General features: G+C 45.1%; 1 protein-coding gene across 3 annotated transcripts; it reads right to left on the bottom strand.

Annotated features, from left to right (window-relative positions):
• Positions 1-23,900: 23,900 nt before the first annotated feature.
• Positions 23,901-140,963, bottom strand: LOC142493916 (uncharacterized). 3 transcript variants are annotated; one of them, XM_075598651.1, is made up of 7 exons: positions 140,769-140,963; positions 114,066-114,140; positions 110,417-110,575; positions 98,637-98,706; positions 81,253-81,316; positions 44,823-45,586; positions 23,901-25,662 (listed from the first exon to the last, which is right to left on the bottom strand). In XM_075598651.1, the coding sequence occupies exons 3-7, from the start codon at positions 110,551-110,553 to the stop codon at positions 25,630-25,632; spliced, it is 1,068 nt and encodes a 355-aa protein (XP_075454766.1). In that variant the 5' UTR covers positions 110,554-110,575; positions 114,066-114,140; positions 140,769-140,963; the 3' UTR covers positions 23,901-25,629. The 3 variants fall into 3 exon arrangements, with proteins under 3 accessions (XP_075454766.1, XP_075454765.1, XP_075454767.1); XM_075598650.1 differs by lacking the exon at positions 114,066-114,140 and having other exon boundaries at positions 140,769-140,962; XM_075598652.1 differs by lacking the exons at positions 110,417-110,575; positions 114,066-114,140 and having other exon boundaries at positions 140,769-140,962.
• Positions 140,964-144,179: the final 3,216 nt, after the last annotated feature.

Here is a 144,179-nt window from a genome sequence, read left to right as displayed (position 1 = left end):
TAGATGTGCAGGGGGTCTCCGGAGCTGAACAGCATTGGTTTCAGGTCCGGGGACCCCCTGCTTCCTGAGATACAGGCCCCTTTATGAGGTGCCGGTATCCCTCTGTATTTAAATGTCCCGATCACGTGACCGCGGAATGTAAACAAAGCAGAGGGATACCGGCACCCCCTAAAGTGGCCTGTATCTCGGTTCAGCTCCGGAGACCCTCTGCACATCTACACTATGAGTAAAACACACATATAAATAAACAATCATTCCTTACCTTTGCGGCTATCCGCTATGGTAATGAAGCATGGGAACAAACGAAAAATAGGGGGAGCAGGAGGTTAGAGGGAAAAGAACACAAACCTTCAATAACAGTATTCAAATAGCTGGTCAAAAACCTTGCAGAACCTTACAAAAAATGGGCGTGGGGTATGCTAATAAGATAAACAGGTAATTAAATACTCACACGGGCCTGTGTGAGTAAAAGTATATATGGGTATCTTGTAGCTGCAGCTTCTTGTTAACCCAGATGGTTTAATTGAAGTGGTGGATGGGATCAAGGAGAGAAATATATATATAACTTACACGGCCATGTGTAAGCTCAATCCTTGAAAGGTATCTGTAGGGTACCTCTAGTTGACTTATCCGTGGTACAGTGCACACATCTGCTGACAGGCAGGGTGTTGAATGGGGTATTCCCTTCACTGTCCTTTCGTGTTATTCCTCCTTCCCTCTCCGGTTCAGCAAGCAATGGTGGGTGAAGTAAGGCAACAGCAGGGGGTCAGTGGTGTCTTTAAAAAATTGCTGATTTATTTAAACATTAAAAACAACATTAAATGGCACTCACATGAAAAATAACAAAACCCTGCATTCCCGCTGCCGTGGTGGCAAGCCGCCTCTCAGCTGCACTTTCTTCCGCGTCCGGAATCAGAGGTGATGGAAACCTCTCGCGCGGCTGTGTCTGCAGATTGCTTCCACTGACTACGGAAGCCTCAAATGTCCAAAAAGGTGTAGTGGATTAGAGCAACGCGTTTCGCCGTGAAAAACGGCTTCCTCAGAATGTGGAAAATGTGCTGCAGTGAGGGTCTCCTTAACTTATATAGACCCTGGTTAATGTTTATTGGTAATGATTGGGTAATTAGCAGTTATACTGTCCTCCTTCACATAATATGTAACACTCATGCTCCCTATCTGATATACAGAGAGGCTGCTTTGACTCACAGTGCATAATCCCAATGGAATCTCATTCCTCCACTACTTAGTCATGTACATACAATAGATCAAATCTTAATTATACTTCCATTCAGGTGCAAACACCTTCAAAAATCACTTAAAACTCTATGTTAAAAATAAATTATAATTGTCCCATACTGCACCGACACACTTTATTCGAGCAAATACCCAGTATGTACCTGGCAGATACCTGGAATGCGCCGCTCCTCACCTCTGACAAGCCCCGTTGCGTTTGCCTTCCCAGCCTGGGTTCATGCCTGGCTGACGGGCGGCTGATCTGTTAAATGATAATGATTAGGATTTAATAGGCTGCAATGCTTTGCGTGTCTACCAGATGGCATAAATTCATGAATTGTAATGCAGTATATATATATATACTGTGCAGTATTGCAGCCAGCGGGAATAAAATGCTTCAATCCCTGCCTGGAAAATACCTCAATGCACTCGGGCAGAAAACTGTCACAAACCTCAATACACCCGGGTATACCCGAATTCGTGGGACTAGCCGAGCTCGAATAAAGTGTGTCGCCAGTGTACACTCATTACTTTAAAAATAATTTAAAATTTGCTAAAAATATTATTCATTACAAAATCAGATTTATTCTACTTCTAAAATATACTTTCCTTTTAAATAAGTTAAACCTCCACCTGTTACAACATTTATTACATTACAATGTATCCATAAAATGTACATATCAATAAAACATAATTCTACTAAATATCTTATTCAAAAAGTTAAAATATTAACAACTTAGCAATTAAGCTCAAAGGACCAGTAATCCATACATATGGACGTCAGGACAAAGATATTTGGGAACTTGGCTATTTGATGGTTATCCACGTATCTAGAATCAAAAGAAATGGGGTGATGAAATCGAAATCAATATCAAAATATCTTAGAGCCCCTTACCTTATGGCGAATCCTATACTCAGAAAAAAGATCAAAAACTCATAACTGGGGTTATGTATTTGTGTTTTATTGCACTCTTATTTAAACAAACGCAGCGATGTCCAAATCTACATTCAAACCATTGGGGGTTAAGGTTTTCAGCTGGTAAATCCAAAACATCTCCCTTTGGCGTAGACGTTGGAGTCTATCCCCCCCCTCCAGTTCTCTGCGACCATTTCTATTCCCCTATAGGTGAAACCTGTAGGGTCGCCCCCATGCACTGAACTAAAATGCAACGGCACGCTATGTGTTGCCAGTTTCCTCCTGATATTGCCTTTGTGTTCCAGTATGCGGACCTTTAAACTTCTCACGGTCCGGCCCACTTACTGGAGACCACACGGACATTCCAGCAAATATACAACGAAAGTGGTCTTACAATTGATAAGTTGTTTGGTTTTAAAGGATCTTTTTGTTATCGTCGAGGTGAAATCTGTTTTCTCTCGTGATGCATATTTACATGCCTTACAGTTGAAGCAGTTGTAAAAGCCCACTGGTTTGGGTAACTAGTTTGTGCTTTGCTCCACAGCCTCCCACCTATAAACACTCGGGACCAATTGCATCTTGATGTTGTTAGCCCGTTTAAAGATCACCCGTGGGGCTTCTGGTAGGTGGTCCCTCAATACTATATCTTTTCGCAAAATGTGCCAATGTTTCTTCAAGATGTTACAGATCTTATTGGCTTCACTATTATAACGTGTAATGAAAGGTACTAGGAATTCCTTATTTTCTACTTTGGGTTTCGGCCTCAATAATTCCTCCCTCGGTAGTTCTATTGTCTTTGTTAAGGCCTCCTCAATAACTTCCAAATCATAATCTCTCTCTTCAAACATTCTTTTTAAAATATCAGCTTGTTCCCTAAACACCTCCAAATCCGTGCAGTTCCGCCTAATCCGGCGTAATTGACCATAGGGTATGTTCTTTAACCATTTTGGATGGTGGCAGCTGTTATTTAAAATGAAATTGTTCGCATCAACCTCTTTAAAAAATGTCTTAGTTTTGATTTGGTTGTCCTCTATATAAATTGTCAAATCGATGAAGTTGATGCTTGTGGAGCTAATCTCCGATGTAAAAGATAGATTCACCCGATTCTTATTGGTATAACTCAAAAAAAGGGTCAAATCTTCTTCGCTTCCCCGCCATATGAAGATCACATCATCGATGTATCTTCTCCATAGGACTAGGTTTGCTCCAAAAGGGTTACTTGACCAGATGTTCTTCTCTTCCCAGTGTGACATAAAGATATTTGCGTAACTGGGAGCAAACCTAGTCCCCATGGCGGTTCCACATTTTTGTAGGAACATGGAGCCATCAAACCAAAATAGGTTGTGCTTTAAAATAAACTCTATTCCGTCCATCAAGAAAGCTTTCTGCTCATGTGGGATCATGGGGTCTCCTTCCAAAGCGTCCCTCACTGCCTCACAACCATCTTCATGTCTGATTGAGGTATAGAGTGAGGTCACGTCCCAGGTTCCCAGTAAAAACTCTTCCTGCCAATGTATCTCAGATAGATCCCCTAGAACCTGTAGGGTGTCTTTTAAATATGATCTGGGTCATCGGGTGCCAGTGTCGCCGCCAACTTTATAGAGCCCACGTCGCGTCTTGGACGCTATAAAGATGGCGACGACATTGGCCTCCGATGCCCCATACCGGGGCTGTAACTCAGGAAGCAGAGGGTCCCTGAGCCACACATCAATGCGGTTCAGCTCAGGGGATCCCCTGCTCCCGCACAATATTATTAAAATACATTAATGCTGCTTCATTACCATAGCGAATAGCCGCTAAGGCAATGAAGGGGTTAAGGCATAATAGCATGTTTATTGGGGACAATTGCCCCCAATAAACATTGCAATAAACAACATACACCCCCTGTGCCCCCAACAACCCCTATACCCCCATTACATATATTACATTTTTGGGATTCACAGCAATGATACTAGAGGCCGGCGGTGGCCCTCGGGTGTTCCCCGCAGGCCTGCAGTACCAATTCTGTGCCCCCCCAAAAAAATCCAACAACATAAATACTTTACAATAAATACACCCCCCCTAACACATACAGTACAGTACAGTAATGTGCAAAATCACTATTATCCACATATGGATAATAGTGAATGTGCCCATTTTAAATACATAAAGAACAATAAATACATTAAATACATATTGCACTCACCCTTGTCTGGCTGCCACGATGAAGGCCATCCTCATCTTCATAACCGTCCATGCCCCCTCCGATGCTGCCAAACATAAACAAGAACAGCCAAGGTAATGTCCCCTAACCCCTTAATCACCATAGCGGTTACTAACCGCTACAGTCATTAAGGGGTTAACCCACCCTCACCCACCACTCGGGAGGCCTAAATACTCTCCCCCACTACCCCCCCACCCCATGAGGCCTAAACCACCCTCACACACTACCCAGCCGGCAGGCCTACCCACATACCCTTGGGACCAATACCCCCATCCCCCACCCCCAGTACCCACAATAAAAACAATACACAGCCCCACAATAAACATCATTATATTTATTACATACATAACCCACACCCTGTGCCCCCATAAATACATGATTTATTATTTTACATACAGGGTTAATACCCCAGGCCCACGGGAGTCCCCGGTGGGCCTGACGGGTCACCTCAAAGACCTACAGTAGCCCAGCACCTGGTTTCAAACAGGGTCTGGAGGGCATCAGGTGGTCCCCGCCAGGCGCCATGGTCCACCAGGTGGTCTCCGTGGGTCACCGTGGGCCACAATGGGGTCCCCACGGGTAGGCCCGCGGCTGTCTGGTGGGCCCCGGGTCAGACCCACAGGTGTCTGAGGGAAGAACAAGAAAGAAGACGGAAGAACACAGATGAAGATACTGTAGACGTTTTGGATTTAAAAAAAAGTCTTAGTTTATTTTGTTATGGTTTATTATTTTATGGGTTCCTGTTGCTGTGCGTGGATTGGTTGAAGAGCTTGGTGTTCAATGGGAGTCGGTGAGTGGGCCAGCTAATGGTAAGTTAACTAAAGAAATGTATTTTTTTTTAACTTTAACTGTTTTTTGTAATTTATTCTATGTGATACAATTTTTCCCCATTCTCATTTCTTGCCACTGTATGTATATATGTATGTATGTATGTATGTCTCTATCGATATATACATACAGGGTAAGAAATGATATGGTTGGAAATGCTTGTTTTGCACTATTTAAATATATTTTGATATGCTGTTATTGTTAAATGTGTGTAATGTAATGTTTAATTAGATAGATGTAATTTTTGGTGTTCTATTGTGTACTTTATGTCAGGGTGAGGCTTGCTTTGTTATAGTGGTTTTATTTTGGTACTACTATTTTGTCAGCTGTTAACTTTTTTGGAGAATGGGTTTGTTTAACGATTAAAATAGTTAATTGTGTAATTGATTTGGATGGTATTTTAATTGTTTTGGGATGTCATTAATTAATGGTAATTTATTTGGCTTGCTTTGCTTGGTTTAAATAGTATACTTGTTTGGATTTAATTGTATTTTCTTTTGAATATTTTATTGTTAACATTGATTGGCAGAGTGTACTTAGTGCACAGATTTTATGAATCATGTATACAATGTCAATTAAATCTTTTGATTGGCATTTGATGCTTTTGATTGCCACATGAGAATGATTTTATTAGGAAATAGGATTTTGTTTTACTGTGGCAGATATGGAGAAGTGGTATTTTTATTTATGCATGTTTTACTAAACCCTTAAACATTTCTTTGTATATTAGTTCATCATGTGTATATATATATATATATATATAGGTAACAGAGCAGATGGCACACAAATACAGATGAAGACAGGTGCTTAGTCCCATATGAATGAATATAATCAAAGGCTCCTTACCAGGCAGACCAGAGAATCCAGGGAATCCAAAGCAGGCACAGCAAGGAAGAGACAGCACACTTGTTAGCAAAAAGAATTGTATTAGTGAAGCAGGCACAAAACACATATATATATGTATGTATATGTATGTGTATGTATATATATATATATATATATATATATATATATATATATATTATATATATATATATATTTGCATGATGAAGCCACTTTTCAAATTAATGGGTGAAGGGTGGGTTAACCCCTTAATTACCTTTGCGGTTATTATCCGATAAAGTGATTAAGGGGTTAATTGATATCAGAATGTAATAGCAATGTATTGGCTATGTATGTTGTTGGCAACGGATGACACGGATTTTGCTGTCGAGGGGGCTTCATATTGATCAGGTCAGTAGAACTTGATTTCTTTTATTATGCTACTTAATGTGTTTAATAATGGGCAAATAATATATTATACCTATCTGGATAATAGTTATTTTGCACATTATTGTACTGTATGTGTTGGGGGGGGGGGGGATTGATGTATTTAATGTATAGGACATTATTTTTACATACAGGGTTGTTTCCTCAGGTCTGCGGGAGACTTATGGAGACCACCTGAGGTCTCCTCGGACTTCTCACGAGTAAACGGCTGCCGGGTCCACGGGGGACACCTGCGGGGAAGAACTGGTGGCCCCACATCTGTAGGCCTCCCGAGTGGTGGGTGAGCGTGAGTTAACCCCTTAATGACTGTAGCGGTTAATAACAGCTATGGTGATAAAGGGGTTAGGGGACATTACATTGGCTGTTTTTATTCTTGTTTATGTTTTGCAGCAACGGAGGGGGCATGAACAGTTATGAAGATGAGGATGGCCTTCATCGTGGCAGCCGGACAAGGGTGAGTGCAATATGTATTTAATGTTTTTATTGTTCTTAATGTATTTTAAATGGGCATTATCCATTTGTGGATAATAGTAATTATGTCCATTACTATACTGTATGTGTTGGGGGGGGGGGGTATTTCATTATAAGTACTGTATGTATGTGTTTTAAAATAAATTTGGGGGGGCACAGAATTGGTACTGCAAGGCCGCGGGTAACACCCGAGGGCCCCCGCCGGCCTATAGTATCATTGCTGTGCATATATGTATTGTATATTAGGGAGGTATAGGGGTTGTTGGTGTAATATATATATATATTTATTTATATTTATATATTTATTTATATATTTAATTATATATTTATATATTTATTTAGTGTGGGGCTGTTGTGTGTGTATTTTTTTTAATTGTGGTTAGCGGGGGTGGCCGAAGTGGGTATTTGACCCAATGGTGGTTGTTTAGGGCTTGCGGGAGGCCTTAACCTCTTCATGACCGTAGCGGTATGAACCGCTAAGGTCATGAAGGGGTTGAGTCCACTCGCAACCCCCCCGCAAGCCCTAAACACCCACCAAAGGCCAAATGCCGCCTTCACCCACCCCCGCTACCCACAATAAACCTGGCACGGCTGGTTAACCCCTTCATTGCCTTAGCAGTTAGCCGCTAAGGTAATGAAGTGGGCTTTAAATGCATTTTTCCTGCCTCGGATGCATGCCGGGGGGCTCCGGTGCTGGTATTAATGGGTATCAGCTCCGGTTACCCCCGGCATCAATCCCAGGCAGGAAAAAGGCCTGATTTTTTCTAAGTGTCGACCTTGCCAATGCTTCTCCACCACCAACTTGCCAACTTTAGTTGGCGGGTTGGATTGGCGTAAAAATATCAATTCTAGAGTGCTGGTCGCCAACGAAAAGCTGATCGGGGCTACTAGAATTCAGCCGATTTCAAAAAGTGGCGAAAAGTGCTGAAAAGTGGCTTATCAGCACCCGCATGCCGAAAAGTATTTTTCGGGAAAAAAAATTGCAGATTTTGGGTACTTTTCGGCGCTTACTGAATCGGAAGGGCAATTTTGGCGAGAAAATGGCAAAAAAAGCCTTTTTTCGGCGCTTACTGCATAGAGCCCTAAGTCTTTTAATTGCAATGCAAACAGTTTTCATCTACACACACTAATGAGACATTCTAATGAGAGAGTAGAATGGTTTGGTACTTGCCGAGGTCTGAGGTAGAATGGTTAGTGTCTGTTTAGTCGTGGTCAGGGACTGGAGCCAGTAGGAGCGTAGAGGTCCATATGCCGTGGTCAGGATTGGAGAGATGCGGAAGGTCAGAGGTAAGCCGGGTCAGTAAGCCAGAAGTGCGGAGTCAAAAGTAATATCGGGGTCGGTACACAGGAGGTCAATCTGAAACAAGGAGCTAGGAGACAAGGCAAGGCAGGACAAGGAACCAGGAAGTGGGAGAATAGCGCTAACTGGAACTATGCTCGGCCAAAGTGCAAGTGGCACAGCTGAGCATATGGGAGAGCATGACCAATGAGGACCAATGAGAGAGGGGGGCGGAGTGGAGGCACGGATAGGAGGAGACAGGTGGGCATAATAAAGAGAGTTGGGAGCGAAGTTGATGCGCGTCGCAAGCGGGGGCGGAGCCAGACTCCGCAACAGCAGAAAAGCTCCTGCAGGAGCGCGTGCGCACTGTATAGGCAGCGGGGTTGCGCAAGACATCAGGTAAGGAGGGAGTGCGCCGCAGAGGACGCGCTCCCCGATTCCTTACACTTTGCTCAGCTGGATTTCCCACTGACATGCTAATACTTTCACAAAAGACAAAAAGGCCCCGTGCGATATCTAACATAACTTATTATATAGTTAAATATTTATCTGTATATTTTCTCATAAGCAAGGGTCATTTAGTTAAATTCTTTGGCCAAAGTATTTTAAGCCCACAACCACTTCACGGTACCACCCATCTGTGGGTCCTAACACTGCTGCACCTGCTAAAAGCTCTCATTACCTCTCTAAGGCTGCAATAATAGTAGGCGCGACAGTGTGTGCGATTTCGCACACTGTGAGAATAAAGTGCAGCAGCTGTTACGGGCCGGCCATAGTACGCGCGCGAGCCAGAGCGACCGCGTCACGTGAGCGGTTCAGCATATGAGGACGAACCAGCCGGGTGACGCGTCCGCCAAGCTTCCCCGTCACCTCCCTAATCGCTTCCAGCTCGGTTCACCCATCACTTAGGCGACAGGCGCGTGCGATGCCACGTGCTCCTACTATAATCTTAGCCTAATGGAGGGAGAGCGGTCTTTCATAGACGGGTCATTTGCAGGTGCTTAGCAAGAACTGCAATTAAAAAGGTGGGATGAGTGGGCTTGGAAACAGGGAGAAGGGGTCACTAATCGCCATTTTGTTTTATCAACAGAACCCAAATCCACAACATCATATACATTGGGGCCTATACTATAAGCGTTCATAAGCCACTTATCGAGCACTTATCGGACAAAATGCCTACAATGATTCTGTAGAAAAGAAAAAAACATGTGTGGTGCTCTGAAAAAAAGGCCAAGGAATTGTGTAAAACAAAAATAAAGTTCAATGAAGTTGAATGATGATTCCTGTAGTACAACCCCCTGTTTAACGAATTAGGGATTGCCAACCCATAAGCATGTGGAATAACCGTATTGGTAATCACTACTCCATTATAATCCGACTAGTAGGCTAGGGTCCCCACAAGCAATGCAGTGAGGGACCTCACAATGAAGTGTCCAGGCATGAAATATCGGAATGGAGGATTTGCATGTGATGGTAAATAACTCACGTTAGGGTTGGTGATGTCCTCATGGCTATCCTGCCTTCTTCCACAGCAGGGGGTTTGCTTCCATTTTTTCCGAGGTAAGTAACACAAAATGATGGGGGGAAAAAGACACTAGTACTCAGGAAATAAGGAAAATAAATGATGTCCAAGAGAGCGTGTACCCATAAAAATGAATGATTTAATGGATCATGCAAAAAACAGATACATTACGGGGTACACAGACCCCCACCAACGCGTTTTGAGCGTAAACTCTTTCTCAAGGTGACCTGTAAAAAATAATACAAAATAGGAAAAAGAGTTGCAACCCCCGTGTAAGTGCAGGCAGCTGACACACATACACTGCCCCTTGGCTGCAATAGGAAACTACAATTCCCAGCTTGCTGTGCTGCAGCACAGAGTAACTTCAGGTACAGGAGGATGTGACTTGTGAAGGACAGGACCTCAGCCAAGGAGATTGGACTCTGGAGAGGCAGGATTAAGGAAGGAGCTCTCTAAAATTCCCTGACAGGACACGCAGGGGCAGAGCCGCAAGGGAAGACCTGCTACAGAAGATCTACATGAGCCTGAAGGACCTCAGTTTTGATTGCGTGTGACCCGGGACCAGTCTGTGTACCGCTAAAGAGAGAATTGACTGGCGGGAGAACAGAAGATCATGCAGGGAGAGTCAGCAGACCATCGGAGTGAAAGCATCACCCTCAATGGTTTCAGCTAAAAGTGGAACGAAGCGTTTTGTGAAGTACACGCCTACTACACTTATTTGCATTACCGAGCTCCAACATTGTTCCGGCACCATCATACAGGATTGATACGTAGGATTGGGTGGCTGCAGCCTTATACACTGACATACATCCGCACACTGTTTATGGGGAATGTTGTGTTGATGTGCTATAATTTGAATGTAATGATCCTTTCCTAAGCGTCACAAGGTACCTAAGGTTTATCCGTACGTGCTATATAAAATGGATATAGTACAAGCATCATTGTAGTTTGTCTCCCGTTGTCTAACCTAACTCCGCGTGTGACATACCTCCCAGAAATAGAGGATTCGGGCCCCCACCCCAGCAACAGGTATCTGTTTGGGGTCAGGATTAAGAGGGGTTACAAAGGCTTTAAAGAAGCATCAATTCAAATAAATCACAAAATGTATGATATAGTGGTACTGTATGGTCTCTAAATCCCTAAAGAAAGAACCACTTCCATTGAAACTGTAATTAGAATTGTAAATGAATATAGGGAAAACCCACGATACCCACATAATTAGTATATATGGAATGAGGAGGGCACCAGTATTTAGAAACTTTCAAAATGTATTTTCATTTCAATAGATAAAATACATGTTGTCAATTTTCTAAATATTTGTGTTCTCCTCATTCCCTACAGACAAAACATAACATCTGCAATGACACCTCATGGGTACGGTTGTCATTATTGGAGACCTGACAAATGAAGTCAGGATTGCCATTGGTACATTTTCAGGTGCTCAGTATTCATAGTGTAAGAAGAACCACTGCCAAACCAATGAAATTAGTCAGACATGCACATGTGCAAATCCTGGGTGAGCTTTTGAGAAAGTGACTCTGGATAAGGCAATGGTGACAAGGACTGGAAGATACATCATTGGGCAGTAAAAGTGGACACCTGGTCACTATTGGGTGTGGTGCACGAGAACTCGAGTAAAATGTAAGGAGGAGACTGTTAGGACTGTGTATGTGACTTCAGCAGTGGAACGTTTACATGTAATGGGCAGTATACAGTAGGTAGACCAAATGGTCATTACCTACAGTAAATATATTTGATTTAATGGCCCTTGATTTAATGGCTATTATGCTGTCAATGGGGACCATGGTTTCCCTGACAGGAAGAAGATGGCTTCAGAGCATATAGAATAGGGCTCTTATTTTCAACGTGACTAAATTCTGAGAAATATCTACCTCGTGCATATGAAATTTTTTCAATCTCACTGGTTGCCATTTACATGCTGTTTTTTTTATTGTTAAGAAATATATTTGTACATATTACAAAAGAAAACCCAGAAGCTGCTAATTCTATCTCTTAAACCCTGTATTATTCTCACTACCACAGTCTGGATCTGCTCATTTTCCTATGCCAGTATTTTAGCTTCTGAGGCTCTGTTCCTTCCAGCTAGGAGTGCTATTTGCACATCATTGTTTAAGTTGCACATGCATTTTCCCCCCTCTATCAAATGTTTGCTAAGATTAGTTGGATAACGTTTTGCAGGGAGGTTTGGCTGTAACCAGAGAGAGAAAACATGAGTTGTGCAAGTCAGCATAAACTTGGCAGGTTTTGTAAGCCCATAGGACAGCTCATTGCCACTACATGAATGAAAAATACCATCTTACATGTCAGAAATTTTGCCCCATATTTTGGAGTTTGGAGATTGAGCAACGTGTTCCTGCTTGCTCCCGTCAAGAGTGTGGTTTCAGCAACAGTAGCACAGGACTTTTACAGGAAACTATGCAAACATACCCTTCTTATTGTTGATTTTTTTTCAAAATACAGCACATAAAAGCATAATATTCATATTTTTTGCATAGTAAAAAAAACCAACATGGAACTAAAAGCAAAGATCATGGTGCGCATTTTTAAGAAAAATATAAGTATCCGCTATCATAATATATGACACCGTTTTACAGAATTCTCCATTGCATACTATACTGTATGCAGCTGCTGGTAACGTGTGAAAGAGGCACTCATTTTTTGTGTGTTTCTGATGAGCTATGGTTCAGATGAGAGGCAATCTCAGGCTAGTTACCAGCTTTGTGGGTGAATCAATATGACCAGTCCATAGGACTAGTAGGCTAACCATATTGTACATCCAGAAAGCTTGCTTCATTTGCACATTGCATCCTCCGCACCTTATTCAATATTCTGACAAAAGTCGTACAAAATTTAATGTACTAATAAAAATATAGAGCACTGGGTGTCAAGAGGAAGGGAAGAGCTTAAAATTCCTCAGTAGCTGTGTTGGCTTGTGGTCAGAAGTGTACGTCCAGAACCATGTAACAGGAGTACTGGTGTGCGGTCACTACCACTGGTGCTACTAACTGAGAATTCGATACGGGCAGCATTAGGAGACAGTCAGAAGTACAGGGTGCTAGAGTTTTTGCATAAACGTAAATGGTCTTTATTGCAGCAAACAGCAAATTCTCCTGATGGCGGGGATAATGGGTTCCAACTTGATAGGGCTACAGGTTTGTGTTGGGAATGGTTTTCCAGGAATCCTGGTCCAGGGTGTCTCTCTTCCATAGTTGAACAACGGAAGGGGCCTTTCTGTTAGGACTTTTTCCTATCTATCCTGTCATTTCTGTTTGCAGTGGGAGTCCTTTCGACCAGCAGCAGATCCGACAATCCCTACACTGTACGGCACCTTAAAGCGAGAGCTGCTTCTGTCACCCAGTTCATGTTACTGTTTATTCCTAGTAAACTACAGCTAACCCTCCAACTTATAACCTATTTAAGCCACTTACCCAGTTAAGCTAATAAAGCTAATGGCTTGCCACAGATATAAGGAAGAAAACACAGAAGCGTTACTTAATGACAATAAAAAATGGTTTGTTATTCCATATGTAACCCCTCTAGTTTAACTCAGACTAACACCGACTGCTGAGGCGGGGGTCTGAGTTCTCCTTCTATATACCTTACCCTATACGTGGCCATAGGTCAGACAAAGAGAGGCAGACTACAGTAATGTTTATAACACAAAGGTATTCAATACACATGCAATACAGAATAACATAAACACTCCCCACCAAACGCTGCTAGTTTGTGTCCATGTCCCTCTCTCTCTAATACCACCCAATCCTAGGCATAAGAGCTTGTGTGAAAGTGCCAGTGTTGGAGCTCAGAATTGGTGTGTTTACGTAGCAGGCCTGTACTTCATAAATGCTTCGGTTTCCTTTACTTGGCTTCCATTGACGAGCCCCTCTGATGGTGCGCTTACCTCCTGCTGCTGTCTGATGGATGCTCTTCTGGGCTCTTCTCCTTTTAGCCAGCATCCGCTAACTCAGATGGGTCACCACTGGTGAGTCCTGAGGTCTCTCCGGCTCACGCAGATCTGCTCCTGCGTGCCCTGCCAGGGACTCTTACAGATCTCTCTCTTAGTCCTACCTCTCCAAAGTCAAATCTTATTGTCTGAGGCCCTGTCCATCACAAATTAAGTCCTCCCGTGCAAGAAGTGGTTAAATTAACCAATTCCCTTGAAGGGCCAGAGTAATATTGTAAAGTAATTGTGAGGGGCTTCTTCTATAATATACAAAGCAGCCAATTGCACGGCAATCGTACGGAAACTCCCATTCAAGTCAATTGGTGTTTTCAGATGATCGCAGAGTGGTTGAGTTCTGCTGAGTTTATAAAGTACGCAGAGGGGGAGGGGGAGGTGGCCCCTGCTCAGCCCCTGCTCAGCCTAATACACTTTGAACTAGAGTGGTGCCCAATTGGAATTTAATATATTGGTAAGAAGAGAAAATGATCCCTAGATAATGCACGCAAGTGCATTGCCTAGGGAAGATTTTCTCTTATTGCCGAGTTTATAAAGTAATCACCTACTAAATGTCTCTAAAGAGACTAGAAGAATATTATGCAGTGCTTTATTACCATTGAATCCTATGAAAATTCTGTGATATTATAAATTAAACTGCAAGATGCTGTGTTATCAGTCGGTACAATGACTGGGCCTACACCTGTGTTTTCATTACATTACCTTAAAAGTAAGCAATAGCAGCTCAATTAGCAGAAGATGACCCATAGACCACGAGAAGAAGATGCTGCCCGAGCGAGCTCTGTAGCTCTACCCTTGAGATAGTCTGGTAGGTTGTTGAGGCTGATGGGAGTTGAGGGGGAGTTCAGCACTCATTCTCTTGGATAGAGGTCAGTGACCTGTGACTGCATTGTGTGATACTTGCCTGCTATGAGAGTTCTAAATAGGGCCAATCCTGGTCATCGGATCCCGGTTCTGCTTCCCTCTGTCAGTAATAACCAGTCTCAGGAGCACTCACCACCCACAGCACCATCCAGCCTTTACACTAGTAGCACTTCCGGAGCACTCATGTCGAAATGATGTAGCTGAGAAATATTCATTGTAAAATCAATTAATTATAACATTATAAGAGACACAACAACCTTTCCAAATGTGAAACTTTTTAATAAATACAAGTTTCCAATTAAAAAGATGCAGAGATCTGAAAAAGCCGGCAATTTCCAGATTTATATTCCATTGGCACCCGTAGAATACGAGGGACAACCTATGAATAAAATATGGGATACAGCATTGCAACAAAAAAAAAAGGACTATTTTGAGTTGTTTGTTTCAATAATGACCTTCATGGCGCTGCAATCATTTATAGAGTTTTTGGACCTGCGCCAGGCAAAAGAAAATGAAGCCAAGAAAGGAATAGCAATTGTTTAATCTTTGCTCAGTTCACCAGACGCACCCCCTTGTAAACATGATGAACAAGAAAAACAGCTTGAAAGGTTCAAATATATATTTCACAACCTGGGCTTTCAGCAGCCAATGGCAAGGCTCCTGGGATGTTATTTGTGTGTGCAGACGCATCATGACACTGACCTGTAATAGATCTCTTAGCGTCTACCCAGTGTTCCTATTTGGTTTACCTCCAAGAATCTCTGAGAAGAGGCCCCACTAATAGTAATTCAGTAACCACACAGTATAGCTTACATGAGATGTCCTGTGCAGTGGTGCATTTCCCATTAGGCCCGGGCCCTAGGGCAGCAATATTTTGGGGGCTGCAAACATGTCCACCCCTATATACATTTGCTGCGCTCTCTGGCCTATCGGGCCTGCTGGGAATACACTTACATGTGCCTAGGGGCAGTCCTGTGGTATGTTTGGTGATTGTAGACCAGGGGTGGACAACTGCAGTCCTCAAGGGCCACCTACAAGTCAAGTTTTCAGGATATCCCTGCTACAGCACAGGTGCTCAATCAGTGGCTCAGTTAAAGAGTGTTACACAATACAGTTTTAAGGCAGAACACAAAACAAACAAGCCTCTCCCCCTGCAGGGGCTAATTCACTCTCCCAGTCACTATCTGCTGGGCTGGGAGGCTAAGCCTCTTACCAGCCTCCGACCCAAAGTCCAAAGAGGTACCTACAGTATTATCAGCGGCCCTTTCCCTCAGTCCGGGTCTGGGTTGGTGTCTGTGGGGTACACCCTCTTGCAAGTTCCAGTGACCATTGTGTGCTGGAATAGAGTGGCTGGTTCCCTGGGATCCCTCTCTGTCAGCAAACACCTCCCATGTGCTAGAGAAACCCCCTGCAGTTTAAGCAGGAGGCTTTTCTATCTGACTGATGAGCCAGGTGAAGACCGGTTAATTGTAGTTGCAATTCTCTAGCTCTTTGCTGGACTCATTAGCCAAATACAGGTTTTCTATTTGGAGCCCTTCAGACCAGGGTTAAGGCCCTGTCACATGGCAATAGTGAAAAAACGTGCACTCACTGAACTCTTCCATCAATGCCTCGGGTGCACGCCTATTGTCGGTGAGGGCGCGATCAGTGTCGAAAGGTTTTGTACCATTTGAAGGAAGAAAGCAGCATGCCGGAGGGCTAATTCAAATGTGGTAAACATTTAATGGAACAGGATTGACGTTTCGGAAGCAGCTTGGACCTTTGTGAAGATGACAGTGAAAAACACAGATTAAACTCAATATAAAGTGAAAATGCATCTGTGCTCCTGATGCAATTACAGTATGTGTTACGTTCAGTGTACACAAAATTGGTTGCTTAGCAGTGTTTTACTAACCGCTGCACTGGAGCATGTGCACAGGCATAAAGAGAGGGTGCAAGTGTAGTGTTATGTTTGATAATAATATCAGACATACAGGTAATAAATAATAATAATAATCATTTTGTGTTTTATGGCCATTGTACATTTCCTTGACACGGTAGGGGTACGTCTGACCCATATAAGTATATATGGAGGCTTCTGGCTTCTAGTGTTGGTTTTAGTTGTATGCTATTGTATGTTTTGGCATCTATTAGGATCACTATGACACCTGCATCAATTAGGAATTTAGTGGTGGTTTCTCCCACTAGTAGGCAGGTGGTAGGGCTTTGGCTTGTTGAGTTTCACTCCTGTCTGATAGCACGTAGGTGTATCTTGCCTCTGGTGATTGGGAGCATGATGAACTGGTGTCCTGGGTCTAGAGTGAGTGTACTCTTTGTTTGGTGCTTGCTCCTCTAATCTGGGTTGGGGCAGATGGCGGTCGGTATCTTGTCCTATCTGTGTGTTCCTCCTGTCTTCTCAGATTGTGCCAGTAAGTTCGACAGACTGTTGAGAAATGGTTTTCCTTCCCACATTTCCGACATGATTGATCCATAGCTGGGCAATCGCCTTCGTGTGATCTATAACATTTTCTGGGCTGGTCCGTGATGTGGCCTTTGTGTCTTTCTGTCTCTTATGTGGAAGGACTGATCCATGTTTCTGTGTGTGAGTCCTGGGGTGTCTTTCACACTCTTCATGTGTGTGACTTGTACACCTGACAGTGCAGCTGTGCGTGCTGTGGTTAGTACGGCATCCAGGGACAGCGATTTCTGTAATATGCGTCTTCTGAAGGACGATGATGTCAATCCTGCTATTAATTGGGATTTAAGTGCTTGCTCATTGGAATAATTTTTTTCAATCAGTCTGTTAATAGATGTTTTAAATGGATGGAAAAATGCATCCATTAATTCTTCAGTTTCTTGAATTGCAGAGTAAAAAATATATCTCTCCTATTCAACATTTGTCTTTGGTGTGAAATATGCTGTTAATGCCTCTTTCAGTGTTTTGAGGTCTGTCCTTTGTTCATCTGGCAGGGTGGATATAACTGCTCTGACTTCTGGGCCAGCATAGTTCTTTAGTAGGTTGAATTGCTATTTTTCTTTATCCAGGTCTATAGCTAGTATCCGTACGTTGAAATCCTCTGACCACCTAATCCCCCGTGGGCCCAAGTTGTGTGGTTATGTCATGTCAAATCTTGGGTGAGCCTGGAGCAGGTGTATGTCTCACATAGTACATGATAGTGAAAAAAGTGGTGGGTGCAACCCAGGAGGTAACTTTCGAACAGTAAAAGCGTACTAGAGAAGTTCACAGAGGAGAAATCCTATTTGCGGTGCACACCACAGAGTAATAAACTGCAAGTAGAATGATCATATTAATAATCAGCTTTTATTAAAAAAAGTGATACTTAATTACCTTACCTTAAAATAGGAAATGTCAGCAATGTGCCCAACATAGATAAACACACCACAAAACAAAGAATAAAAAGTTAACCCCTGCAGGCTTGTTCATTCAGTGCTGGTGTAAACTACTTCAACAGGATGTGGCGAATGTCCCGAGGCAGTGTGCAGAGAAAAAATCAATTGCTGTTAACCACTTAATGCTATTGAATGGCTAGTGTACCACATAAAATGTGTATAAATGATGGTACATGTTAGCTAGAAGCGCTACAGAGTCTTCTGATGCAGCGGTATGTAATGGGTAGAATGTTCCAATCAATCTTATTGTAAAATCATGACCAGAAGGGTCTCTTTTAAATTGAGGCCAAAGATTTGGCTCAGTAGGTTACAGAATGCTACAAGTATTGTTACAATGCAGCAAATGTAGCAAGACATGTATCAAAGTAGCTGTAATATACAGTACACATGCTTTGGAGAGCTACAGAGAGGAGAAGCAGCAGTTCTGGCATAGAGTAGATCTAAACGTTTGATTTGCGGTCAAGATTACTTCCAGGGAGACCGTTCAAAGAGTCCCTCTGTGAGCATGTACTCTCCATGTACTCCATGGCACTCAGGTCAGTGTCTTATTAGTTAGTTATGAGCCTGTTTGATCTCCCTTGCACCGCTTTTAGTGCTTTCTTAGGCCAGGTCCCCGCTGGCTACTGCAGCGCCCGTTGTAGTGGACACTGCTGGGACAAGACCCGCCCCACAATGGGGCGGGGCCCGCTGCGAGGGGGGGCCGCCGCGGTGCGCCAAGAGAAACTCCTGCCCTCAAGAGAATTGAGATCAGGACTCGCGACGGAGCGCTAGGCCACCCCCCCCCGGCGGTTCAGGCAATGAGGGCGAACCTGCCGGGTAACGACACGGCCGCACCCCGTCACGCTCCATCCCTGTCTTTTCCCCCTGCAGCTCTCTGCAGACCGGGAAATTCGGCTGCACGCGCCACCTGCCTCGCAGGAGCGCGTGCAGCGCAGGCAGCGGGGCCGTAGCCTTAGGCCGAGCTCATACACTCCATTTGCTTGCGAGAATGCGAGCTCCATCCGTGCCGCGCTGCTGTAGCACAGGAGATCTGTGCTCATAGTGTTGCAGGCATTTGGGGGCGTGGCAGAGGCATGGCGGACGTGTCACAAAGCTGGTTTGCTCTCATTGGCTGAATCAACTCACGTGACACTGACAAAATGTATTGTCTTCTCAAAACGCTGTTGTGTCAACGCGCTACGTTGCCGGCAGGCATGGAGGCACTTGGAGAACTACTATAGCCAAGTACTGCACTGTGCCGAATGTGCGAGCGCACGCAAGTGCGTGCACGTAGCGATGCCGGCAGCATAAGCTCGGCCTTAGGCTGGGTCCGTGGTCGGCGAGACCGCGCGGCACGATCACAATGCCTTAAGGCAATGATCGCGGCCATAGACTGTGCATGCACGCAGTTGCGCCAGCGCAAGGGGGCTTGCGGTGCGCGAGGAAGCAAATCAATTTTATTCCACGGTGCAACGGGCAGGTCACATGAGCAGTTCGCCCAATGAGGGCGAACCAGCTCCGTGACGTCAAGGCCACGTCCCCGACACGTCTCCAGAGACGCCTCCCCATCGCGTCTAGCCTGACCACACAACGCTGCCGCTATGATGTCACTTGCACACGCATGGACGCGTGTGCGCGGTCACCATGGACTCAGCCCTAGACTTGATTTCCCTGCCCGCAGGGCTCCTATGTAGATTTTCCCGCTGGGGCATCAGCTGATTTGAATCCGATCCCCTCCATGGCCATATAGCTATATCTGTGGGCTCACACACCTCTGGATTTCATCTAGGTAGTCCACTCCCTCCTTACCTTCACGAGAGTCCTTGCCTGGAGGTATCTATAAAGAGCAGGGCACTACATGTATATACACTCTCATGACAAGGCTATTTGGTGGTCTCTTATATGCTCCCAGATTTCGGATATTAGCTGAAGTCCCCTGGGAGCAGCTGCCCACCGCACTCAGCAGTGATTTCCCACTTCCAATCACTCGTGATCTACAATTTTGGTTTACAGTTCTATGACTAAGCCATTCACCGTGGCCAGAATAACGTATACTGATTAAAAACCACACGGGAGGGAAATTAAGCCAATTAGGGTCAATAAAGCTGTTCCACTGGATTTTATTGTACCACTTCATTGTGCTAATTAAGATCTACTACACATTACTCCACAACTGCTTGTAGTATTGAAGTGCTGGGATCATTTCGGGGGGATTCCCTGGATGTGCCAATCTAATTTCTCAATCAACCTCACACTAGTGATCCTTCTGACTATTAATTAAAGCTTTTGTAGCTAGTACTCTTTGAACGATCTCCCTGGAAGTAATCTTGACTGCAAATCAAATGTTTAGCTTTACTCTATGCCAGAACTGCTGTCTCTCTTCTCTGTAGCTCTCCAAGACATGTGTACTCTATATTAAAGCTACTTTGATACATGTCTTGCTACATTTGCTGCATTGTAACAATACTTGTAGCATTCTGTAACCTACTGAGCCAAATCTTTGGCCTCAATTTAAAAGAGACCATTCTGGTCATGATTTTACAATAAGATTGATTGGAACATTCTACCCATTACATACCGCTGCATCAGAAGACTCTACAGCTCTGCCTTGTAGCTAACATGTACCATCATTTATACACATTTTATGTGGTACACTAGCCATTCAATAGCATTAAGTTGTTAACAGCAATTGATTTTTTCTCTGCACACTGCCTCAGGACATCCGCCACATCCTGCTGAAGTAGTTTACACCAGCACTGGATGAACAAGCCTGCAGGGGTTAACTTTTTATTCTTTGTTATGTGGTGTGTTTATCTATGTTGGTCACATTGTTGACTTATCCTATTTTAAGGTAAGGTAATTAAAGCTGCAGACAAAGCAATTTTCCTTATGTGTGTGTTTTTTTTAAATAAATCAATTCTGTACTATGAGAAAATACGTGTAGCATTTAAAAAAAACCTCTGAATTACATTTTTAATGTATTATAATGTAACAAGCATTGTTGTTTCTATAGCAACCATTTGCAAAGTGTCATACCCTTCCTCTTCTGGCACACGCCTTTTTGAGCCCTGACCTCTCTCTAGCATTGCACCAATTGTATCTAGTGACAGCCTGGTCACATAATCTTCCCCACAGAACTTTGCATCTTTGGTCCTCTTCTGCTGCACTGACGGCCAATTAGTGAACCCCAGAGCCGAATTTTCGCCGATCGATCACAAGAGAACGGATCGATCGGCAATTTAGCTAATTACTTATCATTGCATGGATTATATTGAGCACTTCCGAATAGACTGAGGCACTATATATCTGATAGAGATTGTGAATGTGCCATGAGGAAGTCTCTTGCACATATCATGCATTTGGCTTCCAGCCTTTCCCTAGCTACATAGTAGCCTTTTAACTTAACTTTATATTTTCATGCGTCGTCTTTAGGGACCCTTATACATAATTTTTTATAGTTGACTCTTGACGATTGGAGTACCCTATTGGATGTATTGATCTTTATACATATCTAGCATGTGAGTGTCGTGACACTGTACATCTATCACTTACTAAAGTTTTATATGAGTACTCCCCTTGAGTCACCATCCATTCATTGTAGGTATACCTTTATGTGTCCTTTCCGGTATATCTCTGATAGGACAATAATTATCTACATTTCTATACCTCACTGAGGCATAAGCTAAACATTCATCCTGCTTATGCCAGTCACTTAGGTTTCCCTAGATCGATATGGCAACCAGCCTAGCTTATAGGACTGGGAGCTAACTATTTAATTCGGTTTTAAGTGTTTTGTGTTTCCTGTTACCCTAATGATTAATTAAAGGTTTATTTACTTTCATTCCCTTCATCACCTTACGAGTGCTTGTTCTAAAGGGGTCCTCTCTCTTGCCTAGGCAAGTACATTCTATGTTACCTGGATTATATTGATACACATATTTAAGGGGGAATAATTGAAACAGCAGCTTGGACTGCTGCTTTAAGTACCCCCTTTTTAATCAAAATTATTATTAATACGATCATTGTACTTGCAGTTTATTACTGTGTGGGTGCACCGCATATATGATTTCTCCTCTGGTGTACTTCTCTAATACACTTTTACTGTATGTCTGACATAGTAGCTGTTTGTTCCGTACAATTGTTTATTTTTTGTTTATCTGTTTGATTGCACTGTATTTATCTTAGATTTCTTGTATTTACTTTGTGGTATTTTCAAAATGGCCACCGATTTCCTTGCTGAGTGGTTGCAACTACTGTATGTGCAGAGCCGTTCCAAAATGGCTGCCATTGTGTTTCTGTTTGCCCTGGCCGGTGTGGTTGTGTTATTCTCACTGCGGTTCCGCTGTAAATGCGTGCCTTGATATATGTGTACCTCTCCTATGGTGCTACTATTTTCTTATGTTGGTTTGTCCAACTCTTTTCTTTTGCTCACTGCGTTTACCGTTTTCTCACTTCTGCTGGGGTTTCTTGTTCCTCTATAATCCCATCCTCGTCGCCGGTGTCATGTTGTACTGCTATATACATGTCCTATGTACTGTACTGTACTGCTATGTGTTTGAACAATGACGAGGTACACAGTAGTATTAACCATCAATACTTTATTTACTTCTCTACATAGACATACAATGTAATGTGGCTCTGATACTGCCCATCCTATCCCTTCATTTCCCTGGACAATACTTCCTGTACTCCCCTCCTTCTCCCACCCTCCTTCTTGGTGATGCCCCTTGCCCAGTGGCGGATTTTCAATTAGGCCCGATAGGCCTCGGCCTAGGGCGGCAAAGTTTGGGGGCTGCAAAAATGTCCGCCTCATTTACAGATGCCGCGCTCTGGGGCCTGATGGTAAGGCACTTGCCGGTGGCGGCTGCCTCATCGCTGCCGCCCTCGTTCTCCTTCTGAAGGAGGTCACCAACGTGACATCACGCGGCGTCTGGTTCTCATGGCAACGTTACGTCATAACACCGTGTTCCCATGGCAATGAGATGCCACGTGATGTCACGTTGGTAACGATGACGCCGTGATGCAAAGGAGAAGGAGGGCACCAGCAAGGAGGAGGACGCCACAGGCCAGTGCCTAGCGGCGGCGGGTCTTCCAATCGGCCACTGCCCTTGCTTGTTGTGTCAAGTTGCCGAGGGGATGCCCTTTGCCAGCGGGACACTACAGTATGGGTGGAGGCGAAGACTACATGATTTATAAGGACCTTTTCTTTCTCTTTCTGAAATTATGCCTTACACAGGGGGGGGGGGGCAAAAAAACATTGCATTTTATATTTCTGCTCACATACAGGATATGAATAAATGGAAATGTAATGTGAAAACAGTGTGGGGCATTGATGTGCTTACATAAAGTAAATGCCAAGGGTGTGTTGTGCATATTTGGGGGAGAACGGGTGAAAGATTACATTTCCCAAAATAATGTTTTAGATATTGTGTTTATCTTACATTGTTGCACATAAGCAATAAGCAATTGTAGCAATAAGTGCCGGTCTGTGCATGTACAGATGCAGCCACCAGTATTAGAGCACTTACCTGGGAAATTCTGGGCCATTCTCACAGTAAATGCCTCAACATTTCTGTGAGATTCTTAATGGCCCATCGGATTAACACAGCGGGGCGTCCCTGCAGTCCCATTCAAACTGAATCAAACTGAATGGGACTGCAAGGACCCCCCTGCTGTGTTAATCAGATGGTCATAGAGGAAAGTACATGCACACTGCAAACTGGTGCTGGAGGGGGGGTACTTATCTGCCGGTGCACAGGATCCAGGGAGGTCCAGACGTCCCAGTGGAGAACAGGGTAGAGAATGGAAGCAGGCACACGGTCTTATGCAAAAAGAGTATTTAATGTGCCACCAAAAGGTCCAACGTTTCGGCAGGGAACTGCCTTTATCAAGGAGAGGGCTTGATAAACGCAGTTCCCTGCTGAAACGTTGGACCTTTTGGTGGCACATTAAATACTCTTTTTGCATAAGACCGTGTGCCTGCTTCCATTCTCTACCGTGCTAATCAGATGGGCCATTAAGAATCTCACAGAAATGTTGCAGCAATGTTGAGACTTTTACTGTGAGACGGCACCAGAATTTCCAAGGCAATTTCCAATACTGGTGGCTGCATCTGTAACTTGAATGGGAGTTAAAGTCGGAACGGGTGTGATAATGTGAACCAGCACTTCAGGCATGTGCCCTACTAAACTGTGCACAGTATAGTAGTATATCGTTTTGGTATTTAAAAGCATTACAAGGGATTATAAACCCATGCCAATCGTGGTTTTATTGGTGCTTGCACAAATGACTGTATCAATTGAAGGATTCATGAAAAAAATGACAAGGAACAAAAGGTTTTCCAAACACTGAAAAAAGAAATAGCAAATAGTGAATTTGAATGCTGGTTCCAGGCAACTGACACTCCAATACATGTTACATACATGTCATAGTATGTGATTCTGCAACTGTAAGTCCATGTCAGAAAATGGCTCTGACGGGCCTCAAGTAACTCTGAAGGCCATAACAATTGTAGTCCAAATAAGCAAACAGAATACATGCGAGTGTATTTAACCAGCAAACAGCGATTTGCTGAAAGTAGGTCATTAATTGACAGGTCGTAAAACGGCCATTAACGTTGGTTAACAGCTGCTGTTGTTGACTTCATGATGCTGTGACTTTCTATTGACCGGCAGAGTGAGTCGGATCCCAGGCATATTGTTCTACAGTCTAATTTACCCGCAACCATGGAGCTGGAGCATTACGTGAGCTCAGAGCTCCCATACAGTATTCAACCAGGTAAAAAAAGATCATGCAAAAGAAAAAAGGCTTGTGCAAAAGACAATATCTATGATGAAGTAAAATAAAGCCCCGTGTATTGTAGGAAAAGCAAATAAAAGAAATGTGCATAACATTATCTATATAACTTTTTAGTATTCCATAAAGATAAAAAGATATATTTTACACCATAATATATTACTATATAATAATGTTCATGTATTACATTTTTTTTTTGTGATACCGAACATTTTTATTCATATTGCACAATTGTAAGGGTTATTTCCAGGCATTTTTGTAACATATAGATTTCCGACAGAGTAAAACAGAGCACTAGATATGGACTTGAATTTCTGACTCTCCCATGCATTTCAGTCACTGAGCAGGAATGGCTACTGCACTTTATAAATAGACCCTTTACAGGCACATCTTCCAATTCCGTTAATTAAACATATTTGCTGTTACACTGTACATCAAAATCTACAAAGTGTCAGACATTTCTTAACCATTTCCCTGTTGCATTTCTATGGCAACTTTAACAGGGCTTATGACTCAGAGGTATCAATACATATCCTCACATTCCAGGACACAAACGCTACCTCTTATCTTTAAAACCTTGCTATATTCTGTGTATATTTTTGCTTTGGCGAGGAATAACCAGTTCAGATTCCAGTTTATAGGATGTTGTGATGAAGTCGGAGTATATCCTCACTACTTTACATCGTACAGGTAGCGTGCTGTATGTATAAGGTGGATCTGGTCCCAGGTCTACCCACTATGTCAATGCATTTTAGATTACAAATAGCAGCCAGGCAGTCCAGGCCAGAAAAGGGTCTTTGGTGATTGATGTCTCTGTTGGGACAGAAGATTCGAGATCTGCTTGTGAAATAGGATGAATGCGGTTGAGTTGGGCACATTTAACCGAAGCCGCTTCTTAGAATTAGTGGATTGAGGACGCCAATTTTGTATTATGCTGCAGGAAAAAAAAGAATGAAATTAAACACAAGTTATCTTTGACGAAAACCCAAACTGAACTATTTTGTACATACAAATTCTGCTCCCCAGACCTATTTATTTTTTTAGAAACTATCACTATTTGTCAAATTCTCCAGTTTTCCGTTTCTGAGAACTATAAATATAAATATGGCTTAGGTAGCCATATACTGTACCTCTAACGCTTTTATATATATATATATATATATATATATATATATATAGCAACTGTAAATATATATATATATATATTGTATACAGCGCTGTATACACTGTGGGCACTGTCTAAATGTATATTTACATACATACATACACATACACACACACACACACACACACACACACACACACACTCATACATCACCAACATTCAGGGACCTTTTACATCGTCATAAAATTGCATACTGCATAGGGGGAGGGATAGGCTTCAATCACAGATCACATTCCAGGATGCACGATTTTAAAGTAACAATCCTTTTGTGCTTTACTCAATGTAACATGGCCAGAAGAAGAGATCAGTGTATCTCGAAAGCTCGCACAAATAAAAGATTTAGTTAGCCACAGAACGGTATCGTCTATACATTTTTGATTATTAAGCTCGGCTAACACGGTACAGATACCTCTACATATATATATATATATATATAAAAGAATATATATAAAAAGAAAAAACATACAGCGCTAATGAAAAATAGTGCACCGCAAACTGAAATATTATACTTATATTAAAACATATATTGAAGGCTGTACATAAAAAATGTATAGTTACAAGTCCAATCCTGAATGCACAGAGTTTATGATGAATCCAAATGCAGGGAATCAGATGATTGCAAAAAGCAAAAGGGAGGCCACTGTATCTGGGAGAATCACTCCCCAAAGGAAATCTGCAAGAAAAAAGACAACAGCCACTACCTTATAATAAACTCCTATTTTTGGTAATGCACTAGGGTTGTGCGCTGTTGTCTTTTTTCTTGCAGATATATATATATTTAAATATATATATGTATATATATGTATATATATATATATAAACATATATATATATATATATATATATATAAACTACAAGATACCATTGTGAATTGTCTAAGAAATGCCTGATCTCATGATCCCAAAGATTGTTCCTAAGGGACACACAGTGTTGTGTACTGTATGTGCAATGTAATATTTCACTTTTATCTATCTATCTATCTATCTATCTATCTATCTATCTATCTATCTATCTATCTTAATGTCTTGTATAGCGCATACACAGTTTCCTGAAACCAGGGTCACGAATGATGTATGATTAGTTCCAGTAAGCTTAACTCATGTCTTCCCTCTTCCAAAGCACAAACAAGTCCCTTTCTCTTTCTTAGTTTTATTGAGGGAAAATCACAGGAAGAAAGGTACTTGTGGATGTAATTTAGGTAGAGAGTGCTCCACTGTCTGAATTGCAGTGTATCAAGGATGAGACAGTGTAAAACAGAAAGGCCTTGCTGGGGTAAATAGCAGGCAGTTACTCACTCAGAGTCCAGGGTGAAAAGGAAGTGAGGAGCAAGGGTCACACTAGAAGGGAAGTGAGAATATACTAACTGTCAGCAAGGACAGGGGGGTAGGAATAGCCCACTCTCAGCTAGGAGAATATGAGCTTGCAAGCAACCAACACAGGCTGTGTAAACAACATGTAGCAATAATGTTGCCTTTTTTTCACATGCAGCAAGCTGCTGGGACAGGGAAAAATAACAGACAGCCAAACTAGGGAGAAATGAATCCCAAAGCTGTAAAGGGAAACAGAGGAATAAGGTCGTGTTAAAACCAACTAAGAAACGACAGTCGCTGCCAAGCAATGCGCCAGCACCAGCACCAGCTTCCAATAACGGTCCCACCGTCAGTGACAACCCTTGGTGTCTGTCCAGCAAGCCTGTGCCGGATTTTGCGTGCAGTTTCAATCAAGCTTGCATGTAACTAAGCGATTTCCAGCCTCATCAGCTGACTGATGTAGTAGTCCCGCTGCCAACTATCAACGTGTATGATCAAGAACACTGGACTGGCAGTGGCCCGGCGCCGTTGCCAGCTGAATGGGAAATTCTACGGTGAGTATTGTTGCCGTATTATTTTCTGTGTTTTTTTTATTTTGACAATACAGTATCAATATCGGTGCGATTCAAAAGTCAAGCGATTCTCCTGTAAGCAATATCATTGGCTGAGCGGCTTCTACAGTACTGCAGATACTGAACAATTGGTGGAACGCTAGGCGCATTCGCATTGGAGCCTTCTTGAAACGCATATGCGTGTCATCACACCGACGGTAGGCGCGTGCGCATGTGAACAGGAGAAGCCCCCCGAGAAAATTATTGGTGGGACTGGCTGGGAATTCTTTAGGGGGCTGACCATTACAGTAAAACTTTTCTTTTTGTTTTTCCTCAGAAAAGAAAACAGCTAATGGAGGGATTTCGATGGATAATATCGCTTTGTGTAACAATGCCTGCACATTGCTGAGTCGGATTTAAAAAAACACGTACCGGAGTCAACAGATTAGTGGCCGTTGTTATTGATTAGGATGGAATACTGTACCTGAAACAGTATGCTGATGTTTTCCGGCCGTACAGTATACAATACTTTTTTATATACAGTATACTGTGTAATAAACCCGAAAAAATAAAAAGTATGCATTTATTCTACATGTATTACAGTACATACAGACTGTGTACTGACGTAGGTTGAACCGCAAAGGTATCAGACTTCCAAGACAACAGCTCGCAAACGCCCCCCAGAGTTTTTACACGGCATTGCAGTATTGCAGACAGCGAGAATAAAATGCTAATATCACGAGCGCTAAAATAACGCTATTCACTCCGGGCAAAAAAATTAAAAAAAACGCACCTAACCGGGATTATCTGAGAGCCGCGGATCTAGCCAATTTAGACTCAGGTCGGCCGCCACTGTATGGGTGACAGGAGGTCACAGACACCCACTGGTGGTGAGTATAAAGCACTGATAGGCTAGATGGGACATGGCTATATAAATGGGCTAAAAACAAAGCCCTCATTCAGACCATTAGGGGATAGGGTTTGGAGTGTGTAAATCCAGCGGGACTCTATTTTTAATAGTTCCTGATCCCAGTTCCCATTTCTGATGCCCCTAGAAAGCTGGTCTATGCCTTTGAAGGTGAGTACAGTGTGGTCACCCCGGTGGTTGTCATTCACATGCCTGGCCACCGGAGTGTCCAGGCCATTTCTAATGCTGCCCAGGTGTTCAAGGACGGGTGTCCTGAAAGGGCGTCTTGTCTTCCCTATATATTTCTTGGTGCAAATGCATTCTGCCATATATATAACGCCTGAGGTTTTGCAGTTAATAAACTTTCGTATATCAAACAATTGCAAATCTTGTTCTGTCATAATTAACGCAAAAACATTTAAAAACTGGGACAACACACGCACGTTTGATATACGTTTGATATACGAAAGTTCTAATTGCTTTCAGCAGAAAAGGAGAGGAGAAAACAATGAATTCACCTTGATAAAGGGCTACAAACCTGAAACGCGTAGGTGCACTGTTTGTTTGTTGTTTTTGATCCATTAAACTTTATTTTTTATCGTGGGAACGCACCTCTGTGTTTTTTTACAATTAAGCAGTGGATTTAGTGCTCCGTTTTCTCCTCTCCTTTTCTGCTGATCTTCATCAACGGAGGCACACTATACCCCTGGATTAGTGGACACTGCGGCTCCTCAAATCAAGAGTTCCAGCATTGTATGTGAGTTTATTCCACTTTCCTATTCCATCAGTGGCTGCACGGATATTTATTGTTCATATACCCCATATTATTACCATGATGTTGTTTTGATGCTGGACACCGGCAGGTGTGTATTATCCTTACCTCAGTGCTTGTGGGATTACATTTTCCAGCTACACATCGTAAGTGCTTTTGGGAGTATAACATCCTAGCCTCACTCATTCTCCTTGGAGGGGTACTCCACCTAAGACTTTTGTCTCATTGCTATATACTTGCTGCTTTTTGTTCTAGAGCACCATACAACCTTGTTTTTCTAATTGCTTTCAAATGGAATGTTTTGTTGCTAAATAAGGTGCTGCTCTGGTTTTGCCCCCGATTGGGAGACTATTCCATGCCTGCAGGAGAGGTGTCAGCGGCATCTTCAGAAACTGTAACGCTTGACTGCCCGCAGACCTGGCCAGTCCCCAGTACTGAGGTGGGTAAGGGTATAACACACACCCACAGCAGTGAGGGTGTGCCCGGAGTGTGGTAAGATTCGTTGCCGAGTTTGGTGAGAAAGGGTTAGCCTGATACTTGCCGCGTTCGGGGCGCCAGAGGTCCGAAGGTAGAGATCCGAAAGCCTTAGGTCAGGGGCAGGAGAGAGATGCGTAGTGAGGTCCAAAGCCGAGTCCAGGTAGTAGTGAGGTATGTAAAATGTAGTTGGTGGGTGGTCACAGCCTCAGGAACTCAACCGGATACAATATGAATAAAAGCAATTTTATTGCACTGTAGTGCTGCACATCACATCACAGAGAACACCTCTGACGCGTTTCGTTCCGTTCAGGAACTTTATCAAAGAGTACAAAGATCTCTCACACTGGAGTGTTATATACATAGTTCCCTAACATGATTGGTCAATACAAAATGCAAAACAGATAATGTCAATTAGCAATCAGTACTTGACAATAACGAGGGTGCTATGTAAACATCGCAGTGTCTAGATTGGAACAAACCCCAACTAACCGTGATAACATATAAGAAATACAACAATAACATATAGATTAAAAACAAAGATCTGTGAGTAGCAGCATATATAATGACAAAAGCAACATCCTTGAAAATTTATATGGAAGAACCCAAGGATGGAGGATACATATGGAGGAGTAACCGCAGGGACATATGTCAAGCAGACCTATAAAACGTATTCGTGACTAAATGTATATTAAATGATAAGCATAAAACAATCATTAATGTATTTGTAGAAAATAATTCATAGCTTAATGTTCATAAAGTGGTATGTAAAAAATAATAATAATGCATATAGATAATGCAGATAATTTATACAATAACAAATTATTGGAAAGGAAAAGGGAAATAGATCATCTCTGTTTGATAATTATTTGACTCCTTAGAGTATATATGAGGTGAATTGGTATACACACTCCCAAGACTCCCCATATATTCAACCCTGCAGGAAGTGTTTCAGCTCCCATTCAACATTGGTCCCATAGGGATGGAGAGTGTTGAGAGTGTGTATCCAATACATCTCCCTTTGATTTAGTACATTTTCCCTATTTCCACCTCTGGGATGACATGGAACATGTTCTATAGCATAAAAAGAAAAACTGGTAATATTGCCTGATGGGCATGATAAAAAGTGTCTGGACACCGGGTGGTTAGTGTCTCTCTTTTTGATTAACCTGATGTGTTCCGCAATTCTGGTTTTCAGAGGTCTTATCGTGCGGCCCACGTATTGAAGTCCACAGGCACAATTCAAAACATATACAACATGTGTAATATTACAATTTAAAAAGGATTTCAAATAATACTTCTTATAATCATTATTGTACAGAATTAACCTTTTTTGAACTGCGTACCTACACATTGAACACTTCCCACATCGAAAAAATCCCTTGGGGATACTATTAATGCTGGAAGCATTGGATCCAGAAATGAACATGCTCGGGGACAAGTGAGCAGCTAGTGTCTTCGCTTTGCGATATGAAAATTTGGGGCCACTCTTCACAATGTCTCTAATATCTTTATCAAGAGACAATGTGTGCCAATGTTTGGCAATGATGTTGCAGATCTGTTGTGACTGTGAATTGAATGTGCTAATGAACATGGGACTATTTGTACTTGTTGAAAATTTGGATGGATCTCGCAATTTGTTGAATGAATATTTTTTGGGGTTTCTGCAAATGAGAGTGTTTCTATCCATTTTATCTGCTTTATTAAATGCAGACTCAATATCAGTAGCAGAATACCCTCGCTCCAAGAATCTTTTAGACATCTCCTTGGCCCTTTGAATGAAAACATCATTGTCCGAACAGATTCTCTTTAACCTGACGAATTGGGCCCCTGGGATGTTTCTAATCAAGGAGCGCGGATGGCAACTATGCGCATTAAGTAGTGTGTTTCTGGAATTTTCTTTCCTGTAAATATCTGTTTGTATATTCATCTCACCGTCAACATACAGGAGTAGATCAAGAAAATGAATATTATTAATATTGTGTTGGTACGTGAATTTAAGGTTATAGTTATTAGTGCTGATGTGTTCGATAAAAGAAAAAAGTGAAGCTTCGTCACCCTTCCAAATAAATATCAAGTCGTCGATGTATCTCCTAAAGTAAACAATATTGTGACGGAATGGATTGTGGTCGTGATATATGAATTGTGATTCCCAAAACCCCATAAATAAATTAGCATATGACGGTGCAAAACTCGTGCCCATAGCAGTACCTAGTGTTTGTAAATAAAAGTGTTTATCAAATAAAAAATAATTGTGAGTGAGTAAAAAGGATATAGATTCTAATAAAAACGTGCAGTGTAATATAGATAAAGTGGATAAATCAAGAAAGTGTTTAATGGCAGCAAGGCCGTGATGGTGCTCAATAACGGAGTACAGGGAGGTCACATCCATGGTGACCCACCTGTACTCCTTGTGCCAAGTGATCTCCTGTATGCTGGCAATGAAATCCGTGGTATCTCTTATAAAAGAAGGTAAATTAAATACTAGTGGTTGTAAGAACCTGTCCACATACCGCGATAATCCATCTCCCAAAGATCCAATGCTCGCTATAATTGGACGACCAGCGATTTATGCATCTTTGGGAGATGGTGAAATATCGGAATCACGGGATGTGGACAGGAAAGAAAGTCATATTCCCTTTTGTTGATAACATTAAGAATTTTTCCCATGTCCAGTAGCTCAAACAATTCAAGTTGGTATTGAGATGTAGGATTGCTCCTAAGAAGTTTATATGTATTACTGTCCCTTAGCTGTCTCATTGCTTCTGTAAAGTATTGATCTTTTGATAAAATAACGAAAGCCCCGCCCTTATCTGCACTTTTAAGTACTATATCATGATGTTTTTTGATGCATTCAATCTCTTGGTAAATGCGTAGGTCGCGTTCGACTAAGTGTTCAAATGTGGTAATTGATGGACCCCTATTGAAACTAGGGCAAAATAGAGATTTTGGGCGAAAGCCCGAATCCTGATTGCCAAAAAAAGGTTGGGAGTGTGTCATAAGGGGTTCGCCTTGTAGTTCCAATAGTGAGTCCATATCGGAAAGGGCACAGACTTCTTGGAATTTTAAAGTATGTGTATCTGTGGTGGTAGTAGGATTGGCTTCTACAATGCTACTGTCTGTGCTGGCTGTATTTGCACAACCATCTTTAGCAGCAAACATTTTCTTCAAAGCTAGCTTACGTGTGAACCTTTGCAAATCAATAATGGTTTCAAATAGTTTGAAATTTTGACTTGGCGCAAAATCTCTATTTTGCCCTAGTTTCAATAGGGGTCCATCAATTACCACATTTGAACACTTAGTCGAACGCGACCTACGCATATTATCAAGGGGGTTTTCCTGCTCTAAAGTTGCCAATGGTAATCTGACATACACAGAAATCCAAGAGATTGAATGCATCAAAAAACATCATGATATAGTACTTAAAAGTGCAGATAAGGGCGGGGCTCTCGTTATTTTATCAAAAGATCAATACTTTACAGAAGCAATGAGACAGCTAAGGGACAGTAATACATATAAACTTCTTAGGAGCAATCCTACATCTCAATACCAACTTGAATTGTTTGAGCTACTGGACATGGGAAAAATTCTTAATGTTATCAACAAAAGGGAATATGACTTTCTTTCCTGTCCACATCCCGTGATTCCGATATTTCACCATCTCCCAAAGATCCATAAATCGCTGGTCGTCCAATTATAGCGAGCATTGGATCTTTGGGAGATGGATTATCGCGGTATGTGGACAGGTTCTTACAACCACTAGTATTTAATTTACCTTCTTTTATAAGAGATACCACGGATTTCATTGCCAGCATACAGGAGATCACTTGGCACAAGGAGTACAGGTGGGTCACCATGGATGTGACCTCCCTGTACTCCGTTATTGAGCACCATCACGGCCTTGCTGCCATTAAACAGTTTCTTGATTTATCCACTTTATCTATATTACACTGCACGTTTTTATTAGAATCTATATCCTTTTTACTCACTCACAATTATTTTTTATTTGATAAACACTTTTATTTACAAACACTAGGTACTGCTATGGGCACGAGTTTTGCACCGTCATATGCTAATTTATTTATGGGGTTTTGGAATCACAATTCATATATCACGATCACAATCCATTCCGTCACAATATTGTTTACTTTAGGAGATACATCGACGACTTGATATTTATTTGGAAGGGTGACGAAGCTTCACTTTTTTCTTTTATCGAACACATCAGCACTAATAACTATAACCTTAAATTCACGTACCAACACAATATTAATAATATTCATTTTCTTGATCTACTCCTGTATGTTGACGGTGAGATGAATATACAAACAGATATTTACAGGAAAGAAAATTCCAGAAACACACTACTTAATGCGCATAGTTGCCATCCGCGCTCCTTGATTAGAAACATCCCAGGGGCCCAATTCGTCAGGTTAAAGAGAATCTGTTCGGACAATGATGTTTTCATTCAAAGGGCCAAGGAGATGTCTAAAAGATTCTTGGAGCGAGGGTATTCTGCTACTGATATTGAGTCTGCATTTAATAAAGCAGATAAAATGGATAGAAACACTCTCATTTGCAGAAACCCCCAAAAATATTCATTCAACAAATTGCGAGATCCATCCAAATTTTCAACAAGTACAAATAGTCCCATGTTCATTAGCACATTCAATTCACAGTCACAACAGATCTGCAACATCATTGCCAAACATTGGCACACATTGTCTCTTGATAAAGATATTAGAGACATTGTGCAGAGTGGCCCCAAATTTTCATATCGCAAAGCGAAGACACTAGCTGCTCACTTGTCCCCGAGCATGTTCATTTCTGGATCCAATGCTTCCAGCATTAATAGTATCCCCAAGGGATTTTTTCGATGTGGGAAGTGTTCAATGTGTAGGTACGCAGTTCAAAAAAGGTTAATTCTGTACAATAATGATTATAAGAAGTATTATTTGAAATCCTTTTTAAATTGTAATATTACACATGTTGTATATGTTTTGAATTGTGCCTGTGGACTTCAATACGTGGGCCGCACGATAAGACCTCTGAAAAACAGAATTGCGGAACACGTCAGGTTAATCAAAAAGAGAGACACTAACCACCCGGTGTCCAGACACTTTTTATCATGCCCATCAGGCAATATTACCAGTTTTTCTTTTTATGCTATAGAACATGTTCCATGTCATCCCAGAGGTGGAAATAGGGAAAATGTACTAAATCAAAGGGAGATGTATTGGATACACACTCTCAACACTCTCCATCCCTATGGGACCAATGTTGAATGGGAGCTGAAACACTTCCTGCAGGGTTGAATATATGGGGAGTCTTGGGAGTGTGTATACCAATTCACCTCATATATACTCTAAGGAGTCAAATAATTATCAAACAGAGATGATCTATTTCCCTTTTCCTTTCCAATAATTTGTTATTGTATAAATTATCTGCATTACCTATATGCATTATTATTATTTTTTACATACCACTTTATGAACATTAAGCTATGAATTATTTTCTACAAATACATTAATGATTGTTTTATGCTTATCATTTAATATACATTTAGTCACGAATACGTTTTATAGGTCTGCTTGACATATGTCCCTGCGGTTACTCCTCCATATATATCCTCCATCCTTGGGTTCTTCCATATAAATTTTCAAGGATGTTGCTTTTGTCATTATATATGCTGCTACTCACAGATCTTTGTTTTTAATCTATATGTTATTGTTGTATTTCTTATATGTTATCACGGTTAGTTGGGGTTTGTTCCAATCTAGACACTGTGATGTTTACATAGCACCCTCGTTATTGTCAAGTACTGATTGCTAATTGACATTATCTGTTTTGCATTTTGTATTGACCAATCATGTTAGGGAACTATGTATATAACACTCCAGTGTGAGAGATCTTTGTACTCTTTGATAAAGTTCCTGAACGGAACGAAACGCGTCAGAGGTGTTCTCTGTGATGTGATGTGCAGCACTACAGTGCAATAAAATTGCTTTTATTCATATTGTATCCGGTTGAGTTCCTGAGGCTGTGACCACCCACCAACTACATTTTACATTCCTGCAACTATCGGTGTGGAGCACGCAGGCTACTACGCGGAGCTGGGAGCTGATCCTCAAGATTTCCCTCCCCCTGGTGAGCAGACTTCTATCTTCAATTTCGCCTGCTCACGGAGATACAGGATCGCTGAGACGCAGCATTTCCATCCACACGTCCGTCGCATAGCCGACGGCCCTCGGTGATGACGTCAGACGCCAGCGCGACACCCAAGGAGAAGGGACCAGCCAGGCACAGGCGTTGAAGAGACCGGGTCGGATAAGGGCAGCAGGCATCTCCAGCGTGAGTACTCGAGAGGGGTAGCCTGCGGTTGCCCCTTTTCTGGTCTCGGATTTTCCCTGTGCACTAGCCCCCCACCCAGGTTGCACTTGATATCGTTATCTGCCAGAGCCTGGCTGTTGTTTCCCCTCTGTGCAGGATATTTATGCTTGCCTAGTAGCCATTCGTTTTACATACACATCAGAGATTTTCTACTGAACCAGTCCTGTTGTGGACATTTGGAGCACCGGACATTTGGGGTTCATTCCCCTATACTACCAGGTAGTAGTGAGGTACACGAAGTCTAACGAGAGCCGAGATCAAATCCAAGGGTATCATACGAGGGCAGGGACTGGAGCGAGAGCTGTAACACAAAAGAGAGCCAGGCATAGACCTCCGTACTACAAGAGCCACAGGAAAACTATGCAGAGCGAGGAAGGAGAAGGCAGACAGGAACTATAAATGCCGGAGAACCAATGGGAGCAAGAGGTGGAGCGGGGGCTTGACTGAGCGGACCCAGGGATAGGTTCAGATGCCTGGTGTGGTGTTCCCTAGTGGGAATAGCCTCCAGCTGATGGGAGGTGGAGCCAAGTCTGCAGGAGGAGTGTAGAAGAGGACGGGTGCGTGCGCCCTGTAACACTCCCGTGCGCGCGCCCCGGCAGCGTGTGGGCGGAGGCGGAGTGTGCCGCAGAGGACCGGTGCGGCGCCCGACCGGAACGGGTAAGGAGCCGGCGGGGAGGGGGCCTGGGACGTGCGGCAGTACTGGGAGCCGGGGTGACGGGGACCCCCTGTAAGGCGCGTGTCCCCCGATCCCTTACAGAAACGTTGCATCATGAAAATGATTATTACATTCCAAAACACTGTTGTCACATGATAGAGTTTCAAACTGGGTACGGAAAGTAACCTGGTGTGGGCACTATAGGGTTACACAATGTTACCATATATATTCCATGTACAACTAGTGGGATAGCATGTGGTTTTAACCACTGCTTTATCTTACTGGAATTATCTGCTGCATATTATTCAGTTCCATCATGACTATTAAGGAACTACATGTTCAGATCTATTCTCTCCATACACACTTGGAGGATAAGCACTTACCATTTAGTGTGAACCTACAGTATATCTACCAACAGCTATCTAGTATTGGCTATTACATACTGCAGTACAATTGGATGGTGGTTAACAGTATCCCTTTACTTATTCTAAGTTCCATTAATATATTTTGGAACCCACTGATTTATTTCAGATCTTTGAGCCACACGCTCTGATATAGTGACCAAATCCAATCGGTTATTATTAGTACTGGCACTGGATCCAGAGCCCTGGAATACTACTCTCATTAGGATCTCTGCCGCACACTGAAGTTGTGTTTTTTAATACCCAATATTTTATCTTTTTGTGACTATTAAACGATTTTAAATGTATCACCTTTACACTACAAGCCGAGTGCCCCCACTAGGTTACTCTCCTTCCCCAGTTTGATACTTTAATCTACCTAGAGGTGCACCGCTTGTCCCATAAATACTTCCCTAGCTGTAGCGGGGGTTCCTACATAGTGTATATCACATGATAGAGTTGCAGTTTAGCTGAAGAAAGCAAAGGTCCATGGAGCTATACATCACATGACATGCAGTGACAACTCCCTGCAGTAATTAAGGAGATAAGAAGTTTACAATGTTTGTTTTATATGTTAGGGATGTTGTATTGGATTGGTTACAGGTGTGTGTATGTGGGGGGGGGGGGGGGGGGGTGAGTGTTCTTTCATTGGGCCACATTCTAGAAGGGTAGCCATTTTAGGAATAGCAAGAGATTAGCAAGTTTCCTTCCCATCTGCCCTAATTGTACATAAAAACAGAGAGTTTATTAGGTAATTGGAATAATAAAAGGAAGTAAATGTCTTTTAATGGGGCGAATCTGTGAAGGAGGTTATATAGTAGATGAGGTTGAAAAAAGACGTACGTCCATCAAGTTCAACCTATGCTAAATTTAGACAACAGATACCTTATCCTATATCTATACTTACAGTACCGACCAAGTTTATTTTAAAACGGCTAGAGCCGCAAGCCGTGAGGTTTCCCGGCTTTGGTGGCGAATCCCCTCGGCGTGCCGCGCGTCACCGATGCGCGGTCACGCTTCATCGGGAGCGTGCGCGCACGGCGTACGTGCACAGGGCTCCCCGAAGGAAGCCCTGGTGTCCCGCGATGTGGGGGATGCGGTGGGGGGCTCCGGGGGACCCGGTGGACCCGGAGAGGGGACGGGGGTGCCTCGATCGGAGAACCGATCCTCCGAGGCTCCGGCACGCACACGGGACACCTCGGCACGCGCCCGGTATCTGTCGCGGCCGAGACCAGGTAAATGTTAAAATAAACTCGGACGCGACAGTACTTATTGATCCAAGGGAAGGCAAACAAAAAAAACCCCAGTGTCATATCATCCAATGATATCTCATAAGTGGAAAAATAAATTCCTTTCTGACTCCAAGAATTGGCAATTGGATTATTCCCTGGATCAACATCCTTCCCATGTATACTTATTTGTTATATCCCTGTATACCTTTCCTTTCTAAAAACATGGCCAACCTTTTTTTGAACAAATCTATTGTATCTGCCATCACAGTCTCCATGGGTAATGAATCCCACATTTTAACTGCCCTTACTGTAAAGAACCCTTTCCTTTGTTGCTGGTGAAATCTCCTTTCCTCCAACCTTAAGGGATGACCCAGAGTCCTTTGTACTGTCCTTGGGATACATTTTTATTTTGAAAGCTCCTTGTACTGTCCCCGAATATATTTGTATATAGTTATCATATCCCCTCTTAGATGCCTCTTTTCTAATGTAAATAAATCTAATTTAGCTAGCCTCTCCTCATAAGTTAGATTTTCCATCCCCTTTATTAATTTGGTGGCTCTTCTCTGCACTCTCTCTAGTTCTATAATGTCTTTTCTAAGGAGTTGTGCCCAAAATTGTACTCCATATTCAAGGTGTGGTCTTATAAAGGGCATACTTATGTTTACTTCCCTTCCATCCATTGCCTGTTTAATGCAAGATAAGATCATGTTTGCCTTTGCAGCTACTGCATGACTTTGGGCACTATTGCTAAGCCTGCTGTCTACAAGCACTCCTAAATCCTTCTCCATCACGGATTCCCCCAATTGATCCCCATTTAATTTGTAAGTCACCAGTTTATTCTTGCTTCCCACATGCATAACCTTACATTTATCTTTATTAAACATCAACTGCAAATTACTGTACCTGCCCAAGTTTCCAGTCTCTCCAAGTCCTTCTGGAGAGAAATTACATCCTGCTCTGATTCTACTACCTTACACAATTTAGTATCATCAGCAAAGATGGAGACTTTGCTCACAATGCCAACCTCAAGGTAATTAACAAACAAGTAAAAAAGCAGGGGTCCCAGTACCGACATACTTCACTCACGACACTAGCCAAACCTGAAAAACTTCCATTTATGACAACCCTCTGTTGTCTAGCCTTCAACCAGTCTTCAATCCGGGTGCATATATTTTTACTGAACCCAATTTGCTTTATTTTGTACACCAACCTCTTGTGTGGAACTGTATCAAAAGCTTTTGCAAAATCTAAGTAGACCACATCAACTGCATTACCCTGGTCTAAATTCCTACTTACCTCCTCATAGAAACTAATAAGGTTAGTTTGGCATGATCTATCCTTCATAAATCCATGCTGACTATTACTAATAATGTTGTTTTCCATGGGGTATTCCTGAATATTATCCCCTATTAAACGTTCAAGTAGTTCCCCCACTATTGAAGTCAGGCTTACAGGTCTGTAATTCCCTGATTGTGATCTAGCTCCCTTTTTAAATATAGGCACCACATGTGCTTTACGCCAATCTTGTGGTACTGAGCCTGTGGAAATGGAGTCCATGAATATTAAATGTAATGGTTTGGCTATTACTGAACTTAACTCCTTGAGAACTCTTGGATGTATGCCATCGGGGCCTGGTGCCTTATTAACTTTAATTTTATCAAGTCGCCTATGGACTTCTTACTCAGTTAGCCAATTGTTCATTAATATGGAGGTTGTGGCTTCCTCCTGAAGCACTAATGTTGAAATTGATTCTTCCCTGGTAAACACAGAGGCAAATATTTGTTTAATACCTCTGCTTTTTCCTAATCTCCAATAATCTGCTTGCCCATCTCACATTATTTGATGTTTTATGGTATTGATTACATTATTTGTTCATTATGTTTGTTAGGTATTTTATTTATTTATAAAATGTGTTACCAGGAAATAATACATTGAGAGTGACCACTCGTTTTCAAGTATGTCCTGGGTACAGAATTATGATGAGAGATACATGGTTACATTAAGTGAACAGGGTTATACCTTATATATAAAAGTATTTGTCGTCACAGCGGTGGGGTGTCCTTGCCAGCTATAGCAGATGGTGAAAATAGATTGGGGTTTTGTCCCTAATAGGGGCGTAGGAAAGGATCAGCCTTTAACTCTGCGGCTTGTCTTGTGCAAACCTTTGGCTGTGTAGGGTATATGTACCCACTGGCTTTGGGGTCAGTAGCTGGCATCATGGATTACAGTGTTATTTGTTATGCTGCGTAGAGCGGGCAAGGTTAACGATTGTTAATTCATGCTGAGGCCATTTAGCATCCAAACCAGTGCCAGTGTTTTTATTCACTATACACAGGTTTGGGTGTGACTGCTGGAAATCTGGGGATCTGCAGTGGAGCTTCTCACGACTTCTCATCCTGAATCATTTTGTAAACTACGTGAGATATGTGCTTCAATGTGAGAAATGCCGCGAATGCCAGGAAATGATTCAACCACAGCACAACCAGAGATACTCATATGTACATGAAAACACGATGCAACAGTAACAGTGAGACACCTGATGTTACAAAGCACGAGTGGCCAACTCCAGTCCTCGAGGGCCACCAACAGGTCAGACTTTCAAGATATCCCTGCTTCAGCACAGGTGGCTCAATCAGTGGCACAGTCGAAGACTGCTTTAAAATAGGCAAGGCCATCTCCAGTCCTCGAGGGCCACCAACAGGTCAGGTTTTTAGGATATCCCTGCTTCAACGCAGGTGCCTCAATCAGTGGCTCAGTCAAAAACTGCACCACCTGTGCTGAAGCAGGGATATCCTGAAAAACTGACCTGTTGGTGGTCCAAAGATTAGGAGTTATCCGGGGCACATATAATAATGGGATGAATCGAGTTCTGCACCTGTCTGGCTCCATTTCATTCCCTTATCTTTAGCGTAACATTCTGCGCCAGATGTAATAAGCTGTGGAAACAACATAGGGTGCGACAGGGAGCAAAAAATGCAGCAATTGCACATTTTTTCTTTGCATCAATACTTTACTTGAAATTGCATCTCACAAAAGCCAACATCTGTCAAATCTCTCACAAGTTTACAAAATGATTTCCATGTAGTACTTTTTTCCCCAATGGGACTAAAAGCGCTTCCGAACGACAGTACAAGGCTCAGTATGCAGCGCTGCACAATGTTACAAGCACAGCTCTTGCCCCGAGAAGCTTACGGGAGGGAGATAAGGTGACTTGCTCACCGTCACGAGGAGCTGACACTGGGATTTGCACAGGGAAACCAAGAGGGCTGACAATTGTGTTCTTACCCCAAGCTAGTCCTCAGTCCCCTTCATTATGAATATACGATATATACAATAAATACTGATTATATGTGTCGTTGGTTCAGGCTTTAAAGGGGTTCTTAATAATGAAAAATGTCTCCCTGCTGCAAATCTGGGGAAAAGTAATAACACCAAATGTATAGAAAAAAATGACCCCCATCCTACAATGTTTATGAGGTTAAGCTATAAGGGGACGAGGAAGGGGAAATAGGAAGGAGAGGCTTTTGCAAAATTGTTGAGATATCCAAGGTCACTTTAATGGACTCTAATAGTTATATTATCATTATTAGATAACGTAAGTACCAACATTATGTCCATTAGGCACAATTGTGCTAATGCTGAAGAAGCTTCCCCTTGGCAATAACAAAAAAAAGCACTACAGTATGTGGTAAATATCGTATTAAGACAATTAGGGTTGGTAAAACCTAACTCTTTATATGTGTGTATAAAACTACAGGTAGGTCATCAACTATTTTGAATGGTGAACAAGAATAAAGAAATGAGTTGCATGTTGTAAAGTAAGTGAATATTTATGACAGGTTGTATTATCTATGCATGGACAGAAACGCTTGAAAAAGATGTGGTTTTGTACACGTACCATCACATTTATGAATAACTCACATGCTGGTTTGCTAATTCCTACTGCGTCATAAAATGTAGACAAATGAAGCTTCAGGAAGAATATGGTGACTACAGCTGCACTATAATGTTGACCATTGGGCCATGCTTACTAAGGGGTGCTAAGCGTCAAGTCGCTACGGCCTATATTCACAAAAGGGTGCTACGATTTAGCACGCTGTAACACCCATTCAAGCTTAGCATCCTTTAGTGAATATAGGCCTATATGGCTCATTCACTGGAATCAGTACCATGCTAATCTTACCCTTTCATAAACCATACAGTGTCACATGCATTGTGGTGTATATCCAATGTAGAGTTACCATGCAGTTTGGGGGCTTTTCTTTCACTGTCTGTAGTAGGTGAATATTTCCTATGAAATGAAGAATCCGCCACCATATTTGCCCACCTCTTTGTGGCGTATGTGACCTTGTATTAGTACTGTGAAGCGCTATGTACATGTACATTAATGGCACTATATAAATAAAGACATACATACATACACTGGCGACACACTTTATTCGAGCTCGGCTAGTCCCACGAATTCGGGTATACCCGGGTGTATTGAGGTTTGTGACAGTTTTCTGCCCGAGTGCATTGAGGTATTTTCCAGGCAGGGATTGAAGCATTTTATTCCCGCTGGCTGCAATACTGCACAGTATATATATATATACTGCATTACAATTCATGAATTTATGCCATCTGGTAGACACGCAAAGCATTGCAGCCTATTAAATCCTAATCATTATCATTTAACAGATCAGCCGCCCGTCAGCCAGGCATGAACCCAGGCTGGGAAGGCAAACGCAACGGGGCTTGTCAGAGGTGAGGAGCGGCGCATTCCAGGTATCTGCCAGGTACATACTGGGTATTTGCTCGAATAAAGTGTGTCGGTGCAGTACATTATGTCGCAAGGCAAAAGTGGGGCAAATCTGGGGCAGGGAACTGCACCATGCGTATCAAAGTAAAAATACTATTGAAATGAATAGGATTTTTGTTGTCTTCGACACAGCTGGAGCAATTGTACCACTGTTGTCTTCATACATGCTGCCCTAAAATGGGGATTTGTATCAGTGTGTCCGAGCGGCAATTTGTGGGCAAGAAAATAGTACTAAAATGATCAAAGAAAACAAAAACCTCATTGCTCTCAAGAAGATTTTTTTCCTTCATAGAATTCATGCTGTTTTTCCTACGCGTTTTGCAGTCAGGCAATTTTTATACACCACCCCTATTTTCTGTTTGTTGCAAAACTGAAGTTATAAACATGTCCAGATTCATTAAAGGGAAGCCCTCGTCACATTAATAAAAATAGGAGTTTGATCAATCTGGTGGGGTCTGTTGCACTATTTTTGCCCCGGGTGTGCGGCTGGTACATTTGAATAAATAAATCCCTTTGCCTCACTATTGCCGCCAGAAAATTTCATCATTGAAATGAAATGGATTACAGCTATTGCTGAAATGTTGGAGTTTGGATTTCTGCTTCTACATTTGGTACAAAGGTTAAGCTAAAACAAATCAAACTGGTAACGCTGTTCAGGATTAATGAATGACTTCTGCAAACTCTGGAATAAAGCAAAGGTACATTAACATTCATTATATCCTCTGCTTAAAATAACTTCATTTGCAAACAATGGTCTTTCATGGTTTGCACAATACCCAGATATAATAAAATATAATAATATCTTAGGGTATTGAATGGCTGACGGTTACTGCATTTCAAAGACATTAATTACTGCATATTAAAATGAAGAGTCATCTTAAAACAATAATGGTTCCGTCATGGCATCCTTTATTCTATCTTGATCCATTTAGTCCTTCCCTTTTATCTGTTTCAGATCCTATTCAATGGGTGTTTTAAAGCCATAGACCCAGCGCCGTCTTAACGCATGGGCGCGCTGGGCAGTTGCCCGGGGGGCCACACGAGCATAGGGGCCCTATGCTAATCTATGCACAGACCAGAATTTAACACTAATTTTCCGATCACCCGCCTCAACATTCAAATCTCCCGCTAACTCGGTAGAAGGAGAAAAATGACGGCTTGTAGCGGAGAGTTGGCAGGGCCCAGTGCACTGCTTTGCTCGGGGGCCTATAATGCTGTTAAGACAGCCGTGCATAAACCCCATGCTCAGGGATATATCAGCTCCATTCATTTGAACGGTGTTAAAATCTTCCCAAAATAAGGAAAGGACAACTTTACAGCATATTGCATAGGGGGCTCATTTTCTGTACACTTCCTCACCCCACCATCACTTCCTTCCTGTTACAAATGATTATAAACTTACTAAATAAACAGTTAAAGAACAAAACAGGTTACTGTACCTCAGTTTCAGGAAATTCGTAGTTGATATCAAAATGCTTTTCTGGAAGAGGTGGGGGCTCTTCGTGTTCAGCGTTTCCGAAGACTTCTGGGGAGGATTTCTTGTAATAGTTGGATTGCTGATCTCTTTCCTTGGCACGTTGAATCAGCGTCAATACCTTTTCGGAGCTATTTGAATGTCGTTTCCGATCTTGATTTTGACTAGGTGATTCCATATGGACTGACGTAGGGTTGGGCGTTCCAGTCACCTCTTCATTAGCTCCCTGGGAAGGTGCTCCTCCTATGGATGATTTGTCAGAACTTTGTTTCTGTTGTTTACTTATTTTGGAAATTTTCGCGTAAAGAGGATAAACAACATTTGTTTCTTTCATTGTCGCGGTCGCTCCATTCCTCCGGCTTTCACCCAGAATGTCTACGCTGTTATCACAGACTTTATCCTCCCATGGTTTTGTTGCGGTGGAGGAGATTTCCTGCTGCCAAAGAGGTGGGTCAATTGTATTTACAGTATCATACAGGGGGTCGTCCGTGTTTTCAGTGGTCATAGCACTCATATCCGGTGGACATAATGGAAGCTGTTTGTCCTTTATGCACCTTACATCTCTTAGATCAGAGGATTCATTATTTGCTTCAGCATTCAGATCTGTAGATGACACTTTTTCTTGGGACTCGCGAGCTGGAACATTCTTCAATGGGGAGGCTCTAGCATTCTCAGAGCCATTTACTTTGACTTTGTTTTCTCTGTTTGTTTCCATGCTTAACGAGTCACCTGCATAGGGACAAACAAAATACATTTGTTTTAGCACAACGGTGAAAGCAAGCAGCACTGATGCCTGAACCGGGAGACGACAACAAATGAGATATGCCCAAAATTCCTGGCAAACTAAATCTGTTTTTGTTCCCACCAAAGTGTATGCCAAATAGTATTACTTTATAACCTATACCTTAATATTGTGCCTTGCAAATATCTGCTGCGGTATATTTATTCCAGTTTATAACCACTAGCAAAAGCACCATCAAGGAGATACGGAGGTAGCCTGAAGAAAGAAACGCCGCCATGTGAGTAGTATATATGTGCCCAAACTATGTTGTATAGGAATATATACTGCACACCATAAAGATAGAAAAATTGATACAATTACCGGTGCTCCTGATCCCAGGGAAAACCTGTAATTAATCCAAATTCTGATGCAAAGAATAAACGAATCGGGGCACTATGGATTTCCTTCAAACTAAATGAATTTATTTAAGCCATAAATACGATGTTTCGACTGAACGGCCTTACTCAAGTGAAAGTGGCGTGCCCTGATTCGTTTTTTCATTGCACCCAAACTATGTTGTCTCGTTTCTTTTTATTCTGTAAATTACTTTTTTTGCTAGAGTTTCACATTAAAGCAGCAGATAGTACAGGCATACCCCGCATTAACGTACGCAATGGGACCGGAGCATGTATGTTAAGCAAAAATGTACTTAAAGTGAAGCACTACCTTTTCCCCACTTATCGATGCATGTACTGTACTGCAATCGTCATATAAGTGCATAACTGATGTATATAAGGCATTTGTAACAGGCTCTATAGTCTCCCCGCTTGCGCACACCTTCGGTACAGGTAGGGAGCCGGTATTGCTGTTCAGGACGTGCTGACTGGCGCATGCGTGAGCTGCTGTTTGCCTATTGTGCGATCTGTCCTTACTCGCGAGTGTACTTAAAGTGAGTGTACTTAAACCGGGGTATGCCTGTACACTGCTTTTAAATTACTTTTTTTTGTTTCTATGGTATTTATTCATATATTACTACTACTGTATATATTGTTGCGTGCTGATCCTTTATATACCTTTATTCAGATACAGCAGCTGTGGGACACACACAATGTGCCAGCAAGAGCAACCGCTATTCAAAATGCATTAGCCAGGTGTGAAAAGGGGTGGGGCTAACACGCCAGTGGGTGCAATCATGCCTGTGGCATGTTGGGAGACTTGAAGAGACAGCAGGTGAGGGAATAAGTGCAGTAGATGGCAGTGCTTGGCCACAATGGTTGGTAGGAGTGACTGTGGGTGTGGGACAGTAGACACGAGTAGAGATGGGCGTATCTGATCAAATCCGTTTCCTGGATTTTCTCGCATTTTTTCTGCAAAATCCGTTTTGCGGTGTAAAATCCGCAAAATGGATTTGTTCGGTTTTAATCCGCGCAGATTCATCATAAACCGCCACTGGGTACAATCCGTCAACGGATTTGTAGAATCCAATTCACGGATTTAGCAATCCGTTGGAAGATTCTTAAAAAGCCTTCAGTGGATTGCCGGATCCACGGATTGGATTCTACAAATCCGTCAACGGGCTGCGGAATCCACAGAGTATATCTATATATATATTTTTGAAACCATTGTATGTCCATGTGTCTAGGGGCAATCACATTGGACCTTTGGCCCGTCACTCCGCCTCAGGCCAATGAGATGGCTTCCTTGGCCCGCCCGCCTCCGCACACCTCTCATTGGCCGGTGTGGACACACACAATCACACACACACACACACACCCTCCCGCCCAGGTAAGTAACTAAACCGCCGCCTCACACCCCTGCGCCCTCCAGCCTCCCCTCCCAGCTCACACCCCAGCCAGCGGGGCCTCTAACCCCTGTGCCTCCCCTCCCAGCTCACACCCCTGCCTCTGGGGCCTCAAACCCCTGTGCCTCCAGCCTCTCTTCCCACCTTGCCTCCCAGCTCACACCCCTGCTGCAGGGCCGCCACCTCACACCACGGCGCCTCCTGCCTCAACCGGCCGGGATCAAGCGGGGGAGCGGACGGCAGGGTCCAAGCGGCGGAACAGATGGCCGGGAGGGGGAGCGGGAGCAGGCAGCCCACCCCCCCTCACCCCCCCTCAGCTGTACCTCATCCCCCTCACCCGTACCACACCAATTGCAAACACGCTGCCTCCTGCCTCAGATCCGCGGGGGAGCGCACGCCGCGTGCACGTGCCTCCGTCTGATGAACATCCCCAGCAGACGGAAGGTTACGGGGGGGGGGTGAACGAACAACCGGCCAAGACAGCGGGGGAATGGCCGGATGGGGGAGCAAGCTTCCGCAGGATTCATTAATTGTCACTTAAACCCCCCTTCACCTCCCTCCCCCCTTCACCCCCTTCACCTCCCCCCCTTCACCCCTTCACCTCCCCCCCTTCACCTCCCTCCCTCCCCCCCTTCACCTCTCTCCCTTCCCCCCTTCACCTCCCCCCCTTCACCCACCTCCCCCCCCCACCCTTCACCTCCCTCCCCCCCTTCACCCACCTTCCTCCCCCCCCTTCACCCACCTCCCTTCACCCACCTCCCCCCCTTCACCCACCTCGCTCCCCCCCTTCACCCACCTCCCTCCCCCCTTCACCCACCTCCCTCCCTCCCTTCACCCACTCCCTCCCCCCCCTTCACCCACCTCCCTTCACCCACCTCCCTTCACCCACCTCCCTCCCCCCACCTCCCTCCCCCCCTTCACCCACCTCCCTCCCCCCTTCACCCCCCTTCACCCACCTCCCCCCTCCCTCCCCCCTTTACCCCCCTACCCCCCTTCACCCACATCCCTTCACCTCCCCTCCTCCCCTTAACCTCCCCCCTTTCACCCCTACACCTCCCCCCCTTCACCTCCCTTCACCTCCCCCCCTTCCCTCCCTTCCCCCCTTCACATCCCCCCTTCACCTCCCTCCCTCCCCCCTTCACCTCCCTCCCTCCCTCCCCCCTTTCACCTCCCTCCCCCCCTCACCTCCCCCCCTCACCTCCCTCCCCCCCTCACCTCCCTCCCCCCCTCACCTCCCTCCCCCCCTTCACCTCCCTCCCCCCTTCACCTCCCTCCCTCACCCTTCACCCACCTCCCTCCCCCACCCTTCACCTCCCTCCCCCCCTTCACCCACCTCCCTCCCCCCTTCACCCACCTCCTCCCCCCATCACCTCCCTCCCCCACCCTTCACCTCCCTCCCCCCCTTCACCCACCTCCCTCCCCCCTTCACCCACCTCCTTCCCCCCCATCACCCACCTCCTTCCCCCCCTTCACCCACCTCCCTCCCCCCTTCACCCACCTCACTCCCCCCTTCACCCCCCTCCCCCCCTTCACCCACCTCCCTTCACCCACCTCCCCCCCTTCATCCACCTCCCCCCTTTCATCCACCTCCCTCCCCCCTTCACCCACCTCCCTCCCCCCTTCACCCCCTTCACCCCCTTCACCCACCTCCCCCCTCGTCCTCCCTTCACCCATCCCCCTCCCCTCCTCCGCCCCCCCTTCACCTCCCTCCCCCCCTTCACCTCCCTCCCTCCCCTCCTTCACCTCCCTCCCCCCTTCACCTCCCTCCGTCCCCCACTCAGTCACTCACCCACTCAGTCAGTCACTCAGTCACCCACCCACTCAGTCACACACCCACTCAGTCACTCAGTCACCCACCCACTCAGTCACCCAGCCACGCAGTCACTCAGTCACCCACCCACTCAGTCACTCAGTCACCCACCCACTCAGTCACTCAGTCACCCACCCACTCGGTCACTCACTCAGTCACCCACCCACCCACTCATCCACTCACCCTCTCAGTCACCCACTCAGTCATTCACCCACCCACTCAGTCACTCAACCACCCACTCAGTCAATCACCCACCCTCTCAGTCACTCACCCACCCAGTCAGTCACCCACCCACTGTCAAGTCACTGTCACCCACTCAGTCACCTGTCTTTTGTGGAAAATATAAAAATAAACATGTTGCATTGTAATCTTTTTTCTGTATGACAATAAGAAAACAGTTACGTTAAAGTTGTGCGCTAAAAAGGGGGGAATCACAACCCTCCCGCCCTCCAGTGAGCCGCTGCTGCCGAGCTCTGAAGTGGGGGGTGGGAGGAAATCACTAACCAAAGGTGACCCACTGCTGCTAAGCTCTGAAGGGGGGGGATAACAACCCTCCTGCCCACCAGGGAGCCACCTATGAAGGCGGGGGAGGGGGGGAATTGGAGATGTGAAGGGGGGGAAATCACAGCTGTGGATGGGGGGGGGAATGTAGCTGTGAAAGGGGGGGGGGGAAATCGGACACGTGAACGTGGAGGGGGATGCAGCTGTGAAGGGGGGGGGGGGGAGCGGAAAGCGAGGGGGAGCGGGAAAATTAAGTCCCGGGCAACGCCGGGTATATCAGCTAGTTGGTAATTAAAATAAAAAATCCGCAAAACCCCAGTTGCCCCTTTTGACATTGATCTGTGGAAATCCACTGACCGAAGGAACCTGCCGATCCGCTGCGGATCCAAATTCGCCCCCCAAAATTCGCCCATCTCCTAGTCGCGAGTCCAGGCTATTGAAATGCTTGACTTAATGGTGGGGAGAGAAGGTGCTTTGCGTAGACTGACATACCTGTGAACAGACCTACAGTATTTGTTTTTCTTTATCGGTGAGTCGACAAGTAGCCGCTGCTCTAAACATGTTCCCACTTTGCGAATTTGTTAAGTCATTTCCCCAAATTTTCACAAAAGTGATCACATCTCTACTAAGAAAATTCAGCACGTTCAAGTCATCAATATATCAAGCAGGAAAAAAATGGGCAGGAAGTCGGGCCCTGCATTAGTTAAATTGATATATTTATTTTATACCAACCAGTGTTTCCAGCACCTTGGGGACCTGATTAAGGCTTTGTCCCCGCTTGCGCTGAGCGCGCTCATGCTTGGAGAGCTCTCCAAGCATGAGCGCCGTGTGTCCTTTAAATTTTCGCAAGCGATCGCGGGGTGAGGGGTGGGGGGTTTGCTGCAGGGGAAGCTGAGTGCGCTAGAAAGGTTAAATAATTTGTTTACTTAAGCGCCGAGCGCCGGTGAGCGTGTGTGCCCGCGCATACGCTCCCGCGCGCATCGCGTGAGCGGTGACTTGTATATATATATATATATATATATATATATATATATATATATATATATATATGCAAGTCACCGCTCACGCGATGATATATATATATATATGCAAGTCACCTCACCAAGCGCCACCCGCTCAGCGAGCTCAGGGACGCAGCCTTAGGGTGATGTGCAAGAGGACGGAAACATTGATAGAATACGAAAGACATGATACAGTATATTGCTGCTTCCTGACTTTATCTCTGGTTGGACAGTCGATGATTGCAGCTGTGAGGCTAAAGTAAGTGAGGCTTCTAGGGATCTGAATACTGCTTATATTTGTCGTGTTATCGTCTGCAGTGAAACAGTAGTAAAAAAACCACCCATCACAACTACATACAAAGAGCGCAATTTCCCCTGTTATCTTGAGGTCCCAGGATATTTGCATCTCTGCTGTTTGCATCTTATTCCCTCACTCTGTGACGATAGTTGCTTATTCCAGTAATAGAAGTGACCAACATTAAAATCTTAGAGACTGTGCAACACAGCGGAGTATTTTCACTTTATTGCAACGCTAATATATGTCGCTAATTAGGACTTGATCATTACCTTATGCTCTATTAGATTTCCATCTTTTCTTCTTTTTCTAGTTTAGTTTTCTTTTTAGAGTGCCCTGGTGACGAGACGAGAGTGGGGGGGGGGGGGAGGGAAGCCGGTACAAATTAACGGGGGCCCGGCGGTCCGGGCAAGGGCCCGAGGCCCGACTATGTTGCATATGTTTTCATTATCTATCATTCCTTGCGGCAGCCCTCCTTCTCCTTCTGAACCGACGTCACCAACGTGATGTCACATCGTAGTGTCAAATGACGTCACAACGACGCGTTACCATGGCAACCACGGTAACATCCTATTGGGGACGTCCGCGGCATCATTTGACGCTGCGGGTTCAGAAGGGTAAGGAGGGCGGCAGCAAGTAGGCGGCCGCCACAGCTACGTGCGGGAGAGAAAAGAGCTGCTGGGGGACCCTGAAATTAATTTTTTCCCTGGGGCCCGAACCCGCTCTCAGCAGTCCTGGGTGTCCCATATTCTTTTGTTTTGTGTGGTATTTACTGTTACTGGTAGTTACTGTTGATATATTTGGTAAGTTATGTTCACAGGAGCATTCAATTTCCAGCAGTCACTTGTGAGGTTGGAGTTTGGAGCCAGGGAGTCTCATGGTTTTTTAGACTGCACTGGTCCTACACCCGGACAATCTATGGTTCCGGAGAAATAAAACGTTAGAGCAAGGGTGCTCATACTTTTCTATATAGCTTAACACTTCATGATTAATAATCGATTGGAGGGCCACTATCGTGACACTTAGCCCGGCAGATCAATATATTTCTATGTGTGAGGTGTATACATATATAAAACATATTTTGGAAATATTGGATCTTTATCTAAAAATCAGCCCCGTAGTAGAGACAGAAAACACAAAAGGGCTTATTTTAGTAGCTCTGAAGTTGTGATTGCCAAACCGGACGGTTTTGTATGTTCAGAAGTCGCGGAATGAAATGTGTCTAAAAAAACAACCTATTCTCTATTGCAAATCGCATCCATTAAACCGCATCGATAACGAGTGACAAACAGCATGGTTTAACGTGCAATTAGCCGGGTTTGTACTTGCTTTTGAAGCTGGTTGACCTGAAGGTGGTGCTACTGTAGCTCCCTCCACAGCCGGAAATAGGGTTTTTGAATGGTGGTAGAGGAGGAGGAAGAGGAACCACCTCCACCACGCAAAAGCCCTATTTCAGGCTCTGGAGGGATCTCACAATTTCTATCTCGACACCTTGAAGTGGAGAGAAAAAAAAACAAGTTGTTTGAAGTGGTTTAGCCTTTTGCCCTTTTCGGAACGACTAGAACTCAGCTAGTTTGGTCATTCCGCACGGATTGGCAGAGACGGAATGAAACCGCTTCTAAAAAAGCCTTTCCCACACGGTTTGGACATGCGAGAAGGGCTTACAGAATAGCAAAACCTGCCAATCCGATCAGAAAGGGCACTTTAGAAGCGGATTGGCACACTCCGGAGCTACGAGAATAGGCCCCAAACACTGCAGGAGAGACCAGCCCAAGCATGACATGTATTTTGAAAGGCTTCATTGTCCACCAGGAACCACAGTTTGAGAACCACCAATTTGCAGCATTTGCTCTTTTCCAAGATGGCCACTGCACTGCTTCCTGACTCTTCTTGATTGTCATCAGTTTCCCGTGCAGTTTTTTCTTTTTTTAACAATATACAGTATTATCTTCTCTATATCCCTAATCGTCTAAAAGATTGTATTTTCATTCTGTAAATTCCAATGGTCACATTTGCTCAATTGTGCCGGCACTTTTGCTCACACTACAATGATTAAAAGTGAACGTCAAGCAAACTTACTTCCGCAGCTTAGTAAATCAGACCAACGTTGTTTATGGACTCTAGTAAACCGCCTTGTGTTAAGCAGTTGATATCATACACATATAGTCATTTATCATCATTATGTCTAGCATCGGAGTATCTGGAAAACAGACTTCAGACACATTCTTGGCTTGCATCTGAAAGCCGCTCATTGACAATAGAGGTTTAAATCTTGCACATCAAAGGTAAGCGCTCCGGTGCCAAAACCGTAATTCCAAAAGTAAAAGTTGCACACCTTCTGCAGCAGGCTGGGACACGCGGGGCATTTCTGATTGTCAGAATGTTTCCTATTTAAATGCAGCCTCTGCTATTAAAGGCGTAGCAACATGAAGCGGCACTCAATCCACGGAGAGCCATGTCCAACATCTCTATGCCCTATGGTGCCAAAGTGACCTGCAAGGCAATGGGTGGAAGGCATATAGGTCTGATGGGATTCCCATTTGTTGTATATATTAAAGATATGATAAATAACTTTTAACCTTTGAAAACTGTAAACTGTAATGCCTAACACCAAACAGGACTATGATAAATACAGCTCAACCCCGTTATAACGCGATCCGTTACAACGCGAATCCGCTTATAACGCGATGCAAGCGTGGCTCCCAATTTTTGTATTTATGAATACTTTACAACACGATTATTGGCATTTTAAATACTTTATTGTACAATGCATACAATTGTACATTATTTCTAACGCGATCCGCTTATAACGCGATGTGATTCTTTGGACCCCAAGCACAGCGTTATAAGGGGGTTGAGCTGTACCATGCAATAAGCAATATATAATGCTTGGACTTGTTATGGTACTGTTTAGATGTCGTGTTTAACTATGAAAATAATCCTGCTCTGATCATAAAGCTGCAGTGATCGGGGTTAAATTACAAACTAGTTATTTTGGAGATTCGTAATGGGGGCTCATTTGCTACAATACAAAATAGAACAAGGCTGGATTTGTCAGTGAAGTATGTAATAACTGAATAGTGATAGCTGAGAACATCTCTCAGGGGCCTGGGATGAATAGAGATTATAATATAGCTATCCCGACACATTAAAGTTGTGATGGGTAAAGGAAAGTGCAGCTATTCTTCCCCTGCACATGGTTCAGTAAATATAAGAAACCTATAGGTTGCCATACAGTACCTTACATGCTGCATTTTAACGGCTCTACCTATTGAAACATATGTAAAAGAATTGCATTTTCTTCTACAGAATTAAATGATACTGCATTAACCATGTTATAGTTCAGCCTTTGGCTACTGCGGAATATGTATTAAGGCAAAACTGGAGCAACTCTGGGGCAGAAAACGCCACGGTATGTATGTACGAAAAATATTCCATCAAACTCGGATGTTTTTCCTGTGATACATCAGGTGCAATGTTTTTGGCCCCGAATCGCATCACTTTTGTCTTGGCCAAAAGCCCCGCCCACCATGTTTGCTATATTTGTAAAGAAATCCAGTCTCAGGATTAATATCTTCACTGCTGGCAGTGCCACAAAACATTGTACAACACGTCTTCAGATGTTGTGCATGATCCGGAGTGTTAACATAATATCCACTTCCTGTTGAGGTTACATAGAAACATAGAATGTGACAGCGGAGAAGAACAACTTGTCCCCCACCACCCATCCGTGTCGGACCCTTTGCCTATCTGAGATAAAACCTCACACCCTATTTGATTCCTGCCGTTCTATCATCTTTAGGGGAGGCCTTATGTCTAACCCAAGCACATCTGAATTCCCTTACTGTAGTAACCCCTACTGTGTCTGTTGGAGGCTATTCCACGAATCGACCTCCCTTTCCATAAAGAAGTACCTCCTCACATTTACCCCCAGCTGCCATCCTCCAGCTTCAGAGAATTACCTCTTGTTCTAGCACTTCTCTCTCTTTGGAACATGCTTCCTTCCTGTACTTAGTTGAATCCCGTTATATATTTGAGAGTTTCGATCATATCCCTCCTCTCCCTTTTATCCCCTAAGCAGGGGGGCGTAAACGTACTCGTCTGCGCCCCCTGCCTGCTCTCCCCCCTACTCCGACCTAAACCTTACCTTTTCTCCGGCGTCATTTGACCAGGGAGCGTTGGGCGGGAATGATGCTCCTCCATTTTCTGTAGGTAGGTGTTTCCCCTGCCCTTAAATGCCCCGACGCCACCGCAGATTAACCTTTAACCTGACCAGAGGGCTAACTGTAACCCTGGTCATGCGTACTCCTTCCTTAACTCGAGAGTCCCTTTCTCGTTCTCTCAGAATTCAGATCATAGGGAGTATTGTGAGCCCAGGGAAGGAATCGTGTCCAAACTATCCCTGTAAGGTGTCTTATGGTTTAGCACCTCTTAGCAAGTCGGGCCCTTTATCTTTTGCCAGCAGAACCAAAAGTTATATATATGGCTACAGTAGTTAATTATTTAAATGTACAATGTTAAGGCATAATTAAACCCACCAATTCCCAATCAAATCAGATCCACTTTCTCAAGGTCACTTGATTTACGATTTACGATCCAGTACAATAGATTTAAATTATTTATACTGGTTTTTGCACAAATTAACAATCCAGTTGCTTGTTAACCAGTTCATACACGTACATCTCCCCTCCAGCTGTTCTTGTCCATGCTTGTTCCTCAGTCAATAGCCCAAATCCAATAGCTTTATATTCACGCAGCTCCTTAATTTCTCATCACACCCACAAGAAGAAGAAAAAAGTGTTTCCCAGATAAATGAATTAGAGCCTAACAACTATTGTAAATCAGCTGTTGTATTAGTCAGATTATCCCATGATTACATAAACAGAGCAGGTACCATCAAGTAATTAGATTGTCAGTCAACTAAACTCACGTTCCAGGATAATGAACAATGTTTAAGAATGACATTTTGATGCCACTTTAGACTAAGTAGGTTACTCAATGTAAAATAGATTCACATGCACGTGGCCAACAGCTTCCAGCAGTCAGAAGAAAGTACATTCCTCAGCAAGATTCATTTCATTAAAGGATAACATTCATATTTCTCTGTACAGAAATGCTCTTATTTTGGATGCTTATGCCTGTGTAACGGTGTTTGCCCCCACCCGGTGGGAGATTCTGCCATTACAGCGTGTGTGGTGCGTGCTACCTGCTGGTAAGCAGGAGGGCTGAGTCGTCCGCCGATGTTTTAGGGGACACAGGACAGGCTTCTGGGGTATATACCCTACATAGGTCTCTAGTGGTACAGCGCCTCCATCTGCCGCTGGCTCCAGCTGTATGGAGGCGATCTCCTACGGTAGAACACAATTCCCTCTCCTTCCCCGGAAAGATTACACACCAGGCAAGAGGTGTAATAACTGGAACGGTTTATTCTGTTCAGCCACACAGTCACAGCAGTTGTTTGCCCGATGCAGTTTCTGCCTCGGTTACCAAGCTGTAGGACGGTCCCTGGACCTTCAGAGAGTTGGGGCAGCCGGAGAGCGAAGAGAGCGGGAAGGAGTGTAGCAAGAGATGAGTGCGGAAAAGTAAGGGATGGCAAGACCATGGAGATATTTGTAGGCCAGGGTGAGGAATTTGAAGACGCAACGTTGTTGGAAGGGTAGCCAGTGGAGGGAAAGGAGAGGGGTGGCGTGGAGGGGCAGGGAAGATTGAGAAGTGTACAGGCCATAGCGTTTTGGATTTGTTGGAGGGGTATGGAGGATAAGAGGGGTAAACTAAGGAGAAGGGGAGGTACAGTAGTCAAGATGGGAGTGGATGAGAAGTTTGGCCAAGGAGAGAGAAATGAGTGGACATATTTTTCTTATGTTGTACAGGTGGTAGTGATGGAGGTGATGTGTTGAGGTTTAAATGGCAGTCATGCCTAGGACGGAAGTGAACTAAGGACAGTGGTATGTATAATAGGTTAAGTAGGGCTGGTTGATTTTTTTTTAATATAACAGAATGAGACAAGTTAAAGTATTTTTGAATAATGTTTTTAACTTTAATATTTTTATGGTAAATAAGAGCTTTGGAGGGTCACAACATGAGCTATGTTGTTAGCTTTTCTCTGTCTTATATTTGCAAAACTATTATGAAGCCATTATTAGTCAAGCAGATAAAAAAATCATATGTGGCTGATTGTAACAGGGACGTATCCCTGTTTAAGAAACTGCCTCTAAATCCAGCAGGTAACATCCACAAAGGTAAGGGGTACATCCTCAAAGCTGTTATATCTGGGCTCACAACTTGACGCTATCTAAAGGTTAACGTGTGGCTAATTATATGCCAAAACAACATTATCATAGGCCTAACATCACGTTGCAGTCAGTCCATTAACCAGACTCCACCTGGCTAATTAGATCTCTGAGAAAAAGCCTCATGTGAGAAACAGAGAGAGATTTTCCTTAGCACACAATGGTGCTAACATGAGGAGATGGGTCTTGAATACACAGTAGGACTGTGTATTGACAGCAAGTCACAAGGGGACCAGACCTCTTTTCCTGGACACAGAGGACACTTTTCCTGCCAGAGGCTGGACCCTTAAGCACCACTGACCGGAAGGGCCTCCTGCTTTAATGGTACTGCTGAGACTTTGGGGTGGTAGGCTGGTAAGGGGCTTTTCCTCCCAGTCTTGCAGAGAGGGACTGGGGGGAAGTATGTTAGCCCTTACACAGGGATAGGTGTTTGTTGCTTTGTTTATTTTGTTTTTGGTTGATGTGCATTGTTTGAAGGGACAGGCTAAATAAACCCATGTTTTAATTTCACCCAAAACTGTCTCCACCAATGTACTTCTACATACATCTCTTACACTGATATTCTCGAATCCTGTATTCTCAAAGAAATACAAAATATGTATATTCATTTTTCATAAGATACAACTAAGTTAAACAATTACTTTATGTGTGATTTATTCTTTCCAAGAAAGCCAGCACACCTACAAGTTGTTACATAGGTTGAACTTGGACGTACGTCTTTTTTCAACCTCATCTACTATGTAACTATGTAACATTTTTATTTAATTTTTTTATCCACTAAGTGGGACAGCTCCTTTAAGTTACAATCTTCCCTAGGAAGGTGTAGTAGTAGTAATAATAATAATAACTTTATTTCATATAGCGCTTACTGTATCTCCCAATGGGACACAAAGTGCTTCACAATTACAGTGCAGCACGCGCTACGCAGCACATAGGATTGCTACAGACACAGTCCCTGCCCCGTAGAGCTTATTATCTATATTTTTGGTGACTTAGGCGCAGGGAGATAAAGTGACTTGCACAAGATCACAAGGAGCTAACACCGGGAATTGAACCAGGTTCCGCTAATTCAAACTCAGTCATTGTTTTACTGTATTCTTTTTTTTATAAGACAATTGGATAAACTCTGCATTGCTGTGACAACTTCATCCGAAAGATCTCGTGATCACAATAAGACCAGAAGTTCTTAAATTGATCTATTTTCACCTTCGTCTTGCCTATACTTTGTGTATACCTCCTGACAAATGGTGGGAGGGCACGAGAACCAGATATAATACTCTGCTGGCTGCAAGTAAACCCTCTCTGTTTATGTTATACTTACAGTGGCGGCCAGCTTTAATCTAAAGCGGCTGCCTCCGCGGGTATTTTTAACCCGCGGACGGCGCTCGGCTATCTTTGGCCGTTTTCGGACGGTTTTCCCACGCCTCGGGCGCTTTCAATAATAAGCGCCATTAGCGCTCATCTATTGAAGCGGCCGCCGCGCGGGAAACTCCGATTCAAATCGGAGAAAAGCCCCGCGGTTGGCCCGCATTTAACCCGGCAAGCTTTAGAATAAAGCTGGCCGGAACAGTACACCTAAGTGCCAAACACTATTCTAAGTGCTTTGTTTATTAGCAACAATAGAAAAATGAAACCCCTATAATGAGAGCACTCTAAACAGATATGTACACTGATGACACCAGAGAAATCTAATGATGTAATGAATTGATGAATTTATTAAAATAAACTTTATTAGGAGATACCTCAAAATTAAAATATTGCAGGTAAGTGAACCTCTGCCTCCTCTGAGGCTTGCCTAATCTAAAGTGTGAATTTAAAATGGAGTGGGTATAGACTGGGGTATAAAGTCCCAATATCACGTATAAGTAGGACTATAAAGCCATCACATTTAGATGCAAAATCACATCTAAATAAGTGTAGCATAGAGAGTCTCAGTGATTGCTGCACTGTGGGGGTAGTCACTGAGATTCTGTATGACAGTAGTTCCTTTTATTTCTCTGTTTAGGTTACTCATTAACCATTCAGAGTCTGGTGTTTAGCTACACTTATTTAGATGTGATTTTGCATCTAAACGTGATGGCTTTATAGTCCTACTTATACGTTATATTGGGACTTTATACCCCAGTCTATACCCACTCCATTTTAAATTCGCACTTTAGATTAGGCAAGCCTCAGAGGCGGCAGAGGTTCTCTTACCTGCAATATTTTAATTTTGAGGTATCTCCTAATAAAGTTTATTTTAATAAATTCCTCAATTCATTACATCATTAGATTTCTCTGGTGTCATCAGTGTACATATCTGTTTAGAGTGCTCTCATTATAGGGGTTTCATTTTTCTATTGTTGCCATTTTACATCGCCCCTGATTGTAGCACCTCCAGCCACGCTGTAGCGAGGTTGTTCTTTCCCTTCCCTCCTTTCCCCCCCTTCCCCTGAAGTGTTTGCTTTGTTTATTATTAGGAAATAAGTCAGGACCTCTTTGCTCCCATATATGCTACCTAAGCCACACACCATCTGCTCACCCCAATGGATCCCACAGAGAGGGTCATGCAGTATGTCAATACACCAATCTGCTAACCATCCGACAGCTTTTATCTACAGTACAGTATCTCATGAAAAACACGGCACATAGAAGCTTAGCTATACTTATGTGTAATGGTTTTATAGTCAGTTCGAAAAAAAAGTGAAACAATCCCAGCCTGTCCATCAAAAGAAAGTAAAAGTCCATCAAAATACATTGACACTGAAGGCAGGAGTTCTTAACTGCAGTCCTCAAGACCCCTTAAGTGGTATGGTTTTTAGAATATCCCGGCTTTAGCACAGGAGGCTCAATCAGTGGCTCAGCCCAAGACCTCCCCAAGTGTCAAATGTGCTACTTACTGATGTGCCATAGCCATCATTAATACTGACGGGATATTCAATGGAAGGCAGTTAAAGATCTTCAAAGGCTGTTGAATGCGAGTGAATAGACTTGTTAGCATCAACTGTAGGTCATTTAGCCAATTTATGCCAGAAAACTGAAAAAAATTACAGATTGAATTATAGAAGAAATGTTTTAGAACTGAGCCATGATCACTCACACATTGAAATCTTTTCAGCTTTCCGTCTTCAATTATGAACTCTTACATAGTGACTAAAAATAAACTTTCTTCGTTCATATTTCTTTTATATTCAAGCGCTATAGAGACTTACAGAATGTCGGGGGGGGGGGGGGGGAACAATCTTTCAAACATTCAAGCTATCGGGAGTGAAAAGCATACAAACTCTTCAACCATGTTTTATATCACTTACATTATTATTTATCATGAATATTTTATGTATATTTATCTAATCCCAGGTTATCATATTTATCGCCGCAGATGTTTTAAAAAGGAGTGCAGGTAGTGCATCTTACAAAGCATTCTATAAGTTTGTTTCAGCAAGTCTATGGGTTACATCCACAAAGCTGTTATATCAGGGCTCGCAATTGGACGCTACCTAAAGGTTGACGTTCGCCTGAAGTTAACGTGTCTAATTATATGCAAAAACAACATTAGCATAGCCATAGGCCTAACATCACGTTATTGCAGAAAAGTGTTGCTTTATCTGCCAATAATGTGTCATCTTAGCACAGGGGTAGGCAACTCCCAGTCCTCAAAAGCTACCAACAGGTAAGGTTTTCAGGATATCCCCGCTTCAGCACAGGTGGCTCAGTTGAAGACTGCACCACCTGTGCTGAAGCAGGGATATCCTGAAAACCTTACCTGTTTGGTAGCTCTTGAGGACTGGAGTCGGCCGCCCGTGTCTTGGCGTCACTCTGATCCAGACCCTTAAATAAATCTTGAACTGAAGTTGAGAAAGGAAATGTGAGGAGAAGGAGATACGTTTGGGAAATAATGCAATGAGAAAAGGGAAGACTACTATGTTAGTTAAATTATTTCTAACTGTGATGTGGCATCCATGCAGACCCTGTAAAAGCCCTATTTCAGTGTCTGATGGGAGTAACCAAGTTTAGGTATGACTTAATTAATGCAATCTTAAGTCCCTGCATTAAGCTAACGGACGTTTGTGGATATGTTAGGGTTGCTATATATATATGGTGAGGTTTTCTGGGTATGCACCTTAACCCTGGCTGTGCTCAAAGCTGTGATCATGCAGCAAGCTTAAGCCTATAGGGAACCATGTTAAAAATGGTTTTTGAAGCAAAAAGTGGCACTGTGTGCTCATTTGCATGTCATTTCCCAGAATCCCTTGCTGCAGTGAAAGTGCTGTGTGCTGGGTGATAATGGTGAAAGGCAGGGTTGCAGACCTGCCTAAGACATGCAGATGAGCATACAGTTGTATTTACATTTTTATATATATATATATAGTGTTCGACAAACCTATACATTTGCACGCACTGGGCGAGTGGATTTAACATCGTGGCGAGCTCCTATTGGCCCAAGCAGCACACGTGTGGTACTAGGTGGCGAGTAGATTTTTTTGTTGGGCGAGTAGATTTTTTGGTGATTTGTCGACCACTATATATATATATATATATATATACACACCAATGTTATACTTTATACGGGGTGTCGAAATCCAGTATGAAAGTGTCACGTCCTAACAAATGATGAATAGTTTGCAAACGCTTGGAGCTGAATGGTATCTTCTGCTTGACCACTAAATCCTTTGGTTTTTCTCATCTCTGCTCTCGGCCGGGTGGGGAAAGACACGCACTGAACTAACAAGTAGCAGTGGTAGAGAAAGTAACGCCTATAAGGGTGTGTATTATGAGATGACCAGGTAGGGTGCTAACTTTATTATTTTAATAATTTAGTAAGGCGACAGCTATCGGAAAAGGGAACTATTACACTCAAGTACAAATCGAATCCGTTTTTATGACTGATTTCATTAAAGTCATTTTAAGTTTAGGAATTTCACGTTAGGGCACTAAAATACGAGACAATTATGTGTCCCCACAGTCCTTTCTGGGACAATGGAGCAAGTCAATGAAATAAGGGACGTCTGGAAACCCTAGGATATGTGCTGTTATGTTAATATCTCATTTGTATGTGCTTTGCATCTCATTATCACTGACAGACAATATAGTTAATACAATGATCTGTACGGAAGAGAACATGACTTCACATTATGTTACTGTAATTAGATTGTAAGCTCCTCGGGGCAGGGACTCCTCTTCCTTAATGTTATGTTTGTCTAAAGCACTTATTCCCATGATCTGTTATTTATATTATCTGTTATTTATTTGATTACCACGTGTATTACTACTGTGAAGCGCTATGTACATTAATGGCGCTATATAAATAAAGACATACAATACAATACAATACTGTCCTTTGAAGATACACGGTTAGGGTTAACATGATGTTAAGTGACTTAACAGAGCCTTGTGGATATGGGCCTTAGTAAGGTATACCAGTAGCTAAGAAAGTCCATGGCCTGTGTGGTAAAGTGGCAAAACTGAGACTTCAGCTAGTTTTCACCTCGTCACATGTGCAGGTCGGCGAGACAATGAAAGATTTTGGTAGAACTTTATGGAATTAGATAGCTTTGGCCTTTTTCCTACCCCTCATACAGTATATGAAATGTATGCACATACAGGGCAGTATGAAGGCACATAAAGACTGTTACCTTCTCCAAGTATACAGCAGCATGCCGGACAGGAAAATTCCCTGTGGAGGAAACCTGTTTGGAACTATAGCTGCTGCACTGAAGGTAGAAATGCTAAATGAATAGTGGATCAACATTTCAAATCCACCAAAAGACTGGTAGGTAGTGAATGCTTGTCTGCAGGAATAGTGTGGTGTAACCCTGTGTAGTTTTGGGGTTGTGGTTCTTTCTCCTCCTGGCAGTAATACTTAGTAAGGGTAAGTTTGCCAGTAGTAATCATGGGGGGTTCCCACCACTGCAGCTCTCTGAGTCAGATAAGGCAATGCAGTTCTGTCTGTGTCCAATAAGGGGCAGGGGCGGGTTCTTGCTGGACCTGATTTAGGATGAAGCATTTCCTGATTTAGATCAATTCCTCTCCCCACTTGAGAGAGGTCAGTCACCAAACCCAGTTGTGCAGGGCTCTGCCACACTTTGGGCCCTCCCTTAGGGGAGAGGCGGGTAGACTGTTCCCACTACTCTGATAGGGGGTAGTGGAAGAGCTAGGCCTGCTTCCAGGGCCCTGACTGGGAGTGTATGGCCAGGTCCATCCTGCAAGAGAACTCCTGTTGTTCCTGTGTTCCTGTACTGCTGTGTATGCTGCTCCAGTGTATGCTGTTGGTGCAATAAAGTGTTCCTGATTTAAAAGAAGTGGTTGTGAGACTGGGACGTTCTATTCCAGGGATTCCACCCCATATCCTAGGGCCTGCAATAGATGGTGGTGCTGTCACCGTGAGTAAGTACTGAGTATGTCCCCAGAAGCCTGTCCTGACCTTCCCCATAACATCGAGCGGGAGACTCAGGAGTCCGGCAAGTCAGCATGTGCACCACACTATTATGCCTTGTAACCAGAGTCAGTTTCCCCGTGCTAGGGCCAATAGGAGATTGGGTGGGGGAAACACCGTTACAGTGGTTTTGGAGAACAGGCTGCTATTTTATAAGACTTTTGTGGGTTTGACATGGGGGAGCAAGGAGATGTAACAGTGAGTACTGTAAATTCTGTAGCTTTGGCTAAAGGCATACAGGGGATTCCATGGAAAATTATAGGAGGAATCAGGGTTAAGCCCGGAGAGGAAGGGGTTAAGAATCCCACAGGGAAAGTGGTGAAGGGCATAAATGTCCCAGGGATGAGGGTGGTGAAGGGTTTAAAAGAGCAAGTGAGGAGAGGGGTTGACCTTTTTTCCTGCAGCCGTCTCTGTGCTGGAGCTAGGATATCCTGAAAACCCAACCTGTTGGGGGAATCTTAAGAACTGGAGTTGAGCACCCAACTGTTGTAGACTACACCACACAGCACCATCATGAGCAGAAGAGAGCAGGAGCTTCTAGAATGTATGGTTTCATTCACTAAGGTGTGATACTCGTAGTCTGTATGGGGATATACTGTACATCCTTGCAGCGAAAAGTTTTATTTGACACAATGCACCATGCTTAGCTCGAGGCTTTGGCAACTGTAAACAGCTAGTTAATCAGGTTTCAAACATTTGACACCGAATGTTACCCAATGTGATTCACTTCCCCTGGGAAAATAACTGAAAGCAGAGATGCATCATGTGATGTCGTTCATTAGCACGTGTTATATAATTCCTTTCTATTCCTTAATATTACCATCTCCCCCAAAATCACAAGCGAACACGTGTGGCCAACGTGGCGCAAAGTACCTTGGTACATTAACACTAAGCAACACAAAATGTACACATGTAGCTAGACCGATGTTCCCCGTAGCCGGACATTGATAAACCGACCTTGTAAATACCCAGACAAAGGGAATAAAAAAGCAGATTCCCTAGAGCTGCAGGAAAATGCCTTTTTGTCCCCACTATCTCCGGTGAAGGTGAGAATGGCCTGCACACGTCTATTTTTACTCCAAAATAGCCTTGGTACATCTCCCCTTATACTCTTTGTATCATAATTCAATGTACCAGACATAGCACCCTTTAGCGCGAGTTAGAGCACAAAATAGCACGTCAGATAACCCATGTTTCAATAGTACTACTGTTAAATAACATGTCAGATAACCCGTAACTGTAGTAGCACTGTTAAATAACACTGGCATTTAGGCAGGTCCAATAACGTTGGCTACATCTGTATGTTTAATAGCTTCCTAACGTCGGTCCCAAAACCCTACATCAAAATGTGAGAAACATTACAGAATATTACATTAATGCTGATGTACATCGGTTGCCAAATTTAGCAAGTCTGTCTTGAATGAACTAATTTAAGCTGGAAATAATAGTAACATTTCTGGAATTTGTAGGCAACTTTTTTTTTTAGTTTTTTTTTAAATTTTGCAATTTGACGGAGTTGAGCAAACAGCCTGTGTGTACTGGGTGGAAATAGAGAAGGAACGGTAAGAGAGGAAACACAGAAGAAGGTAAGCAGGTTGTCTGGGTAGTTCTTTACAGAGTGTAAAGTGGTGACAGCCAGAAAAAATTGCTACACTCGCCACCACTGGGTCAAAACTGATGATGATTTAAAGTTGACATCATTAATGAGGAAGAGTGTTTCTACTTCATTGGTTTGAGGTTCCTGGAAAGAGACGCCTACTTTACATCGCAGATTAAAGAATGCCGCCACGATTCCGAAGCAGCAATGATCAGTGGTGAATTATTGTTATTATTTATGGTCTCTAATAACAAAATGATTTTTATTCCAATATTGTATTGTGTAGTTATAAAAAAGAAAATATAACTTGAAATCGGTTTGTAAAAAAATATATAAAAAATACATTGAAAAAAATACACACACAAATATATTTATTTGGAATTCGATCAAGTAAGTGAAAGAATACTTTTCACCCATCCAGTGCCAGATGGACTATGCCTTGCTGGCACTACTGCACCGACACACTTTATTCGAGCAAATACCCAGTATGTACCTGGCAGATACCTGGAATGCGCCGCTCCTCACCTCTGACAAGCCCCGTTGCGTTTGCCTTCCCAGCCTGGGTTCATGCCTGGCTGACGGGCGGCTGATCTGTTAAATGATAATGATTAGGATTTAATAGGCTGCAATGCTTTGCGTGTCTACCAGATGGCATAAATTCATGAATTGTAATGCAGTATATATATATATACTGTGCAGTATTCCAGCCAGCAGGAATAAAATGCTTCAATCCCTGCCTGGAAAATACCTCAATGCACTAGGGCAGAAAACAGTCACAAACCTCAATACACCCGGGTATACCCGAATTCGTGGGACTAGCCGAGCTCGAATAAAGTGTGTCGCCAGTGTAACTCAAATGTTATACTATAAATATATTGCTCTTTAGCCTTTCAGAATAATAATATCCATGGCAGCTTATCTCTTTTACCTCCTTATAACATTACAGGATAGGGAGGCTTTAGTTGTTTTTTTTTTGCCAAAGGCATGAATAAAACTAGGGATTGTAATTAGGTATCTGGCTCTGTTGTCATAATGGCCATGTTTCCATTTACACATAGATGGTAGATAATAATACCAGCATATAAGAAGTACCACAATTAGCTTGTCATAGAAGCATATTGGTAGATAAAGAACACTCCGCTTTCCTAGCCTGCCCATTCCTTGCCACTATAGTGCACAGTTCTAGTAGCAGTAAATAGAAAATACAACGGTAGCAAGAGATAGATACACAAAAATTGACATACATAGGACATAGAGAGAGAAGCACAGAGCTGTAGAGATAATATATATGTATATTATTTATAAAGACTTCTGGTAAAGGTATTAGGCAGAAAAATACCACCATCTAACCTGTCTCGGTCTATGATTCAATCATTTCGAGTTGAGATTATTTACTTGTTGGGCATTATATTGTTATATAGGGGGATAACACCATCGGACTGATAGCAGTTATATACCAGTCAATCAGTTTCAGTTTGGTAACAACAACACGCTTATCTGTTGGTTTTACATATACTGTATGTAGCCTAGCCTCCGCCCGCTACTTATTTTCCTGGGCCTTACCAGTGTAAGTCCTCTAGGTGCAGGCAGTGGATGGGTTAATTCCTTCAGAAAGGCCGTGTGTGCTTTTGCAGCCTTAGCTACATTTGATGTATCCAAGGGCAGGCCTAGCAACAGCCAGAAAGTGTCAGTCTGAGGGGTGGATACTGGTTGGGTCACATGCTGGATGTGATGGCCTGTCAGTATCCAGACATACTCTGTTATGGGCCAGGGTTACAAGCACAACCCAAGGGTATAAATACTGGCACTTTCCCAAAATGGGGGGTGTCTCTATCCTCCCCTGTGGAGTGAGCAAAAGAATCCCTGCTCCCATAAGGGGATGCAGGAGGAGCACCATGCAGGAGGAAACTTGGATGGGCCTCAAGCCTTGAAGTGACCGTCTTAAGGGAAGCAAGGAAAGATATGTACCTGCTGTGTAAGATCCTGAACATTGCAATAAATACCATGGAAACATCTATCAGAGTGATTCACTGTCTTGGGCTAAAGAAAGGTGTCAGTCTGGGCCATCCTACTATCCGGAAGATCCAAGCTGACTAGAGGCACTGCAACCATGAATAAGGTACCCTGTGAACCTGTCCTGATGATTTCCCATATCACTGTGGAAGTGCTCAGCCCTCCTGTTACCTGACAGGTACGCACCACACCACAGTACAAATGGAGTAGAAGACCAAATCTCACTTAGGGTGGGGGTAAAGGGATTACAAATGGAGGCGCTACTGAGATTATTCTCACAGGACAAGTTTCCCAGCAGAAGAAACCAAAGAGAGAAAGCGCATTTACAGTTCCAGTATTGAAGGGTGAGAGGGAGACAGGTGTGGCATTTAAGGGGATTATCATATCTGCCAGAAGCTGCAGCCAGCACTGCCCTAAAGGATGTTTTTGGTTGGGACAAGAAGCTACATCGGTTCTGTTCTAAGTCACCCTGGAGGCTGGTACCTACTGTAGGGCGTCTGGAGGGTGTGTCTAGTTGCCGTGGGCCAGGAGCCCGTGAAAGAGACTATGGTGCCAGGGTTCAGATGGGGTGGCGTAAGAGTAATGGTGGCTATTGTCCGAGGGGGGACCTTAATTGTAGGTTAGGGTTGCCCAAGAACCTCCGTTTGAGGAAGTGCCACATTACTACAGTAGCAGCAGTTTCCAAGCAGAAAATATCGTGGAGAACTGGACTGTGTGTTACAAGTGAAATGTGTTTAACAGATATTTTGCCTGCCAGGGGATGCTTCCCTACAGAGAAAAATACCCATAGCAGTGTGGATTACAAAATGGCGGTTCTAGAGAACTGGGAGCTGCATGGTGTTTAACTACCTCAAAATGGTGATTCCCACCACACAAGGGAAGCCGCGTGGTGTTTTTGCAAAAGTTGCATGCAGTTGCAAATTTTTGCTGGGACTGACTTTGCAGAAACAAGTGCGAACTGCCGAAACCCCGCCCTCGCCCTTGCTCCTGATTGGACTATTGCGTTCACCAGGGGGAGGAGCTGGGCGTTCCCAAACGGAACAAGCAGGATGTGAGGACCCATATGCACGTGTACTTCAACAGCTTCCGACGTGTATGCAGAGCTGCATTACCTCCTTCAAAATGGAAGCTACCCTTGAGGATCTGGACAACGCTTACCACTTGCATGGTGGAGTAATGGTGGTCACCTATGAGGATGGAACGTACCAGACGCTGGGGGTATGTGCACTATGTGGGGCCACGGGATAAAAAGCCCAGTGCGCTACATATAAGGTTCCCTACTTCCAGAAATGTCCCGGGCGACCCTCAGGTGATGTCCTCCCTGTGAGTGCCGGAGAACCGCTCGGAGGAAACACCGCTCTATTGTCCCTTGGTCCACTGCTACCGATCCAGCCAGTTGCTCCATGAGGGAGAAATCTGGAGAAGTGATCATTGCTGCCGGATAGTCAGACAACCAGACCCCGGGCATCCCAGAGGTACCTGCCCAAGCCTTCCACATACCCGATTTGGACATTGCCCTGCCGGTTATGGTGATCGACACCTGGTCACCCATGGAGGTCAGCTGCCACCTATGTGAAAGCTGCTGAACAACACTATGGCGCGCTGGTGAGGTTGGAGATATTTCCCCGGGAAGTGCCGGCCGGCACCACCCCAGATGACCTCAAAGCAACGCCGATCACCGCTCCACCACCTGGAGAAGAGAAGGCCGCAAAGCCGTTCGGTCGGATGGGCTTACCAGCTGCTGCTACCTCCCCGGTGAGTGCTACGTCCTTATTTTCCCTGCAGTACCAAGTGAGAAAAGAAGAACAGAACTCTTGTGATGCTGCAGCTGTCGCTGCGGCTGGAGATAGTATTACTAAGGGCCGTGGCATACAGAGTCTTGCCAGGACTGTGGAAACTCTTGTGGCTCCACCTCAGGAGATCTCAATAGTCTCTCGCTCCCAGGACTATAATGTACCCGTTCCGCCCCACCTTGCCAGCGTACCCCCTGCTGATTTCCACCCTAGTGTTAAACCTATGACCCCTAGGCCCTTGCACCGGTAACGGCTGTGGTTTCTATGAATGATGTTGTTATGCCTGCATTGCCTGTCACACCTGTAGTGGATGCATCGTGTGACGTCACGTTGGCGTAATTTGACGCTGTGATTCGGAAAGAGAAGGGGGGATGGCAGCACGGAGGCGGTCTCCACAGGTAAGTGCCTAGGGGCTTTCGATCTTCAAATACACTGCTTTAGGTATGTTTAACCCTCTCTGCCTTGCTTCCAGGGATTTTACATCAATGTCATCCATGTCTCTTACCTTAGCTTACACAAATTTGGTTACCTTGTCAGGGTGTTGGATTCGTGCGGCTGAATGGTGTATATAGCAATGATAGGCGCCAAGAACTTTATTCGTTCTACAAAAGCTTTATTATTACATCCATATACAATGGGAAGAAAAAGTCTGTGAACCCCAATGATAATTATGGACATTCCTTAGTTTTTTGAAGGATAACCTTGAATCAAAACCAGTCTTTTCTTAAATATTCAAATTCTTAAATATCCAGTAGGGTTTATATTAACAAATGCTATGTCTTTTGAAACAAAATGATGTATGAATTAGACAAACAATGAGTAATTAAAAGTCTGGGTATGTGCAAAAGGGAGTAAAACCCTGGTTTTATCAGCTAAATTAAAGGGGATAATTAGAATCGGGTGTTTAAATAATTAGGTAGACCTTCAGGGGTGAGTTTAGGACACCCCACCCTAGATAAAGATCAGAAACTTTGTGAGTTTGGTCTTCACCATACAGGTGTGTGGAAACATGTCATGCCACAATCAAAAGAAATCTCTAAGGACCTCAGAAAAGCAGTTGCTGATGCTCATCAATTTTAGAAAGGGTTATGTAAGGATTGGACTTCAGCCCCAGTGACGAGTGACACATTGGACTTCAGCAACCCACTTCAGTGACGAGTGACACATGTTGCGCTGCCAGGTTGGGGGACACCGCACGCGTCGTGTCCAGGTTCTGCCCCCTGTGGCATGTCCCGCGAAGAGATGCATGAGGCACGCACTCTACCAAGCCGGGGGACACCGCACGCACCGCGCTCAGGCTCCGCCCCGTGACGTCACGGGTGATGTGCATCGCACACAAACTACGCGCCAGCGCCACATGGCTCTGAGAAGTCTGGCTCTCTCTAATTATTCCTCACCTGCTCTTCTCCCCGCCCCTAACAATCAGTGGACTGAATATGTCTGAGGGGGCGGTTCTCATTCATTACCCTGCAGCCTTGTACTAACCAGCTATTGGCTACCTGTTCCATAAATGCTCAGCCAACCCTGCTGCAAGTTGGCTGAGCATAAACTTCTGTTTATGTAACAAAGTGCTTGCCCCAAGCACCCTGCTGCCTAGCGTTTGCCTTCTTAACCCATGCCTTGCCTTTCTTGCTCCTGTTTGACTTCGGCTTGTATCTGGACCTCCGCCTTCTCTGATCCCTGACTTCATCTCGTATTTGGACTTGTACCTTCTCTTCTCCTGGACCCCGGCTCCGCACTACGACTAATCCGATCTCTCCTATCCTTGACAACGGCAAGTACAACGACCATTCTGACATCTCCTACCCTGACCCGGCTACACGACCTTCACTCTGCAATCCGGACTTGGTTGCTCGGTTGCAGGTCGGTGGTTACCAACATCCCCCCCTCAGCCTCGCGGTCCTGTTTGTGGTGAGCACCCATTACAGTATGCTTAGCCTCACAAACACGGACCCCGCTGAGGTGGGTCGAGTCCTGAATCTGCATTCTGACATGTTCAACCAGCTGGAGAAATATCTTGATCAGAACAGTCAGCGACTGAAAATATATGAAATATCATGTAATATGTGACTTTAAATACTGCTACAGTGTCTCGGGTGCCACACAAAACCCAGAAAAAGATAAAGGCGAAAAATAGACACAAGCGCAGATAAAGAAACAATTGTATGTAACTAAATCTAGCTAAAGTAGCTATTAGGGAAAAACCACAACCCACTTACTGTAGGTAAACCACAAAAACACTTTGCAAAATGAACCGCATGGATATGAGTCCCAAATGAAGTAGAATACAGTCCTAAAAATAAGAATAAATGCAATAATAGTGAAGTACTGTAAAACTGGGTTTATATACATGTAACACCCCTATCTCTCCCCCTCCCCCCCTGGTCAGAGGGACAGGGGGTACAGTAAAAAAGAGATATCAGTCTCCGTCACTTTAAACAGGTTTGGGACCTGAATAAAGGGTGTAAGTGCTCAGTGGTTTACCTGGTTGCATCAACAGGACAGGTTTTTCATCTCAGGGCAGACACAACAGATCCGAGCCGGCTTGTCTAAGGCATATGATGGAATAATTGTACAGGCGCCAAGAACTTTTCAACTTGGTTTATTATAACAGGGAAAAACACTCCTCAAAGGTAATCACACATTGTTGTGAAACAGAACAGGTTTTAGCATATCCAAAAAGGTTCTTCCAGCTCATAGCACTACGAGTCACATAGTGGCTCATCTCTATAAAGAGACTTTTGTCCTGCTTGACACAAACCCACTATCCGATAATCAGGAATTTTCAGCAGCCCACCCAGGCCTCTTCCAAGACCTGCGATGGAAGTTGGTAGTTCTTGGACACTATAGCAGTGTATAACCTCAATGGGGTCTGACAGGCAGCTCAGCAGGCAACCCACTTAACCTTACGCATTTCATTTCAAAAGAAACTTCATCAGGGGTATTCGCCCCTAGCAGCTTCCATCGCACACATAGCTCGGTGATTTCTATTCGAGTACACGGTACACGGACGCTTCCGATTCCATCGACGTCATCGGCTGGTGACGAGAAGGGGAAACCACTGAGCACGCCGGATCTCGGGGCGCTTTCAGCTGTTGCAGTGTTCACTAGCGGGGAGGCTGTAGACGCAGACATCTACCGTGATTGCGGTGCCGGGATTGTATCCCAATATGCTGAGTTACACTGCCATATTGTAAGTGGCTGCTCACCATTGCGTATATAAACCCAGTTATACAGTTCTTCACTATTATTGCATTTCTTCTTATTTTTAGGACCGTAATCTATCTCATTTGGGACTCATATCCCTGCAGCTCATTCTGCGAAGTGTTTTTGTGGTTTACCCAAGTGGTTTTTGGTTTTGCCCTAATAGCTACTATAGCTAGATTTAGTTACATTCATTTGATACAATTGCTTCTTTATCTGCGCTTGTGTCTATTTTTCTCCTCTCTTTCACCGAACGGACTAAATTAATGTTAGGATACCAGCACTATTAGTTAATATTAACTAATTAAGTTCACAATCACATAATCAATGTCTTATTTATATCACCAGCTTATATATTTACACTTTAAACATGATTAATATTCACATCACTTTTGATTAGGAATAATAATAATTAATATTTATTTAATGAATACACACCTTTATAGTTTAATTTAGTTTAACTTTGTACTATAGAAGTTAGCAATATTTAATTATATTTATTTACACCTACATTATGTATATTTACAAATAATTCTAATATTTAATACACACGAAACACCTTGTGAAATATATAGGTATGTTATCAATACTGTACTTCCTATATATGACACTTATCACTTTATGTTGTCAAAATTGTCAACACTAACACTCATTCAGTCTGTTCGCCCTGTCTGAGTGTTTGTCTTATCAATATGCCTCAACATATTAATGTGTGTGTTTTGTGTATGAACAAGTCTTTAACATTCCTTTCTGTCTCTTTCAGCCATTATATGGACTTAAGGGGGTTAAATCTAAGTCCTCCTCATGGAAAATGTATAGCAAATAACATATGGTATATTTGTAACATAACAGCTAATAATTTGTAACAGCTGAATTGTTCATATTTCATATAATCTCTCTTTATGCAATATGTTATTTATTTTATGAAGCAGCAATGCATTTGAGATTTTAATGTTCTGTGTCAATTAAAGTAATTGCAATGTTTTTATGTCGTGCACCTTTTAGGATTTAAATGCTAATTGTGTATAGTATAGTATTGTGACAGTATCAACAGGTGTGTTCAGGCATATAGAAGGACTCACAGGACAATGCTGAATGTATTCCTTGCAAGCGGCGAAATGCGTAGGGCCGTTCTGTTTGGTGGTTCCGGTAGTAACGTCATTTGAAGCGCTGTGTCTAGCCTCGCCACCCCAATCACGGACAACTTGGGAATCGCCTGCTCAGCTGTGTGTTGGCGTGCACATCAGCTTCCGAACGCCGAGGGTGCTCTCTTTCACGGCGCCACGTGAGCCCTACCCCTGCTCAACTGGGATACTGACTAACATCGCAACTCAGCCCTAAGGAGGCCGTTATAGTAGGGAGGTGATTCATCCTGGTTCCAGTGTTCCTGCAGCCACCGCAGAGCAGAGATACCTACCTGTTATCAGGTTATTCTACCATGTGATTTTAAACACCTTTTTGAGTGTGTGTGACGGGCAAGGATAACCAGGCTCCACAATAAAGGTTAAGCCCTCTGGTTACCCATGGGCCCCGTGTGTCCCTGGCAGCTACTTAGCACCACAAGCCAGGGGCCAGGTATCATTGCATGAAAAGTTAAAGTGACCCCTGCTTTTCCACTTTCCATGTTCCCTTTGCCCCAGACTCATGAAACTTGCTGTGTGTAAGTTTTAAGTGGGATATTTGGGTAGGAATGCAATCATTTTGTTTGCAGAAGTTCGGGGGCCGGAGCTACCGGTAGTCCCCTAATTCGCCCCGGCGAGCAGGCATGATTTGCCGGTACGCGGTGTGTATTACACCGGGGCTGCCCAGTGCCACCCCAGACTCCCTGGTTTTCGAGCCCAGATATCTCAGTCCTATTTCCCTTACAGCTATGAGTCTTCCCGAGGTCCCCCCCATGTATTAAAATATGTTTTATTGTGTTTTATACATTTCGTATACGTCTCTATGCAGTCAGCCCAGGCTTAAGGTGCAGCATGTCTGCATAGAGTCTGTAGTTCAAAGAGGAGAGGAGGTCCAGAAGTGAGAAAAACATTTGGTTGGCGAGGAAGGGCGATTGTCCAAGTCCGGAGAACAAAGGGCATCCTTTGGGACACATTTTGAGTCTCCTAAACTTGGCAGAGCCTGCCCAGCTGGTGGCAAAGAGTTAGCCAGGGGAGATACAGTTGTAGGCTGTAGTTCTCCCATTGGCTAATTCATATTTACCGCTCATCTGGCTTTTTGAGCCAGCTTGGCATGCCTCCTTCTCTGACGTCAGCCAGGAGATGAGCCCCTGTTTCTATTGGCTAGTGGAATAGGGTTCCCACGCTCTGATTGGTCGCTCCTCCTACCTCCATGCTAAGGATAGCTTAGCAGGGCGTGTGCAAGGAGTTGGCTGAGGCAGAGAAGCAGACCATCCAGTGACTTGTGTCAATGAAGCTAAGGCGGGCTTTTCAAAGTTGCTCTGTTGCAAATAGCAGAGCAACCGGCTTCGTTTTGAAGCTAGGAAAGTCTGACTCACAGTCCCAGCTTTTGCGGCCAAGTTCTACAAATCGAACGTAGCCATCGCGGTTAGTATTTCAAGCCGAAAAGAGGAACAGGAGAGCAGGGTGGCTATCCCATTCAGGGTAAGCCTACCGAAGCAGGGGCACTGCCCCTAGCAGGACCTAGATTTCTCCCCCAGACCCCCAGTAAGTGTGCCTTTCTCTGTATATTGTGTAGTTCTTCTTGTTGTACATGGGTTTACTGAAATATACTACATTTTGTTTACTATATATATTTGCATAATAGATGCAGTTGAAAAAAGACTATCAAGTTGAACCTATGCTAAATGTAGGCGACAGATACTTATCCTATATTTGTATTTACAATATTTTGATCTGGAGGGAGGCAAACAAAAACAACTGAAACATCCAATGCTGTCTCATGAGGGGGAAATTAAATTTCTTCCTGACTCCAATAATGGCAATCACATTTTCTGGGATTTCCTGGGATGCTGCCTGAGCACCAAGAGAAAAAGAGTGTATGAGATCCTTGATGTAGAATAAAGAAACTCGTTTGTCTAAATAAAGTTCCGGGTGCTCTTTCGTTCAACCAACACTTGCAACACCAGCCTGAACGTATGACGACACCCTGAGAAAGGTAACCCAACCACACTGAGCATGTATGCCTAAATCACACTATCTGTACGTAACACTCCTTTGGGCCGGGCAAGGAGGGGTTACATACAGTAGCATATCCCATCAAACATTTTCTTCGTACTTTTACCTCTTCTGCTAATTTATATCCACAAGGTCTAAATTTTCATCATTCCCTTCATAAACACCTTCCCTTAGAATAGGTTTTAAATAAAGTTTAACATATACTTCACCACCTCTTGTATTTGCCCGTTCACTCTGAAAAAGGGAATAACCCTTTAAATTAACTGCCCAGTCATGAGTTTATATGGGATCACATACCTATGTTACCTCTTGGATACTTGGGTACATAGGTAATCAGCGTTATACTGCTACCACACCTGTCTCACTGTCTACTTCATGCACTCTCCAACATAACATATTTGATTTGATTAAAGGGTCTTTCTGAAAAGTGCCCATCTCCAAATCATAGGTGTATGTACCAAGCGTTATGAGTAGCTAAATTGCGTTTGTGTGCGCCTACAATATGTACTAACCTAAAATTCCTCCATATGCACAAGCAGCATCAACAAAATGTTCGTGCACAGAAACGGACTGCACTAATATAAAAGTTATTTAAAACCTATTATAAGGGACGATGTTTATGATGGGAATGCTGAAAATGTAGAGACCTTGTGGTTGTCCGCCATGTTAACACTAAAAAGGCTCTCAATAGTTTTAGCAGTGAAATGATGTTGCTATGTACAGTATTAACCACAACATTTATTTGAAGCATCACAGATGTTTCATTATACAGTTTACCAAAATGCAATATTTTCACAGTACTTTTTTAATGTTTGTATTACTTTTTAGCACTGACATTTTTTATGATATATAAGTTTCTAAACAGTCTCTAAAGCTCTCCATCTCCAAATAATAGTCTTATGCTGCCTTGGAAACAGCATATATAACTCTCTAACATTGCATAATTGACCATTTGAATTGTCTTTCTAAATACAGTAGTCTCCTTCTTCTAACTAGTTTTGTCCTGCCCTTGTTCTGCCTTGTCCTGCCCTTGTCCTGCCTTTGTTCTGCCTTGTCCTGCCTTTGTTCTGCCTTGTCCTGCCTTTGTTCTGCCTTGTCCTGTTCTTTGTTCTGCCTTGTCCTGCCTTTGTTCTGCCTTGTCCTGCCTTTGTTCTGCCTTGTCCTGCCTGTGTTCTGCCTTGTCCTGTCTTTGTTCTGCCTTGTCCTGCCTTTGTTCTGCCTTGTCCTGCCTTTGTTCTGCCTTGTCCTGTCTTTGTTCTGCCTTGTCCTGCCTTTGTTCTGCCTTGTCCTGTCTTTGTTCTGCCTTGTCCTGCCTTTGTTCTGCCTTGTCCTGCCCTTCTTCTGCCTTGTCCTGCCTTTGTTCTGTCTTGTCCTGCCTTTGTTCTGCCTTGTCCTGCCTTTGTTCTGCCTTGTCCTGTCTTTGTTCTGCCTTGTCCTGCCTTTGTTCTGCCTTGTCCTGTCTTTGCTCTGCCTTGTCCTGCCTTTGTTCTGCCTTGTCCTGCCTTTGTTCTGTCTTGTCCTGCCTTTGTTCTGCCTTGTCCTGCCTTTGTTCTGCCTTTGTTTTGCCTTGTCCTGCCTTGTCCTGTCTTTGTTCTGTCTTGTCCTGCCTTTGTTCTGCCTTGTCTTGCCTTGTCCTGCCTTTGTTCTGCCTTGTCCTGTCTTTGTTCTGCCTTGTCCTGTCTTTGTTCTGCCTTGTCCTGCCTTTGTTCTGCCTTGTCCTGTCTTTGTTCTGCCTTGTCCTGCCTTTGTTCTGCCTTGTCCTGCCTTTGTTCTGCCTTGTCCTGTCTTTGTTCTGCCTTGTCCTGTCTTTGTTCTGCCTTGTCCTGCCTTTGTCCTGCCTTGTCCTGCCTTTGTTCTGCCTTGTCCTGTCTTTGTTCTGCCTTGTCCTGCCTTTGTTCTGCCTTGTCCTGCCTTTGTTCTGCCTTGTCCTGTTCTTTGTTCTGCCTTGTCCTGCCTTTGTTCTGCCTTGTCCTGCCTTTGTTCTGCCTTGTCCTGCCTGTGTTCTGCCTTGTCCTGTCTTTGTTCTGCCTTATCCTGCCTTTGTTCTGCCTTGTCCTGCCTTTGTTCTGCCTTGTCCTGCCTTTGTTCTGCCTTGTCCTGTCTTTGTTCTGCCTTGTCCTGTCTTTGTTCTGCCTTGTCCTGCCTTTGTCCTGCCTTGTCCTGCCTTTGTTCTGCCTTGTCCTGTCTTTGTTCTGCCTTGTCCTGCCTTTGTTCTGCCTTGTCCTGCCTTTGTTCTGCCTTGTCCTGTTCTTTGTTCTGCCTTGTCCTGCCTTTGTTCTGCCTTGTCCTGCCTTTGTTCTGCCTTGTCCTGCCTGTGTTCTGCCTTGTCCTGTCTTTGTTCTGCCTTGTCCTGCCTTTGTTCTGCCTTGTCCTGCCTTTGTTCTGCCTTGTCCTGTCTTTGTTCTGCCTTGTCCTGCCTTTGTTCTGCCTTGTCCTGCCTTTGTTCTGCCTTGTCCTGCCTTTGTTCTGCCTTGTCCTGCCCTTCTTCTGCCTTGTCCTGCCTTTGTTCTGTCTTGTCCTGCCTTTGTTCTGCCTTGTCCTGCCTTTGTTCTGCCTTGTCCTGTCTTTGTTCTGCCTTGTCCTGCCTTTGTTCTGCCTTGTCCTGTCTTTGCTCTGCCTTGTCCTGCCTTTGTTCTGCCTTGTCCTGCCTTTGTTCTGTCTTGTCCTGCCTTTGTTCTGCCTTGTCCTGCCTTGTCCTGCCTTTGTTTTGCCTTGTCCTGCCTTGTCCTGTCTTTGTTCTGTCTTGTCCTGCCTTTGTTCTGCCTTGTCCTGCCTTGTCCTGCCTTTGTTCTGCCTTGTCCTGTCTTTGTTCTGCCTTGTCCTGTCTTTGTTCTGCCTTGTCCTGTCTTTGTTCTGCCTTGTCCTGCCTTTGTTCTGCCTTGTCCTGTCTTTGTTCTGCCTTGTCCTGCCTTTGTTCTGCCTTGTCCTGCCTTTGTTCTGCCTTGTCCTGCCTTTGTTCTGCCTTGTCCTGTCTTTGTTCTGCCTTGTCCTGTCTTTGTTCTGCCTTGTCCTGTCTTTGTTCTGCCTTGTCCTGCCTTTGTCCTGCCTTGTCCTGCCTTTGTTCTGCCTTGTCCTGTCTTTGTTCTGCCTTGTCCTGCCTTTGTTCTGCCTTGTCCTGTTCTTTGTTCTGCCTTGTCCTGCCTTTGTTCTGCCTTGTCCTGCCTTTGTTCTGCCTTGTCCTGCCTGTGTTCTGCCTTGTCCTGTCTTTGTTCTGCCTTGTCCTGCCTTTGTTCTGCCTTTGTCCTGTCTTTGTTCTGTCTTGTCCTGCCTTTGTTCTGCCTTGTCCTGCCTTGTCCTGCCTTTGTTCTGCCTTGTCCTGTCTTTGCTCTGCCTTGTCCTGTCTTTGTTCTGCCTTGTCCTGCCTTTGTTCTGTCTTGTCCTGCCTTTGTTCTGCCTTGTCCTGCCTTGTCCTGCCTTTGTTTTGCCTTGTCCTGCCTTGTCCTGTCTTTGTTCTGTCTTGTCCTGCCTTTGTTCTGCCTTGTCCTGCCTTGTCCTGCCTTTGTTCTGCCTTGTCCTGTCTTTGTTCTGCCTTGTCCTGTCTTTGTTCTGCCTTGTCCTGCCTTTGTTCTGCCTTGTCCTGCCTTTGTTCTGCCTTGTCCTGTCTTTGTTCTGTCTTGTCCTGCCTTTGTTCTGCCTTTGTTCTGCCTTGTCCTGTCTTTGTTTTGCCTTGTCCTGTCTTTGTCCTGTCTTGTCCTGCCCTTGTTCTACCTTGTCCTGTCTTTGTTTTGCCTTGTCCTGCCTTTGTTCTGCCTTTGTTCTGCCTTGTCCTGTCTTTGTTTAGCCTTGTCCTGCCTTTGTTCTGCCTTTGTTCTGCCTTGTCCTGTCTTTGTTCTGCCTTGTCCTGCCTTTGTTCTGCCTTGTCCTGCCTTTGTTCTGCCTTGTCCTGCCTTTGTTCTGCCTTGTCCTGTCTTTGTTCTGCCTTGTCCTGCCTTTGTTCTGCCTTTGTTCTGCCTTTGTTCTGCCTTTGTTCTGCCTTGTCCTGTCTTTGTTTTGCCTTGTCCTACCTTTGTTCTGCCTTTGTTCTGCCTTGTCCTGCCTTTGTTCTGCCTTGTCCTGCCTTTGTTCTGCCTTGTCCTGCCTTTGTTCTGCCTTGTCCTGCCTTTGTTCTGCCTTGTCCTGTCTTTGTTCTGTCTTGTCCTGCCCTTGTTCTACCTTGTCCTGCCTTTGTTCTGCCTTGTCCTGTCTTTGTTCTGCCTTGTCCTGCCTTTGTTCTGCCTTGTCCTGTCTTTGTCCTGCCTTTGTTCTGCCTTTGTTCTGCCTTGTCCTGTCTTTGTTCTGCCTTGTCCTGCCTTTGTTCTGCCTTTGTTCTGCCTTGTCCTGCCTTTGTTCTGCCTTGTCCTGCCTTTGTTCTGCCTTGTCCTGCCTTTGTTCTGCCTTGTCCTGCCTTTGTTCTGCCTTGTCCTGTCTTTGTTCTGCCTTGTCCTGCCTTTGTTCTGCCTTGTCCTGCCTTTGTTCTGCCTTGTCCTGCCTTTGTTCTGCCTTGTCCTGCCTTTGTTCTGCCTTGTCCTGCCTTTGTTCTGCCTTGTCCTGCCTTTGTTCTGCCTTGTCCTGCCTTTGTTCTGCCTTGTCCTGTCTTTGTTCTGCCTTGTCCTGCCTTTGTTCTGCCTTGTCCTGCCTTTGTTCTGCCTTGTCCTGTTCTTTGACGGACTTGAAAACAGACACCACATTATTATTTATCGTTATTTTTTCTAGATGGCATACACACTTACATAGGATGCAAAAAACAGCTCCAGATTACAGGACATTCTGATAGTTTTCATCAAATTCACATTTCCCCCACAATCCAAAACCAAGAGACTTTAGGTACAGCAACAACAGAATCAGAACCAATACAGATACTGTACTTCTAAAAGAAAAAAGCAGGATTATTCTGGTGTTCTTATACTTGAGCATGACATTCCTGGGGTATGTCAGTGGGACTTATTTATCATTGAAAAAAATCCCATTTGTGTTAATAGGAAATAATTTATTTAAAAAATGTGTTGCAGTTTTTCTGCCCAGTTTCACTCTGCTTTTCCAAGACAGTAGACTTTAATAATAATAATAATAATAATAATAATAATAATAGCATGTTCTTGTATAGCGCTGCTAGTTTTACGTAGCGCTTTACAGAGACATTTTGCAGGCCCAGGTCCCTGCCCCGTGGAGCTTACAATCTATTCTTTGGTGCCTAAGGCACAGGGAGATAGAGTGACTTGCCCAAGGTCACAAGGAGCCGACACTGGGAATTGAATCAGGCTCCCCTGCTTCAAACTCAGTGCTAGAGTCGGTGTCTTTACTCATTGAGCCACTCCTGCTCCTTGTTAAAAATAAATAAATAGACCTTGTATGTTACGTATGCATGAATACCCTAACAGAGTAAGAAACCCCACAGCTAATCTCCTCCTTTTCCTTCCACATCATCCTGATACGAGTCTTCTCAGTGACAATACTCACTGGTTACTCCTGTAGTATCTCACTACCTTTCTACGGATATTACAATGGCAAAGTTACTGCAATGTGAAGATGGACTAAATGCATAATTAAAGAGGTGAACATATCTTTGTGTTATCAGATCAACCACAATCCTAATTATTGAGAATAAAAGTTGTTGTTGAATACTAGAAGTGACTAATATTGTAAATTATTATGAAATAAAAAGTGGTTTTATAAATGTTTTGTTTTTGTAATCACACAAATACCTTTTTACACCAACAGTAAGTATTATCTATTCCTGCTCGTACCTCTTCAATAAGCCAATTCAACCTACACAGATCCGCTACAGTAAACACAGCTGTCATCCAATACATTTAGATAATGACCACAATAAAATGGTGTTACCTTTACTAATTACCCCATTTCCTGCTCCTTTAGACTCCTCGAATGTACCATCTTCACATTTAGTCTGGTAAAGAAAAACAAAATACAGGTAAACAATTAAAATTCTCGTCCAATAGCTTTTCACATACAGCGTTTTAGGAGGGAAACCCTGTAATTAGTAGGAAGATAAAATGGGAGACAATTAACAAGCCTATTTGCATGACTGCATTGGCCTAATTCTCATGGGTAATCTCTGTATGTGTAGTATAGAGAGTATGGGCTCCATTCACATTTACATAAATATGCTTAGCTTGTATGGCACATGCACTGCTATCTCCTAAAACACGATGCATCTATCTCCATTCAGAGATACTCCATTTTTAGGAAAGATTAGGTCAAAAAGAGGAGGAGGGGTGTTACTTTATATTGAAGACTCCTTACAATTTACACTGATAAATTCACCCCCAAGCCCTATTCTCTTTTAAAATACTAGTTGGAAAAAGTGCCTCCCCTTCTCTAAGCCTGTTCATATTGCTGGCCTCTACCGGCGCCTGTAGCCCCACTATAATCCTTGACTGATATCACTCACTTTCTTGGCACAATTTCCTCTCTGAATGGGAAGTGTGAGCTGTTAATTTTTGGCAATTTTAACCTCAATTGGCTTGACCCAAAAACAACAAAATCTGGACAAAACTCATGTCACTAAAAGTATCAGAACTAATTTCCCAACCCACACAGACAAACCTAAAATCTCACAAACATTCCTCGCTAGACTGGATTCTCTTCTCTTGTCCCAACAGAATTCAAACCTCTGGCATCCTTCCTGACATTTTCAGTGATCATGCAATAGTGTTCTGTGTAAGGAAAATCAGACCAATCCAATCAAGCCCTAAAATACTACTAACAGTTTCTGGCGGATCCTACCAGCTGCCCTTGGTACAGAATCAACGTAATACCTTGCCCCGATTCTGTGCTCGATTATTTCTTAACAGTTCTTAAAACTCTGTTTCCCATGCTCTGCTACGCAGCATAAGAGTATTAGTGGCCCACCTTCCATTGGTTACAACCGACCTTATTTCGCTTTACTATTTTAGGTTTGCCTTGTGATAAAAAAAATACAAAGTAATAGGCTCTATCAAGAATCTTAACTACAGATGCCAGCGGAATACATGCACAAGGCAAACACGACTAGCAAAAGTCCAATATTACACTGACAATCTTTATCAAAATACATAGGTCATCAACAATATATTCCAGCCTTCTGGCCATTAACATCCATCTAGTATTAAATAGGATGACAGTACCCTGACAAATCACACTGACATTGCAAATGCATTCACTGAATACTTTGCGGGGTGGGCTACTTCCGTACTATCAAAGCACAACCCTAACTACAATCACGAAGCTCAACCTGTGAAAACTCCTATAGCCTCACCTCCTCCCAACAGTGCTCACAATTTAAAATGTTTCCAGTATCCGAAGAGGAGATTATATAGGAATTCATTACAATAAAACGAAACAATGCGTACTTGACCTCGTGCAATCAAATTTTCTAAAACCATTATACTGCTTTGTTCTACAATGTAACTACAACACACATCACTGCAAAATGCTCCAAGAACTAGGTTGGCTTTCTCTTGAGTCCAGTCACAAAGTACATTTTTCCTGTCTTGCTGTCAGGAAATAGCCCTGACATCCATGTTCCTAATTCTCCCTCTCCTCTCAGTTCCTTTCTGTCCACCGGCTGTGCTGCTGTTTTCTGTCTGCTCTGGGGTTCCTCTGTTGCTCCTGTCCTCTGTCCTTATAATTTCCTGTTTCCTGTTTCTCCTTGCCTTTGTTTTGTGTCAGACTCCTTATGCCTGTGCCCATGCTTCTGCCGCAGCTTTTGTTCCTGTATCTGTTCTGTTTCGTGTTGGAGTCCGGAACCTTTATAAAAGGCCCTTGCTGGTAATCTGGCTTGTCCCTGTTTGTTCCCTGCTTCCTGGTTGCAGTCCCTGTTCCCTAGTCTAAGTCCCTGCTCCCTAGTATCCGTTCCTGCTGCCCTGTCCTGCTCCTGCCTTCCTGTTGCCAAACACTGCGTGTGACCCCGATGTTCCTGTTTGCCGCCTGCCACCGACTTCAGCCCGTGACCCCAACAATCTTTGCCTGCTTCTGCTTCAGGAGTCTCACCCTTGACACTTGCCTTCAAATACTTTCTGTGCAAGCTGCCCGCCTATCTGAGCAAAATAATCATTCCTAAAACAGGCAGCTCTTATCACCTGAAATCTGACTTCAAAAGACTGTTCACAGTCCTAAAGTTCAACAAAGTATCCGGCCACTTCTCCTTCTTTTACTGTGCACCCCACACCTGGAATAATCTACCGGAGACTCTCAAAACCGCCTCCAGTTTAAATTCTTCTAAGACTTCAGCTGTCTCACATTTTAATCTTGTCTGTAACGATTGCATACGCCTATAACATATATTTTATAAATAAAGAGATATTAACAGGATTTGGTATTCGGGTCAATAGTTTGGGGTAATTTGGTGCAAGGGCGGAAGCCTTGATGTAGCCAAGAAGCGGGGAGCGAGTCTTAGGCTGGTGATATGGTATATGCCAGGGGTGGGCAATCTTTTGAAGCTGCAAACCCCGGCCTCCTCCCTTCACTCCTCGCGCCCCCCTTACCTCTAGGTCGGCATCAAATGACGCAGCGGGGTCATGTGATGTGATGTCACGTGACCCCGCTGCGTCATTTGGCACTGTGTTGCCATGGCGACGGGCGTCAAACGACGCCGCGGGTCACGTGACGCATCACGCCAGCCATGTGAACCTCGGTAAGTTCAGTTGCAGAGGCCTCACACGCTCCCACGGCATTTCATTTCAATGCCTTGGGGAAGAGCGAGGGGCCTCTGCAACCTCCCGCGCCCTCCCAGACAAATCCCGCGCCCCCCAGGGAGGCATGCCCCAAGTTTGTGCACCCCACGTATAGGCGATCTCTCTCGCTTGTGCCAATGATAATTGCCTGACTTCCTATAACAGTGCATGTAGTGTAGGCGCACACACGGCAGAGAGCTATGGCCCGGCCGCAAATTGAAAAGACAACATTTTTTTTGTCTTTTCAAGTGTGGCCGCGTGATGTCAGCGTCACGTGAAGTGGTTCCGCCAATGAGGGTGAACCAGCTTTGTGACGCATCAGCCACGCCTCCCCATCTCTTCCCCAATCTCCTGCTGGGATAACCACCAATCGCTGGGGCTGCAGGAGTGTTCAAGGCTGTGCGCGCGCACGCCAGCAATATAATAAAGGTCTTAGACAAATAGAAATACGAGTGAATGTTCTAATAAAGACTTGAAATCAGTGCGGGCAGGCGGCAAGTTAGACCCGGGGAACTTAAGGCAGCAGACCAGGTAACTGAGGTTCCTCCCGATGCAGTATGCTCTGAAACCACCTGCTCTTCGTTAAAGGTTTTAGACCCATGCCTTTACAAATTCAGGCCTTTCCATTCAAGTGTTTACCCCCAAAATTCAGGGCTTTAGCAATAAAAATAGTTCTTATTTTATTGCAGTTTGTAAGGTGCATTGCGAATTAGGATGTGCATTGATATCGTGCAGCTTTCTTCACAAGACGTATCTTAATATATAAAATCGAAAGGTTGGTACTAGCTGCGGTGAATCTGATTGGTCCTTAGCCTCTGGCCAATCAGATTGGTGGCTCTATGACGTCACCCGGCTCTATGACGTCACCCAACTCCCTCTCCCTCCCCCCCACCGGCTCCCGGACGGAGGGGAAGCGCGGCGCGGCCCTCCTGCTCCAGCCGCCAATGCTCACCTCCCTCCCTCCCCGGCGGGGGGACAGGCAGTGGGCAGGCAGCCTCCGGAAGGACCCCCTTCCTCCTGCAGCTGCCCCCGGTAAGATGGCGGTGCACAGCGGACAGGCGGGGGGTGGTATTCAGTCAGGAGAGGGGGGGGGAGTTAGTCAGGAGAGAGGGAGGGAGGGAGTTAGGAGAGAGGGTGGGGGAGGGAGTCAGGAGAGAGAGTGGGGGAGAGAGTCAGGAGAGGGGGGGAGAGAGGAAGTCAGGAGAGAGGGGGGGAGAGAGGGAGTCAGGAGAGGGGGGGAGAGGGAGTCAGGAGAGAGGGGGGGAGAGAGGGAGTCAGGAGAGAGGGGGGAGGGGAGGGAGTCAGGAGAGAAGGGGGGGAAGCCTGAACAGCTGTGAAGAGGGGGGAAGGGAATTGAGAGGGAGGATGGGGGAGGCAGAACATTACATCACGGGCAACGCCGGGTATATCAGCTAGTTTATTATAAAAGTCATAAAAAAACAAACACATCCTTACAGTGCAGGAGTAAACACTGTGTTATGAGGGTCACACTCTATGCATCATAAATTCCTGCTGCTTTTGAGTTTCTGTGGCACTATAATAAGCTGATATTAGATTAAAGTGTAATAGCCGGGGGCAGTGGGTCTTATGGAGTAATGTATTACATTTCATATCCTGTTCATCCATATGGCTTATATTGCTTTCCTAGAGTTCATATGCATTGACTTACTCTGCTCCAAAAATGATGAATCACTGTTCTAAAAATTGCTTTAAGGAAACGCTTCTAGCAGATACATTTATCCTGTCATCTGCTGAATACCTGTCTGCTCACGGAAACGTTTCACTGGTCGGTGCTTACTGAGGCATGGAAGTTTCTGCCAAACCAAATACATTAGAACCTCGGTTAAATCTAATAAATGTAGTCTGAAGGATTACTTGAGTGGCCAGAGCCTTTGATGTTCCAATCCCAGCTCTGCTTGTGACTTTGGCAAGTTACTTTATCCCGCTGTGCTTTAAACGCAAAATAATCTGAGGCAGGAACTCACTGTGCCTGCAAAATCCTATACATTTCTGTATATGAAAAAATATCCCATCCTTACATCCTCTCTAACCATCCACTTCAAGCTCAACGGTGTTTAAGAGAAGCCCATTTGAACCGGTGCCCCTGACAATGAAAACCCGTACCGCACTCTCTGCTGGGCGAGGATTCAGAACGCTGTGACGTCTTTTTTACTGCATTATACAAATTTTATTATTTTGTTTTTTTTTTTTAACTAAAGAAAATTATAATGATGTTTCAAATCACCTGCAATACACCTTAAGAAATCATTTTCACAGCATCCATACTGACCAACGCGTGAACATTTTTCAAGGGAAGGTAGAAAAATTATATACACCGTGTTCAGGAAAAAAGGGATCCCTCCTTTTGTTTTTCATCATACAGTAGCTGATATATTTCTCACTCAATCCCCATGAAAATGTGCACAATTGTAGGTCTGTTATGTAGATACTTAATTATATTATATATTAGTTATATTAACACTATATAAGAAGCACAGTGTATACAATCAAGTGATGTTAACTAAATTGATGTCACTGTATAATGTCAACAAATAGCAGATACACTGCAGGAGGTACATTATTCATTAAACGAGAAATAGGCGTTTTTCCTTCGTAGGTAGACATGGGCGAATCTCCTGGATTTTCTCATATTTCCACCCCCCCCCTCCCCCAAATCATTTTCATGGTGTAAAATCTGCAAACAGATTTGGTCAGTTTTAAGCCATGCGGATTAATCAAAAACTGCCATTGGATACAACCCGTAGACAGATTTGTAGAATCTAATCTTCAGATTCAGCAATCTGTTGGTGGATTCTTAAGAATCCGCCAACAGATTGCTGAGCCAACAGATTGGATTCTACAAATCCGTCCATGGGTTTGCGGAATCCGCAGAGTATATTGGCAATAATAATTTAAAAAAAACGCAAAACACGAATCGCCCTTTTTGAGATTGATTCGCTGAAATCCACGGACCAAAGGAACCAGGCGATCCACTATGGATCCAAATTCGCCCACAAAATTCGCCCATCTCTATTCATAGCTCGTAAATGTGTTAAACTGTTGTGATCTAATCTGAAACACTAAGATTACTACAAAGTATGGTTCAAAGTGTGTGTTCAAAATTTCCTCCTTCTGCTTAACCGCCCGCCCAAAGACGAGAACCCCACTGCCTGGTTGCATAAATCGATAGCTTTGATCGGCTGCTCTCACTCGTGAATGATACAGATTTATTTTTTCAGTCTTACTGGTGACCATCCTTTAACAGGAAATATTTTACGTACAGTAAGTGTTTTGGACCATAATTCAAACACTTTATATCGCGCTTATCTACTTCGCTAAACACCCTTTTGTAACTATGCACTTGATTGAGGTCATCATGCCGTCACCAATTCCAAATAATATTTATTAGATTATCAAATAATTATTTCATGTAATCTACTCAGACAGACCGATAATTGCTCAAATTGTCCTGACAGTTTAATGATTTTTCTGCAAAGATGACGAAAAATAAAAGGGGGTCCTGTTTTATCTGAACACTGTATATTCTTTAGTGAATTATGAAGGAGTCTCCAACATAAAAATGGAGAGTTCCTCAGTGACTTCTCCTGGATTTATATTGCAAGGGGACTTGGTAAGAGTACCTCCTCGTTGCAGACTCAGATGCTTTGTTTCTAGAATGTTTAACCCAGGGAATGGTTTCTATATTGCTCTGGCCATTTTAAAGATTTGGACACCTTCTAACGATTGTCAGACTCGGCAGGATCAGAGCCCTTCACTAACTCTCTGACGCACAGCCCGAATGCTCAGAAGACGAAAAGTACGTTCTTCTTGCTGATGGGAGTAAAACACCATTGAGACTCTACAATAGAATGTGAATACTACCTCGGATATGGAGCATGAGACATCTGGGCATCTCTTGAGGGGACTCACTTCAGCTAGGGATGGATCATAGTGCTCTAAAATGGGTCCTGTCTAAAGCAACCCCTTCTGGCAGACCTTGGAGGTGGTACTTACACCTGCTCTAGTTCGATTCTAGTGTAACGCACTGAGAATAGAGTGCCTAATTTCTTCTTCTGAAACCGTTTACCAGAAAAAGGAGAAGGCTTTGATTCCATATCACCCAGAGCATTACACGCTATTCTGCCTATGCGACCAGGCAATATGTGGCTACCAAATCAGAACTTCAAATGCTGCAAACGAACGATCGTGAAATTGGTGGATTTCATGGGTTCTTTATCGAGAACAGCAAGAGGATTTTTTTTATTAATTTAGTTTTTTGTGGACTTTTTCATAAAATAGGTGGAAATCTTCACTAGTCAATAGGTAATGGTTAAAACCACAGCAGAAAAGTTGACAAAGGAACTGTTCCCACAGCATGGGGCTCCACAGATCTTCATTTCTGATAGAGGTACCAAATTCACAAGTGTTGTTTTTGAAGAAGGAGGCTCTTTACGCATTCAGCATAAGATTATCTCCCACAGTCTAATTTGACAAAAAGTATTAACTGCACAATAAAAACGGCATAAAGGGTTTAGTCACTAAACACCATGAAGATTGGGATGGACTCCTTCCATTTTTGGGATTTTCTCTACATTGCTGGAACAGAAGAATCCCCTGCCTTTAAGTATAGGAGAGAAGTGTGCACCCCCTTGGACTTGACCATTCAACCTTCTCTTACTGCGGGTTTCCCAGTAAGGAAAAAAGCTACTTTTGATCCTAGATGACACCTATGCATTAGTCAGGACACGATTGGGTACAGCCCACCAAATCCAAAACCATGGACCATGGGAGACAAGAGCTTTCTTTCAAGGTGGCGGATCTTGTGAAAGAATGCACATATTCTAGGTCTGATAGCAAAAGAGGTCTCACTGCCACGTTTGCTCTTACATTTCTGGGCGAATACATAGTATTCTCAAAGATATCAGCTACTCATTTCTTGTTTGTGACACTTCCTCACTGGACTTGGGATAATGTGACTGAACGATAGTGGTAGTCTGGATGCACTACTGGTCTGTAGTCTTCTGGAATTCAAGAGCTCAAAATCGAGTGGCGACAAAGATGATGACATGTCTATCTAATCTATTTCACACTCTGTCTGATGGAACCTCAGACTCAGAGTACATCTGGTGGGTCCATTTCTTAAATAAATCATGTCAAACTAGGAGTACCGTAGCTAAAGTTTGCAAATGCCCTTGCACACTCCGTGGTATCATTTGCTTCACAGCATGAGGACATCTCTGATTCCACAGCAGTCAGTAAGGGTGTAAACTTGTTTTGAGCAGAGGGGAACCTGTGCTATATATGCCTAACCCTTCTAATGAGGCATCAAGATGATTCTCTATTTACTCCAGAAGTCCCTTTGCCATAATGTCTGAGTGATAGTAGTTACCCGAGACTGTCAATTGAACAGATGGAGCAATCCTTATCGAACTACTCGTTGAGTAATCATTATTAAGTCTTCATGACAGTTTTTCTAAATATTTTCTGTGCTATTCTTTCACATGTGCTCCATGCTTTTATGCTTATTCTATGCATGTTGTTGCCCACTGTTCTTATTGAATTGTTTTAGCATCCGAGGACGGCCGATGTGAGAATGGGACTGTAATGATTCTCCTCCCTTTATGAGTTATGGGGCTATGGGTATGAGGATAATGCGCATGACCAGAAATACATGGTTACGTAGTATTCTGCCACTAGATGGCAGAGTTAGTTGTTCCAGTATTAAGTAGAATATCCGAGTCTTTGCTAAAACGGAGATGTGAGTACAACAGTAAACACTTAGTGAACAAGATCTGTTTGGATTATTGTCTCGGACCCGGGAGAGCTAACCAAGGACATTACAAACATCACAATAGAAAAAATAGGCTAAAGCGCTCCAATGCCAGGAATTAAAGAATAATATTAGCCAAAACCACTTCATCCAAGGTATAAGGAATGAGTAATAGTATTAGTACATAATGACCACTTGTATGGGTACTATCCTCCTGAAGACAGGTGGTAGAAGGTACAAGCCCACCCACAATCAGTCTCAAATTGTCTGTGTAGAAATCATCCCCCTATTGCCTTAATGTAATTCATCTTTCACACTTGTGCAAGACAACACCCACCTTTGAAAAACAATTTGGTTTAACTACGCTCACATGTGCTAATTAAGTTTGTTGTACCAACCAGGTGACTTTCTACATGTATATAAGTAAACTTACAACAGCCATTGCTGCTAGCAGCCTTTGCTCTTAAGCAGAAATGCTTTTAAGTAGAAATCTTTAAAGTAGTGGAAGTTTAAAAAAGGAAGTTCAAAAAGAAGTGGAAAAAGTGGACACACTCTACTGCTTCTGATTCCTGCATTTGAACTACGCTGGAAAGGAGGTTATCATCCCACTCTGCACATCTCAACACATTACTATTGCTGTGATGCCACCTTTACTTTTTATATTTACTGTAACCTCACTTATTTTCAAATTATGCACTTCCTTCCACCAGCCTCATGTCTCTAACTCTATTCATATTTCGCCATCTCTCCTTACTTCACCACTTCTCAGTTCACATGAACTCCTCTCTTACCTGCGCCCTCTGTCACCACACAGTTATGCCGCCTGCACTAAAACACACCCCTACAAATCATCCTCACACATTCTCTTTCTGTCCATGCTTCTCCTCCTTGCTTCTGGGGATATCTCTCCCAATCCTGGTCCCTGCCTTATTTCTACTTGCTCTCGTCCTCGCCTTCCACATGCAACTTCTACTCCTTCTGGTGTCAACCCCTCTAACCTCATACCCATCCCCTGCCACCCTCCCTCCTCTCTCCCTTTCTCCTGTGCACTTTGGAATGCTCGCTCCCTCTCTAACAAGTTCCTCTCTGTGCATGACTTCTTTCTCTCTCACTCCCTGCTTCTCTTTGCTATAACTGAGACCTGGCTCACTCAGTCTGACTCTGCTCTGGAAGCTGCCCTCTCCTATGGTGGCCTTTCCTTCTCCCACACTCTGCGCCCTGATGGCAGGGGTGGAGGCGTGGGGCTCCTGCTCTCCTCTCTCTGCCGTTACAGAACAGTTTCTATTCCCCCCTCTCTTGCTTTTCCCTCCTTCGAGGCTCACACAGTCCAGATCTTCTCTCCTCTCCCGGTCCATGTGGCGGTCATCTATCGCCCACCTTCCTCTACTCATCCCCCTTCTGCCTTTCTCTCTCACTTTGAATCCTGGCTCTCTTTCTTTCTCTCCTCAGACTCCCCTGTTCTTCTCCTTGGGGACTTCAATTGCCACATTGATGACCCCTCTCTCCCTTGGGCTTCCCGCTTTCTTTCTCTAACCTCTTCTTTTGGCCTTCAACAGTGGACTGCAGCCAGCACCCACAAGGATGGCCACTACTTAGACCTGGTTTTCACTAAAAACTTCTCTCTCTCCGACTTCTCCATTTCCCCTTTTCCTCTCTCTGACCATCACCTCATCTCATTTTCTCTCTCTCGCTTCTCTCCATCTCCATCTCCATCTCGCCCTCGTTTTTGCAGAAACCTGCACTCTATTAACCTACCAGCTCTTGATTCCACTTTACGCTCCTCCCTCTCCTCTCTCAGTTCCACTTCAGACCCTGACAACCTGGTCAGGAACTACAACTCTGCCTTATCTTCCTCTCTTGATCTTCATGCCCCACTTTCTCTCTGCCGTCCTCGCCCTTCTAACCCCAGACCCTGGCTAAACTCCCACACACGCATGCTGCGTTCCTCCACTCGTTCCTCTGAACGCCTCTGGAGGAAATCTCATACGCTCGCAGACTTCATTCACTACAAATTTATGCTATCCTGTTTCAACTCTGCCCTCTTTCAGGCTAAACAAACCTACTTTTCATCACTAATCAACACACACAAGTCTAACCCACGCCGTCTCTTTTCTGTCTTTGACTCTCTACTCAGACCACCCTCAGCTGCCTCCTCTTCTTCATCCATCTCACCTCAGGACTTTGCTGACTTTTTTAAGAAAAAGGTGGAGTCCATACGGCAGAACATCCCATCTGTTGCCTCCTCCCATCCCACAATGCTTCCCAACTCTCCTCCTGTCTTTCTTGACTCTTTTTCTGCTATCTCGGAGGAGGATGTATCACTGCTGATCTCCTCTTCGCCCTCTACCACTTGCCCACTTGACCCCATTCCCTCCCATCTCCTAAAACCTCTTGCTCCTTCTATAATCCCTATGCTCACACAGATCTTTAACTCTTCCCTCTACTCTGGTACCTTTCCTTCATCCTTCAAGCATGCAACCGTTATACCATTACTCAAAAACAGCAAGCTTGACCCTACCTGTCCTTCTAACTATCGACCTGTCTCCCTCCTGCCTTTTGCCTCCAAACTCCTTGAACGTCTTGTATTCTCTCGATTGCTACACTTTCTCAACACCTATTCTGTACTAGACCCTCTACAATCTGGCTTCCGCACTGCTCACTCTACTGAAACAGCCCTCACTAAAATAACTGACGACCTCCACGCTGCCAAAGACAGAGGTCATTACACTCTGCTCATATTACTCGACCTCTCTGCAGCATTCGACACCGTGGACCACCCTCTTCTCCTTCACATTCTCCATACTCTTGGTATTCGGAACAAAGCTTTATCCTGGATCTCCTCTTACCTCTCCCATCGTACCTTCAGTGTCTCTTTTGCTAACACCTCCTCCTCCTCTATTGATCTCTCTGTGGGGGTACCCCAGGGCTCTGTCCTGGGACCCCTTCTCTTTTCTCTCTACACACTCTCTCTAGGTGACCTAATCACATCTTTTGGGTTTAAATATCACCTCTATGCTGACGACACACAAATTTACCTTTCAACCCCTGACCTTACACCTGCTATACAGACCAAAGTTTCTGAATGCCTCTCTGGAATATCATCCTGGATGGCCATCCGCCGACTGAAACTTAACATGGCAAAAACAGAGCTCCTTGTACTACCTCCCAAACCTGGCCCTACTACATCCTTCCACATTGCTATTGGAAATACGATCATTCACCCAGTAGCCCAAGCACGCTGCCTAGGGGTCACACTTGATTCCTCTCTCTCATTCTCCTCTCATATTCAAAACGTTTCTAAAACTTGTCGCTTTTTCCTCCGCAATATCACAAAGATACGCCCTTTCCTCTGTTACTCAACTGCTAAAACTCTGACTCAGGCCCTCATTCTCTCACGTCTCGATTACTGCAACCTCCTGCTGTCCGGCCTTCCTACCTCTCACCTGTCTCCCCTACAATCTATCCTAAACACTGCTGCCAGAATCACTCTACTCTTTCCTAATTCTGTCTCAGCGTCTCCCCTGCTGAAATCACTCTCCTGGCTTCCGATTAAATCGCGTATCTCACACTCAATTCTACTGCTCACTTTTAAAGCTTTACATTCTTCTGCCCCTCATTACATCTCAGCCCTAATTTCTCGCTATGCACCATCACGACTCTTGCGTTCTTCTCAAGGATGTCTTCTTTCTACCCCCTTTGTATCTAAAGCTCTCTCCCGCCTTAAACCTTTCTCACTTTCTGCCCCACACCTCTGGAATGCTCTTCCCCTCAATACCCGACTAGCCCCCTCGCTATCCACCTTTAAGACCCACCTTAAGACACATCTGCTTAAAGAAGCATATGAGTAGCACTGGATAATCATGGACACATGACACAAAGCTTGGCCTCCTGCAGACGCACTTACTAGTATTCCCTCCTACTGTCTCTGTACGTTCTCCCTACCTACCAATTAGATTGTAAGCTCCTCGGAGCAGGGACTCCTTCCTTAATGTTACTTTTACAGTATGTCTGAAGCACTTATTCCCATGATGTGTTATTTATATTTGCTATTTATATGACATGTATTACTACTGTGAAGCGCTATGTACATTTTATGGCGCTATACAAATAAAGACATACATACATACATACATTGGCAGGTTCCCCTGAATAATAAGCAATACTCACAAATCCTAGGAGTGGTAGGCAGGCTGTGCAGCTTCCAATATTGTAGTAAGCAGGAATAAATGGTGAAACAAAGCGCACAAGCAAAAAAGGAGCAGGAAGGACCCAGAATCAAAAATAGAATAAAAGGGCACTTTAATGTGACAAACGACCCATCCAACGCGTTTCGAACGTCACAGCGTTCTTTTTCAAGGATAAAACATAGTGTAATACCATCCATTAAATACCCTCTTACCTGCAGGCAGATTCGCGCCAAAAATGACGCAATGCGCCGGATCGCTCTGCGCATGCGCGATGACGCACATTGCGTCATGACGTCATCGTGCGTCCGTTTTTGGGCGCGAATCTGCCTGCAGGTAAGAGGGTATTTAATAGATGGTATTACACTATGTTTTATCCTTGAAAAAGAACGCTGTGACGTTCGAAACGCGTTGGATGGGTCGTTTGTCACATTAAAGTGCCCTTTTATTCTATTTTTGATTCTGGGTCCTTCCTGCTCCTTTTTTGCTTGTGTGCTTTGTTTCACCATTTATTCCTGCAAACATCACAATAGGAAAGACATGAGGCATAATGTTCATTGCCAGTTTTAACCCTTTCATTGGCCACGAACATGCATTGGAGAGACAAGCAAGGTCCCCCTCAAAGCGATGTTATGTGGAAGGTCACTCTGTGTTTAGTAAGTGCTCACACAGCACTTTCCTACTTATCTTTATTGGCTCTCTGGTAGGAACAGGGTGAGATAAGGGTAAAGAAAACACTTGATTGATCATTACTGTGTAATTTATTTTCAAAAAAATTAAAGGAGCCAAATAGTTGCTATTAGCATGGTTCGATTTGTCTAGGGAAGCCAATTAGACTGTTATTCTTTACTAAAGCTTGTTTTCTAGACGGCTAGGTGGGATTGCACCTTTACATATAACTGTAAATTGGCTGAGTTGTAAGCTCAGTGTTTCAAACTCTTTATATTCTTGGGCCACCCATTGCTGTATCACCCAGCAATATTCAACTGCACTTGCGTAGAACCACGAAGAGAAGTGCAAGAAAGTTTCATCTGGATTTCATTATTTATTCCGAAGTTCTGAGTCACTGGAAATTGGAATGAAATATTTGATGGGTCCGTAACTATATCTACATCTAACGTGACTGTGCTAGACATAACATACTGTACATACTCATATGCAAACTTCCCTCATGGCCAAGTTTGGACTTTATGTCGCAAGTAAATTTCCCTTAGGGCAGAGGTGTGCAAACGGAGGGGGGGGTACAGGATTTTCTAAGGGGATGCGGCGGTTGCAGAGCCCCACACGTAAATTAAATGCCGGGGGAGGCGCGAGGCCGCTGCAACCTCCCATACCTACTCTCTGCCGGGCCCTTCAGTGACGCGTCACCATGACAACGCAGCGTCAAATGACGCGCGGGGTCAAATGGCAATGCGTCACATGACGTCATATGACACGTGGAGCCAGAGAGCAGGTAAGGAGGTGTTGGGGGAGTGGGGGTGCAGGCAAGGGGGAGCACAGACAGGGGTTGCGAACTGAAAAGTTTGCGCACCCCTGCCTTAGGGAACCATATAGTATGATTCACACAATGAATTAAAAAAGTGTGAAACCCTAACTCAAGCGCTAAACCTAGATATGTGTGAAATACACGTGAAAAACAAATACCAAATGTGATTAACAAGAGGTCAAAGCTGCCATAGGTTTCCCACAAAGCAAATATCTCAATTTGCATAAAGGACTGTGAAAAATGAAAGGAGTATACCTGGCGCTTAAAGAGTCACTGTGTCCTTATGAAACAGTCTGATCTTTAAAGAGTGTCTCAAAGTCCAAAACTTGAAGTGGATGGCTGTAGTTTTTCTTCACTGCTGCTGTTCTTCAATACACCTGAAATTGATAAAAGGGTACACCATTGCGCAGTACTACTGATGTTTGATGTTAACCCCTTATTGCCAACTTCCCCAGTGTGGACTGAATACACTTACAGGAGTGTTTCTTTCAGGATACAGTGGAGACAATCTGTGCTTTATTCCCTTTCCGTTCTTTATACACCACGAATCCCCTGGGTGCTTCCTTTGTCTCTTGGGATTTCGTGATTCCCAGAATCACCCGAACTCCACGAGCCCCCAGACAAGGATTTGAACAATAGCAAAGAAGGGGGTCACAAATTTATTAAAAAACGGCTTCAACAAGCCTAAAAATGGCTGATTAGCCTGCACTAAAAACAAGTGGATGGTTACTCACATGTACTCACATGAATCAAAACTTCATAAGGATGCCGTCCGCAGCTTGTGCCTCCTGTGTTTGCTCCGGATGAGAAGGGCTCTCTCACAGCATAACTTCTCCGGTTAGGTGTAATAGAGTCTCTCCCTCCACTGGGCTGCGTTCCGGATTGCAACCGAGGGTTCTGGCAGACTCCTCACCTCTCAAACCACAGTTGCTGCACTGTACTGCTCTCACGGGATCCTAACTCCTCCCACCCTAACGCGTTTCGTGACGTAGGCACGCCACTTTCTCAAAGGATTCCTTTGAGAAAGTGGCGTGCCTACGTCACGAAACGCGTTAGGGTGGGAGGAGTTAGGATCCCGTGAGAGCAGTACAGTGCAGCAACTGTGGTTTGAGAGGTGAGGAGTCTGCCAGAACCCTCGGTTGCAATCCGGAACGCAGCCCAGTGGAGGGAGAGACTCTATTACACCTAACCGGAGAAGTTATGCTGTGAGAGAGCCCTTCTCATCCGGAGCAAACACAGGAGGCACAAGCTGCGGACGGCATCCTTATGAAGTTTTGATTCATGTGAGTACATGTGAGTAACCATCCACTTGTTTTTAGTGCAGGCTAATCAGCCATTTTTAGGCTTGTTGAAGCCGTTTTTTAATAAATTTGTGACCCCCTTCTTTGCTATTGTTCAAATCCTTGTCTGGGGGCTCGTGGAGTTCGGGTGATTCTGGGAATCACGAAATCCCAAGAGACAAAGGAAGCACCCAGGGGATTCGTGGTGTATAAAGAACGGAAAGGGAATAAAGCACAGATTGTCTCCACTGTATCCTGAAAGAAACACTCCTGTAAGTGTATTCAGTCCACACTGGGGAAGTTGGCAATAAGGGGTTAACATCAAACATCAGTAGTACTGCGCAATGGTGTACCCTTTTATCAATTTCAGGTGTATTGAAGAACAGCAGCAGTGAAGAAAAACTACAGCCATCCACTTCAAGTTTTGGACTTTGAGACACTCTTTAAAGATCAGACTGTTTCATAAGGACACAGTGACTCTTTAAGCGCCAGGTATCCTCCTTTCCTTTTTCACATGATTCACACAATGTGTTAAATATCACCATGCCTCTTCACAGGTTTGATTAACATTTTAACAAAACTTACAAGGGCACCAACTGTCATAGAAAAGTGAATTTTTGAAAAACACAGTAGGGTTTTTTTTTAATGTTGTTGAACAGAACAAAAAGATCAACAACCTTTTTTGCCCTGGCGTTAATTTAAAAAGAAAAATATAAATTCTCAATGTTTGTGAAGAAAACTCAGAACCTTGACATACCTCCAGCGTGAACGTAAGATGGTAAATATGGGAGTGTGCACTAAGGAGGCATAGTTTATATAATTAAAAGATCAGGGAATTATGGTTCTTTTAGGACCCCACCTATTGCCATATTACCGCCTAAAACATAATCTCCCCTCATCCCAAGCTCTTGGATTTTTCTTCGTCTCCCTGGAGCCTATAAAGGAAACATGGCATATCTGTTTAATGATCAAGCATCTTAAAAGGCATGATTGGTAAATATTTTTAAAGCAATTTTTATGCTTGTCAAATGACTGCACTATGGGACTATGCAATGTTTAGTTTTTTTCTATGCCAGTTATAGTACGGGCTGCCAGGTGGCATCTCCAAAAATATTAGACACCATGACACACACCCCTCTCACCTCTCTCTGCTCCATGCTGTTTCCTCCTCTCCATGACCCCACCCCCAGGCTCCTGCCACCTCCTCCTGATTGACTGCTGCTGGGTAATGCAGCCAATCAAGATGGAGGAAGCGGTCCAGCCCCCTAGCATCAGCCCTGCTCTCTCCCTGCTCTGGGAAATTCCACGGCCCCCCAAGCCGGTCAGGTCACTGTGTCCAGAGAGGTAATACCAGAGACACATACATGTCCAGTATTACCTCTCATTCTTTACTGGACAGAGTGTCCAAATACAGGACAGTCCGGTTCAATACTGGACACCTGGTAACCCTAGACTAGTAAACCTGTGGCACTCGTGCCAATTCTGGCAAGTGGCCATGCTGGCATGTCGGCTATCCAATACTTTCATAGCCCTCCTCTTCTTCTTCCTTTGCTGCCAGGGGGCCCAGCAATGGGTTGTGATTTAAGAAGTACGTATGGTGCTTTTCCTACCACAAATGTACCCAAAATAAAAGCGTACAGTAGCGTAGAAATGCAGGAGATATCAAACCCCATTCATCACATCAACTGAATGTTCAGCACACATCGTTCAAAAGGTTCTTCATTGTGGTTCTACACCATAGAACTGAACAACAGAGCAATGTCGAAATGAAACCAGCTGTGAAAGCCATGTATCGCCTTAGAGAGCAATTTATCCAACAATCAAGAAACTTACAATTTTTATGAGTTGGGATGATGGTCTCGGCGTTGGATTGTCCATGATATAACCTTTATTTCTCTTGAACCTGTAAAAGAATAGATTACAGATTAAAGTCATTTCTTTTATTTGGGAAAAAGTGTTGGAGGGTTCTTCAAAACACATAGGCTGTATAACTTTTCTTGTTAGGTTCTTTCATCAGCACAGGGAGTTTAGCATAATAGAGAGCAAAGTTCTAGTGGCCATAAGGACCAAACAGAGAACCATAAGGGGGCTTGAATCTACTAATATAAAGAAGTTGATGGTATTACAGCATTGTCTGTCGGTGCATTCATTTTGCTTAGGTTAATAACACATATATAGAGATGGAGTGGAGGAGTAATGGGAAGAATTCCTGGTCAAACTTTTTTTTTTTACGGAATGTCTAAATCAGTTCATGCTAAACCAACATTATTTTAATTGTTTTTCATGGGTCAATGATACCACCAGGTCTAAACTAACATTAACCTTTTCATCTAAGTAATTTATTATATCAAAGATAAAAGAAAAGAAGCCTATTCACTTCTGATGCTACTGCTAAAGATGGATTGGTGCTCTGTAATATACAGCTCAAACCCCTTATAACGCTGTGCTTGGGGTCCAAAGAATAACATCGTGATATAAGCGGATCACGATAGGAATAATGTATAATTGCATGCATCTATATATAATAAAACTGAATCTTGTGAGTCTGGTGCTAGATGCGGCGAATCTGATTGGTCCTCAGCCTCTGGCCATTCAGATTGGTGCCTCTATGACGTCACCCAACTGACACTCTCTTCTCCTCACCCGCAGCCACACGCACACACACACACACACACACCACCACCACCCCCCTCCCCCCCTCACCGCTCTGCACCGGCTCCCGGACGGAGGGGAAGCGCGGCGCGGCCCTCACCCTCGCCACCCTGCACTGGCTCCCTGATGGAGGGGAAGCGCGGCGCAGCCCTCCTGCCCAAGCCGACAACTCCAGGCTCCTCCCCCCTCGCTCCCAATGAGGAACGAAGGGGAAGCGCGGCCCTCCTGCCACAGCCTGCCACTCTTGCCCCCCCCCCCCCCCTCACGCCACGGAGATATCAGGGCCAGGAGGGGAACCGTTTGCCGCCAGGAACCACCACCCACCCGGTCAAGGTAAGTCTCCCACCCACCTGGTCAAGGTAAGTCTCCCACCCACTCAGTCAAAGTCACCCACTCAGTCAAAGTCACCCACTCAGTAAAAGTCACCCACTCAGTCAAAGTCACCCACTCAGTCAAAGTCACCCACTCAGTCAGTCACCAACCCACCCACTCATCGACCCAGTCACGATCCCACCCAGTCACCAAACCACCCACCCATCGGAGATGTGAACTGGGCAGGGGGGGGTGACGGAGCTGTGAAAGGGGGGGGGCGTATTGGTGTGAACGGGGGAGAAAGAGAGGCGGGAGACAGTGGAAGGGAGAGAGAGAGAGGGGGAGCCAGAACATTAAATCCTGGGCAGCGCCGGGTATATCAGCTAGTTGTACAATAAAGTATTTAAGATACCAATAATCGTGTTGTAAAGTATTCATCAATATGAAAATTGGGAGCCACGCTTGCATAAGCGGATTCATGTTGTAACGGATCGTGTTATAATGGGGTTGAGCTGTATTAGCATGTCACATATGAACTTGATATGTTGCCTTGTAGACCTGTTGCAGTATTAATGGATCCACAAGAATTGTCCTATACTGTAGTTCATGTTGCCCATGTATTTCTCAGAGCCCAACAATCTTGCTTTCTCCATGAGAAAAATATCCAATAATACAGTTGTGTGAAAAAGAAAGTACACCCTCTTTGAATTCTATAATTTTACATATAAGGACATAATAACAATCATCTGTTCCTTAGCAGGTCTTAAAAATAGGTAAATACAATCTCAGATGAACAACAACACATTACATCGTGTCATGATTTATTTAACAAAAATAAAGCCAAAATGGAGAAGCCATGTGTGAAAAATTCTGGGGAGTAAATGACATCCTGCTTTCATTTTACTACCTTACACAATTTACAGATATACTCACGGACATTGAACAAAGTGTCCTGAGAAGAGGTCTCTCGTTTGCTGAAACTTGTGCCCCTAATCGGTTTCAACTTTTTACAGACCTTAATAAATTTACTAGGAATCTTACGCTGAAGCGTCATTTTTTTTAAATTACTGAGGACAGTGTTATTTCACCACGTGTTATTAGTGATTCAGCTACTGTGGTGGAAAGTGATGTTCAAGAATGTTACCACACCAATTTTAAATCCCAGTCAAAATTTTACCCAGCACAATCCAAAGGGAGTTTTATAGATGCCTCTTTTTTTTTGTCTCAATTTTTTTATTGGGCACAATCATGTCAAACAGTACATACAGGGGTGTCATGATCCCATGACAGTGGTGCTTTTAACAATCTGAAAGTGACCCTTTAACATTTTCCATTTTCTTGGGTGTGGGGATATGGAGGGGAGGGGGAAGATGGGGGGGGGAGGGGGAAAGACAAACAGGGGTGCGGGGGGGAGGGGGGGAACCTAGGAGAGAGGGGGGGATGGGTGGCGCGCTCCTACCTCCGCGACTGCATATGAGTATGTTTATTTTGTTAGCCACGGGTCCCAGGTATTTAGAAATTGGGGTATTTTCTTTTGGAGCAGGGCGGTCAGTTTCTCCATCGTCATAACTTCGTTGATTCTGCTAGTAACAGTGGTTCTAGAGGGGGCTTTTGTCTGCTTCCAAGCGGCAGCAATGGAACATCTGGCCGCCGTCAATATGGCCGTTATAAGTCTGGACATCGGTGGATGGAGGTCATCAACAGGTTTGTTCAGCACCAGGGTCATCGGGTCCAAGGGTAGGGTTAGTCCCGTGACCTCTCGTATGAGCCTCTGGATCATGGCCCAGAATTTCTGAATCTCCGGACATGACCACCAAATGTGGGCCATGTCCCCCTTTTGACCACATCCCCTTCAGCACAGATCAACTGCGCCTGGGTAGATCTGGCTCAGCCTAGCGGGGGTCAGGTACCATTGGAATAGGATTTTGTATATGTTTTCTTTTATTGTTGTGCAAATTGAGGTTTTAGAGGCTTGCTCCCAGATCTCCTCCCAATCCTCCGGATCTATTGAGAGGCCCAATTCCTCGGACCATCGTTGCATATATCGATGGTTGGGTGGGCTAGAAGGGGGCTCTAATCCTTTATATATTTGGGAGATCAGGCCTTTTTGGTAGGTTGTTTTGGCGCAGAGGGTTTCAAATCTGGTTAGTTTAGGAAATTTGGAAGTTGGTGAGAGGGATAAAAGAAAGTGTCTCACTTGCAGATATTTAAATAGGTGGAGGCCCTGTATCTCGTATTTATCCCTTATCACCTTAAAAGTAGCGATCTCATCTTTCTGCAGCAGATCGGCCACCATCCTAATGTTGTGACCCTGAAATTGGTCAAATTGACTTGGGGAACACCCTGGAGGGAATTTGGGGTTCCCGAAGATGGGAGTGAGCTGTGAGGGGGATGCTACCAGACCGTACTTCCCTCTACATTTAAGCCATACCTCCCACGTGCATCTCATTGCTCCCAGGGCAAACCTTGGTGGTTTAGCCCCTCTGCTGCCAGTGGGCCACATTGCCATTTGGAAGGAGAGGGGGTAGGCGTAGTGAGACTCTATCTCTAACCATGAAGCTAGGGCCGGGTCGCAATTCCAAACTACAGCCTGCTTCAGCTGTGCGGCGATGTAATATTTTGCAAGGTCGGGGACCCCCACACCTCCTCTTTCTCTAGACGAGAGCATCACTGACCGAGGGACTCTGGGCCTTTTGTCGTTCCAAATGAATTGGAGAATTAGAGACTGCATGTTTTTAAGCGCTGTTTGTGGGACCGGTATTGGAAGGGTTTGGAAGTTATATAACAGTCTTGGGAGAACGTTCATTTTTACTGCCGTGATTCTCCCAAACCACGAGATTTGGTGTTTTTTCCAGATCTCTAGGTCTTTTTTGATCTGGTTAAATAGAGAGGGGTAGTTATATTGGTATAGGGAGCTGTAGGAATTGGAGATTTTGACACCTAAGTATTTAATGTGGGTGGAGCTCCAGCGATATTTATAGTTGGCTTGTATAAGGCTCCAGTCCTGGGGGGGAGGGATAAATTTAGGGCCTCAGATTTGTCCATGTTTACTTTGTAGTCAGATACTTGGCCAAATTGAGTCAGGTGTCGTTGAAGGTTAGGGAGGGAGGTATGGGGGTTCGCGAGGGTCAAGATCACATCGTCTGCAAACAGCGAAATTTTGTGTTCTCTATCTCCAATTTGAATACCTTTTATGTTGGGTTCGTCCCTGATCTTAGCTGCTAGGGGCTCTATAGTTAAGGCGAATAATAGAGGGGAGAGTGGGCAGCCCTGTCTGGTCCCATTTCTGATCTTTATTGGATCCGAGAACCCACCTGCCAATTTGACATATGCTGTTGGGTTATGGTAAAGAGCTCTCACTCCTTCCAGGAAAGGTCCTGAGAATCCAAACCTCAGCATGGTCTGGTCTAGGAAGGACCACTTGATCCTGTCGAACGCTTTTTCAGCGTCGAGGCTTAGAATCATTGCCCTGGTCCCAGAGAGATGCACGTGGTCTATTATATCCACTATTTTAATATTGTAAATAATGAATTTTCAAATATGGTGAGTGATTTTAAATGAAATAGGTCACATTATAATTTGCGTTTTAAAGAACACCAGGCGTTAATTAAATCATCATTACCTTGAAGATTTTTTTTATCAGACAAGCTGACAAGGGGGGGTGGGATTGTTCTACAGAATCGTGAAGTTTATGAACAAGAAGCATTGAGACTTCTTAAGGATACTATGTTCTATGCTAAACTTAAGAATGATCCAACTACGAAATATGTTGAAGAACTTAAGGTTCTACTGGATGAAACATTCCAATTAACTATTCTGAATAAAAACTAATATAATTTTTTATTGACAGAGAACCCAAAAATCCCAATTTTTTACCACCTCCCTAAGATTCATAAATCCCTTGTCAACCCCCCAGGTAGGCCAATAGTATCTGGAATACAGTCCATCACATCCAATCTATCTCAATATGTGGATCCTTTCCTTCAGAAGTATGTGAGTGTGCTCCCGTCTTATTTAAAAGACACTACATCAGTCCTGAATTTGATATCAGAGATAAAGTGGAGAGACACTTGATGTCACCTCGCTTTATACACACATAGCACATGCTCTGGGATCGGATGTGGTGGATTCTTATTTCAAGAATGATGGTACACTCAATCCTTTAACTGGAGATTTTGTTTATAAATCCATTAATTACATGCTCACTCATAACTATTTTTTATTCCTTTCCCAGTTCTATGTGCAGGTCTGCAGGACTGATATGGGGACTTGTTTTGCCCCCAGTTACGCAAACCTGTACATGGGTTTCTGGGAACAGAAATGTATTTGGTCCCATAATCCCTTCGCCACACAAGTAATTGTGTGGCGGAGATTTATAGATGATATCATTTGTATTTGGGATGGTGATGAGGAGTTTTTAGAGCCATTTTATCAATACCTTTGTGAAAACCGTTTTATTTTAAAATTGACTTATACTTTAAATGCTTCGAAAATAGATTATTTGGACTTGCACTTGGAGATTGGTCCTGGTGGTAATATAACCACCAGGACGTTCTTTAAAGAGGTTGATACCAACAACCTATTGTTAGCATCCACTAACGACAAGAGGAGATGGATTGACAATATACCATTGGGTCAATTCATGCACCTCAAACGAATCCATCCAAGGTATCCATCAGAGAGGTACCAGCTGGTACTTCGTTCCACACCGCAGACGGCAGCACCCTTCCCGTGCAACCGGATGTTGTCATCGAGGAAGCGACCTCCGGGGTGGAGGAGAACAGTGCTATACCCGCTCCGCTGAGTAAGGCCCCAACTGACTTGACTTTACAGAGGCACCACGATCGAGCCAAGGGCCGAGGGTGTAAGGGCTCTGTAGACCCTAATAAGCACCAAATACTAGCGGTAAAAGGCCGTGGAAGACATACCAAGACTGCCACAACCAGAGACATAGCAGAGCTTAAGGCCCCCACTGACATTGCCCAGGACAATCATGATGTAGCTAAATCCTCCCAGGACTGGATAAACTGGGGTTGGTTTGATGGTGATCCTGCTGGGGAGGGATGACTAACTACATGGCTTTCTGCAGAGAAGGGTCAGAAAGGTCAGACAGGTCAGGGACACTATCTAGAGCAACCTCTGAATCTAATATGTCTGAGTATAATGCAAATGTGGGGAAGGTATTGTCGTGGTGGGACCCCATGTTTCAAGGGTATGTCCATCATATGAACCGGACACGGTTCTTGCTGTTTAGCAACACGGTTCTTGCTGACCCACTGTGGATCATTGGTGGGAGAATGGAGAGTTCTCTGCGGCAGAGAGACGGCAGAGGCCATCAGAAAGAGATACTGTCACGGCCTAGTTTATTCTTACCTTTACCCGGTCTCGGCCGCGACAGTAACCGGGCGCGCGCACGGGACAAGCCTCGGAGGAGCGGTCCTACGATCGGGGCTTCCCCCTCCCCTCCCCTCTCCGGGTCCGCCAGGTCCCCCAGAACCCCCCACCGCCGTCCCCCACATCGCGGGACACCAGGGCTCCCTCGGGGAGCCCTGGGCACGCGCGCATGGGGCACAGGCACCCGATGAAGCGTGACCGCGCATCGGTGGCGCGCGGCACGCCGAGGGGATTTGGGTAGCAAGCCGGGAAATCTCCCGGCTTGCGGAACTAGCCAACTAAGATTTAAACGTGAAATTAAACTAGGGTTGATACAACCAACCGGCTTAACCCTAACCCGTCACGAACAACCCTTTTATGAACCACTGTTTTACAGTAGGTGCTACCGGGCCAGGTCTGTGGCCAAAAATTAACCAAACTCAGCCAGGCAGACCAGTTAATAGTTCAAAGTTACCATCAGTCCCATGGGTATGATTGCCCATTTGTCCTTGAGCCTATAATGAGAGAGATATAAGCCAGAGGATTGGTTGTGGGAAGGTGTCCTAGAATACTTAGCCTCTAGGTGTAGTATTTCTAAGTACTTCAGTGAAGATAAAATGTGTTATCTAATGCGAGTCTGGAGAGTAGGGAGAAATATCTACCTGGACTGGGTAGAATATATTCCTGAGCGAGGTCCAAAGATTGTGTACTCTGTTAATGTTCCTGACCAAGAGGACAGGTTAGTTAAGAAGCCTGACCGAAACATTATTATTGAAGGGGGTATGGGTTCTCCATGTTAAAGGAGGGGTTCAGACATACCTCATTGGTTAAAACTGTATGATATGAACTGTTATGCCATACATTGTAAATATTGTTCTATGTTATTTCAATTTAAGGATGGTGTATAAATTGAGTTCTCAGAGGGGTCCGTGAGATTTCACATGGGGGAGTGTTCTCTTGGCTACTAATCTGCCATGCCTAACACATACTGGTACCAGTGCAGGCAGTGTTAAGGTTAATCCGGGTTTTCCCCTGCAGTAAGTAGGTAGCACCATCACAAGGTAATCGCAGTGATTCTCCCAGAGGGTGGGGGAACCGGTTACATATACTGTATGTAACAGGGACTTATCCCTGTTTATATAAAGCAGCCTCAGAGCTCTGAGAATCCAACAGAGAGATAGTTAATTGCAGCCACTCAATTAACTAGTCTCCACCTCTACTAATGAAAGCTCTGTAATAAAACCTCATGTGAGACACAGCAGAGATTTTCCTAAGCCCACAACTGGGCTGACCTGAGGAAAGATGATGTCTTGATGCACACAGAAGGACTGTATGCTGACAGCAAGACAAGGAGACAAGACCTATACCTGGCCATGGACATTTCCATAGCACACAAGAGTGCTGACCCAGGAGAGCAGAGAGGCCTTCCCCTACAGCTACAAGAACAGATGAGACTTTCTTGTTGGACTGCTGTATATCTATACTATAATTGTAAGTTTTCCATTTGTTTGTATGTCAGAAACATCGATATCTCACAAACGGCACCATGTAGCACAACAAAACGTTCACTGTATATTCTGCTGCGGATTTGTAGGTCAACGCAACTATTTTGAGCTTCCAATGTGACTCGCCTCCCAAATTATGGACATTCTAATGTCCAGCAAATCTCTTAGTGCAGGAGCGGGGGGGCGGGGGGCGGGGCTACTAAGGGAGGGGGAGCGTCAGTGCTTCAGTGCTATTTGTGTCTGATGTGAGATGTGCAGGGGAGATGTTCTGCAGCGGTGGAGGGGGGAGAAAACGGAGTGAGTGTAGGTGGAGAAAACAGAGTGAGTGAGGGGGAGAACACGGAGTGAGTGAGGGGGAGAACACGGAGTGAGGGGTGAGAAAACGCAGTGAGTGAGGGGGGAGAAAACGGAGTCAGTGAGGAAAAGACAGTGAGTGAGGGGGGAGAAAACAGAGTGGGGGGAGAAAACTGAGTGGGGGGGAGAAAACGGAGTGAGTGGGGGGGGAGAAAATGGAATGAGTGAGGGGGGAGAAAATGGAGTGAGTGAGTGAGGGGGGAGCAAATGGATTGGGGGGAGAAAACAGAGTGAGTGGGGGGGGGAAACGGAGTGAGCGGGGGGGGGAAACAGAGTGAGTGAGGGGGGAGAAACGGAGTGAGTGGGGGGGAAACAGAGTGAGGGGGAGAACATGGAGTGAGGGGGGAGAAAATTGAGTGAGTGAGGGGGAGAAAATTGAGTGAGTGAGGGGGGGAGATAACGGAGTGAGTGGGGGGGAGAAAATGGAGTGAGAGGGGGGAGGAAACGGAGTAAGGTGGGGGAAGAAAATGGAGTGAGGTGGGGTAGAAAACAGAGTGAGTGGGGGGGGGAAGAAAATGGAGTAAGAGACACACAGACATAGAGAGACACACACAGAGACAAACACACACAGAGACAGACACACATATACAGACACACATAGACAGACACACACACAGACACACATACAGACACATAGAGACACACACAGAGACAAACACACAGAGACAGACACACATAGACAGACACACACACACACAGACACAGAGACAGCCCCCTCCCCTAATAGCCAGCCCCCCACTCCTGCTCTAAAAAAAATTGCAGGACAGCCGATCGCTCATGCTTGGAGAGCTGGTGACGTCACCGCTCTCAAGCATGAGCGAGCTCAGCGGCAGCGTGGCCGCAGCCTAAAGCTCCGCGGGGAAGTGTGCCGGCAGCGGGGGGAAGGGGGGCGAGGAGATGTGTCGACAGCGAGGGAAGATGCGGAAGCAGCGGGGAGATGCGGCAGCAGCGTGGGGAGATGTGCCGGCAGTGGAGGTGAGGGAGGGGCAGGGGGGGTGTGCCGGCAGCGGGGGGAGATGTACCAACAGGGGGGGGGGATATACATTCCCCGGGCGAAGCTGGGTACAAAAGCTAGTCTATATATATATGTTTGGGGTGCTAATCAGCTCAGCTACCCACCCAGAGGGCTAGAGTAAAGGTTTAGATTTTCTCCAAAGTGGAGCAGGCCTACATTTTGTTTATTTTTAATGTTTTGCCTTGTTAAAGGAACAGGCGCAATAAAGCCGGGATTTAATTTCACCCTAATCAGTCTCCATTAAATGTACCTCTGCACACATCTCTTACAATATATCATTTTTTTTTTAAAAAAAAGCAGATTGGAGACTTCAGCTGGCAAGGAGCTGGTGTTTGCATATTACTTTCTCAGTCATGACAGCTGCTAAGAATTTAAGAGGTTTTATGATCTTAAAGACCCTCAAGATGTTCGCAACTTATCCAGAAACTGAGCGTTGTGTGACTGTTGGCATGCAACTTGTGTATATTGGAGAAATGTATTTAAAATGCATCAAGTTTTTGGCTCAGAAACTGCGCAGAGATGAGAAACATGGAAAGATAAACCAAAGGGGGACCAATGAACATAAAAAAGATTAGTCATTAATGGGAAATGGGATCCCCCTTTTTACAACTCATGGGTTGTAGCCATACTGGGATTTTTGACTGAAGCTACTCAAAATCCTTTTTTTTTTTACCAGTGGAAAGACGTAGAAAACACATTTTAACTAGAGGACTAGAAATAAAAGAATATTTTCTTTTCTATAATAACCCTGCGGGTGCCGGAGGCGCTGCGACTCCAGGGTGCCACAGCCCGCCCGGCACATCACAATCACGTGACTGCTCCTCGGAACGATCGCGTGATCGCAGCGTCACTGAATCCGGAAATGATGGAAGTGGAGGATTCCTGCTCTTCCGTTTCTCTGGGTGTCCGAGGGCAGAGCGCCGAACCCAATCTCCCCTGGAAAATGAGCGCTAAAAGGCCATGACATAGCCCATGGAGCGCCAGACCCCATGACGTAGTTGCCACGTCTTAGGGCCTCCAGCGATTCATAGGACACAATACTAATATCGGCAGACAAGAGTAAAGAAAAAAGATTTTGTTGACGTCTAGATTTACACAGCAAGTTAATTAGAAAGGAAATGATCTAGTATTCCCATTTGTAACATAGTGAGGTTGCCGCTTTAAAGAAAGAGTTGCATCTGATGAACAAAATGTTATGTGAAACCTAAAAGGCCAGCGTTTACCAAGCTTTCGTACATGTAGCTTTGTAACATCATAACATAACTTCTGTACCATATCATACCAGTAACTCGTGAACCATTATAACATACAGGGACACTGGTGCCACCAACTAAACACAGATATGCCAAATCTTCTATACCTACATCAATATCCAACAAAATAAAACTTTGAAACACACCAGTGTAATAGACAACAGCCTTCTTGAATGGGAAGAATAATACAAATATACATTACTTTCAGGGAATATTCACTTTCTTATTATTCATTAAAGACGCTGCATTCTATAAGTCCCAAAACAGCAGATATGGCCATCTACGGGCACTTTGGCACATATAGAAACAGCCCTTTAGGGGGTAATTCAACATGTCCAAAGCAGTCGGTAGCACTGTCAACAGATGAAAACTGCTTTAGGCTTCAGTGGGAATGTTCGGCTGATAACGGTGCTTACGGCTACTTTGTGGTATATTGAATCCGGACCTCATCCTTTAAATAACATCAAGGACCAACAGTTTCATGAACATCGCTTTTATTGTTAAATGTATAATGCTGTAAATATTGTGTGTGTGTGTGTGTGTGTGTATGCGTGTGTGTGTGTATGTATGCGGGTGTGTGTGTGTGTGTGTGTGTGTGTGTGTGTGTGTGTGTGTGTGTGTGTGTGTGTGTGTGTGTGTGTGTGTGTGTGTGTGTGTGTGTGTGTGTGTGTGTGTGTGTGTATGCATGCATGTGTTTAAGGGCAAGGCCTTTTACTGGTTGAAAAAAAAATGTTACAATGATTTTGGATTTTTTTTCTATACATTTTTAAAAATTTGGTTGAAATGTTCTGAACGAAAAAAACTTGTTCGGAGTGGAAAATTCGAACTGTTTGACTTAATTATTAAGTAATTAAAAAAGTAATCTGGCCCTTAATTTCCATTCATTTATGCTTTTATGCCTAGATTCACAAAATTAAGTTAAATGAGGGGAAATAATGTGACGGTTACCTAAAACAGGAATGAACGATATACTCCCAGAGGTAACGCCTTATTCACTAAGATACTAATATGCTAAATTAGCGTAGGGTTAACACATTGGTTAAGTCTTGGCGTTATTGCACTGAGCTTTGGCTGTTTATTAATACATGCACCGTTGCACACCTGTAAAGACTTGGGACAGTGAAGAGTTTTGTTGTCTTTGGAACTTACCTGTTGAGAAACGAGCACAGGAGGAGCAGCAGAACTGAGAGCAGCACAGTGGCAGCAACAAAGCAGAGCGACGAGGGCGAGACAGAGCTGCTCTCTCCATAAATGAACTGCAGGAATTCAGCTCTAGAGGGAGCCATGGAATCACATTCAAGAGAACCTCTAGAAGACAAACAAGACGGGAAATGTGAATAAACCATTTCTGTAACAAGGGGGCGCTCGTATAGTGAGGAAGCAGCCAAAATGCTTCAACGGGCAGTCACACAGTGGGCTGAAAACTATTTTTAAGCAACTTATCAAAGTAACACTTAGAAAAATGTAATCACATTGCTTTGCCACGCACTGCTGGCACTGAAGGGGTTACTTGATCTACGGTATATGCTTTGTTGTCCCCAGGTCTTTGGGGCCATGTCCTATGCTATTTGCTCATTTTGTTCGGGGGGGAGCGTGTTCTGCGGAGCGCTGTACGCGATCTGGCCGGCTGAGGAACGCTCCTTCTCTGCTGTTCCGTTTTTCAGTGACGGCGCGATCCCGTGAGCGATGCTGAGAAGTTCCGTGGCCCCCTTCTGGCACTCAAAGAGTTAAGCATCATAAATGGGATATTTTTGTTGTGGCGCTAAACAGGTGTACTGTCTAATTTCTATCAGCCACAGTGGTCCTGAGATAACAATAGTTTGGTTCTGTATAGCACTGATGGTGTATGCAGCACTATACATAGAATTTTCGCAGCCCCAAGTAACTGCCCTGTAGAGCTTACAATCTATTTTGTTGGTGCCTGAGTTGCAGGGAGATAAGGTGACTAACCCAAGGTCACAAGGAGCTGACACCGGATTTGAATCAGGTTTTCAGGTGTACCCCTTGATAAAGGGCTTTTTGCCCGAAACGCGTAGAATTGATTTTTTACACGTGAGCCCCCTGTGAATCTCTTCATTTAAATACCCTGAAGTGCTCTGTCCACCTCTTGAATTGTTCGGCTGTTTTCCGAGTCAGTGCCTTTCCTCACTGAGTCGCTCCTTCAGCCCGCAGTGAGGCTATAATGCAGGGGTCCCCAACGCGGTGCCCACGGCGCCCCGCCAAGCGACTGCAGTGCCGCCGACAGCTGCTGCGAGCAGCACATGAGGCCTCCCCCCAACGTAATTGTGCTGTAAGTCTGTTGTGTGTGCATGTGTCCGTGCGCAGTGGTTGTGCCCACCACTCTCTCCTGAAGGCGGTAGTGTGCCCTTGGGCACAAATGTTTGGGGACCCCTGCTTTATGACATACCTTTGTTACATTATCTTAGCTTAGAAGCTGCAGTTTAAATTTTTTTACCGCAATTAGCAGGAGCAGACAGTCCAAGGTCCAGTCCAAGCCCATTTCCGGCCACATTTGGCCTGCGGGTAACTAGTTAAAGATCCTGACATACAGTATCCTTCCACTATACCTCTTTAGCAGGTATAGTACTAGTTCCCGCATCTAATGAAGACCAGCAGTACCTTTGTATCTATTTCCGTCTGTGGGTCAGAGCAAGGGAGAACGTCACTGTCTCCTGCACCTATTGTCTAACACAGGGGTGCTCAACTCCAGTCCTCAGCCCCCCCCCCTCTTCACCCAAGTCAGGTGTTCAGGATATCCCAGCTTCAGCACAGGGGGCTGAATCGGTGCCTGCTTCAGCACAGGTGGCTCAATCAGTCCCTGCTCCAGCACAGGTAGCTTAATCAGCCTTTGACTAAGCCTCTTATTGAGCCACCTGTGCTGAAGCTGGGATATCCTGAAAACCTGACCTGTTCGGGGGGCTTGAGATCACTCAGAACCTTCAGTGAACGGGAGCAGCTGTGAACTGCTGACATACGAGCTACATTTGAAAGGAAAAGTGGATCTGACATTTTTCTATCAGAGGACAGAGCATGAATTTATTTTCTTCATATGACCTCCCAGCTACGCCAGGCAGGTTTTCATTTCTCGTCTCCCAATAGCTTGTTTTGTTCTTCCAAAATTGTAATATCTGTCTTGATTTGCTATTGTCAGCTAATATTCACTTGATATAATATCTTAACATAATGGATAATTCGTGTCATTTTTTGGTAAATTACAAAAACACTAAATCATCATATCTATATATATTGTGATACCATCAGGTGCCTCTAGGTGCTGGAACAGTGCAGTAAGTGTGCTTTCCAGTCTACACAGAGTTAATCTTCCCCAGAGTAGCCAGTAACAGCTGCTGCATAATTAATTAGAATGGGCTCCTTGAGTGAACAAGGAAGTGTTTAAGACAAACACAGAGAGCTGCCATGCTGCCACGGAGACAATGCTAAGAGTCACAGAGGGAGAGATTGCTGTCCCAGAGAGGGGGGCAGAGAAGTGCTCCTCATCAAGTAAGGCTGGCACAGTTCCTTGTACCCGCTGGATGGTGATCGCAGAGTCCGCTTGGACTGCCTGGGTATGAATCCCAGAGGAAAGCAGGAAAGATGACAGACCGTGCTGAAGTGGGGATGTCCTGTTCTTGACAGTGGACATACAGAGGAGAGTTTCTCTGAGCTCACGTGGGGCCACGTTCCTCTAGCAGGAAAGGACACAAAGCCATGCTGAAGCGGGGATGTCTGCTCCAAACAGGAAAACACTTTATTGTTGTGTACAGAGACTGTGTACATGATTGCATATGCCAGGGCATGTTTTGGGGCTGGGAACCAGCTTAGCTGGCCATCCAAATAGTGAGTACGACTGCTACGGTGTAGTTAGCTTTCACTAAAAGGATAGGTATTTTATTTTATGATTTGTTTGACTTAAGGGGACGGTGGGCCTGTTGGTGTATGATTTAATCCCTGTAAATAAAACCCATATAGAGAATTACAGTGTTTTCTGCCTTACATTGAGACTAAAAGAGACTGCAACGTGGTGTGCGCATCACAATATTCACATATATACATATGCACATACTGTATGCACATATGCACATATACACATTGTATATAATAGGCAAATAAAAATACCACGTGTGAGCTCATTCACATGTCTCAGACAGGTCCACAAACCTGCTTTTCCCCATTGTCTCTTGACGTACAATGTTTCCACTGCAGCCAGGGATTCTTAGTAATGACATGCAAATGAGCACTCACTTAGGCCTCGGCTATGTTCCCTGCTTGCTGGCGGAGGCGCACTGAGGCGCGCTCCCGCTCAGCACTGAGCCCCTACAGCCGCAATTAGAGCGGCTTTAGTAGGGGCTCGCCTACGCTTCCGCGTGCTTGCGGAAGCGCAGGTCTTAGGGGAATTTAAAATTCCCCCGCTTGCCGACGCGACAGGCCGGTCACGTGAGCGGTTTGCCCAATGAGGGTGAACCAGCTTCGTGTTGTCACTGGCCCGCCCCCGGCCCGCCCCCTGACGGCGCGCATAGTAAGCAACCGCAAGGCCAGGGAAAGCACCCGCTTTCCCAGAGCCTCAGCGCGCCTCAGCACGCCAGTGGGGAGCCTGGCCGAGGCCTTAGATATGTAAGCTCTTCGGGCAAGGACTCCTTTTCCTAATATTACAAGTATGTCTGAAGTGCTTATTCCCATTATGTGTTATTTGTATTATTTGTTATTAATATTATGTCACGTGAATTACTGCTCTGAAGCGCTATGTACATTAATGGCGCTATACTGTATAAATAAAGATATATATATACATAATACTTACATACATACACACAGGTGCAACTACCAGTTGTCGACTGTATCACGGGACAAAACCCCGGCTAATTCATCGAAAACCCTGCAAGATGGTCCACAGTGAAAAAACAAAAATAATACTGTGCGCCACTATTTAACCCTTACAATATAAGTGATAAGTGCAGTGACTGAAACCCTAACTTATATGTGGCACAATAAAACCACAAAAACCACAGTGAAAATTATAAAATGAATATTACATAACCGTGTGATAGCTGATATGGGCGTCTGCTGCGATGAAAACAGGGGGTGGCTCAGCACCCCCCAACACACTAAAGAAATGGAAACAAAAAACACAGCGCACAACGCCAAATGGTGAAGTAGGTAAATACAAATATATATTGAATAGAAGGGTAATTAATCTGCGTACATCAAGTAGGTAAAATAGTGCATTTAGTGTATATAACACTGGTTACCGCTCGGCGACTGCTGGCAAGGAGGTCAGATGCTTGCTTCTCTCAGCGGGAACTGTAGCAGTAGCTCTGGAGCAGAACTCTCACCGGAACTCCTCCTCAGACGGTCAGCATCTCCAGAGGGGGTTTCCCTCCTAACAGCTGGGCTCTGCTTTGGATAATCGCACTTAGAGGGTCCACCAAGAGTTCCAAATATGCTGGAGCAACTCGTATGGCTCCGCAGTTGAAATCACTGCACATGGAGGTAAGCCCAATGCTTCCAGGAACAACCTCAGCGTACCACGCTGCCGCTCCGTCACGGGACGCTGCGTGGTGACATCACAGTAACCGCAGCAGTGATGAGATGGGCAGGAATGTAATAGAGTCTCTATATGGCCCAAAATTTCACACAAAGGTGATACTATCAAAAGCAACCGTCTCTAATGAGATAAATGCCGGCGTGAGTGGATGCCCATCAATTCCGACCAAGGCGATGGGGATCTTTTTCTCCACGAGCGGTATCTGGTAGTGTTTGGCGAACTCTTGATCCACGAAATTGCCTCCGGCTCCGGAGTCTATGAAGGCTACTGTGGAGACGTGGAACTTACGGCCTGAGAGGCACACGGGTATAGTGAGTTTCTTAGGGAATCCTTTTTGGGGAAGGGGACGAGGAGACATAACACCCACGAAGAGCCCCTTCATACTCACTGGGTGTTCCCGTTTTCCAGAGATGGAGGACATTCTTCGGTCAGATGTTTTTGCAGGTCCGCAATAATAGCACAATTCCCTGGCGCGGCGGAATTGCCGTATTGGTGTGCGAACCCATTGAACCCCCAACTGCATCGGTTCGGACGAGTCCAAGGAAGGACGGAGCGGTGAAGTGGACCTGGGGACTGTAGTAGTGCTGAGAGAGAGAGACGAAGAGGTTACCGAGTGAGTGCGCTGGCGCTCCGTGCGGTGTACCTGAATACATTGGTCCACTCTAATCGCCAGAGTGATGAGATCCACCAAAAGACCTGGCCTGGGTTGGAGAGCAAGTACATCCTTGATGCTGTCTGACAGTCCTTGCCAGAATACGGCGACGTAGGCCTCCTGTTCCCAGTTGGTCTCTGCTGCAAGGGTCCGGAACTCTATGGCATATTCAGTCACCAGTCTTCGCCCTTGAGTAATCTGTAAAAGAGAAGAAGACGCCACCTCCCGACGTGCGGGGGAATCAAACACTTGCCTGAATTCCGTCTTGAAGGCTGAGTAATTCTGGCTAAGGTCATCTCGCCGCTCCCAGATGAGGGAGGCCCAAGCCAGTGCGCTACCCGTCAACAGATTATAAACGTAGGCCACCTTCTTTCGGCCAGTAGAAAACTGGTGGGGGGGCATTTCAAATTGTACCTCACATTGATTAATGAAGCCCCGAAAATCTTGACATTCACCTTCGTAAGGTTTGGGGTTAGGAATCCTCATATCTAATTCAGTCTGGTCTGCGTCTTGTGGGCTCGACATAATGTTACGCCGGTGCTGCCCGCAGACCAGACCCGTCCCCTGTGCTGAGGTGGGACGTAGGGATACACGCACCCGCAGCAAAGGGAGCGCGTCCAGATTGTGGTGTTAGTGTTGCCAGGCCAGGTATAGTAAGGAAGACAATACTTGCCGGTACCGGTAGTAGAGGAGGAGTAGTTATTGCCGTTGCCAAGATCAGGGATTGGAGAGTTGCGGATGGTCGAAGGTATAAGCCGTGTTACAGGGATTGGATAGGTAGAAAAAATTAGGGTGCTCAAACCCAGATGAAATCCATCCAACTCAGTGGACCATAAATCATAACCCTGGAGATACCAATGGGAGTGGGTGGGTGCAGCATAGACTTGTAAGCATTAATGACAATTGTCAAACTTAACTATGACGGTCTAAACCCATAAAGAAACCCACTCACGTCATCTCCAGGGGTGTTAAGCAGGCGTGCCAGCCATGAAGGATCCACAATCCAGGTGAAGGCAGAAGAAAAAGACGAATGGCGCACAGCCAGAGAGCCAGGTGTAGGATAAAACTGCTATTCTTTATTCGTGCATGCAGGAAGACAGGTAACCCCCTTGGGGGACAAAGACAGGAGCCTCCTACGCGTTTCGGACCTGGGGGTCCTTTATCAAGGAGTAACAGGGATGCCAGAAGTCACAAAGTCCAAGTAGAGCCGAAGTCGAGAGCCAGAGGGGGTAGTCGTCCAATCCACGTCAATACCTGAGGAGTCACTGAGAGAGTAGTCAAATGCTTCCATACAGAACTATGTCGAGCGACGAGTGATGGGAAGCACAGGCATAATAAAACTTGGCCGGCCAATGGGAAAAGGGGGCAGGCCTGGAGGACTGCAAGGAGTCCTCCCTGATAGGAGGGAGGTGTTACAGCCCAGCTGAGTGTAATCATTGATTTGCATGGAACTGTGTGATGCTTGGGGGCGACGCCTCACTGCAGGAGCAGTGGTTAAAAGTGCTTTGCTAGGCGTGTGCTCTGTAAGCTGGGAATGCATGCACATAATGTCTGGGGCTGGCATGTGTGTGTGCGTGGATTCGGTGACTGACGCGCGTATGCGCATGGGGACAGAGACAGATGCACGTGTGCGCATAGAGCGCGGAGCTGGGGACACACGCAGAGGCTGCGGTTCAACAGGCACCTCTTCGGTTGGTGCAATCCCGCGATGGCGAGGAGCCAGAGTGCCAGTGGCAGACAACGGAGGTATGTGGGAATTGCGCTGCAGACGCTTGGACGCCTGAGTACCGACGGGAGGTGAGTAATGGTCACGCTGACGGCGCTTAGACACCAGATTCCTTACACACATAGGACGAGAACACCGCCGTGGGCTGCCAGGCCACATACGGGGAAGCAATAGGATATAAGAGGCCCAACAGCCAACCCTACAGAGGCTGATGGATGATGCATGTCGCGAACTGAACATCAATCCCTTTACAAAAACAGGAGGTGCTCGCGTCCCCGGGGTCATCACCCCCCCCATCCCCCTATCCTTTCCTCTCCCCTCCTTCATCCCTTCCCCCCCTCCCCTCCCCTATCCTTATTTTATTTTACCCACAAGCGCAATTACCCTAATGTACCGCATAAGGTAAAGTTGGATATATATCAACGTTCATATTGCACAGGTACTCATGAGAGAACTTAGGTATCGCTCTGTAATGTTATGTATGAGATATTTATTTTATATGCACTGTGATACTACATGTACTGAAAACTCTTTACAATAAATTTGAAGTTGAAAAAAAAAAAAAAGAGACGCGCAGTAAGAGAGAGACTGAATCAGTCGCTCTACCTGTGCGCCACTAACAGGCGATCGCGGGGGTTTTATTTTATTTTAATAATACAGTATTGTAACTGGGGTCTCCAGAGGTGAACCACATTGATTTCAAGTCCGGGGACCCCCTTGCTTCCCGATGTACAGGCCCAGTTATGGGGTGCTGATATACCTCCGGTTTGTTTAAATCCCCCGATCACCTTGGCCGTGATGCGGGAGAATTTAAACATGGCCGCCAGGATACCGGCACCCCATAACGGGGCATGGAATGGATACTGGGCCCTCCTACACTGTGTGACTAGCCCCTCCTTTGGATGGGCAAAAGAAACAGTCTTCTGATCATTCCGTCTTTTTTCTTGCTCCTCCCGTCATGGTGCAGACGCGTCCTGGCGTCGTGCTTAAACAGCCTTTGTATTAACCAGAAAAATATAGAAAAAGATGTTGCACACATAGTTCATTTTCAAAGAAGTTTGTTACTGCATTTACTTTCTGTTTGCTGACCAGAAAAAGTATAACATGTTTTGGGGTGAATGACCCAGATGACCTGCCCTTTGTCAGCTGTGACCTTCTCTAGCTGGGCCCATCTGCACTGCCGGCTGGGCCTTTTTCCGGCAAGGGCCTTCTTCACTGCCCGGCTAGTTCCTCCTGTGGCTGGGTTGTCCTTCACTTCCCAGCTGCACCTTTGTTTGGCTGGGCCCTATTAAACTGCCCAGCTTGGCCCCTCTCCGACTGGGGGCCTTCTCCGTTCAACAATCAGGAGGTTCAGATCAGCACTCTGATGTCTTAGGGCCAGTAAAGGCTGTTGGCAGGCTGTCAACGGGTCTGACTGTAAGGAATCGGGGAGCGCGTCCCCTGCGGTGCACTCCCTCCTTGCCTGATGTCTTGCGCAACTCCGCTGACCTCACAGCGCGCACGCTCCCGCAGGAGCTTTTCTGACGTTGCAGAGTCTGGCTCCACCCCCCGCTTGTGACGCGCATCAATGCCGCGCGGCGCGCAAACGTGATGCGTGTGCACCGCTCCCAAGCTGCGTGTCAACTCTCTTTATTATGCCCACCGGTCTCCTGTGTCTCTCCTCCTATCCGTGCCTCCGCGGAGGCCGCGCCTCCACTCCACCCCCCTCTCTCATTGGTCATGCTCTCCCATATATGCTCAGCTGTGCCACTTGCACTTTGGCTGAGCATAGTTCCAGTTAGCGTGGTCTCCCACTTCCTGGTTCCTTGTCCTTGCCTTGTCTCCTAGCTCCTTGTTTCAGATTGACCTCCTGTGTACCGACCCCGATATTACTTTGACTCCTCACTTCTGGCTTACTGACCCGGCTTACCTCTGACTTTCCGCATCTCTCCAATCCTGACCACGGCTTACGGACACTGACCATTCTACCGGCTCCTACCTCAGACCTCGGCAAGTACCTGTAGAGGGTGAAACGCATAGAGGGGGAGATCGTGGTATAGCCCCAGTGTGTTGTTGTGCCAATAAAGTTTGTTGAATCCATTTGGGAGCCTGTGGAGTCTGTCATGCGCAGTTGCGCCGGAATTCTTCCATCCACATGCACTTTCATTGATGGCTGCACGCAGGAGCTGAACACAGAGGAGAGCAGGACCCATACTGGAGTGGAGATTTAGGTAAGGGTCATTACCTTTCTTATACACTCCGGTTATCCTAGTGGCCCTTTATAGCTCCCTCATCACAGCCCCACATGACGACCTTGACACCCTAAGGTGCTATTGCTGCTTACCGAAGCGCAGGACAGTATTTTTTCTTTGGAACTCGGCAAGTACCTAACCATTCTACTCTCTCCAATCCTGACCCGGCTGCCTGACCATCCGCACTCAAGACATGCCCCCGTGGCTGTGGGTGGCGTTTATACCCATTCCCACCTCAGTACCGGGGTCCCGTCTTGTTTGTGGTGAGCACAGCGTTACACTGACTCTCCTATAGGAGCATTGAAGCAGTAATACCCCCCAAAAACCATTGTAACCTTTACAATGATTGCAAAATGAACAAGGGCGCAAAACACTCCCATGGTATGAAAGAAAAAATTAGAACAAAAAAAGGACACAAACAAGTGCAATATGTTTCAAAGGTCAAACGTTCAGCTCAAATAAATTAGCCAATACACTCAAGTGTAGGAAATCTTCCAGCCTTTCAGAAAATAGGATGATACTTTGTTGACGGAGAATAGAAACGGTGTATTAAAACACCACAGGTGTTCCCAGCACACAAATAACTGAATGCAAGACATTGAGTATAGGCCAAAAGACTATAACTTGTATTTAGAAAAAAAACGTGTGCTACAAGTGGGTACAATACAAAGGGGTAAGAACATCTGTACGAGCCTAAAGGAGAGGAGGAGAGGAGGAGAAGGGGGTTTGGGGGGGGGGAGTGTCACAATCAAGGTAAAAAACAGAAAAAAGAACCCACTGGGGGAAGGGAAAATGTGGAAAGATGAGGGGGGGGGGGGCAACGTTTCGGGGAAGAAAACCCCTTCTACAGGTCCATTCCCACAGTCCCAGATGGGACTATGGTGCTTCCATACAGCCTCACCACACTGTCCTCCCTCAAATGGACTAAAAAACAAATAACCATACACCAAACTGACCAGTAATAGGTCAGATCAACAGTGTGTCTTAGAATAGACTCAGTCAATAGGGCAATTTACTCTGACCTATATATCACTGTGTGCACAGGACCTCACATTGGCGTAAATACTGATATGCTTGTCACAGAGAACCTAGTTAATGTTATTAAAGTAGCTTATCACTCTATCTGTATACATAGGAAATCATCGGTGCCTAATACTCTGTGTATGTTCAATGCTGTCCTCGAAAATCAATTCAGAAATACAAGAGGAAAAAACATAGCGCCAAACAACCTTTGCTGTAATATAAAAAAAGAACTTGGGTACAAACTCACAAATATATTATATCTGGGTATCAGGTAGGAAACAGGGAGCCCCAAAAAAGCCCCTTCTGCTGGAGTTTATGTATCGGGGACCTCAGTCCTCCCAAGCTCAGACCTCCTGACAGCTCATGTGTGGTCTGTGAAACCCTCTCTGGGATTTAGAAGCATTGGTACCGGTGATCAGTGTTCATCTGCTTCTGTCCTGCATCCGCAATAATCTCCCTACGCGTTTCACTGCCACTGCAGCTTTATCAAGGGCTCCTCAATCCTCAGTGGAGCCCCTGAGGAAGCTTCAGTTGCAGTGAAACAAGTAGGTCAATTAAACACTGTAAACACTGATTTAAGCTGCTCTAGGAGGTAAACCAGAAGACAGGAGCAGCTAGAGAATTGGCCCGGTGGGATAGTCAGGGCAGGGCTGGCAAAACTGTGGGTGCAACTGGTGCATTTACACAGGGTGGCAGTTTCTGGGGGGTGGCAAAAGTGAAGCAAGTGGGAAGCCGTTCTAGTGGTCAGGTGTTTGGCATGGAGGGTATTTGGGGGGAAAGTTGTTTGGCCCAGGAGGGGGGCATGATGTTGATTGGGGCGGGAGGGTTGGCGGGATGTTGTTTGACCCAGGAGGGAGAGCGGGCAGTATAAATTGTTTGGGCTAGGCGAGATGTTGTTTGGGGTGGGGCGGCAGTCAGCCTTTGCAAAGGGTGGTAATAAGTATAGCACCAGCCCTCACTCAGGGGCAGAAAACTACCAGAGCATTGGTATGATTGGAAAGCAGGGGGCAGGTGAGTAACTGTGATTACTAAGACTAAAGAAGGAACATCCCAGTCCAACCTAGTAGGAGTCTCCTCTGGGATTGCCCTCCTGAGCTCCTGAAGTAATTGCCCCTTCTATGTTAGGGCAAAATAATCAACTTTAGAGAAGTTATTATGGCAGTAAGAAATCCTCGTTCATATTGAAGATTCTACAATAAACACTTTCTCTTTCTTTATAAAAAAATTCCTGGCACCAATTTTCCATCCTCCTCTGCTCACCGCCTGCCCAAGAGCCTGTATCCACTTTATCATCTTACAAGACAACAGATAGGACACCAGCACTCCTGTTGATGATAAAGGACAATGAATAAAGTGAACAGTGCAGTAGGGGTAAAAAAAAAAAGACAGGCACAAAAAGAGACTGATATACACAAGACCCAGAAGGGCCAGTGGTCCAGTACTGGGCCAGTGGCCCTGCTGTGTCTTGTGTATACCAGTCTCTTTTCGTGTCCCACTTTATCATCTTCCCCGAGAGAAGCCCTCAACCACAACAAGGCAATCTGATCAAAATTGCTGTAAAGTGACCATTGTTACCAATACCTCACCGCTCCCCCACCCCCCCTCCACCGGCTGGGTGGTGCTGCATCTCAAAGTCTCCTGCCTGCAACAGAGGCACAAAACCAGTGCAAATAAAACAGCCCCAGATTTATCACATGAAACAAATCTCGTTGCCTTAATGTTCTCTCTGTTGAATCCAGTGCCACTTTTAATCCACGTTTACACTGTATGTCCAAAGAGCACATACGGAGTTGACGGAGATTAGTGAATCTATCCTTATGTTAACAAGATTCTGAAACTGAGGGCTGCCCCGCGTCTGAATTTCAATATTAAACATAGCATTGAAAAAAAACGAACGAAATAACAGTTCTGGCTGCAGGTCACATTTTACCTGTACAGTAAGTGTAACATAAATAGATCGGAGGTTGTATTTATACAGCGTAATCAGCCATTGTTTCCTTTATTTAAGGATTTAGGATTTATTTAAGTTTCCCATCAGCCCCCTCAAAGCTGTTTACCAGCATTACTACCTCCCAGGTTTCAATCCTGCAATATGTTAGAAGAACTTCTGCTTTACATCAGTCTCTTCTCTCCCCCCCCCCCCCTAAAATACTTCTGACTGATTTACATTATTCCACGTTCAAAACAAAATTGTTCTCTTCTTTAAAGTGCTACATTTTCCCCCTTCCTTCGCACGCTATTCTCAAAGCTGTCTTTTTAGCTGTCACTCATGTTTTACTGAGCGTTCCCGCCTGTAGCCTATCTCACGTACTGCCCCCTCTCTGTTAAAGACACAATCCTTCCGAGGACCAAAGTGTGACATGTGGTGGGGTTATATCTGGGTAATCAATGTCTTTTTTTTTTTTAATACAAAACTGACACCCACACGATTTTTTAAAAATTATTTTGTAAAGTTACTTTGTAATCATGAAGGGACATTAATTAAGCTCAGTTACGCATTAATGCACCTGATCGGCTTTCCCATTAAATTGATTGGCAGTTAACGCCAGATCGGGTACGTAATTCCTACCAATCTACCCCGTGGCGAGCTCAGAATTGTGAGGGATTTGATTTCCTCTGTCTATTTCCTTTTGTATGGTGTGTTTGTAGGGATGTGTTAGTTTGCTTTCCCTTTGCTGCAGCGCGTCTCCAGGGGGAGTGTTGGAAGGTTCCGCGGTGGCCCGACAGCATAGGGCGCCGCCATGTTGTTGCGCAATAGTAAGGGGCACTGTCAGAGCAGAGAGAGGTCGCGCATGCGCAGTGCAAGCGCGCGAACGGCTGGCCAATAAGATAGAGGCTCAGCCAGTAACTACAACTCCCAGGAGCCTTAGCAAAGTCACCTGACGCCAGGGAGCGAATGGGAGGGCTGGATTCGAGGGAGGCAGGAAAGGGAAGCGTGGGGGAGAGACCACGCTAGCCAGAGGGCACCGGAGGAGCAAGGGGAGAGGTAGTGTGGGTGCAGGGGGTCCGTGACCCACCTTCATAGGTTAGATCTTCCCCATAGGCCCCAGGATATTCCCTGAATCACAGTAGATTGTCTTGCTGCAGGGATGCCCTGTAGTGATAGCGACATCAGCCCTTACTGTACAGCAGATAGGGACAAAGTGTGCGGCGCTGAGGTTGCTGCTAGTCGTCTGGGACCAGGCTGCTGAGCATCGGGAAGTCGGAGAGACCGGGCTGGATCGACAGATCCTTTTTGAAGTTGTTACCGGTCACCGCAGTGACCGGAAGGTATTTACTAAAGTGCACCAACACCGGTCAACAGGCGCTGATCCCGCCTTAGGGAACACTCTTTGGGGACAATAAGTGGAGTGGCCAAAGGACTGAGCCTATATACATATTCCAGTACATGGACACGGTGTGGGGGCACGCGGTGACGGGACAGTGACATTTCTCCTTATGAGAGTGGCCGAGCCACTAGTGTTATAGTATAAGTTAATTGATGTGTTATATGTGTTCTTACCATGATTATGCAATAAGGGTTTATCAGTATGTTTCAGTAAACAGTTCCAATCATATGTGTGTTACTATTGTTCTTACCCAGGGGAATCTAACGCAATGGGGATCCTGGGTAAGTGGAGGCGCTGCCGATAAGATAACTATTACCCCAGGCTCCCAGTTAGCTGAGGCTCAGATCTCCTGGAGTCCACAGGTGTGTGCAGTACCCGTAGTCACTCTAGAGCACAGGAAAGAGGACTACATGTTCAATAAGAAGCTGCACAGTCGGGGTCGACTTCCTTACCCCTCGTCTTAACTGTCTCTGATACGGAGTTTAAAAGGAAGCCATTTTCATCCAGACAGTGCACGACACACAACCACTGGAGGCTCAAACCCTGACCCATCTTACCATATATATTTATGTCAAAAAGGACTGCTATTGGGTATGTGACATGTATAAACAAAAGACCGTGATCCCCAATGCTACACTTGTAAACAATGGTTTGGAGGTCTGTGACCCCTCCTTCCTGTGTCCAAGCTAGCCCTGCCTACCTATAAATAGCAAGTCCGGAGCTGAAGCTGTGAATGACCAGTCTATTAAGACTTCTTCCCCATATTTGAGAGGTAATGAGAACATTCACAGAGATAGTGTTAGGACTTGCAGAAAAAGAGGTCACACATTGACATGCTCTGCAAGCTTAAAATGCTTTGGCCATAGAATGTAGCTAAGTGACCCTCACTTATGAGAGAAGAACAGATAAGTATTTAACTGTATGATTTGTTATGTTGGACGTAGCATTGGAGTTCTATGTCTTTTGTTCTTGTAAGGAATCGGGGAACACGTCCTTTGCAATGGGTTCACTCCTTACCCGTCTCCGCACAGACATCCGCTCCGGCACCAGCGATTGCGCACCCCCCCCCTCCGCTCTGCTTACAGAACGCATGCGCACGCACAACTATTCTATGCTGCCACGGAGCTTAGCTCCGCCCACTCGGACGCGACACGCTTCTCTCGCGCGTGGCGAACTCACATGACGCCGTGCACCGCTCCCCAGCTGCGTGGCAAGATCTTCTAATGCCCACTTGTCTCCTACAGCCTATCCTAGCCTCCGCAGAGGCCGCGCCTCCGCTCCGCCTCCTTGGCTTTTGGTTCCGGTTATATACCCTGCTCAGAGAGCATAATTAATATTATAGGCTAAAGCTGGTAAATACCGGGCATTATTGAAATCCCTGCTCTCTGATTGGTTAAAATTCCAGGCATTATCCAATCAGTAATGGCCCGGAATTTTTGGCACCCTGCCAAGTTTTTCAGTCAATCAGCTTTCAGTTTTCATTCACAAAGAGTGAAATTTGCTCTTAGACAGGGGAGGTGATTGGACAGAAGGCACCAGCACCGACTCCTCCCCCTCCCTGCCTGCAGCCAGGCACTGACTCCTCCCCCACTCTGCCTGCAGCTAGGCACTGACTCCTCCCCCTCCATGCCTGCAGAGACCTCCGCACAGGAGAGTGAGGGGAAAGCCTGCAGCCATGCTCTTAAGCAGATATGTTTAAAGTACAGTAGAGGCAACGTTTATTCTAACATTTGCCGTAAACTAGCCGGGTTACATTCTGGGTATGTGCTGGGTATGTGCTGGGTATGTTCTGGGCAAGTTTGAGGCACGTTTAAGGCATTTCTGCATTGACTAACGACCCATAGGATTAACACAGCAGGGATCCCTGGCAGTCCAATTCAGTTTGAATGGGACTGCCAGGGACCCCCGCTGTTAATCTGATAGGCCATTAATCAATGCAGAAATGCTGGGGCTAGTTTTAGGAAAGTTTAAGGCATGTATTCAGAATGTACCTGGGTGTTTCCTGGGGTTTTTGGGGAATTGCCACTGGTTTTTGTTCGAATAAGAGTTGCCTCTACTGTAGTTATGAAGTTTAAAAAGGAAGTTGGGACTATTGAATCACTGATCTCATCTCATCTCTTTCCTCAGGTAAAAACATATTTCAAATTGTCTGTCTGTCCTGATATCCTCCCCTGCTGTGTATTTAGTTCTATTTTGGTAAAAACACAGTTCAAATTGTCTGTCTGTCCTGATATCCTCCCCTGCTGTGTATTTAGTTCTATTTAGGTAAAAACATATTTCAAATTATCTGTCTCTCCTGATATCCTCCCCTGCTGTGTATTTAGTTCTATTTAGGTAAAAACATATTTCAAATTGTCTGTCTCCAAATCATCCCCCTGCTGTCTTAATTTAATTCAGCTTTCATACTTGTGCAAGACAACACCCATCTTAGAAAAACCATTTGCTTTAACGTCCCTCACATGTGCTAATTAAGTTTGTTGGGCCAGCCAGGTGACTTTGTAAAAAGTATATAAGTAAACACATAGCAGCCATGCTTTTAAGTAGATATGTTTAAAGTAGTTATGAAGTTTAATAAGGAGTGGAAAAGTGGACAACATCTACTGCTTCTGATTCCTGCATTTGATCTATGTTGGAAAGGAGGATATCATCTATCGCAGACTGCACATCTCAACACTTAACTATTGCTGTGATGCCGCCTTTACTTTTTATATTTGCTGTAACCTCACTTATTTTCAAATTATGCACTTCCTTCCACCAGTCTCCTTATGTCTCTAACTCTATTCATACATCTCCATCTCTCCTTTCTTCCCTACTTCTCAGTTCACATGAACTCATTTCTTACCTGTGCCCTCTGTCACCACACGGCTATACACCCTGCACTAAAACACACCCCTACAAATCATCCTCACACATTCTCTTTCTATCCATGCTTCTCCTCCTTGCTTCTGGGGATATCTCTCCCAATCCTGTTCCCTGCCTTATTTCTACTTGCTCTCGTCCTCGCCTCCCACATGCAACTTCTACTCCTTCTGGTGTTAACCCCTCCAACCTCATACCCATCCCCTGCCACCCTCCCTCCTCTCTCCCTTTCTCCTGTGCCCTTTGGAATGCTCGCTCCCTCTCTAACAAGTTCCTCTCTGTGCATGACTTCTTTCTCTCTCACTCCCTGCTTCTCTTTGCTATAACTGAGACCTGGCTCACTCAGTCTGACTCTGCTCTTGAAGCTGCCCTCTGCTATGGTGGCCTTTCCTTCTCCCACACTCTGCGCCCTGATGGCAGGGGTGGAGGCGTGGGGCTCCTGCTCTCCTCTCTCTGCCGTTACCGAACCCTTCCTATTCCCCCCTCATGCTTTTCCCTCCTTTGAGGTTCACACTGCCCAAATCTTCTCTCCTCTCCCTGTCCATGTGGTGGTCATCTATCGCCCACCTACCTCTACTCATCCCCCTTCTGCCTTTCTCTCTCACTTTGAATCCTGGCTCTCTTTCTTTCTCTCCTCAGACTCCCATGTTCTTCTCCTTGGGGACTTCAATTGCCACATTGATGACCCCTCTCTCCCTTGGGCTTCCTGCTTTCTTTCTCTAACCTCTTCTTTTGGCCTTCAACAGTGGACTGCAGCCAGCACCCACAAGGATGGCCACTACTTAGACCTGGTTTTCCCTAAAAACTTCTCCCTCTCTGATTTCTCCATTTCCCATTTTCTCTCTCTGACCATCACCTCATCTCATTCTCTCTATCTCGCTTCTCCCCTTCTCCACCTCCATCTACCCCCCGGTTCTGCAGAAACCTGCGCTCTATTCAATTACCTGACTTTGAGTCCACTTTACACTCCTCCCTCTCCTCTCTCAGTTCTGCTACAGACCCTGACAACCTGGTCAGGAACTACAGCTCTGCCTTGTCCTCCTCTCTTGATCTACATGCCCCGCTTTCTCTCTGCCGCACTCGCCCTTCTAACCCTAGACCCTGGCTAAATTCCCACACGCGCATGCTGCGTTCCTCCACTCGTTCCTCTGAACGCCTCTGGAGGAAATCTCATACTCTCGCAGACTTCCTTCACTACAAATTTATGCTATCCTGTTTCAACTCTTCCCTCTCGCAAGCTAAACAAGCCTACTTTTGTTCACTAATCAACATGCACAAGTCTAACCCACACCGACTGTTCTCTGTCTTTGATACTCTACTCAAACCACCCTCAGCTGCCTCTCCTTCCTCCATCTCCACTCAGGACTTTGCTGACTATTTTAAGGAAAAGGTGGAATCCATACATCAGAACATCCCCTCTGTTTCTTCCTCCCATCCTACACCTCTTCCTAACTCTCCTCTTGCCTTCCTTGACTCTTTTTCCACTGTCTCAGAGGAGGATGTGTCGCTGTTGATCGCCTCTTCTCCCTCTTGACCCCATTCCCTCCCATCTCCTAAAACCTCTTGCTCCTACTATAATCCCTACGCTCACACACATTTTTAACTCCTCCCTCTGCTCTGGAACCTTTCCATCCTCCTTCAAACATGCAACAGTCATACCATTACTCAAAAACAGCAAGCTTGACCCTACCTGTATTTCTAACTATCAACCTGTCTCCCTCCTGCCTTTTGCCTCTAAACTCCTTGAACGTCTTGTATTCTCTCGCTTGCTCCATTTTCTCAACACCTATTCTCTCCTAGACCCTCTATAATCTGGCTTCCACACTGCTCACTCCACAGAAACAGCCCTCACTAAAATAACTGACGACCTCCATGCTGCCAAAGACAGAGGTCATTATACTCTGCTCATATTACTCGACCTCTCTGCAGCATTTGACACCGTGGACCACCTTCTCCTTCACATTAGCCATAATCTTGGTATTCGGTACAAAGCTCTATCCTGGATCTCATCCTACCTCTCCCATCGTACTTTCAATGTCTCTTTTGTTAACACCTCCTCCTTTATTGATCTCTCTGTGGGGGTACCCCAGGGCTCTGTCCTGGGACCTCTTCTCTTTTCTCTGTACACACTCTCTCTAGGTGACCTAATAACATCTTTTGGGTTTATTTATCACCTCTATGCTGACGACACACAAATATACTTTTCAACTCCCGACCTTACACCTGCTGTACAAATCAAAGTTTCTGAATGTCTCTGCTATATCATCCTGGATGGCCCTCCGCCGCCTTAAACTCAACATGGCTAAAACAGAGCTCCTCATACTTCCTCCCAAACCTGGCCCTACTACCTCCTTCCACATTACTGTTGGAACTACGATCATTCACCCAGTAGCCCAAGCACGCTGCCTAGGGGTCACACTCGACTCCTCTCTCACATTCGCCCCTCACATTCAAACATTTCTAAAACCTGCCACTTTTTCCTCCGCAATATAACAAAGATACGCCCTTTCCTTTGTTGCTCGACTGCTAAAACTCTGACTCAGGCCCTCATTCTCTCCCGTCTTGATTACTGTAACCTCCTGCTGTCCGGCCTTCCTGCCTCTCACCTGTCTCCCCTACAATCTATCCTAAACGCTGCTGCCAGAGTCACACTACTCTTTCCTAGATATGTCTCAGCATCTCCCCTCATGAAATCCCTCTCCTGGCTTCCGATCAAATCCCGCATCTCACACTCCATTCTTCTCCTCACTTTTAAAGCTTTACACTCTTCTACCCCTCCTTACATCTCAGCCCTAATTTCTCGTTATGCACCATCCAGACTCTTGCGTTCTTCTCAAGGATGTCTTCTTTCTACCCCCTTTGTATCTAAAGCCCTCTCCCGCCTTAAACCTTTTTCACTGACTGCCCCACACCTCTGGAATGCCCTTCCCCTCAGTACCCGACTAGCACCCTCTCTATCCACCTTTAAGACACACTTGCTTAAAGAAGCATATGAAGAGCACTGTGGACATTCTGAACACATGATACATAAAGCTTGGCCCCCTGCAGACGCACTTACCAGAACTCCCTCCTACTGTCTCTGTACGTTCTCCCTACCTTCCAATTAGACTGTAAGCTCCTCGGGGCAGGGACTCCTCTTCCTTAATGTTACTTTTATGTCTAAAGCACTTATTCCCATGATCATTTATTTATATTATCTGTTATTTATTTGATTACCATGTGTATTACTACTGTGAAGCGCTATGTACATTAATGGCGCTATATAAATAAAGACATACAATACAATACAAAGGTTTATGTGTCTGTTGTGTGTTTTGTGGGTGTAAAGGGGGACAGCAGAGTGTTTTATTGATGTGTGTGTCTTCTGTTGGTGTGTGTTTTATGGGTGTAGAGGAGGCAGCAGAGTCTTGTTGGTGTGTGCCTGCTGTGTGTGTTTTGTTTGTGAAGAGGGGGAGCTGCAGTGTGTGTGTGTGTGTGTGTGTGTGTCTTCAGTGTGTCTCTTGTGGTTGGAGGAAGGGTGCAGAGTGTTTTCTTGGTGTGTGTGTGTGTGTGTCTGCAGTGTGTGTGTCTGCAGTGTGTGGGTTTACAGGGGGCTACAATGGGTGTAGAGAGGGGGCTGCTGGTGTGTGTTTTGTGGATGTAGAGGTGGCAGAGTCTGTTTTGGTGTGTGTATCTCTGCAGTGTGTGTTTTGTAGGTGCAGAGGGGGGGCTGTAGTGTGTGTTTTGTGTGTGAAGGAGGGGTGCAGAGTGTTTTGTGTGTGTGTCTGCAGTGTGTGTTTTGTGGATGTAGAGCTGGCAGAGTCTGTTGGTTTGTGTGTCTGCTGTGTGTTTTGTGGGTGTAGAGGGGGGCTGCAGTGTGTGTGTCTTCAGTGTGTGTTTTGTGGGTGGGGGAGGGGTGCAGAGTGTATTGTGTGTGTGTGTGTGTGTGTGTGTGTGTGTGTGTGTGTGTGTGTGTGTGTGTGTGTGTGTGTGTCTGCAGTGTGTGGATTTACATGGGGTCTGCAGTGGGTGTAGAAGGGGGCTGATGGTGTGTGTTTTATGGATGTAGAGTGGGGCAGCTGTCTGTTTTGTTGGTGTGTGTGTCTGCAGTGTGTTTTGTGGGTGTAGGGGGGGGCTGCATTGTGTGTGAATGTGTGTCAGTGGGTGTAGATGGTGGGGGAGGGCTGCAGAGTGTTTTGTTGTGTGTATTTCTGTGTTCTGTGTGTTTGTGGGTGTAGAGAGGGGGCTGCTGTATGTGTTTTGTGAGTCTAGAGGGTGGAGGAGGGCTGTGGTGTGTTTTGTGGGTGTTGAGGAGAGGGGCTGCACAGTGTGTAGGGGGGACTGCAGAGTGTGTTTGTGTATATAGAGGGGGGGTTGCATAGTGTGTGTGTGTGTATATAGAGGGGGCTGTGTGTATGTACATGTAGAATCTGAGCAGCTGAGAGCCAGGAGAGCAGCGGCGGCCATTACAAGGTTGCGCATGCGCAGTGAAGCAGGCGCACGCGGCCCCAATAGCAAAGAGGTCCTGCTTGGACTACATTATCCAGAAGCCTATGGGGACTGCCCTTTCACCCCTATCACCTGCTGCATTACAGCCATTAGGGCTTACAGATTCTCCTGCTGCAAAGGGGATACATTGTTGCGCACTAGAGTCAGGAAGCTGACAGTGGAGCACATGAGTCAGTATGAGCTGGGACACAGATAGGGGAGGTTGTGTGTGTAGTGGTCAGGGACCCACTGCACAAGGCCCGTAATCCTCTAGGCCCTGAGTCATTGAAAGGTTGTGGCTGCTACAGGGACATGCCCTAGATAGGGAACGGATCCCCTTAGCAGTCAGGTCTATTCCACTTTAGTCAGGGACACAGGTGTGTGCAACGTGGCCTGGCAAGTTTGGTCTGGGACCAGACCTCTTCAGGATAGAGACTGTCTTCATGGTGGGATCGTCCGGCAGGACACCACCCCACGCGGAGGCGGATTCATCGCGGGATCAGCGGATCCTTTGTGAAGACTCATCATACCGGGTGTGGACACACCCGGCAGGTATAATCCTACAAGTGCACCAACAATAACATCTTCACCTTAGTGGACCGTGCGGTCATACACTTAGGGTATTGTGGGATTGGGACTCTCATGGACACTGTGGTGGGTTACAACCCTGCGACGTGTGTGGGTAGTTGTGCCTTTAGTGGGTAGAGTGATAAGATATTACCATAGAGTTATATGCCATTACATTAGCAATATGACATGTTCCAGTAAAACCTTTTCTATTTTACTCTGTATGTGTACATTGTAAGGCTGAGTCCCCGCTGGTGCTGAGCGCACTCATGCTTAGAGCATGAGCGCTGGGTGTCCTGCAACTTGCGCACGCGCTCGCAGGTGGGAGGAGGGGGGCGCAATTGCGGACTATTTGAGAAAGCGGGAAAGTATAAACATTTTATTTACAAAAGCGCCGAGCGTATGTGCCCGCGCATGCGCGCGCACATTGCGTGAGCCGGAACTTGCATATATATATATGCAAGTAACCGCGCCAAGCGCCGCCCGCTCAGCAAGCTCAGCGCCAGCGGGGACACAGCCTTAGAGTGTCCTGTGAGGGGCTGCTCCCACTCTGCTGGGATCTCTCACAGGTGGAGGCACTGCACCATTAATAAGAGTAATTCACCCCAGGCTCCCAGCTGCGGAGGCTTAGGCTCCTGCGAGCCAAACAGGTAAAAGGGCAGCACCAGTAGCTAATTACAGCCACCCCCCTGATCTCACTTGAACTTAGTTGGATTCCAATTTGCTCTTGTCCACATCATACAATGGGGTAAGAGCTGAAGAATGTCAAGAATGGATAATTATTACCCTGTGAACCTGGAGTTAGTTGATCGGTGTGCGTCTGTCCGTCCGTATGTATGTATGTATGTATGTATGTATGTAACACATACATACATACATACATACATACATACATACATACATACAGTATATGCACTCACACATCACACATACTATACAATAAAAGTGCAATCATTTGTTGTTCATGATGTTTATAGGCACCTGCTATGTTTGGTGTACAAAGAATATGTAACTCTGCTTTTCAGTGAAATTGTGTTTTTAATGTGTGAAGTGTGCCCCTTTTCTTTGATAAATAATTTATGAAAATCTTCAGAGCTTACAAAAGAAAATTCACCTACTGTAGCATTAAGTCCATGTGCAGGTCACACGACCCTTCATACTGTACATTGTTATTGTTATCAGGAAAGAGGAAGCAATCACTTTTCTTCTCATATGTGTGTTAGGCTGAGTCCATGGTAACTGCAGCCGTGCGGAGGCGCGCTGAGGCTGAGGGAAAGCGGGTGCTTTCCCCGGCCTTAGTTCACGCGCCGTCCGGGGGCGTGTCGGGGGGGCGGGCCAGTGACGTCACGGAGCTGGTTCACCCTCATTGGGCGAACCGCTCACATGACCGGCCCTGTGCTCCCGTGAGCGCCGAAACTAAAAAAAAATGTAAGTGCTACGCCTCCGCACGCCTGCGGACGCGTGCGCGAGCCCCTGCTAAAGCCGCTCTCATTGCGGCTACAGGGGCTCACTGACAAGAGCCAGCGCGCCTCAGCCCGGGTCAGCGCCTAAGCGCTGACCATGGACTCAGCCTTATCCTGCACACAGTTGTTAAAGCATCAGGTTTAATTATTATTTTATTTTTTTACAGGTTTGAAGCAGGGGGGTCTCCGAAGCGGATGTAACGGGTATTCCCCCCCCCATCGCATATAGTGTGTGTGGGCGGGGAACTTAATGTTACCAGGTGTGGTGCGTTACCTGTCAGGCTCACAGGAGGGCTGAGCTTCCGCCACGGGGAACCTGGGGCATGTATAATATGAGTAACCTTGTACTCGGTGCAGCGCCTCCACCTGCGATGGCTCCCACCAGAGGAGGAGTGGCTCCTCGCAGGACAATATATATCACTCAACACACAGTATGGGTAACAACTAATGCCTTTACTAGATGACCGTACTCATGCATCACAATTCAAAATTCAACAAGTGTCCCTCCCTAGAGGAGACACTAACTAATGCATCTCACAGGACGCTACCTCCACCTGCACCTCCACCGGATGATCCCAGTACCCAGTACCCAGTGATGATCCCAGTATCCAGTACCCCCACACTGTATCACCCCACCCTCAAGTGAGATAGTTATGTGTGACTGCGCAGCCACTATGACCCGTGTGAATGTGATATGACTCGTTGGTGCACTTGTTGATTGTTACCTGCCGGGCACTCTGGTGCCCGGGCCTGCCACGGAACTTCACAAAGGATCCTGATGCGGCTGAACACAGGAACTGCCGTGCGGGGCGATCCCACCCAGATGACTGCTGCAGCAACAATGAAGGTCTGCGCCCAAACCTCTGGACGGACGCGCAGCGTCTGCTGAGTCCCTAACTGACTCTGAATAGTAAGGGGCAGGATCCCTAACCTGGGGCCTGTCCCTGACAACCCTTACACTACTGGGTGGCTCAGGGCTATCTCGGGCCTCGGGGGCTGCTGGCCTAGTGCAGGGAGTCACTGACTCCTGCACCCTACCTCCTTCCCCTGGCTGCTCCTGGCACTGACTGACTAGCGTGGGCTCAGCGCGCGAAATGGGGACAGTCGGCGGGTCCGTCGCAGCCGGCGAGTCTGTCGCTGCTTCCGGCGGCACCCGCGACCGTGCAGACCCAAAGGAGGGGGGTCTCTGGGAGCCGGAGGGTACCAGGGCTACACTCTCCCCCTGGTTAAATCCCAACACCCTCGCTTGGATAGCAGACATAACCAGGTACAAACATTATATAATAAAAATGCAGTACATAGAATATACAACATATCACATGAGCTTTGTATGACTTGGTACCCCACATAATGACCACAGTAATACCCGAGGCCAGCTGAGTGATTGCTGTTCACCGAGACCAAGCGTGGGGTGCCCCTAACTGATCATGTGGGGGTACCTCACTTTTACGTTTGTGAGCCTCCTCCGGGAGAATCTCGTGGAGAGCACGCTCTGGGGCAGCAATCACAGGGTCCTTACTACTTCCTCCCCCTGGTGGAAGGAATACTACAATGTCTCTTGGCCAGACCCTTACCTGGCCATCCGCGGCATGGATGCGGTACGCCAGGAGGCCTTGACCCTTTCCGCGGTCCACTACATGGTGAATGGAGCGCTCCTTTTTGGGCTTAAATGAGGCAATTTTCACTAAATCACTCGCCACACAGTCCTTGTCCCTAAGAACTTGGGAGGCTCCCACTGGGAAGCGAGCAAGTAGCAATGTCTCTTTACTCAAAGTCTCTGTTTCATCCTGTAGGGGGCAAAGGGTTGATACCTGACCACTGCGGTGATTCCTGGTGGCCAACAGGTCCTCGGGGACGCTGTCAGTTCCCACCTCGGCTGTCTTGGAACCTGTCCCCGGCAGTTCTGGGGCAGTCCACTTACTGTCTCGAAACTCGGGAGCGTTGGATCCCAGTCCTGGGACCATTTGGGTTGGAGCGCATGGGCTCACACTTAGGTCAGGAGCCTTTTCCACGGCCACCTCCATCGGAGCCTGTGGGGGGCCAGGAGGTTCCTCACCACTCCGCTGTCTTGAGATGGGTTCTCGTATCATCTGTGCTTCACGGGACATCACGATGGGGCTGACTTTTCTCTCCGCCTGGACGATAGGCGGTAGGTACTGGTCCACTCACACCACTGGACAGCTATCTTCTAAGGGGGACACCTCTGCCAGGACGCGATGCCGGGTGGAGCCAATCGCCCTGGTGGCCAGACTTAAGAAGCTACCATGCTCCGCGGCCACCTGGAAGCTCACACCCGAAACCCCTGGGGCAGTCAACTCACCCTTGTCATCGTTAACAGGTACTGATCCCAAGCCTGGGACCGATGGTACCATCGTTGTAGGCCGGACTGGCCGTTGCAGGGCACACGGGCCCATACCAGGATCCGCGGCAGATGGGATAATAGTCTCTTTATCTCCAGCTTCACTTGCGTGGTCCGCTGGCGGGCGCATCACCACAGCTGGTTGTTGGGCGCTGGAATCACTAAGAGAGGATGGGGGTAGAGACACCTTACCCTGTGATTCCGGAATCTGCGGTTCTGAGTGTGAAACCGAGTCTAGAACCGGAGTACACGGACCCCCTGGAACATCTATTATAGCACACTGACTCAGTACGACCACAGCATTACAGCTATCCATTTTGATCATGGTAGCTTGAAAATCTGGTGGTTCTAGAGCAGAGTCTAGAACCGTAGCTAGAGCGCACGGGCCCTCTGAAACCTCCGTGGTTGGGGCAGAGGGGTTAACAGCATTGATCACCCCAGGAGAGAGATCAGTCGCATCTGTCTCTGCTGGTTCTGGCTCTGGAACCGACTCTAGGACCGGATCTGGAACCGCGGTTAGAGTGTTCGAGCTCTCAGAAACTTCTGTGAGGGGGGTAGAGTGGTTAGCTACACTGACCGGCTCCGTATTAAAGTCGAACGCTTCTTCCTCTGCGGATTCTGTAGGCTGGGGTATAATAGGTTTCAAGAAACATGCCCCGCAGTAGGCACATTTGGGCTCCCACGCCAGTTCACCTCTAGAACAGTCACAGTTGGCACTAAAACATTGTATACACGTTTCTCCGTCCACCTCGGTTGTCTTGAAGTCTAACGAGAAATGGAATAGGTTGATTCCCTGGTCACAGGCTGCCTGAAGGCAGGGACACATTAGCGCGAGTGCATCTATTCCTGGCAATTGCCGGCCCACATACACGTCAGAGTGTAACCCCTTGCAGTCTATTTCATTCCCAGGGGGAAAATAATCTGTTTCTGCAACAGCGTCCGGAACATCACTTTGGACACACAGGCCCCATGAAGCCTCTGGGATTAAGACGGACTGATTAGCAGTGTAACTCACTTTAGTAGAGAGGTCAGACTCCTGGAGCGCAACAGCACGTGCACGCTGCCAACTTGGGGAAAGTTGCCATGGCGCTGGGTCAGAGTAGACTAAAGGGTAACCCTCAGGGGGGCCCCCTGACATAAACAATGTGGACGGTGCCTCTGACAGGCATATATCCCACGTGGGTGTCACCACAAAAAGCATCGATCTCCACGTGGACGTGGGGTCTTGATCTTCATCTATAATACAGGCGTACGGCCACCCGGGGATTTTACGCATATGATCACAGATATCCTCATCTGATATATTTGCGGGAAGGCCTTCTACGGCCACCACACGGCGGGTGCTAAGATCTAGCCTCAAGGCCCAGGCGAGGACCTCGTGTCCGGACTTTACAAACATTTTGGGAGAAAAAAAACTATAGGGCACCCCAGGTCTCATCTCAGCAGCGCCTCCAAATGTAACGGGTATTCCCCCACCCAATCGCATATAGTGTGTGTGGGCGGGGAACTTAATGTTACCAGGTGTGGTGCGTTACCTGTCAGGCTCACAGGAGGGCTGAGCTTCTGCCACGGGGAACCTGGAGCAAGTATAATATGAGTAACCTCGTACTCGGTGCAGCGCCTCCACCTGCTATGGCTCCCACCAGAGGAGTGGCTCCTCGCAGGACAATATATATCACCAACACACAGTATGGGTAACAACTAATGCCTTTACTAGATGACCGTACTCATGCATCACAATTCAACAAGTGTCCCTCCCTAGAGGAGACACTAACTAATGCGTCTCGCAGGACGCTACCTCCACCTGCACCTCCACCGGATGATTCCACCCAGTGTCCAGTACACCCACACAGTATCATCCCACCCTCAAGTGAGATAGTTATGTGTGACTGCGCAGCCACTATGACCCGTGTGAATGTGATATGACTCGTTGGTGCACTTGTTGATTGTTACCTGCCGGGCACTCCGGTGCCCGGGCCTGCCACGGAACTTCACAAAGGATCCTGATGTCGGCTGAACACAGGAACTGCCGTCTGGGGCGATCCCACCCGGATGACTGCTGCAGCAACAACGAAGGCCTGCGCCCAAACCTCTGGACGGATGCGCAGCGTCTGCTGAGTCCCTAACTGACTCTGAATAGTAAGGGGCAGGGTCCCTAACCTGGGGCCTGTCCCTGACACAACTTACACTACTGGGTGGCTCTGGGCTATCTCGGGCCTCGGGGGCTGCTGGCCTAGTGCAGGGAGTCAGTGACTCCTGCACCCTACCTCCTTCCCCTGGCTGCTCCTGGCACTGACTGACTAGCGTAGGCTCAGCATGCGAAATGTATCTATTTCTCCTGCAGGGCAATCCTTCAGCCCTATTGGCTACTCGGGGGAACCTGGTGCCTTTCCCCCTTAGCCTCCTGGGAATTGTAGTCCCGTGGAGGCTATTTCTACATTGGGCCCGCGTGCGCGATTCTTCTGCGCATGCGCGACTCCCTATAGGCCACCGCAACTCACTAGCTGCAACCGCGCATGCGCGATCCCGGAGGCTGCGCGCGCAACCATAATGGCGGCCCCCGCTAGCCGGGTGCACCGCCGAGCCTCCTACGGCTCGGATCGCTCCCTGCTCCGGCCCCCACCTTTGGGAACAGCCGGAGGGTCCGTCGCTGCCTCCGGTGGCACCCGCGACCGCGCTGACCCAAAAGAGGGGGGTCTCTGGGAGCCGGAGGGCACCGAAGCTACACTGAACTATGTTAATTTCAGCTCCGGCGCTTCTAGAAATATTTACCTCGATAGGGGGTATCTCTGTGGAGTTTAAATGTCCCAGTCACGTGGGCCGATAGGAAACTGCACCGGATTATGTCACTGCTTCCTATAGGCGCGCTTGACGCGGGACATTTAAACGCCTACATTTTGCTAGGTACACAGTTCCCTGGCTGCATAGATACCGCTACGGAGGTAAGAATCTCTGGAAGCAGGGGGTCCCCGAAGCTGTAATTAACACTGTTCCGCTCTGGAGACCCCCTGCCTCAATGCTGAAATAAAAAAAAAACAATAATTGAAACCCGTAGTGCTGCTTTTAGCAGGGTATTTCAGCAGTTTGCTTTGTTACATGTTTGCATGTATTATTTATAAAGCACTATCCATGTACAGACAGAGATCTCCGCAGCTGTAACAGATGCAGCAATATAATATGAGACATACAGTAGTGTAAATAGGAGTTTTAAATACCAGCTGATGTAACTATGCCATAGAGGAATCCAGCTGATGGACTGAGTGACTTGGTTAAAAGTGAATTATCACCTTACCTAGATGTGGTTATTCTTTAAAAAAAAAAAATCCACATAGTTCCCTGGTTAAAGTAAAGGGTGTTGTTTTTTCTTTATTTGTTCACCTCTCCTTCCCAAATGTATTTTAATGTATTCCTAGTTGGTGAACCATTTCCTTTCCTTTATTAGAGCCAATCCAGTCCTCAAGGGCCAGCAACAGGTCAGGTTTTCAGGATATCCCTGTTTCAGCACAGTTGGCTCAATCAGTCTCTGATTCAGCACAGGGGGCTCTATCAATGGCTCCGTCTTTGACTGAGCCATTGATTGAGCTCCCCGTGCTGAAGCAGGCATATCCTTAAAACCTGACCTGTTGGTGGCCCTTGAGGACTGGAATTGGCCACCTCTACTTTAGAGCTAGAGTAATTGTATTGTTTAATCTTCTTCAAGTTACTGATTGAGCCTTCTTCCAACTCTGAGAATACCGCTGTACTTTTATGTCATGCTTATCACAATCTAATACTCACAATATACTCAATATCCTTTGGAAAAATATACACAAAAGATAAGAAAGACAAACAAATATTTACACACAATATGTTTGTATACAACCCCCCATACCATTTGGAAGAGGTTCTAAAATAAATGAAGACAACATGTCGCCGTATTAAGCAGTGCAAGAATACGCAGATGATACTCAACAGGGATCATCGACGTAAATGTCAATAATAATGTATTTTTCTTACATAGCAGTCACAGTGTACACAGGAATATGCAGGCACATTGAGTCCCTGCCTTATACAATTTACAATCACATGTTAATGCCTGATGCACAGGGAGATAAAGTGACTTCCACAGGATCACAAGCAGGTGACCCCAGCATTTGAACCCGGCTCACCCACATTAAGGGCGGTTTTCTTACCAGCAAGTTACTCCTACAGCCTAAGGACAAATAGATCAGTGAGCCTACCGTATCTTTTAAGTTCTCTCTGCCCTGCCTTACCTGTCTGAAAACTCGCTGTGCTAACTGACACTGCAGCAGTGATTGCAGTGTAAGCTCTTAAAGGTGTACATTTCTTAAAAACACACTTTCATATACTGTATGCCAATGTATCTTCACAATCAGAAAATGGCCCCCCTCAGAGTTCCATCTCCCTATATGAAAGCATTAAGATTCCCTGTAATCAGAATTAGTAGAACTACTTTTTTTTATAGCCCTTTGAGCATTACCGCTCTAGTGCATCTGATCAAGAAGCCCACATTCAGACAGTGTACTGACTCAGGGGCTGAGCACTATCTGCATTTGTATTGACATATTATATCCCAAGGGTTTCCCTATAAAGTATGAAAGCCGTCATTGAAGTTAAACCTTTTCAGAGGTGCAAATCCCTCTATTCCTATTTCCCCACGAACGTTGGTGCATCGAAGGCAATTTTGAAAAGAATGTTATATTTGATGGTATCATAGTGGGGCTCAGACTTCCCACGATTGCTTCTGTAGCCTATGTCTCCGAAACGATGGCCGAAGCCGGCCTCCGACCTGGTTCCTACAACCGTGTTCCAAATCTAGTGTAGCTGCCCTGCTGTGCAATCCCAGCTCCTGAGAGTCGGTGGGACAGAATGGAAGCCAGAGTGCAAAGAGCTTCTATAATAGACAGTGTACAAAGCACAGCAACCATCCCCAACCCTGCGGATACGTTCCTTTCTGAACATAGATGATACTGTATTCAGGAACAATCTCCTCACCGGGGAGGAGGTAAAGCAACGGGCACTGCCGTGCAGCAATAAAGCGAAGGCTGGACTGTGCTGTGAAATTCTTTATTGATGCATGGATGAAAAAGTGAAGGGATGACACCCCCCGCACCTCTAACGCGTTTCTCCAATGCTGGGGCTTTCTCAAAGAGTTACTGTAGATACTGTATTCAGCCTGAGCCTGACAAGTTTTTTTTCCAAGTGGATGACTTTGCTTAGGTTTGTTGTCGACAAGAACAAACAACACACACAAAAAACATAACAGACAGAAAGAGGACTTACCTGACAGTGTATAGGTGCCTGGTCTTCTCTCCCCTGCTCAGCACCGAGAGGACGTGTTCTCTTTGCAAAACGGACAAATACGTTTCTTAACTCCTGTATGTTTCGAAAGTGATAGGCACCTAACCTACAGCAATTCATGGGAGCTTGCTAACCTTTGTGCATGGTTTTCTAGCCTCTTCCTCATTCCGCAGTGATAGATAAGGACCTACCTTGAGAAAACATGCAGTTCATGCAACAAATAAAATACTTCAATACAATAACAAAGAGGAAGTACGGGCTACCTAGTATGCAGTGCTGCATATAGAGCTCCCGGAAAAGGGTAGCAGTGCACTCAATTTAAATAATCTACCCTTAAATGTAATAATGAAGGGCAGAATCCCATGACAAGGCCCCCCAAAACGGAACCCACTCTAAAAAAAAACAAAGTCAGAGAAAAACTCTGTGCAAGTTGAAAGTTAATGTCAAATAAGTGCAAACAATCCAATGTGATAATATCTATAGTGCAATATAAAAAAAAAAAAAAAAATAAAAAAAATACAGGCATACCCCACATTAACGTACGCAATGGGACCGGAGCATGTATGTAAAGCGAAAATGTACTTAAAGTGAAGCACTACCTTTTTCCCACTTATCGATGCTTATACTGTACTGCAATCATCCTATACATGCATAACTGATGTAAATATCGCATTTGTAACAGGCTCTATAGTCTCCCCGCTTGCGCACAGCTTCGGTACAGGTAGGAAGCCGGTATTGCTGTTCAGGACGTGCTGACTGGCGCGTGCGTGAGCTGCTGTTTGCCTATTGAGCGAGATGTACTTACTCGCGAGTGTACTTAAAGTGAGTGTACTTAAACCGGGGTATGCCTGTACGGCAGACACACCTGAGAAATCCTTAACGTTTCGAGATACAACCCTTTGTCAAGAGGAAATCTGATGAATCAGGTTAGTTGTCGATCATTTAGAAACATATAGGAGTTTTATTGTCCTATTGATATTATCACATTATGATTTTTTCATGTACAGTATATTGAGTGCAGACTTGTTTTGTCAACAAGAGCAAATCCGCATCGTAATATTACAGAACAGAATGGCTCTTGATTATCTGCTAGCCTCACAGGGAGGTGTTTGTAAACTTGTAGGACAGAAGTGCTGTGCCTATATTGAGGATGCATCTGGCGCTATTACTCAAGACATGAATAAGCTACAGGAGATCCAGGCTAGGATGCGTCAAGAATCTCCAGGTTTGAGCTTAAACTAGATGTCAGGACTCACTAGTTGGATTGGAGAATTGGGTATGAAAATTCTCTATGGTTTTATTGTAGTCATTAGCATAATCACAGCAATTTTTATTATCTTTCACTGTGCTAAGTGCGCAATGCTCTCATTTGTCTCAAAGAAAACTTCAGTTTCATCTCCTGCTATGTATGCGACTTACAATACATATGTGGCCATGGACAGAATATATGACACTATTGGTCCTTACAAATCTCTAGTCATACAGAAGAGTACCCAGTAAGGGTATTGTTCCTCAGAGAACAAAAGGAGGGAGTTGTTAGGAACAGTAGGCCAGAAGCTGCTTTGTGTAAAATCATCCATTTTGTCTGTGACTGGCTTGCTAAAATTATGTAGTCAGCCTTTTGCTGAAATATTATTTCCCATATATTCAGTTTTTGCCAAGATGCATTTTTCTCTGTACTCAGCTTTTTGCAAAGATACATTTTTCTATGCTGTCAGCTTTCTGCTGTTTTAATCAAGTAATCCATAGACTAGTTGTCTGGGAAAAGCAAAATTTACCTTACATAGTTGCTAATTCAAGGTTGTTTGGTAACATGGACAATGAAAGGGCTATGTATTCCAGACAGTGCCTGTCTTGGGAGAATTACGCCCAAGATCATTCCACTATGTATGTCACGCCCATGTCACTCCCATGTCACGCCCAAGTTACGCCTATGTTACGCCTCTAATCAATATCTTCTTTTTCCTGTATAAAAGTCATTACCCTATGAGTAATAAACTGAGACTAAGGATTTGAAACCTGGCTTGTGTTTCGTTTCATTTCTTTGGTTTCCTGGGCTCGTACGTCTTATCTGATCAGAGTGGGCAGTGTCAAGACGTGCTAAAATCTTCCCGGGAAAGTCTGCAAGGTGCAGTGTTGTGTGTGTTTCCAGTCACAGGCCTCCAGCCCTTCTCCAATTGACAGGGCAGTTTCTCTTACACCATGGCAACGCGACACTGCAGGAGGCGGCCAACAGTACCATGCCTGACTACTCGTTCCAATGTCTTGACTCCACGAATGTATGTTACTTTTGACTCCATATTGGCCATATAAGGAGCTCATCATATATACATACTGTAACATATTCACCTTTGGGAGGAAACCTTCATTCCCACCACCAGGCAGAGCTTCACACAGCCTCTTCCGTGAGGTATTAACAATCCCAATGCTGCAGGCCACAATCTACCAGCAGCTCACAAAACACAAACAGCTGTGACAAGAAAATACCATCACAATCCCTTATGGCAACACACAGATCAATTCCAAAGAAAATCCACAATGGCCCATGAACCAAATTCACTGACGCAACAGAACCATGCCATGGCCCCTGCATACTATGCCGGGAGGGTAGGCGGGACTACCAACTTTCTGTAACAGGTAAGAGGAAGATTCCCCTCTGTTCACCATTTGAATAGCCTCCAGTCCACAATCTCCTCCCTTTCATCCCTAAAAACCAAACCCACCAAAACCTACCTATTTGGGGCAGGGGGGAAATGGTGTCACCGCAGTCATAGCGCCACTGACCAACGGTTCCCACCATACTTCTCAGAATGCACTGTCCATAGATTTTACTTGTCTGTGTTCTAAGACCGCTACCCTTACTCTCATGACCCAGAGAACTGATACATCACTGTACCTGTAATTCCAAAATATGTTTGAAACAGCCACTTTTTAAGCTAAATTCTACAAATGTTGGCGGGGAAATTAGCTCCTCCCTCTTCACTGACAATAATTGTTTTCTTCTCTCTGCAGCCTCGTTTCCTGCCTGCTTAGCCGTTTTTCAATCGTCTGAAATTAGCCCGTATTGTGCAGACGTGGGCTGCTTGCAAACTGCTGGTTGAATTGTAAAATAGGAACTGACACAAGTAGCCACTGCCAATGTCAGGAGACAATGGGCCATAATTTTAGCTTATCAAAGTAAAGTGTATCATGCAAATGTAACGGGTATTCCACCCACCCAATCGCATACATAGTGTGGGTGTGACTAGGGTTATCCGGTGTTCGGTGTGTACTGCATGGCTGCAGCAGGAGGTCTGAGCCTCCGCTAGTGAGAGCCTGGGGTGAATCCTCTGGAACGTTTCTTTGTTCAGGGGAGGCTCTTAGATTCTATGTAGTGTAGAGCCTGGGGTGTAT

This window comes from Ascaphus truei, chromosome 4, assembly GCF_040206685.1.
Source record: "Ascaphus truei isolate aAscTru1 chromosome 4, aAscTru1.hap1, whole genome shotgun sequence".
NCBI classification, from domain to species: Eukaryota; Metazoa; Chordata; class Amphibia; order Anura; family Ascaphidae; genus Ascaphus; species Ascaphus truei.
This window is presented reverse-complemented; position numbering and strand designations above follow the sequence as displayed.

What these genes read in the sequence shown, in the direction of transcription:
- LOC142493916 (XM_075598651.1), bottom strand. Translation starts at nt 110,553, where the DNA reads ATGGCTCCCTCTAGAGCTGAATTCCTGCAGTTCATTTATGGAGAGAGC. An exon ending in CATCCCAACTCATAAAAATT is followed by an intron (nt 81,317 to 98,636) that starts GTAAGTTTCTTG and finishes TTTCTTTACCAG; the next exon opens with ACTAAATGTGAAGATGGTAC. An exon ending in AAATGGGGTAATTAGTAAAG is followed by an intron (nt 45,587 to 81,252) that starts GTAACACCATTT and finishes GTCCCTATGCAG; the next exon opens with GTGACTCGTTAAGCATGGAA.